General features: G+C 39.3%; 1 protein-coding gene and 1 pseudogene across 1 annotated transcript; both read right to left on the bottom strand.

The window, feature by feature from the left end:
• Positions 1–44174: 44174 nt before the first annotated feature.
• Positions 44175–102309, bottom strand: LOC117715471 (pyroglutamylated RF-amide peptide receptor-like). The gene is made up of 6 exons (XM_034512295.2): positions 101803–102309; positions 60213–60371; positions 53875–53936; positions 48239–48474; positions 46901–46998; positions 44175–45719 (listed from the first exon to the last, which is right to left on the bottom strand). Exons 1-6 carry the CDS (start codon positions 102137–102139, stop codon positions 45361–45363), a joined length of 1251 nt encoding a protein of 416 aa, XP_034368186.1. The 5' UTR covers positions 102140–102309; the 3' UTR covers positions 44175–45360.
• Positions 74293–79928, bottom strand: LOC117714924 (uncharacterized; annotated as a pseudogene).
• Positions 102310–144179: the final 41870 nt, after the last annotated feature.

Raw genomic sequence — 144179 nt, 5'->3', positions numbered from 1 at the left:
CACCTGGAGAGACAGAATATCGTTCTGTCTTGATTTAGGATTGCTTTTATTATTGCTTTGTTTTCTTTTTTAATACCCTCAGTTCTTCCTGGTAGACGATAATGTTTTTGACTGATACATTTATCTTTTGAAGTACTACGAGATTTTTCAGGCAGAAAATTATAAAGAAAATAAAAATTGCCATAGTATCACTCCCTTTCAAATCAAATCAAATCAAATCAAATTGTTTTTTTTTAAGGAATACAGAATGTGCTTCAAAAACTCAAATAGTACTTATATGAAAATCATAAACACAAACCCATCTTCTTCCCCAAAATTATTACTAGTATATAGCATTAAGTTTCCTTTTAAGTGTGTCAGCTTTATGACATACTAAAATAGAAACATTTTATGTCTCTCTTCTTGGATTTAATAATATATTTTAGAACTCATTCCATATCAATATCTACAAGCATTTATTTGCCTCATTAAAAGTATTAGAGAATCACTCAACTTGCCCAGCACAGTTTAAACTCTAGAAAGGATCTTGTGATGGAAGACTGTGCAAAATCAGCTTTGCCTGCTGTTGCAAAAAGAGAATTCTTTGACTTAGCAAAATGCACTTTCTCATAGTCTGGAGGCAGGAGGTTCGAAGGGGAGATGCAGGGAGCCCTTCTTGCTCTCTGGGAGGCTGACTTCTTGCTGCGTGAAGAGAGAGGACGGATGTCTCTCTTTGCCAGAACACTAAAAGGTCATGAAGGTTTATCATTATGATTTATTAAGAATTCCACTGCCAACATCACTTTGGCTGGAGAATCACTGAATGGATTCACAGGGGAGGCAAAACCCTTACATTATCAGCAAAGGTTTTTTTTGTTTTTGTTTGTTTGTTTTTGTTTTTGTTTTTGTTTTTTTTGGAAGTGAGCCCAAGGATTCAGAAAGCAGTACTATGGAAGCATGGTGGCTAATCTTCAAAATGGTCCCATAGTCCCCACTTCCTGGCCTCCATACTCCTAGCCAATAATAATTATTATTATAATATAATATTATTATATAATAATAATAATATTATTATAATATTATAATAATAATATTATTATAATATTATAATAATAATATTATTATTATAATAATAATCTAATTATTAGATTAATTTCAATCTAATAATTGAAATTAGATATTTCAATATCTAATAGTAGATATTGAAATAATATCTACTATTGAAATAATAACTGAATCATCATAGATACTAATGAGCAAAGGCAACAAATGGGTTTAAGTTTGTGCTTCAGTCTGAGACCCAGTGGCCTGAGAAGACAGTAGGTTAACACTCATTTTGGGAAACCTCCTTACATTGGGAACAAAAGATTCATCATTCTTCTACTCTCAAGCAATCAGCCATATTCTCAGATGTGTGATATCTGTGTCTCTCCTCTTTCTATCTATTGAACTCTTCTCTATTCTCTGGATGTCTGCACTTCTTTGAATACTGAGTCCATTGTCTACTGGTATCAACTACGTATTTCTCCAGAGCCCTCCATGATGAAGTGTTAACTCAGAACAAGCCATTAACAATGTGTATGTGCTATGCTAGTAGTAACATATGCATGTTAATACCTTTTACAATACAGAAGATAAAAATCCCCTCACAATATCAAATATGAAAGTGCTTTAGTCCATCCTCACATTCCATCAAAACTGGGTGATAAAAGATCATTCCATATAGCGGGAAATTTTCCCTGCAAGTTGGAAGGAGCTAAGGTGGGAGGAGTACGGAGAGGAAGAGTAGGAGTAAGGAGAGGGAGAAGAGAAAGAAGAGGAAGAGCTAGAGAGAGCAGAAATGTAGGAGGATAGATGTTGAGAACCTTACTCTGCCTCAACGCTTTGGGGCTAAGTGCTCTGGTCAAGAGAGAGAGTGGGGCTCTTGGGGCAGGAGACGCAAAGAATGGAGACAAGACAGGGTGTGTGGTCAAGTCTCTAATCTCAAGTCTCAAGTCTCTTTTCTCAAGTCTCTAGTCTCAAGTCTCTTTTATTGAAGGAAATTCTGAGGTATTTATACACTTTTGCCATGTGCCTTGTAGGTGCATGGATATCATGTGCCTTGCAGGTGTGAATATGACGTAATCCTTACAGGCGTCTATAGCGTGGATACCACATGCGCCTCACAGGCATGTATGGCCTGGATAGCACGTGGACAGCACGTGAACCGCATGCCTTGCAGGCGTGGCTACCACATGCGCCTTGCAGCTGGGGGCAATAAACAGCAACACAAAATATGTGGGATATCAGAGTGTGCTTCAGCTGTTGTAGGCTATTGAAAACCAAATCTCTTATCAGGGTATATGGTTCCAGATGGCTGCAAAGATAATCTAGCCACTTTCTGCTAAAAGTCAGCTCCCAACAGGTCTCCTTTTTAATTTTTTTTTTTTTCAAAAGGGAAGGCTGGGAAAACTTACAGAAACCGTGCCTGTCCTAGGTTGGAACAAAGGACCCCAGCCTCACTTAAGATGGTGAGGCCTCCCTTATTTTAGGGGCAATGGTCTTGAAGTGTTCCTTTACCCGTCATTGGCTATCCGGCTTAGCGCGTAAGTTAGGGGTTAATCCTCGCCTGTCTTGATGACAGAGGTTTAAGAGTCCCCTGCTTCCAGCCTGTAATATTGGACCTGTATGGGTTTCATTTGAATAGCATCTATCTGTTGTCATATAAAAGCCATCAGTCAGTTGAACCATATCAACCCAAGAGACAAGAGACTTAATGCCTAAATAGTTGGTATAAAAGCAACACTCTTTAAGGCAACACACAACTTCCCCTGTTGGAGAAGTAAAAGGTCTAAGCCTTGTACCCACAAATTTTCAATAGAAGAAATTATACCAATGAAATCCTTGAATTTTGCATCAGCTTAGTAACAATTATACAGATAAAGACAGCCTAATATTAACCACCTCAGTCCCCAAGTCCAGGGAATTGGGACGCCGACTCCTCATTAACTTCTTCAAGCTGAACATGGGCGTTGACTTTTAGAAGAGGAATGAGGGGAAGGGTAAACTGATAAGCCTCTGAAGTCTGTCTTAACTGCATCCAGCTGGAAGTCCAGGGCATCAGTGAACATGCAGGTGATAAGAAGATTCATTCACCAAGGCTGTGTATTCTGTAATATACAAATCTCAAAACAAGTTTTAGTATCAAGATAATTATTTTGATTCTCTGAAATCTAGTGTTCTGGAGGCCTACCTCTGTCGTGTCTGATCCATATAATTCTGGAAGACATAATACTACCTTAATGACCTCATCAGAAAACTCATAGAAAAACCTTTTTTTCCAAATTAGCCTTTCCTTAAGCCAGTAACCAGAAAAACCTTTACATTGAGTTTTTATCCAGAAAAATATAACTATATAACTCAGAATCACGCCCATTTTGAAAGTTAAATCAATTAACATTATCATTCTGCTTAGCTCTCTGTCTAGAGCAGCCTTCTATTTATTCCTCGCATCTTTAAAGCCTTTTTCATCTGTTTTTACTCACTTATTTCTTGCCCCATTTTTGTTACTATAACCTTTATCTATTTATCTGTTTGGCTCTCTTGACTCAGAGCAGCCTGTAATTTACTCCTTGCATCTTTAAAACCTTTTTCATCTGTTTCTGCTTAATTATTTCTTGCCCTGTTTTTGTTACTATAACCTTTATCTATCTGTTTGGCTCTTTTGACTCAGAGCAGCCTGCAATTTACTCCTTGCATCTTTAAAACCTTTTTCATCTGTTTCTGCTTACTTACTTCTTGCCCCATTTTTGTTACTATGCAATCATCTTTATTTCACTTCCGAATTCAGCCAGCTCCGTCAGTCGACTGGTTCTCCAGCGCAGGGTGTCTTCCACTGTATCCCGCTTACTGGAGTTCAAACATTGAGGCTCTGTCAGTCCACTGGTTCTCCAGCGCAGGGTGTCTTCCACTGTATCCCGCTTACTGGAGCCTGACGTTGAGACTCTTGTCAGTCTGACTGGTTCTGCAGCGCAGGGTGTCTTCCACTGTATCCCACTTACTGGAGCCCCACATTGGGCACCACAATGTTGAGACCCATACTCTGCCTCAACACTTTGGGGCTAAGTGCTCTGGTCAAGAGAGAGAGAGAGAGAGTGGGGCTCTTGGGGCAGGAGACGCAAAGAATGGAGACAAGACAGAGGTTCTGATCAAGTCTCAAGTCTTTTACCAAGTCTCCTTTATTGAAGGGAATTCTGAGGTATTTATACACTTTTGCCACGTGCCTTGTAGGCGCGTGGCTACCACGTGCCTTGCAGGTGTTGATATGATGTAAGCCTTACAGGCATGGCTAGCGTAGATAGCACGTGGACAGCACGTGAACTGCAGTATGGTTAGCAGGATGGTCTGGGCTCAGCCCAGCCTTGTGGAGACAGCGTGTAAGATTGGCAGAACCAGTGTCTCTGGCTGCCTGAGCCTGTGGACTGAGCCACCACCGCTGCCTCCACCACAGCCGCAGCAGCAGCAGCAGCAGCAGCAGCAGCAGCAGCAGCCGCCGCCGCCGCCACCGCAGCGAGAACACACCACTGCTTGTGACCTCAGGCCTAGCCTAGTTGGGAACATGGTGGCTCCCTAACTAAAAGCCAGAATGGGTGCCGCTATTTTAAAATATCTATGTCAACAATTTCATCTAAGATTAGTAGCAATACCTATAGTCTCCACACTAAGGTAAAGATTGAAGGAGTTCAAGGAGTTCAAGATCATACTTGACTATGTAAGTTATTCAAGGTTATTCTTTGGCAATAAATCAATAGATAAACAGTAGACCATGCAGTGCAAAATAAATGTTCCCTTTTAAACACTTATAAGCAGTTCTTGCTAGGTGGTAACAACTTGATGTTGTATTTCCTAGTCTCACAACTAACAAATAATTTTATTTTTGTTCAAATTAAAGAGTCTGTGGTAGGTAGTCTGTCCTAGTAGCATACACACACACACACACACACACACACACACACACACACACATACACACAAACCAAGATAACTAATAAAGAAAGTCCCATCAGGGAGGAAGAAATACCAACACAAGTACTAACTAGTTATTACTATGATCAATGGATAGTTCTTGGAGTAGGACTACATGATAAACCCATGCTGTGCATAAGAACTGACCAACATGTAAGATGTGAGAAGTATTCACATTGGCCCATCTTTCATCAGCCAAGAATTTGTCATGCTTGCACACCTGTGAGTACCAGGTGGTTCCTGTGTGATTCCCATGATCCTACGCCATGCTGTAAGCAAGGCTGACAGGCTATACTTATGCAGACATAAATACAGCCTACTTAAAACCAGAGCTAAAACCATAGACAGGAAGTATCAGGCATGATCATATTCACCAAAGGGTATTTATTTCTCTCTTCTTCTACAATTACAATTTCAATTTTCAAGATACCAGTTTTATTTTTTGAGTTTTAAAAGTGTAATAAAGTTAAACACATCCACCAATATAGACACTAATTTATTTATTTATTTTTTGGTTGGGTGTGTGTGTGTGTGTGACATGCAGTAAGAACATATGAGGGTAAGAAGAAGCCTTCTGATCCCCATGGAGTTACAAAGGGCCATGTGGATGCTGGAAACCAACCCCATGTCTTCTACAAGAGCAGCAAGCATTCTTAACTGCTAAGCCATCTCTTCAGCCTTCAAAATTGACTTTTGATTTTATATGTGTTAAATTATATCATTAGTGTTTCTATGGCTTGGAAATATATTACTTTGTAATTTTAATTAAGAAAATTATCTTTTTAATGGGCAAAATACACTAAATTAGTAAAAGATTATATATAGTAGTTGATAGAACCCAGAGAAATAAAATTAATTTCCATATTGTTAATTGACGTCCCTCAGCTTTCTTAGCATCTGCAATTAAGTAATGCAAGAAAAATCCAAGCTGCTGGACAGTGGTGGTGCACACCTTTAATCCCAGCACTTGGGAGGCAAAGGCAGGCAGATTTTTGAGTTTGAGGACAACCTGGTCTACAGAGTGAGTTCCAAGACAGCTAGGGCTACACAGAGAAACCCTATCTCAAAAAAAAAAAAAAGAAAAGAAAAGAAAAGAAAAGAAAAGAAAAGAAAAGAAACCCAGCTTTGTGAAACAGTTTATGAACTTAGATAAAATACTATTTCTGCAAACCAGAAATTATAGCTTAACTTACCTGTAAAATGATTAAAATATTGACTATTTTAAAGTTTGGTTTTTATATTAATTTTCTTTGTTTGTATGATTTTTCAAAATTACTTTTTGTGTCTTCAATGCCATCTTTAAAGATTTGGTGGCATTTTACCTAGATAGGAGAAACCGAAGGACTTCTCAGATGGAACATCTAGACTTTATGCAACTTTTAAGATATATTTAAATATATATAATATATATTTATTTATTATATATATCATATATATAAACATATATATATATATTAGTTCTTTGAGAAATTTGTACAATTTGTTTTGATCATATTCCCTACCACCCAAGTTTGCACTTTTTAAAATTCTTATTTGTTAAATTTCATCAAGCCAACTTGTGCTGCTCAAGTATTCTTAGACATGAACACTGGAGCAATCCATCAGGGGCTACACTACTGGAGAAAGCTGACTCTTCCCCCTCTCTGTAGTTATCAATCACCAGTAGCTCCTCAGCCTGCTCTCAACCACCTGTAACGCCAATTATAGGAGATAAGAGGTCCTCTTCTGACATCCATAAGTCCCTATGTGCAAGGGGCATGCATAAATTAATCCCCAACTTCCCATACCTTACTGGGATTTGGTCTGGTTTGAGCTTGTGAAAGTCTTTTTTCATCTTATCACAGTCATATAATATGTGCAAGTTCCCTACTGTGTTCAGAAGACACTCTTTTCTTGTAATACCAATCCTGTGCCCCTTAGACTCTTTCCAACTCCTCTTCTGAAAGTCTTATGAGGAGTAAATATGGTATGCATGTTTTATCTCGGGCTGAACTTTCCAAAGTCTCTTCTCCTCTGCACCTAGGCCAGTTGGGAGTCTCTATGTGAATCACCATCTACCAGATAGAAGCTTTGCTGATAAAGAATAAAAGATATATTAATCTATTAAAATAACAATAAGCTATTAGGTGTCTATTTATAGAAGTAGGTTCCTCCCTTGGGCTTATAATATGATTATCCATAGGTTCTTGGCCCAATAATGGTAACAGTTATGGGTTCATCCTATGGAACCAGACTTAATCCTATCAGAAAATGATTTACATTCATAATAGTAATGCCACTATTGAACAAATGCTGTTGCAAATGACATGCAAATAATGTGCAAAAACAGTCATTATTGTAGCTTACAAGATTCATGGCTAAGTAAGACTATTGTATTCTTTTCTCCTCCGGTAGAGTGCATTGAACTTTCCAGCACTATAAAAACTATTCTGCAGGGATGAAGTCTCCAACTTAGTCCCAGATTGATTTCTCCATGTTCTATGACTTTAGTATCTTCAGCAATAGGGTCTAACTGAGACATGTGAGACTCTATTATCTGGATGTCTGGACTCTGGCACTTCTTAGGATTCTAAGATGGTATGTTCTGGAGAGTAACCTACTACTGGAGAAGCTCTTAAAATATGTGTACACACATATACACATGCATACACACACACACATACACACACAAACACACACACACACACAAAGGACGAGAGAGAGAGAGAGAGAGAGAGAGAGAGAGAGAGAGAGAGAGAGAGACAGAGATGCCGGGAGCCAAATCCAGGAAATTACCTGCTGTTTTAGAAAGTCTAGTCAGTTCAAGGTTAAGAAAGGACGTTCACAGGTCTCAGGTCCCAGGAACTTAAAGAACGTCTGGCATTTCCTTGGAACTGGTTATGACAGTGGGATGGTCTAGGGCAATAAGGCCATAGTAGGATAGCCCTAAGCAATAACCCTCGCCCAAACTTCCCGGTTTGCTGTGTCTTTATAACCTGCCCTCAAAATTAAAGTTTCAGAGCTTGATCAGAACCTCAGACTTGCTCTCATTCTTTGTGTCTCTTGTCCTTTCATTCATTCGCCCCCTTCCCTAAGGTCTCGTCTAATCCCCGCGGGCCAGGGCACTTGGTGCCTAACGTGGGGCCTGTGTGTTGGGGTCCGATCGAACGTTGCTTCCATAGGGACGTCCCGAAAGCATAGGATCGATGCTTCTCTGGAGAGAAGAGAGGAGATCCGCATTGTGATCGCTGCAGAGTCACCCGCCTGTGAGATTGATCTGGTGAAGGTAAGAAAAAGCAACGCAATTATGGGACAAGCATTGAGCAAACATGATTTGTTCTTAAAGGGTCTCAAGGAGTCTCTCAAGGCATGAGGAGTAAGGGTTAAGAAAAAAGGATCTTAAAAAATTCTTTGGAATTTTGGTGTGAACTTGTGATGAACCTTGTAACATGTGACCATGTACTCTGAAAGATGTACAAATAGAATAGAGTTAGTTAAAATAGTGAGTTAGGTTAGTTAGAAGAGTTAGAATAGAGAGTTAGAATATAGAACTTTTCCCTTTTCCCAAATAGAAAAGACAAATAGAGTTAGAATAGTGAGTTAGGTTAGTTAGAATAGAGAGTTAGAATAGAAGATAGAAATAGAGATAGAATAGAATTTTTCCCTTTTCCCAAATAGAAAAGATTTCATTGGTGATGTTTGTCGATGTTTCCCCAAGAGGAGACTATTGATGAAAAAAATGCTACACCTCCTAAGGAGGAGATAAAACATTAAACCTTGGAGATGAGGGAGAGAAAGGGCTAATGCAGTTGTCCACTCTCTGGCTGTATTAACAAAAGAAAAGAAAAAGGTGATTTTAGAGCCCTCCTGGGAGCAGGAGAAAATCAGGAGACTGTCCTGCTTTTTCTCTGGCTCCTCCGGGAGAGACCCTCAGTACTGCTCTCTATGTCTATTTTTTGTCCTTGGTGCACCAATCTATCCATGTCTGTCAGTTTATGTCTGTGTTTTTGTTTCATTGCTTGAATGTTGTTCCATGTTTCATGTTTAAAAGAAAATGGTTAAAACTTTATCTGCTGGTTGTTAAGCCCTTGATTTAGTTTTTAAGTAGCTTGAGAGAGAGAGAGAGAGAAAGAGAGAGAGAGAAGAAAAAGTAAAACTAAAAAGAAGTTTCAATTGGCCTTTGAAGCCCTACACTTGTGGTTAGGAGTCTAGCACAGATGGAGAGGCCCTGCCATGGTCTCACTGATGTAAAAGCCGATCTTAAAGGGACCCGAAGGTTTTTATGGCTTCTATGGTAAAGAGCTAATAGATGTTTCTCCTAGAAAAATCTGTGACTATGAATATTGGGTTCAACTGGTGACAAGGTGGTTCTCTTGAAATTACAGCTAGAAAAAGCAAGAAAAATTTGTTTAGTCTAAATATATGTGCAGCCACTTCATTTTTGCTTCTGACTGCTTTCAAAAGTATAAAATATTCTGCATGTCTTGGTTATAGATTATTTGCCTGTAAGTTATTGGTATGATTAAAAAAATTTTTTTGCAACTTTGGTAACAGAAAGTTGGCTTAAAACTGGTAACTCAGGATTGGAGTCATTCAGAAACCAGATGTATAAAGATGGGATTTAAAACAATGTCTCTTTAAGAGGTATTAAAAGCTGCACTATCATGCATTCATATATAAGAACTGAAAGCCAAACTTAGTAACATGAAAGTAATGTACTTGGTGTTGATTTTAGAGAAAATAAATTGTTTATATTGTTAAAAATCAGTTTGGTTTCCCAAAATTATTGTTACACTCTAATACTGCAAAGGAAACTAAAAAATATAGTTAAACAGAGCTCTCAGTGGGAGTTTTATCTAGAACACACACGGCTCTGACAAACCATTTTAGGAATTTGTAGGTAGGCTGCTAAGAGGGCTGGTAGAAATTTTAGAGACCCCAGGCAGGAGTTGTTCTTTATACAATTGGCTTGTGAGAATGCTAACTTTAGTCCAAGCTATGCTTTCACAGCGCTGAGGTGTTAAGAATGTTCTAGGTATGGAGACATGGGTCATTTTTGGAAAGACTGTCCAAAAAATAGAGGCATAGACAGACAGCAGAATCACTCCCCTGGAATTTGTCCTCAGTATAGGAAGGATAATCATTGGGCCAGGTCTCAAGAAATAGGCCCAGATTAAGAACTCTCACACTTGAGTTAAGACAAAGCTCAGAATGGGCTTAGCAAAAGCTTGTGTGACATTCCTTTTGTCATGGTCACTCTGACTAGCACCTAGAAAGATGTTTTCCGGAATTAGTTTATTACATTGCTTCTTCCTTGGGGAAGAAAGGTCAGCCTCAGACCCAAAGACATTCACAACAATTTATGGGCCAGAAGTTATATAATGAGCATGCTGGAGAGATTAAAATTATGCCTGCTTTCCTTCATAGCATATCTGTGCCTGCCAATAAAAGAATTGCTCAAAACAAAGAATTAATCCAAAACAAAGTTCAGACTTAAGATTTATGAAACTTGTGGGATATTGCAGCCTGATTTGCCTACTCCAGCTGCCATTCCAAAAAATGCATATAGAATTATTATAGATTTAGAAGACTGTTTTTATACTGTTTCTTTACATCCTGGTGAAGGCGAGGGGTTTGCACTCAGTAAGTATGCTTATAATTTTTGCGAACCCATGAAGCGATATCATTAGAAAGTTTTGCCTCAAGGAATGGCTAATAGCCTTACATTATGTACAAAATTTGTTGTTGCTTTAATACAAAAAGTTAAGAGTTTGAATCTTTCAGTGTATATTGTTCATTGCGTGGTATTTTATTAGTTGGTCTCTCTGAAGGAGTTTTAATGCAAGCCTTCATGCTCATACAACGAGCTTTAAATTTTTGGGGAGTGCTTGTTGCTCCAGAAAATATTCAAAGGCAGAAAATATTTACAGACAGCTCACCTAATGGGAAGACTATATATATAATTGGATCACATGTTCATTTTCTTAAGTTTCCCCCTGCTTCAGCACAAATAATTGAATTATGTGCTGTAGCCACTGTTTGAAATGCTGAAAAATGAAGCTTTCAATTTGTATACTCATAGCCAGTATATTATAGCTCATGGTTTATAATTGCTTAAAATTGTTCCTTTTTAAAGATATTGCTAATTCTCAAATTTTACAAATACAGCTTAATTTAAGAAACATGTACTTTTTCTTATCTTTATAAGACATTTAAGAGCTCATGTTGGGTTGCCTGGACCCCAGGACAATGCCACAGCAAATTTGTATACCAGGCAGATTATAAGCCTCACAGTAACAATTGGCCAAACAATCTTATTCTTTATATCATCAAAATAGTAATACCTTGACACAATAATTTGATATTTCTAGAGAGTGTGCAAGTCAAATTGCAAAAACTTGTTCTCTGTGTCCTTAATTTTTTGATAATGATGTTAATCCTTGAGGACTTATACATAATCAATTATAGCAAGTGGATGTTACCCATTTCTGATTTTGGAAAATTAAAACATGTACATGTGAATTGACACCTTTTCAGGCTTTCTAGTTGCAACTGCTTTAAGAAGAGAAGCAACTAAAAATGTAATTAATTACTGCCTACATTATTTTTCTATGCTTGGTGTTCCATATCAGATTAAGAGAAAATATGGAATTGGTTATTGCAGTTGGATATTTGAGATGTTTTGTTGACAATTTAATATTACCCATATTACTGGGATTCCTTAGAATCTTCAAGGACAAGGTATTGGGAAACAGGTATTGTGGAACTTTAAAATAATATCTTCATAAAATAATATCTCTGAGTGTGGAAGGAGCAGCTACTGTTGCTTCTGCCCTGGTTTTGCAAGGAACTCAAAAAAAATTGGCTTTTAAAAAAAACAAAGATTGGGAATTATACCCCCAGAAGGGGTCTCCTAGAAATATTCTCCATCATGCTTTGTTGTCCTCAATTTTCTAAATCTGGACGCTCATGGCAAATCTGCTGTCGATCACCTCTGGCACCCTAAGACTAATAAAAATTATGCCACAGTTATATGGAAGGACCTTTTTACCTTTAAATGGAACGGCCTAGATTCAGTTCTCATATGGGGCCGAGGATTGATATGTCTGTTTGATACCAAAAAAGGCACATCTAGATGGCTGCCAGAAAGATTGACGAAACAGATACCTCCACAAAGCCAGACCCAACTGTAGATAAAATGGATAACAATTGAAATCCAAGGAAGAGAAATCTCCCTGAGAATTCCCTTCTTTTTCCTTTCTAGATAAAAATGAGCTGCCCATGGTATCCGCTGTTGGAAGTTCTGATCCTTATCCTTATCCTTATCCTTATCCTTATCATTATCATTATTATTATTATTATTATTATTATCCTCGGGACTTGTACTACTCAGAACCTTGACGGGCCATTGATAAGGACATCGAACAGCTAGAGATTGGCATCAGAGAAAAATTTCTCATCTGCTTTTCCTTCAGCAAGGGGGGCTCTGTGCAACCCCCCCCCAAGGACGAATGCTGTTTTTATACTGACTGACTACACTGGGGTAGTTAGAGATAGTGTGGTCAAGATCAGAAAGAGATTAGAATGTCAGAAGAAACAGTGAGAACAAGAAAAACTAGTTTTCTGCCTCTCCTTGGCTTACTACCCTTCGCCCTAACATCCTGGGCATTGTGATCAGTTCCCTTCGCCTTTCAGCTTTCCACCCGTGGGCCTTTAACAGATTCACTGGCTTTATAAAACAACAAATTGACTCCTTGGCATCTAAACCCCTACAAGTGCATTATCATAGACTTGATTCGGCTGATAGAGGCTTGGCTGAGCCTTGCGACGACATGTCTCCTTTAGGAGCTGCATAGAACTCAGATCTATGCACGTTGGTTCGGCATGGCACGGACACAACATGGGTACCTGCAAGGGGTGCGTGACAAGGTACCAGCAGGGGGAGGACCCAAATTGTCCGCTTCTGAGTCTCCTGAAAAGCAAACCTGATTGCATAGAGGTTGGTGTTGATTTCTTGTGTCTCAAAGGAGCCGACTAGGACCCTCAATATCCTACATGGCCCATGAGATAAATAACCCTCTCCTCCCCAAAAAGACATCATTACAAATGATACTGGGAGGATCAGGTCAATGCTTCCCCCCTCTGGTCAATGCCCATTATCTGCCAATGAGATTTCTTAATGTCTGCATTCGCCTGCCAGCCTCGTTTAAAATTGTTAAAAGGGAGCAAATGCCGGGAAATTACCTGCTGTTTTAGAAAGTCTAGTCAGTGCAAGGTTAAGAAAGGACGTTCACAGGTCTCAGGTCCCAGGAACTTGAAGAACGTCTGGCATTTCCTTGGAACTGGTTATGACAGTGGGATGGTCTAGGGCAATAAGGCCATAGTAGGATAACCCTAAGCAATAACCCTGGCCCAAACTTCCCGGTTTGCTGTGTCTTTATAAACTGCCCCCAAAGTTAAAGTTTCAGAGCTTGATCAGAATCTCAGACTTGCTCTCATTCTTTGTGTCTCTTGTCCTTTCATTCATTCGCCCCCTTCCCTAAGGTCTCGTCGAATCCCCACGGGCCGGGGCACAGACAGAGACAGAGACAGAAAAACATAAAGACAGAGAGACAGAGACAGAAAAAGTTAAAATGAAACTATCCTGTAACAGGGTGATGATATTCCTATTAGATTCATCAGGCTAAGAAATAAAAAGTCCAGTGCTAACAATGTGTTACTTCTTTTGGAATTGCTCAATTGATTGCTGAGGTCCCATTGGCCCCTAAACATTATAGACTGTTGCAGTTGCCAAAACTTTTAGTTATCGTTTCCCCTGAAATTAGATTAAGAAATCTGCTGGTAGAAAAAAAACACAGTGACTCAACTTCTGAAGTGGAAGCAGGTTCTCAGGCTGCAGGGCACTGGGTGGGCAGAGAGAGCACTCATTTCGGTAGAGTGCAGGAAGTCACTTAATGTTGCTTATGAGTCAGAAAAGAGCAGAGCCAGCTGTGGTTGAGCCCTGTAACAGCTGCACTGTATGCAGATGCTGTAGAATGTGTGCATGTGCACACGTGAATTCACTTTTATTGATATGTACTCGGCTTGATGAGGATCTTCCACTTCTGCACGTTTTCTGCCTTTTGAGTCCTATAGTCATCATTTGTGGCCACCTAAGGTTTTGAGAGCTTTCTAGGTCAAAGAAAAATTTTTAATATTACATTTTTCTTTTTTTGGTTTCTTTAACGGGTGCCAAAGCAAGAATCTGTAGTTCATAAAATGTTTAATTGAAATAAATAAATAAATGAAGGAAGAAAAGAAGGAAAGAAAGAAACCTATTCTCACAACATATTTATGTGCCAGGCATTGTATTTAGCTTATAAACAAATATGACGCCTTGGGCGTGAAAGTGAGAGCATAGTAATAGCCTATTTCTGTTGCTCTTCTCTGTTGGAATGGTGGAGTTATGCCTTTCCACATAACCTCTGACCTCCCTGCCACACTGCTTCCTCATGCTAGCAGGTCTAACACTGTGACATTATCCAAGTCATCAACTCTTTTTGCCATGTTTTAATTCATGGGAGTAGGAGTGGAAATCCAGTTCCAGCTGTCTGAATCTTTCAGGGGCTGGGCAGATATACTGGCTATCTTTCCAACAGGACTGCCTCATCTATAGTCACACAAATATTCCAGTTTTCAGGGACTCATTCATGTGCCTTTGTGTTTAGAAACATCCACTACAAGCCCTGGGAGGCCCTGATCATCTGCATTCCGTGGGGACAGAATGTGGCGTCTCTCCACATGTCCTAAGGTCTTTCTTCAATCAGATCAGAATGTATCAGGGATTTTAGGAGTCCTTGAGAAGTATAATTATTCCATAGTGAGAAGAGGCCTTGAAGTCTCTATCCTATGACTCTGGGAGAATAAAGAATCAGCAGTGTACCATCCCACACCTCACTGTAATTATAAATTATATATGTAATTATAAATTGTTCTGTTTTGCTTCTATAGCAAAAATTGGCAGTTCTAGAATAAGGTTCTTGTTGTTTGTTGTTGTTGTGAGTGGGTTTTTAAAGAATTATAAAATATAGTAGTAATAAAGACAAATAGCAATGAAATGAAAACTGTCAGAAAACAACTGAATATAAAGATTGCTTAAAGGGCTTCTATGTTATTGAGCATGTTGAAGTCTTTGGCTTGAATAATACTGCTGAGACTACCTCATGCTAGAACTACAGGCTTGTACCTGCATGCTCAGGAAAGATGATGAACTAAGATACTATTAAGAATAATGTGGAAATTCCGTGTTTGAAATAAAATTGTCTGTGTAGTTAACATTTCTTTTTAAAATCAGAAGCCAAAATTCAGCATTCAAGTTATATAAATAACTTTTCTCAAAATCTATCAGAATCAAATATTTTTGCTAGCTGCACATGGTGATAATTTATAATCTCAAGATTTAAGAGGCACAGGCAGAAAGATCATGATTATCTTAAGCTACATTCTGAGTTCGTACCTCCCTAAGCTGCATGATGTCCTGCCTTTCAGTCTTTCTCTGTGTGTGTATGTTTTCTTGCTGTCTCTGTCTCTGTTTCTGCTGCTATCATATCTCTGTCTATATCTATATAGAGATATATGTTTTATTGCATATATAAATATAGTATAGACATACGAATAAAATATTTTATCTATAAAAACAATTTTATACATAAGATGGTAATTGAAGCAACTGCTAACCCTTTAGTCTTTCAATTGGATTAGAATAAGGACATAAGGTAAATTTATAGGACAAACTGAAATGATATTACTTATTTAAATTAGTCTTAAAATAACTGCGACACAGAGCAAAGGAAAACCATAAAACCAGAACTAAAACCTCTACAGCCACTAATAACCTTTGTTATTGTTACTAGAAATAATTACAGTCTTCAGTTCCCCAAGTTTCAGACATTGTTAGCAGTCAAGGATTGTATCTTGGTAGTCAAGTGTATGCTAATTTGTATGTCTGAAGCACATTTTATGGATTACCAAGGAATCCATAGCAGTTGCATACAGCTGGTAAGTAGCAATTTTTAATTCATATTAAATAATTGAACAGTTCATACTTAGTGTATGTATATCTGTATCAGGTCTAGAAATAGCATGTGTGTATCTTCTCTTGCTGTGATAAACACCATGGCCAAAGTAGTGAATCAGCTTGAGAAGGGAAGAGGTTATCTGCCTCAGTGACAGTCCATCACTAAGGGAAACCAGGGCAGGAACTCAAAGCAGGAAAATGATGAAATTTTGCTTACAGATTTCTGGCTCTTTCAGACTCAGACTAACATCCTCATGTGACCCAGAAACACCTGCTGAGGGATGTTGTGTGGGAATTGTGCTGCCCACAGCACAAGGCTGAGTCACATAAATTGTTCATCAAGACAATCTTTTGCAGATATGCCCACAGACCAATCTGATAAAGACAATTACTCAATATCAACTCTGTTTTCACTACTCTTGAATCATCTCTGGAGAGAGGCTGGAAAAATTACAAGAATGAGTGATACTAACTGCCTGGTGCAAGACAGTATTTGCCAGGCATTATGACACCACTGTTGCTAGTGATGGGAAAAGAGCAGAGAGGAGGAAGTGGAAATGGATTTAATCAAAAAATGCATGCATGAAATTCTCAAAGGATTTTTTAAGTGATCCTTTTTAGGCAATTTTAGGTTGTGTCCTGTTAAAAGTTAATGTTAGCTAGGTCAATATGTGTAAAAGTAATACTTGCTGTGGTGGTTTGAATATGCTTGTCCCATATTAGAAGGTATGGCTCCTCTAGCACCACGTCGGCCTTCTCACTGCCTTGCTTCCTGCCATAATGATAATAGACTAAACCTCAACTCGGGCTGTAAGTCAGCCCCAATTAAATGCTTACCTTTCTACAAGTTACCTTGGGTGTCTGTTCAATGAAACCCTACAAGACAATTGCTTTTTATATTGGCAACTAAATGGATATTAAATTCTAAAACTGTAGAAACCTTTTAGTAAAAGAAATCTAATTAAATGTTATTTTAGCTAACTTCTTTACATGAATGTTTAGCATTATTTTTCATTTTAATTTTCATATTTTGAATATTTAGGAGAAAACTAGCATTTGTGAAGATACTTTTATCGTGTGTGTGTGTGTGCATGTTTGTATGTGTGCACATATGTGTGAGATTGTACATGTATGTAGAGGGAAGAGGTTCACATTGGTGTCTTCCTCATTTGGCTTTCTATATTATTATTTGTGCATGTATGAATATATGTATATATATAATGTGTGCACATATGCACAAAGATGTATGCTTACATGTATATTCTAGTATAAAAAGATCACATAACAATATTGGGAGTCTTAACTCAGTCATTTTCTACTTTTAAAAAACATGCATATGGATGTTTTGCCTGCATGTATGTTTGGCACCTCCAAATGCCAGAAGATAGCATCAGATCCCCTGGACCTGGAGTTACAGATAGTTGTGAGCTGCCACATGGATGCTGGGAATTGAACACTATTCCCTTGGCAGAGCAGAAAACACTCTTAGGGATTCAGTCATATCTCCATCTCCCATTCTTCACTTTATTTTTTAATGCAGTTTCTCACTGAACCTGGAGCTCATCAATTTGGCTAAACTGGCTGGCCAGTAAGCACCAGAGATTCATTTGTTTCTATTTATCTTTCATCAGTTGAGTTAGAGATGTGTGCAGTCATGCCTGGAATTTTTATTTTTTGCATGGTTACTGGGGATCCAGACACACATATTCGTGCTTCTGAGACAAGCACTTTAATTGCTGAGCCATCTGCTCAGTCTATGTTTTGACATTTTCACACTGTAATTTATATCTGTGTCAAGAACCATTAAGAGCAGAAGTGACAGCTTATCTTACAAATATGAAGACCAAAACTCAGTACTAAGAACTCAGGTAAAATAAGTCAAACCTAGTGTTTTAGGGTTGTAATCTCAGTGCCAAGGAGGGAAGCAGAGATAGGCATTCCTTGGGGTCACTGGCCAGCAAGCCTCACCTATGTTGTAACTTCCAAAGCCAGTATGAGAATCATTCAAAAAAAGTTTCTTCATTGCCTCCACAAAGTCACTCCATACCCAGAAGTCCCACATTACCCACCAATGTCTATCTTCCCTGGTGGGTACCCAGGACCACCTCATCCTTGTTTTTCTACAACCTGTCAGATCTAGCCCAGATCCAACATCCCTTGCCAAACCCTAGTCTGACCATGTCTGACTGTGCTGCATCCAAGTTCTAGGCTTTCACCAACACCTATTCTGCTTGATACTACCACAGGTCCCTTGGAGCTGCCTCCACAGCCCTGCTAGGCACCTCAACTTCTTATGTATTTTTTCCTATATAAGTCTATGAATTTCTTCAGGGTCTAAACTAATGAGAATACCTGACCTCCTCATCTACATTTTCCCTCAACTCACCAGATATAGCCTGGGTTCCACAACCAATGCATCAGGCTGCTCTTACCTTCCCTGCCTTCACTGAAAAGTAGCTCTAGGTTTGGAAAAGTATCCTCATTACCTGTCTCCCAAACCACAGAATCTTTCATGTCACATCCAACCTTTCTACCCAGACAGATCTACTATGTGCTCAATACTTGAAGCAATAAAAACATTTTGCACACCAGCCCAGTCCCCTCTGTCAATCTGAATTCACTCCAACCAAGACATTTCCAACCTCTAGATTTCCTACCCCATTCCTTCTTCCCCGACTGCTTCATTTATAACAAACTTAGAACTAACGAAGGAAGTCCACATGCCCAAATCTCATTGTAGAAATACCAACAATTTGGATATCAAGCCAGAATCTTCTCTTTAAAAATTAACAGTTGTAGAGATATGCTTGTTAATGAGAACTACCTAGATAAACTCCATGATACGGAAACTAAATGAAATCATCGAGGAAGAACTTCAGGAGAATAAAACACCTGGGTGATGCCCAAGAAAAGCACAAATATAAGGCTAATGGGAATAACCAGATAACTGAAGACTTAAGAGTGGAATTCAGTCAGGAGAAAGAATCAAAATGAAGATCGAAGAACCAAGAGGACTCAAAATGTGATTGAAGAACCCAATAGCTCAACTAGAAAACTCAAAGGAAAGCCACACAGCTAGAATGAAATCAAGCAGAAGGCAGACTATCCAGTCTCAAAGGTGAGGTACAATATCTAGACCAAATAATGAAGGAATATGACAATTTTTACCAATAAATAAAGAATAAATACAGGAAATGAACACAAAATGTGGAATAGGTATAGATGAGGAAGAATTACCAAGTCAGTAGGATAAACCAGATTTTCAATGAGATCATAGAAGAAACTTCCCCAAACTAAGAAGGGCACAGCCATACAAAATACAAGAATCACACAAAACACCAAATGAAGACAAAAACAAAAAAAGAAGGAAAGAAAGTCTTCACAGTACATCATAGTTAAAATGCCAAGTATACATAATGAAAAAAAGTATATTGAAAGCTTCAAGAGGAATAATAACACAAATCACATATAAAGAAAATTCATCAGAATTAAAACTTATTTCTCAATGGAAACTTGAAAAGCTAGAAAAGCCCAGAGTAATACATTCCAAGTCTTAAAAGATTATGATGACAAAGCTAGAATAATTTACCTAGCAAAGCTGATTACTGTGATTGAAGAAGAAGGAAAGGCTTTCCACTGCATGAACAGCCTAACTATTTGTATATTCAACAAATCAAACCTAAAAAAAATTAAAATTCACAACAAAGAGAAGAATAAGCCTAGCAGGAGATTGTGGAAAGAAATATGAAGCCATAATCATTAAATCACAAAACACCACTGAGAACACAGACAAGACAAAAATCAGCAACATACCACAATTGACACATACATTCCAATAATAACTTTAAATACTAGTTTAAAAGGCCTCAAATCTCTAGTCAAAAACAGAGACCAACTGAATGAAACATGAAGTGAAATACACCTATTTGTTGCCTTTAAGAAATACATTTTAGTTTTAAAGATAGACACTACCTTAAAAATAAAAGGATGAGCAAAAATACACCAAGGAAATAGAACTAGGAAGCAAACAGGCATCACTTGCCCTCATATCTGACAAAATATGCTTCAAATTAAAACTAATCAGAGGAAGTAAAGAGGACTACTGGATGTGAAGACACAGATTAACATTGACCTACTAGTATTCCACTTTCCCCAAGAGGTATATCATCTGGACAAAAAAATAAACAGAGAAATATCAGAATTAATTGATATCTTACATCAAGTGATTTAACAGATCACTACAGAATATTCTACTGACAACACCAAAGAATATGCATTCTATTCAACAGCATATAGAAGCTTTTTAAAAAGTAGAACAACACATCCTGTGACAGAAAAATAAATCTTTACTAGCTCAGAAAGATTTCCAAATCATTCTTTGTATTCTATCTGACTACAATGCAATAAAACAAAATTGACAGCACAAAAACCTTCAGTAAATATGAAAACTCCTATAGATTCAATACTTCATTACTAAAGATTAAATGTCTCAAAGGAGGAAAAACTCTGTGGAACAAAATGATAATGAAAACACAATACAACATAACCTCTGGGACACATTAAAATTAGGGTTTTGAAGGCAATTTCTAGCTCTAAGATCCTACATTAATGAAAACCCAGAACACAGCCCACAGACATCAACTAAGGAAAGCTCATAGTAGTCCACAGAGACTGAGCCTATAATCTTGGAGACTGCATGGGTCTGTGCTGGTCCTCTGCATATATGCTATGATTGTTAGCTTGATGTTTTTGTGGGACTCATAACAGTGGGAGGGGGCATCTCTGACTCTTTCATCTGCTCTTGAGACCCCTTTTCTCCTAATCTATCGCTTTTCCCAGCCTTGATATGAGAGGTTATGTGTAGTCTTCTTAAACTGTGTTCTGTGGATATCCCTGGCCTGATTATTTCTGAAGAGAAATGGAGGCAGAATGAACCTAAGAGACAGGGAAAGAGGAAGAGAGATGACTGATGAGTGAACGAAAGGAAAACTGTGGTAAGGATTACTGAAAACAAATTAATTGATTAATTATTTAATTAATTAAAAAATCATAAAGAAGCCAGGCAGTAGTGGTTCACACCTTTGAGACTAGCATTTTCTAACTCTCAGGAGGCAGAGGCAAGTGTGTATCTTTGAGTTTGAGGCCAGTTTGGTCTACAGAGTGAGTTTCAGTACAGCTGATGCTTTACAGAGAAACCCTATCTCAAAAAAAATTCTCCGGGCAGTGGTGGCACACGCCTTTAATCCCAGCACTTGGGAGGCAGAGGCAGGCGGATTTCTGAGTTCGAGGCCAGCCTGGTCTACAGAGTGAGTTCCAGGACAGCCAAGGCTATACAGAGAAACCCTGTCTCAAAAAACCGAAAAAAAAAAGGTTTATTTATGCAATTAAAAAGATAGAAAAACAACAACAAACCAAATCTAAACCTTGTAACACAGTATATAGCAAGAAATAACAAAAATCAGAGAAGAAATCAATAACATATAAACAAAGAAAACAATACAAAGAATCAATGAATCGAAGAGCTGGTTCTTTAAGAAGACAAACAAAACTGAAAGATTATTGTTTCAGCTAAGCAAAAGAAAAGAAGAGAGGACTCAAATAAAGAGAGTTAGAAATAAATATGGACATATTACAACAAACACCAAAGAAATTCCACCAGACCTTCAAAGAAGATCAACAGCTAGTCCTTCTCAAACTGTTCAAACCATAGAGAAAAACTGGGGGAGGCTCACTCCCATACTCCTTCTATAAAGTCAGTATCAGTCTAATAAAAACATGAGAAAACATAAAAACAAACAAACTCTAAACCAACATTTCGGATGCACATGTACTCAAAATACTAAATAAAATACTTGCAAACAGAGTAAAGACATATGTCAAAAAAGAGTATACACCATTATCAGGTTGGCTTTATCTCTGAAATTCAGAAATAGTTCAATGTATGTATAATAAGTCATTTAAAGACAAAATCACAAGATCATCTCAGTAGATGCAGAAAAGCCATTGACAAAATCCAATATGCCTTCATGATCAATAACACAAGGGAAGGAAATTAACAAGATACAAATAGAGAAAAAAATCAAATTATTCCTATTTGCATATGACATAGTATTTGTACATTAGCTGTCTTCAAAATTCTACCAGAAAACTTCTAGAAATGATAAAATAAAACAATTTAGCAATTTGGCAAAATGCACAATCAACTTGCATAAATCCATAATTTTTGTCTATACCAACAACAAACATACAGAGAAGAAGATCATGGACATACTTCAAATGACACTAGCCTCAAAAAGAAAAGAAAATATCTAATCAAAACTGTGAAGAATTTCTACAATGAAAACTTTAAGCCCCTGAAGAGAGATTCTAGAAAATGGAAGCATCCCATGCTCATGAATTGGTAGAATTAACATTGTAAAACTGACCATTTTCTGCCAAAATCTATTTACAGATTTAATGTAACTCCAATCAAACTTCCCACTTCATTCTTCACAAAATAGAAAAACCACTCTTATATTCATATGTAAGCACAAAAGACTCCAGATTTCCCAAAGAAACTTGAGCAAAAAGAACAATGCTTGGAGGAATTACCATTCCAGATCTTCAGCTATATTACAGAGCAATAGTAATTAAAACAGTATACTGCAGGCACAAAAACAAATATGAAGACCAGTGGAACAAAATTAAAGATTCAAACAGCAGCACACATTACTTAAATTACTTAGTAGTTTGAAAAGATGACAAAAATGATGGAAAAAAGAAAGCATCTTCGATAAATATCCCTAGCAAACTGGATATCCATATGTGGAACTATTAGAGCCTTAGCTAGCACCTTGCACAAAACTAACTCCAAATGAAACCCTAAAAATTCTAGAAAAAGACATAAGTATCTGAAAGAATTTTCTGAATAGGACTTTACTTGCCCAAGCATTAAGGTCAACAATTGACAAATTGAACTTCATAAACCTAGAAAAACAGCCTATGCAACCAAAAAACAATAGGTTGAAGTAAGAGCCAAAGGAATAAAGAATTAATTGTCAGTTAAAAATCTGATCAAGAATTAATATCCAGAATATAAAAAAACTTGAAAAATAAAAAATAATACATTAAAAATGAGCTTGTAACTTGAACAAGTAGTTCTCAAAAGAAGAAAAATGGCTAAGAAATAAAAAAAAATTAAAAAATGTTTATTGTCTCTAGTGATTAGGGAAATACAAATCAGAATAACTGAGATTTTATCTTACCCTTGTCAGAATGTCCCAAATCAGTAGAACAACTGACAATAGAGCTGCAGAAGATACAGCTCATTGTTGGTAGGATCGCAAACTGATGCAGCCATTATGGAAACCGGTGTAGAGTATTCTCAAGTGGCTAAAAATAAATGTACAGTATGACCCAGCTATTCCGTTGCTTAGCATATGCCAAAAGGAATCAATATTGTTCTCCACTGACACTTGCCATGTCTGTTGCTATTCTAGTCACAATAGCTAGAAGGTGAAAACAACTTAGAAGTCCTTCAACTGAGAGATAATAAAAAGATGGTACATGCACACTATTGAATACTATTCAGCTGTGAAGAACAATAAAATCAAGAACTTTATAAATAGATGAAACTAAAAAAGATCATACTGAGCGAGGAAACTCAGACCCAGAGAGACAAACATTGCATGTTTTGTCTTCAGAGGCTCCTAGCTCCAAATCTTCAAGTATAAATATATAGCCTGTGGTAACTACAAAAACTAGGAAAGTAAAACAGGTACATTTCCAGAATAAGAATGGAGAGGGGTTGGGAAGGAGAAGAATATGATCAGGGGAAAAGAAAAAAATGAGGTCTCCTTAGGGAAGTAGGGGAAGGTAAATACGGAAGAGAGTGGGGAAAGGGAAAAGGGGAATGGGAGGATACAGTGACCTGAGAGGGAAATGGAAAAGGTGGATCTCCTCAGGGGAGGTCGAAAGAGGTACATACAGCAGAAGGAGGGACACAGATAAAACAACAATATTGATGTCTGAAAAATCCACATAAAATCATACTATTATTTACCTACAAAAAACCTATAATACATGTAACTCAGCATATAAATACACATAGGTAGATTTAATGAACTTTTCTCATCTGGGCTGATGCTGCCTCCTCCAAAAGTCAAAGACCACACAACAAAAAATACCCAGTACCAGACATAAGAAGGCTTCTCTTGAATTGTTGGCCAGGCCTACCTAAGAGACTCCCCAAAAACATACAGTCTATTGCTTTTGCCCTTGGATCCCCTGCAGAGGTAGAAGGTAAATCCTTATTTCTGAAGATATGTACTTCAGTATCAGGGCCCAGAGACCTCTGAACCAGAACTGACCTGCATGCTCCCTCTGTAATAGCTTCCATGACATCAGATGTCACAATGCAAACTTCCAAATGAGGGAAGCAACCAGCAATACTGCCCAACCCCTATGAATCACATCAATAAACAGCACGGCACAATAATCCTACAGGATCAGTAGTGGCACCCGTACCTTAACGGTGACAACATCTCTCTAATTGGACTTAAGTCCTATTCAACAAGAAGGAAACCATACCCGGTACTGGAAACCTAGGGTACTGGAAACCTACCTTTACACTCAGTGTTAGCAAAGTCATGTTTGAAGGAGCATCTACAGCCACTATTTTACTAAACATCATAATCTCTAATCACAATCTATAATTATAATTATTACCACAGACAGTCGGGGTCTTCATCATCAAGGAAACTTTTCTTTGCAACAGAGAAAGACCACTACAGAAAACCACAATTAATTCTTGTAAGGCCAAGTCCCAATGAATACATCTAAAAACCCTCCTGTGCCTAAGGTTTATGCTATATTGTGAAAGAAAGAACAAAATGATTATAAGAGCCAGAAGCTCAAGAACCACACCCATGCATATGTGGGAAGTACTAATGGGACTCGGTGGTTTATAAAAACAATTGTAAAAAAACAAATAAGAATGAAAAAAAAATAGACTCAAGATCTGGGTACCACACAGGTTCTTCAAAGGCTCTTCTTCCTCCCTCCCCATACCCTCCTTCTCTTCCTTTTCCTTCCATCTATTTATATATGATTTTTTCCTTCCTTTCTGGGAGAACTGAGCAATGCAAGGTGAGCAGTGGGGGATTGGTTAATGTGAATACTGTCTGAATCCAGGCTATAGAATGGTCACTAGTCATCAGGTTCTTGGCCCTGTAGTGGTTTAGGGGTTGAAAATAGTGAGTTAATTTATGAGAGTCAAAGAAAGAAAATATTGTAAGGAGTAAGTTAAAAAAAAAAAAAGGAGATGTTTGAGGGAGTAATTTTGGATTTGTTGCTGCTATGGGAATAAAGTTTTTTCCTATTTCCTAGAAATTTCCTATTTCCTAGACATTAGCTAGCAAGGAGTCTTTCTAGAACCTCAGATCCTCAAAATGTAAGTACATAATAAATACTGAAAATGTGTTACTACATAGGAAGGTCACTGGTAAAGGAGCCTTGGAGCAAGCCTGGGCTCTGAGTATTAGCAGTTATGTCATCTTTTATAAGTGACTTTTGCAGCACAAATTTTCAACCTCTTTGTATACACACTAACAGTAATGAAGTAATGAAGTAAACAGCAGTTTATCGTGCCAACAACAGAAATTCATGTTTATGAACAAATTTTGTAAAGCTTAAAATAATTTGAAATAGAGAAAGTACAACATAGAGTTTTGCATTAAAAATAGTTCTCTCCAATCTGGTTAATTTATTCTCAATAGACAGTGAAGACTCCCACAAGCAATTCTGATTAGGTCTCCACATATAGTGAACACAACCCAACATGCATTAAATTGGTAACAAGCTATTACATCTGAAGGCTGTTTTACTTGAATTCTTGACTGAGCCACTGACAATCTCATGGCTCAGTGTTCTTTGGAAAACACAGTTGAAAGTTTAGATATCAGATGTTCTTCTCAGGATAATAGTAACATCATTCATATCATGATTTAATGTTGTCTTAAAGCTTTAGAAATGAACCCTGTGGTCACAACCCTCCCTCTTCCTCCCCCTCTCCCTTCACATCTCCCTTTCCCTCTCCCTCTGCCCCCTTCCCCTCTCCCTCTCCCTCTTTCTCTCCTTCTTTCCCTCCCTCCCTGCTTCCCCTTTCTCTGTGTGTCTGTCTCTCTGTCTCTTTCTATATTTCTCTTTCTCTGTCTTCACAAGGCAAAACCTACAAGATAAATAAGTAGGCCAATGAATAAAGGAGATCTCTCAGACTACTGCCTATGCTGCCTATACTGTTTCTTTTTAACCTGAGATTTCTTTCACCTCAGAGAAAATAAAAGTGTTACAATCTAAACAGAAAGCAACTAAAGAAAAGGTGGGCCTCCACTTCACTGTTTAACTTAGAAAAACAAAATAAAACACCATGCCAGTACACAAATCTAGTTGGTTATAGTTCTTCTATGTGAAGTACTTCAAAGGAATAAACATTATGGTCCATTGTCAATGGAGGATGCCTTGGTACTGTCTCCTGAGAAGAAGTGTGCTGGGTTAGTGCTGGAGTCAGTAATCATGGGTGCAGGCTTATGGACTCTTATAGCAGCAGCAATGTTGACTGTGGGGATGTCGACTCGCTCAGGCTTCATCAGATACAAGTGTGCATGGCATCCTCCAGAGTAGAGTAAACCTAACACAGCAGTGCAGTTCCCTAGTAGGAATGAAGTTCTGTTTCTAATTTGGCCTTCAACAGATTATCATGACAAATTTATGAATACATCCACTTAGAGATTCTGTTATTGAGAGATAACCTAATCTAATAAGTATTCAGAAGCAAGCGCTACTGCAAGTGTCACTGGGTCATGATGACTCAACTGGAGAGTTTTGTTATAATGACATCATAAGCTGTCCATATTTAGTAGAAACCATACTTTGAACTTTGAGTCTTGACCTTTCTAACACTTTTCACAAAGATATTTATAACTGATTATAAAATAGGTTTTATGCCAGACGATTTTTTTCGCATTAGAGAAACGCAAAGTTAGGGTTCTTAGTGTATGTAAGCTAGTCAGTGGCTGTCAGCTGTGCTAATGTTTGCAACTTACAAGGGAATGCAACTTCATTGTGAGTTTAGAAATGTGTAAGATTAGAAATTAAGGTCTCTGACAAAGGCATTAAAATGCTCGTTTTTTTTTTTCCACAGAGAAATCTAAACTTGGTAAGAGTTGGAGATATTGGATTTTTTAGTAGAAATCCATAAAATGTTTTATTATGTCACTTGAAGTTCTTTTTCATTTTCACAATTACTCATCTTTGAAACTTCAAAACTAATTCTTTTTTTAATGAGGACATTATAAAATACTAACATTGCCCATAGTTTTCCTTGGGAACTTTTTTAAATCAATAAAAGTTGGTTGTTACTTAACTATGCTGAAATAATATCTAATTTCCATTTGTCCACTGCTTCAGTAAGGTCATGTGATATAAGGCTGTAACTCCTCATGCCATTAACCATAAGCATCCCAGCTTCTGAGGATAGAATTGAAGGGCAACTGACTAGTTGGCTCCTTGGGTCCTGGCTTGCAAGCCAGCTTCAGTTGTGACAAACAGAGTGACTGGGCTCTGGTCTGCATGTCTTTCCAGGCTCCTCTAGGTATACCCTGGCTACAAAAGCAGAATTTCAAGAGACTAACACAGCAAGGACAGTGCCACTCAAGTGTTACATGGCTCAGATTCACCTAGCACTCATAGCCAAATATAGCTGCATGGCCCCAATTTACTTTCTGAGATAAAGATCATGGTCAAGCAACATTGTGAGGAAAGGGTTTATCTAACTTACAGTTTACAGTCCATCATTTTGGGAGACAGGGAAGGAGCTTGAAGCAGAGACCACAGAGGAATATTTCTTACTGGCTGGCTCCCCAGAGCTTTCTTAGTCTTATTTTTTTTTTATCCCCAGGACCACATGTCCAGGGTGGCATGATCCACAATGGACTGTGTCCTTCTGCATCAGTTATTAATCAGGAAACTCCCATAGGCTTTGCCTAGAGGCAGTCTAATGGGGGTACTTCTCAATTGACGTTTCCTCTTACCAGATGACCCTAGCTTGTGTCAAACAGACAAAAACCTAACCACTATAGATGGCTAAGCCCAAAGACAAATGAAGGTCCCTACAAAGGTCCATAGCAAAGACAATTAGGAATGAAATCGGAGCAATTTTGAACACCCCATAAATAAGAAGATAAATATAAATATTTAAGGGTGATTAATGACTATGCCATGAAAAACTATACCAAAAGGTGCTACATGTATATACTTGGCAAAGATGTAATAAAGCTATACTGATTTTCTTTATAATATCAATGATCTTTTAAAATATACAGAATTTGTAATTTCTTATCTAAATGAACAATCATACCTGCATTTGCAGGTGTATTTTTTTTTTCCTCAAGCAGAAATCAAATAATGCTGAGAATTTCAACACACCTAAGCAAGAGCTCATCTTGGCCTGTGTTCTACAGCAGTCCTGAGGGTTAAGAGAATATGACCCTAAATCATGTAGTTCATGAAACCTGCATCATTGAAGATGCTGAACAAAACTCACCACATTACCGAGATTTCTTCCTGCCTTATTCCCCTTCTGCATCAGGTTAGAGATACACCTCTCAGTTTCAGATATTTGAGAACATGATGGGTTAGATGAGAACATAAGGTACTCAGAGTTGAAGCAATGCATCCATGTCAATTAAAAGCTGCTAGCATTTTGGGCTAACTTGAAAAGCTATTCTCTGCTATGTCTTTCCAAGCTGCTTGTAACATTTGAAAATCTTGATTACATCTGACATCATTTAACTGCTCAGGCCAGGCATTGCACTAAGTAATTTACATGTATAATTTTTAATTGATCTTCAAAACTAATGCAGGAGGTAACCATCTAGCACTCTGGGAGACTAATTATCATAAGCTGTGCCATACGCATATTAAGTGCTAGTAAATGATTTCACTTGCAGTGTGTAATTTAGCCGATAACCTTATATTTCATTCTGTATTTTGCAGTGAAGGAAGTGCTGTGAGGTGAGTTGGTTTCTGCACATTTACTGAGAACTCCCTGTAAGTACTATTGTAACAAAATCGCCTAATTAGTTTTTGAAAATCTGATTGGCTTTACAGGGAATAATCATGTCTACTTCCAGTGACCACCATTCCTAAAATGCTTACCTCCAGTAGCTCTGCACATGGGAAGGGACTGGCAGCTATTAAGAAGGAGCCAGGTGTTGTGATCTGGGTTTGCCTCATAAGTAGTGATCATGAAATACACAGGGCAATTATTTTTCATTCCTCATGCAAGACAGTTAGCAGAATTAAATGAAAGTCAGGGTGAGAAAGTGAGACATTGAGTCAGTTGGATGGCTTCTGGAGAGAGGGTGTCCTGTCCTGGTTGGTTATGTGCTTGTTTGTTTGTTGGTTGGTTGTTCTGTTTTTCAACTTGATACAAGCTAAAGCAACTGAGAAAATGTCTATATTAAATCGGCCAGTAAGCAACCCTGTGGGTGCATTTTCTTAATTGGTGATTTATCAGGGCTTCTTAGCCATATAAGAAAGCAAGTTGAGCAAGCTGTGAGGAGCAAGCAAGTAAGCAGAACTCGTCCATGGCTTCTGCTTCAGGTCCTGCCTCCGGGTTCCTTTCCTGAGTTTCTGTCCTGCCTTTTTCAATGATGGACTCTGATGTGGAACTATAAGCCAAAGTAAATCATAAACGCTTTCTGCCCCAAGTAGCTTTTGCTCTGGTGTTTTATCTCATTAATAGAAACCCTAACTAAGACAGTAGGGAAAGATGTTGGCCCCACAGATTAACATAGGGTGTGTGATACGACTGGATACACATGAATGGGAAAATTAGAGCCACCATCACCATAAGCCAGGCCCTAAGTGAGGCTTGGCATTGAGAGAGTTACTGGGATAGCTCTCTGCTTCAGTAGCTCTCAGCAACATCTTTGCTCTTTTGACCCTCTCCTAGTTTAGTTCCTCTAGTGCTTTTCTAAAGCATAAATGTGGGCATATTGTTTCCTTCAGTAGTCTCCATTCTCACATTTCAGCCTCAGTATACCTACCTCCCCATCCTATTACTAACACAAAAATATAAAAATAAATAAAAGTATAAAAGCCAGTCAATCAAATACAGAAAAACAGTTGTGTGAAACTGCTTCCTCTAGCCTACCCCTATCTTGGTCTGCACAAAACCTACACCCACATTGCCATTCCTCTCTCCTAATCTTCCCTCTGGTCTGGATTCTGATCCCATAATCTGCAGAAAGTCTTCATGAAAACCAGCACTTGTCAATTGTTTTAGAAACCTTTTCTTACTACAGTTTTTATCATCCATGTAGAATTGTCTGCCTCTGTCTGTTCCTTGTCCACTCAGATACCTACCACAGGGCCCAACAGAGAAGGGGGCGGGGCAAATATTTATCACTTAAAGTGAGGACCATCAGATGAAAAGAATTTAAAAGTTGATATCATCATCTTGGTTCATGTGAATGCAGCCAGAAAAAGTACTGCTATTTGCCATTCTACATGCTTAGTCACCTGTTCTTTAAATGTTGCTGTATACGAACAAAATGTCTCTGATATTTAAAGGTGAAGAAACCCTCCAAAGACACTGTCATAGCAAAATACTAATGATTGCCATAAATGGCATCTCTTGGTCCTGTCAAGCCTACAACCAAGTGTAATCATCTGTGTCATCTCTAGATGACATCGCCAGTCTTCTGCTCTTAGTCATCAGCATGAAGCTGAGACTGGGACAACTTAGAACTGATACAAATCATGGGAAGGTAATGCCTTTTTGTCTGCTCTCAGATACAAAGCCTAGAAGCTGTGTATATACATGTGAATGTAAAAAATAGAGCTATGTCTTTTTCATGCCAGGGAAAATGAACAAAACCCTCTGTCTTCCCTGATAGTAACAGCAAAAAGAAATTCACCATGTTAGATAGAGAGTTGGGTGATACACTGCCATTTCCTACTGCTATCTATTAAACCACACCATCCTTGAAAACAAAAATGGGTACTTATTCACCTGTTTGCCAAGGAGGTAACCTTGGCACCTGTTTTATTCACCTGTTTTTATTTGATTTCCTTCCAGGATGACTTCAAGGCCAGGGCTGAGTCATGTGACATCCACTATGCAATCATCCAAATGGATGGCTACTCGGCCAGCAAAGCTTTTACATATTCTCTGCATGTGGTAACATGGCTTCCATGTAGACTAGTGGCTATATTTGGAGGTAAGGGGTGCAAAAAAGTAAAAGTGGTGCCATTTACAAAATTTGTTCTTCCATGACCAACTAATCAGACCATAATTCATGTCTGATTAGCTTTGAGGCCTCCTCCATGGGAGAATACATGCCTGGCACACACTGCTCAAAGGTTTATAGGTGGGAGGTCTTGGGCCCTAGGGAGCAGTTTACAAATTCCCATCCTTGCTGTGTCAAAAATCAACATAGAGTATCTTGGGAACTGCCAGGGATTCATGGACAAAACACATCATTGCTAAAGTGAGTTTTTAAATATCACTTTTGCTCATTGTCATTGGCAATTTCTGGGTATAAGCTAATAATAGATTATAAACATTAAGAATTTTTGTTATTATAAAAGCAATTTACTTTTTCCTTTTACATCAAATGTTGACAATGTCCTTATTTTATATACATATTTTAAAGTTATAATTATTAGCATACATTTGTTATGTTAACTGTATCCACACATTGTCTAACCTATTGGAGAACACTTCAATTGGGTCTAGGTCTAAACTATTGCTAGTGAAGTATCCTTCAATATTTGTGTGTTATGTTTCATTTGAGCACAAGTTCCCAATTTTTCTTTTATAAGTATCGAAGAACAGGGTTGCTCAGTCATAAGATAATTGCAAATTTAGATTTTTTTAAATTTATTTTTATTTGATATTATATTTACATTTCAGATTTTATCCCCTTACTCCCCTTACCCCACTACCCAGAAACCTCCTATCTCAACCCCCCTTCTCATTCTTCTATGAGGATATGCCCCCACCTACCACCCCATTCCACCTCCCCACCCTCGAATTTCCCCCTACTGAAGTGGCTGAAGTGCCAAAGAGACTCTTCTTGTGGGGGTGGGGTCTCCCTCTTTTTATTTGATGGTCTTACATTAAACTTTGAGCCTCCATCAGAGAACTTTGTCCTGGCTTCATCTCTTCCCGCCCTCCTACCCTTCTCCCATCCCCAGCCTCTCTTGCAGGTGAATGTGGCCGCTGGCAGCTACACCAATCTGTTGGTTGCCATTTTGTCCTATTGACAGTGTTCTTTGTTTTACAGAAACTTTGCAAGTTTATGAGGTCCCATTTGTCAATTCTTGATCTTAGAGCATAAGCCATTGGTGTTCTGTTCAGGAACTTTTCCCTGTGCCTAGGTATTCAAGGGTCTTCCCCACCTTCTCTTCTATTAGTTTCACTGTATTTGGTTTTATGTGAAGGTCCTTTATCCAATTGGACTTGAGCTTTGTTCAAGGAGATAAGAATGGATTGATTTGCATCCTTCTACATGCTGATCTCCAGTTGAACCAGCACCATTTGCTGAAAATTCTGTCCTTTTTTCACTGGATGGTTTTAGCTCCTTTGTCAAAGAACAAGTGACCATAGGTGTGTGGGTTCATTTCTGGATCTTCAGTTCTATTCCATTGATCTTCCTGCCTGTCTCTGTACCATTACCATCCAGTTTTTATCACTATTGTTCTGTAGTAAAGGTTGAGATAAGGGACACTGATTCCCCCAGAAGTTCTTTTATTGTTGAGAATAGTTCTCGCTATCCTGGATTTTTTGTTATTCCAAATGAATTTGCAAATTGCTCTTTCTCTCTATGAAGAATTGATTTGGAATTTTGATGGGGATTGCATTGAATCTGTAGATTGCTTTTGGCAGGATGGCCATTTTTACTAAATTAATCCTGTAAATCCAGGAGCATGGGAGATCTTTCCATCTTCTGAGATCTTCTTCGATTTCTTTCTTCAGAAACTTGAAGTTCTTGTCATACAGATCTTTCACTTACTTGGTTAGATTCACTCCAAGGTATTTTATATTATCTGTGACTATTGTGAAGATGTCATTTCCATAATTTCTTTCTCAGCCTGTTTATCCTTTGAGTAGTGGAAGGCTACTGATTTGTTTGAGTTGATTTTATATCCAGCCACTTTACTGAAGTTGTTTATCAGGTTTAGGAGTTCTCTGGTGGAAGTTTTAGGGTCACTTAAGTATACTATCATATCATCTGCAAATAGTGAAATTTTGACTTCTTCCTTTGTATTTGTATCCCTTTGACTTTCTTTTGTTGTCTAATTGCTCTGGCTAGGACTTCCAGTACTATATTGGATAGGTAAGGTGAGAGTGGGCAGCCTTATCTATCCCTGATGTTAGTGGGATTGCTTCAAGTTTCTCTCCATTTAGTTTGATGTTGGCTACTGGCTTGCTGTATATTGCTTTTACTATGTTTACGTATGGGCCTTGAATTCCTGATGTTTCCAAGACTTTTAACATGAAGGGATGTTAAATTTTGTCAAATGTTTTCTCAGCATCTAATGAGATGATCATGTGTTTTTTTTTTTTTTTCCTTTGAGCTTGTTTATGCAGTGGATTACATTGATGGATTTCCGAATCTTGAACCATCCCTGCATTCCTGGGTTAAAGCCTACTTGATCATGATGGATAATTGTTTTGATGTGTTCTTAGATTCGGTTTGTGAGAATTTTAGTGAGTATTTTGCATCAATATTCATAAGAGATATTAGTCTGTAGTTCTCTCTCTTTTTTTGGTCTTTGTCTGGTTTAGGTATGAATGTAATTGTAGCTTCATAGAGTGAATTGGGTATTGTTCCTTCTGTTTCTATTCTGTGGAATAGTTTGAAGAGAATTGGTATTAGGTCTTCCTGAAAGGTCTGATAGAATTCTGTACTAAAACCATCTGGTCCAGGACTTTTTGTGGTGGGGAGACTTTTAATGACTGCTTCTATTTCTTTAGGGGTTATGGGACAGTTTAGATGGTTTATCTGCTCCTGATTTAATTTTGACACTTGGTATCTGTCTAGAAAATTGTCCATTTCATCTAGATTTTCCAATTTTGTTGAGTATAGGCCTTGGTAGTAGGATCTGATTTTTTTTTTTAATTTTCTCAGGTTCTGTTGTTATGTCTCCCTTTTCAGTTCTGATTTTATTATTTTGAATACTGTCTCTGTGCCCTTTGATTAGTCTGGCTAAGGGTTTATCTATCTTGTTGATTTTATCAAAGAACCAGCTCCTGGTTTTGTTGATATTTTGTATAATTCTTTCTGCTTCTACTTGATTGATTTCAGCCCTGAATTTGATTATTTTCTGCCGTCTACTCCTCTTGGGCATATTATCTTCTTTTAGTTCTAATGCTTTCAGGTGTGCTGTCAAGTTGTTAGTGTATGCTCTTTCCAGTATCTTTTTGTAGGCAGTTAGAGCTATGAGTTTTCCTCTTAGTACTGCTTTCATGGAGTCCCACAAGTTTTGGTATGATGTATCCTCATTTTCATGAAATTCTAAAAAGTCTTTAATTTCTTTCTTTATTTCTTCCTTGACCAAGTCATCATTGAGTAGAACATTGTTCAGTTTCAATGTGTATGTGGGCTTTCCATTGTTTTTGTCATTTTTAAAGACCAGCCTTAGTCCATGGTGGTCTGATAGGGTACAAGGGATTATTTCAATCTTTTTGTATCCGATGAGGCCTATTTTGTGACCAATTATATGGTCTATTTTGGAGAAGGTACCATGAGGTGCTGAGAAAAAGGTATTTTTTTTTTTGTTTTAGGATGAAATGTTCTATAGATATCAGTTAAGTCCAATTGTTTCATAACTTCTGTTAGTTTCATTGTGTCTCAGTTTAGTTTTTGTTTCCATGACCTGTCCATTGCTGAGAGTGGGGTGTTGAAATCTCCCACTATTATTGTGTGAAGTGTAATGCATGCTTTGAGCTTTAGTACAGTTTCTTTTTTTATATGTGGGTGTCCTTGAATTTGGGGCATAGATGTTCAGAATTGAGAGTTCATCTTGGTACATTTTTCCTTTGATGAATATGAAGTCTCCTTCCTTATCCTTTTTTTTTTTATTACATTTGGTTGAAAATTGATTTTATTTGATATTAGAATCACTACTCTAGCTTGTTTCTTGGGACTATTTGCTTGGAAGATTGTTTTCCATCCTTTTACTGTGAGGTAGTTTCTGTGTTTTTCACAGATGTGCATTTCCTGAATGCAGCAAAATGCTGGGTCATGTTTATGTATCTAGTCTGATAGTCTATGTCTTTTTATTGGAGAATTGAGTCCATTGATATTAAGAGATATTAAGAAAAATGACTGTTACTTCCTTTTATTTTGTTATTGGAAGTGGAATTATGTTTGTGTAGCTACCTTCTTTGGGGGTTGTTGGAAGATTACTTTCTTGTTTTTTCTAGGTTGTAGTTTCCTTCCTTGTGTTGGAGTTTTCTACCAATTATCCTTTGAAGTGCTGGATTTGTGGTAAGATATTGTGTAAATTTGGATTTGTCATGGAATATTTTGGTTTCTCCATCAATATTGATTGAGAGTTTTGCTGGGTATAGTAGTCTGGGCTGGCATTTGTATTCTCTTAGGGTCTGTATGATATCAGTCCAGGATCTTCTGGGTTTCATAGTCTATGTTGAAAAGTCTGGTGTAATTCTTGTAGGTCTGCCTTTATATGTTACTTTGCCTTTTTCCCTTACTGCTTTTAGTATTTTTTCTTTGTTTTGTACATTTGATGTTTTGACTATTATATGGCGGGAGGTATTTCTTTTCTGGTCTATACTACTTGGAGTTCTGTAGGCTTCTTGTATATTTATGGACATCTCTTTCTGTAGGTTAGGAAAGTTTTTTTCTATAATTTTGTTGAAGATATTTACTGGCCCTTTAAGTTGGGAGTCTTCACCCTCATCTATACCTATTATCCTTAGGTTTGGCCTTCTTATTGTGTCCTGGATTTTCTGGATGTTTTGGGTTAGTAGCTTTTTGTATTTTGCATTTTCTTTGACAGTTGTGTCAATGTTTTCCATGGTATCTTGTGTACCTGAGATTCTTTCTTCTATCTCTTGTATTCTGTTGGTGATGCTTGTGTCTATGACTCCTGATCTTTTTAGGTTTTCTATCTCCAGAGTAGTCTCCCTTTGAGATTTCTTTATTGTTTCTACTTCCATTTTTAAATCCTGGATGATTTTGCTTAATTCTGTCACCTGTTTGGTTGTGTTTTCTTGCAATTCTTTAAGGGATTTTTGTGTTTCCTATTTAAGGGCTTCTACCTGTCTACCTGTGTTCTCCTTAAATTCTTTGAGAGTGTTATTTATGTCTTTCTTAAAGTCCTCTATCATTGTCATGAGAAGTGATTTTAATTCTGAATCCTGCTTTTCCAGTGTGATGGGGTGTTCAGGGCCTGCTATGATGGGAGAACTGGGTTCTGATCATGCCATGTAACTTTGGATTCTGTTGCTTATGTTCTTGTGCTTGCCTTTTGCTGTCTGGTTAACTCTAGTGCTACCTGCACTCACTGTTTCTGACTAGAGCCTGCCTTTCCAGTTGTCTTGCTTGTGTCTGAACTCCTCAGAATCCAGATGTCTCTGTGATCTTTTAATCCTGAGCTCCAGCTACTCTGAGTACAGTGGCTCCTCTAGGATGTCTCAGGGTATCATGGTAGTAGAGCACCTAGGTTTCTGCTGCTCTGGGTGCAGTGTCTCCTCTAGGATGTCTCAGGATATGGGTGCCTGATGCTCTGAGTTCAGTGGCTCTTCTAGGATGTCTTGGGATACAGTGTCCACACAGGAGCAGACCAGGTGGGTGTCTGCTCCAGGCAGCAGGCCCAGGTGAGGGGCAGAAGGAGAGTATTATTCCTCAGGGGTAGGGTTTGGGTGTCTGCTGGGACCTGAGCACTTCCTACACCCAGTTATAGCTCTGGGGCGGGCGTAGTGCAGTGTGTGAGTGTTCTTACCTGCCGCTCTGGGTTCAGTGGTCCCTCTAGGATGTATCGGGGTACGGTGTCTACACAGGAGCAGACCAGGTGGGTGTCTGCTCCAGGCAGAATGCCCAGGCAATGGGAGCAGATTTAGATTTTTCATTATATTTTATGTATTTGCTTTGTGTGTGTGTGTGTGTGTGTGTGTGTGTGTGTGCATGTGTGTGTGTATGTGTGCATGTATGTTCATATGTAGGTAGAGTGGGGGCATATGTGTTCCACAGCATGTGTATGGAAGACAAATAATAGTTTTGGGGCAGTCAATTTTCTTCTCCTACCATGTAGACTACGCAGAAACAAATTGGGTTGTCAGGTAAGTGCATTCACCCACTGAATCATCTCACAGGTGGAGCCTGTTTAGTTTTTGCCTTGATTTAATGTATACAGCTAAATATACATGATAAAATTCAGCACTTTGGCCATTTTTGGTGTGTGGCTAAACTGCATCAAGCACACTCACGTTACTGAGTGCTAAGCACCACTGTCCCTCTCCAGACCCCAATCATTCTGCAGCACCTCCACCCCTGCAACTTGGACTTTGCTTTCAGACCCTGTCTTGACATATTCTAGGTACCATATGTCAGAGGAGTCATACAAGCCTAGGGATGTAGCTAAGTGGTACAGCATTTTCCTGCATTTGATTCGCAACATGAAAGACAAATGGGATTGGAGAATGGGTAGGAGGGAGAGATAACAGAAGGGAGGAGGAGAGAAAGAAGCGTTCTATAGTGTTTGTTCTTTGGATCCTTTTATTCATTATATTTTAAGGTTAATTCACTCACAGCGTGGACAGGAGTCCACTTTCCCTAATTTTGAGCAACACACCACTGCAAGTGTGTATGACATTTGTTCATCTGTCCATTGTTGGGCAGCTAGGCTGCTCTCCCTTTTGGTTGTCGTGGATATGATAGCGTGAATATGGTGCACAGCAATCTGTTGGAGCCACTATTGTCACTTCTTTGTGGCATGTGCTCAGGAGTGGGATTGGTTCATCATATGCATGATAGTTTGACTGCTTGTTTTCTTTTTTCATAAACCATCAGCAATACAAAACTAACAATTTCCTCATGTCCAACCCAATGTTTGCTATTCTCTGAATGCTCTCTTTCCAAATGGTCACACCAGGGAGTGCAATTCAAACCTGATTTTGAAAGACACAGTCAGGCTACTTCCCCGAGAGGCTATGCAGCTCTTTGCCTCTCAGAGCAGTGGACTCATGATGCCTTTCTCAGCATCTTCTTCAACATGCAGCATAGCATTGTTACCATGTTTTATTTAACCACTGAGATGCATATGTAGAAACGCTGCTCATTTTGCTTTTAAATCGAAAGGTCCTGATGACTCAGGACATTAAGCATCTTTTCCATCTGTGAACCCCCATACTCTTTAATGAAATCTCTCTCCATCTTGTCATTTTCCCAGTTTTCCGTTTAAAGATGTGCTTCTGGGGTGCAGTTCAAAGATCTCTTGGGTTGTATGGCTGTATTTTTTTAATGGTGTATCATTATACATTTAAATTTAATCCCATAATTCCTTTATGTTAAATTCTGCACACATTTCAGGGTTCAGTTTGAGGCCCAGTATTTTGCAAACGTTGCCAGCTGTTTCTCTGCCCCTGCAGAAGTGCTCCTTCAGGCCTTGAATAATCATCCCACCTTTGTCAAAATCGTCTGAGCTGTTGTGTATCCATTTCTAAAGTCTTTAGGCAATAATCCAAGTGGGTCTCATGAGTTTAGGTGAAAGCCTGACCGTCTCTAAGCATGAGGCATTTCTCTGGTAGACTGGGTTTGGATTTAATCTACTAATCAGCTTCTTCCAGCTTTCCAGAAGATGGCCTTTGGGTTTGACTCAAAAAGCCTCTGCATCTTGTGAGCTTCCTTAAAGTAAATCTCTTTCTGCATGTACACATCTGTTTCTCTCATAGCAAAAAATATAAAATTGGCTTGAGTGCTAACCTTCTATCCTATAACTGTGTATTCATTTGATTCTAAAGCTGTGTGTGTGTGTGTGTGTGTGTGTGTGTGTGTGTGTGTACTTGAGAATATTTTATAGACAGGAACATTTATTTTTCTCTTTCTACACTGTATGCTTTTTACCATAACCCCACTGCATGGCTAACTATGCTGTGTTGAGTGTGAGGGGAAATGCTTGTCACCTTAGAAAACTTTCCTTTTTGAGATTTGGTAGTGATGATTTACCATTTCATCTACTTTTTTTCCATTTTATTTCATGCTCTTGTTTTTATTTGCTTTCTTTTGGTGGTGCTGAGGATCTAACATGAACCCTTGGCACACACTAGGCAAGAGTTAAGGCACTGAAAACAGAAATAAAGCTCAACTCCTAGTGAAGCTTCACTAGAAGTGACAGCTCAGTCAAATAACCGTCTAGGTCTCCCGGCCAGACCTTCCATGGCCTGTCTCTGCCTCTGGAAGAAATGTATCCTAATGAATAGACACTTTGATCAAGGAATATGGCTTTGAACCATTGGCAGAAAGAGAATATGAAGCACAAACATGGTGGGGTATCCTAGCCCATCTGAGAAGCACAGAACAGTGCCTGTCACCAACCAAAGGACTACCTGAAGGAACCTTTCAACGTTAAAAGTTTCTCCAGTCAGGTTAGTGGTAGCAACAAATCATGTAAATAACGCTGTAGTTTATACTGGTATGTTGTATGAGGTAAGGCTATGGCAGTATTTTTTCCTTCCTAGTAGTTATATTAACTCATAAAATTATTTTTCTTGCAGACAGATATAATGTCATGCTCCATTAAAAAGACAGAAGACAATGTCAGGGCCCCGAGTTCCATGTCTGTGTTTCCTACTGTGACAGTAACAGCACAGTTCATCATAGTTGTTTGTACTGGCTTGTGGACTGAGCTCATTCCACTCACTCCTATACCCACTTGCTGTTTTATTCAAACGTCATTGCTACCAATCCCAGATTATTATTTCAAATAATGTTTCTATTAAAACATGCCTTTCTATCAGTTGAAAAAAAAAATACCTTGTTTGTTAGTTCTAATAGTAACTTAGAGTTTTTGATCTATCAAATAAACCTATGACCTGAAAGAAAACATTTATCTTGTTAGGCGAATGATACAGTCAATCTCATTTGTTATGCTCCTGTGGGCTCGTAAGATTGCTCAACAGCTAAGGGGCTGTGGAGCCTGAAGTCCTGAGTGTGGTCCTTGGTCCCCACATGGTCAAAGGAGAGAACCAAGTCCCCCAAGTATCCACATATGCATCCTTTCTCTACCACAAAAATCAGTGAGAAAAGAAAACCGTTTACAACGGACATGAATTTGCCTTACTCATTAGAGTGTGAATCCACAAACATCACTCTTTTATGTTTTAAAGAGCTAGGAATTTTCTCTCCTGCGATCATGATTTAAAGTCATCGGGACACATAGGAAAATCTAAGTAACCTAGCACCAAGCCTGCTTTTATAATCCAGGTATAGGTATTGTGGTGGTTAGAACATTCTTGGCTCATAGGGAGTGGTACTGTTAGGAGGTTTGGCCTTGTTGGAGGAAGCATGTCACATTGAGACTCTCCTCCTAGCTGCCTGTGAGAGAGTCTGCACCAGGCTTCCTTTGGATGAACATGTAGAACTCCCAGCTCCTTCAGCACCATGCCTGCCTGGACACTGCCATGCTTCCTTCCATGATGATAATGGACTGAACCTCAAAACCTGTAAGCCAGCCACAATTAAATGCTGTCCTTTTAAAGAGTTGCCTTGGTCATGGTGTCTCTTCCCAAAAATGAAAACCCTAAGACAGGCATAATTTGCAAGCACCACACAAATAGATTTTAATAAACATTGTGATATAAACCCTTGCAGCAACAATGTTGCATGATGCTATTAAAGAAGAAACAAATCCAGAAAGGTTAATCCACTTAAAAAGCAAACAAACAAACTTTCAAGTATCTGGCAATCACCTCAGAGAATACAGCAGAGTTCACTGTGAACTTACGCTTATTCTGAGTCCCCACCAACCCACCAACTTGGCTTGCTTAGATATCACGTTGTAAAGACCAAACTTAAATGTTATTCTCAGTAAGCTTTGCTGTTAAGCATTTGTCACTCTTTGAGCATGGTGGCTCTTGTGAACACTCTGTGACATTTTATTAAATGTGCATAAGCTAAATGTTCTTATGCCAGTAAAATGAATGGGAAAATGGTTGATTTCTGCAAGTGCTGGTGGAAAGACAGAATATGGGTTTTACCTCCCAGAAGCTCCACAATGTTTCACAATAAAGAAACAGGAAAAAGCCCCTCGTTGAGGACAGAAAAGAAAAACACCATTTTGAAATATGAAAAACAGCATGCTTTCTAAGAAGTTTGGCTCCCCGTGGAAAATCCATCACTAGAATTGTATTGCACATAGGGAGAAGGTCATAAATCAGCTGCTGTCTCTTGAGTCCCCTCTAACTTTTTTATTTCTCTAAAGAGGGGAAGCACGTCTCAGCCCACAGCACAAGCATACTGAGAGGTTGACAACCATAAGATCACAGGACGCATATCTGTCTCAATACCTCACACATGCAGCTCAAAGACTCAAAAGATGTCTAGGGTCACCAAAGGCAGCCAGTGACACAAAACAAGGACCCTATGGGATTTTCAATCCAGTACATCTAAAATTCCAGAAGCCTTTAATCATAGCCAAATCTCTGGCTAATTTAACATGAAACTGTTCAGCTCACTTGTCATTGCTTCATGAATCAAGTTCGTTTAGCATAAATGGGTAGAAGCATTCTGAAAACCAAGGACGAACACAGTCTGTAGAAGGAAAGCACTTATAAGAAGCATACTGAGAGATGACACAGGTGCCAGATCCCTGTCTGGTCCTAGGGGGAAACTGCCAACACTCGGAAAGAGAATTTAAGTAAGGGTGGTGGAGAGTCAAAAAACAAGATCTGAAAGGCAATTGGCTATCTTGACAGCATGCCTACTAAAAGTTCTCAAACTGACATTGTACAGTAAACACCTGGAAGAAACATCAGAAATACATGCAATAATACATTTACATCAGAAATGCTGAAATTGAGAATAAACCAGGCGCTGTATAGTATAATCTATGTCCTGTCAAACTCTTAGCAAAAATTATTTCACTTGTGTCACTTGTACTATTGCGGGGGGGCATGAAAAGCAAGGATATAAACTCAAATTGTATGTCTTGTAAGCCTGTCTCTTTAAACAAGCCCTTAGGATTCCTTCTTCTGAGGAAATGAAAGGAATCAGGAGCATATGAAGAGAGGGAGGGTGGTGGAGCAGGAGAAGGGAGAGAGAAAAGAAGTCAGTCACAGGGGAAGGTGTCAGTTTTGTAAGCTAGAAGAACAGAAGTTTGTATTATGTGGATTTTACTATTGGAAAAGAAAAATCTTCCAGAAAAATTAAATCAGAATAGCAAGTAAATAACAGAAGGCCGAAATACCTCCAAAGCCCTCAAAAGTTTCAGAGCACAAAAATTTAATACCCCATAAACTGCCTTCTGACTAAGGATGCATAGTTCTGTAAGAGCACCCCTTCTGACTAAGGATGCCCAGTGCTGTAAGAGCACCCTGTTTATCTCAGGCCTTTCTGTCTTCTGCTTTATGGTCAGTTGCTGTTACTTGTTTCTTACTCATGACTCCTATTATTCATCACAACCCACACTCCCCATTCCAGAGCAGCCAACTCTCGGAAGTCATGGTTATTTTCTTTAACTTGTCCGTTTCATCTGAACACTTTTCTCTTTCTCATGAATCAGACTGCAATTTCAGGGCAAGCATTTATTTTTGTTGAATTCTCTGTGTTTTAGCCAAAAAATTTATGCTTCACCTTTTACATCTCTATTCAATGCAGTGTCTGTTTTCTTTTTGAAAATTGTGCACCCAGGACAAAGGAACCAATGTATTTTAATCTATGTTTAAATTAAATATGTAATTTAAGAAACAATTTTCATATTAGCAAAAGTTAAAAGAGTGTTTCTAGGAATAGAGAGTACGCAAAATCTATTCATATTCCACCATTTTGATAAAATGACATTAATATGCTGAATCTATGATGATCTTCCCAAATTCAACATTCCTAATTATCCAATCAATAAATGAACTAAAGACTAAATAGATAGTTGTTGAGGGAAGAAATACTGATATCTAGTCAGTGACCATCTGAAGAAGCATTTTACATTCTTAGACATCAAACACTTTCATAGGATAGTGACAATTTTAAATATTAGGATAGCCACAATTTTAAATATTCACTATTTTCTAGTATCTAGATAGTTTTAGCTCGGCTTTGTACTACTTGAGAATTTTTTAATGTTCAATAATAGAGAGGCTTTGCCACTGACTTACATGATTTCTGCTGCCATATTTAGAATAGATGAAGTCATATAGATATGACCGACAAATGAGAGTAACCAGAGTCAGTGATTTGGATTTATTTTAATGTTTGGTGTTTAACAAACCACTGCTTTGCAATAGGATAGCTAGGCACAACAGGCACACAGTTCACAACATGACCTAAACAATCCATTCCCAAACACGTAAACCAGCCTCCTTTTTTTTTTTTTTTTTTTGATTTGTTAATTTTTCTGTCATATTGGCATTTCCCCTCCCCTAATACCATACATCATTTCATCTTCATCTTTTCCACCTACTGAGTCTGTACTGAGGAGCTAGTAACCTGAATTTTTTGGTTCCCAGGTCTTAAAGCTTAAACCACAAAGAAGCCTGAGTGTCATTGACATTTCTGTTATCAGCTGAGAAGAATCAAGGCTAGAAACTGGAGGCAGAAGAAACATTTAGGCTAAAAGGCTGTGACTAGGCTTTGAAAGTATTAGATGCTGGAGGGGAAAGGGCCATGTGTTCTGATGGTGATCTCTAGGCCTGGGACATGTAGGAATTAAAGGACCAAAGCAGTTTCAGGGAAGAAAACTAGGTATATAAATCTATTGAGTATCCTCACTTATCTCTTGGGTCAGCCATGGAACATCAAAGTCTCATAAGCAGACTTCAGTAATACCCTCATCAACATATTACACTTACATAAGGAAAGATCTTTCATACCACTAGAGTTTATCTCAAATATTTATATTTTAACCATATATATATATATATATATATATCTCCTGTCGATACATGAGGTCCCTCAACTATTCTTTTTAGTAGAGAAATCAGATATGTGTATGAGTGAAAAGGGAAAAGTTGGACAGGGTCAAGAATACACTCAAGAGCGGGGACAGGGAAGGCTGGAGATGTGAGCAGGGCAATGCTTCAGAATGCAAGACGGCTCTAGACTGCAGAATGCTTTTCTATGTGTGTCTCATTTAGTCTCGTGGTGACTTCATGAAGAAGAGCGGGTATCAGTGTCAATTTGCACAAAAACAGAGTTTTTTTTTAGAAAGAGGTAAGAGGTGGGCCAGTCACCATAGAAATGGTCCCTTGGGCTGTAAGAAGCTCCAGTCAAGGACTACAAAGCTGCAATCACGCTCGGCTGCTTCTCCGTTATTTTGGACTTACTGACTTTGGTGCATGCTTTCTTTGCAAAAGTGTGAGGCATAACTTCAGCAGCCACGTGTGAGTCTCAACTACTAAATTAATATTCTAGGAAGAAAATGATTTGTTAATGTTTTCACTCAACTTAGCAATATATAGAAAATCTTATCACATTGACCACACAAAAGAAAACTACTAGCTTTATACAAATTACTGAGTTTTCTACAAGATATTGAAAACTCAGGAAAGGGCATGAGAGATGGCTGCTCTTAGAGAAGACCTGTGTTCAATTTCCAGGATCCAGGCAGCAGCTCACAGCCATCTATAACTCTAGTTGCAAGGGACTAGGTACTTTCTTCTTGCCTTTGTGGGAATCCAGGCATATATGAGGTACACAGACACAGGTAAACCATCCATATACAGACAATAAAAAGACATTTAAATTTTTAAAAACTCTACCTATTAATCACAAGGGTGGTCCAATAATTTTTCAAAATTGCTGCATGGATGTATTTTCAATGGAAAAATACTTTGTCATTATCATTAGTAAGTATGGTTGTTTTCATTATTATGGCTTCTTGAGGCAGGGTCTCTTGTAGCCCAGGTTGTCCTCAAACTTATCATGCAGCTGAGGATAACTTTAAAGTCTTTAGTTCCCCGCCCCTACCTTCCAAGTTCTTGTCAACATTTTAATATGAAAGCTTTCTGACTTTTTCTCAAAATGGTTTTCTTTAGATTATAGTGTGACAGGTACTCATTCTGAAGACACTGTTACAATCAATGTTCATGTCTACAGCAGAGTTCTCAGAAATTCAGAACTAAAGAGGACAAGATGCCACTTGAGATTTCTTCTTCTTCTTTTCTGGCTGTTCACACCACTTGATATCGATGTTGCTGCCCCCAAATTCTTCTCCTTTGATTTCTACAGGATTCTCTCCCACAGCTATCTTTGCCCTCCTGTGCAACACTATGGCTCCTGAACTTCCATGCCTCCATGCTGGAGAGGGGGTTTCTTTTACTATGCAATAGCAAACAGCAGACACAAAGTTTTTTTTGAAGTTTTCATTCATAAGTGCATAAACAATGGGATTACAGATGGAGTTGAAAAATCCAATAATTTGCACTATAGCAAAAATCATCTTGATTGTGACTTCATCATATTCTTCTTCAAAATTACCTGAAACAAAGTAATACTTTAGAATGCTTACTGACTTATCAAGAAATAAGTGTAACGTTGTATCATGTGTACTTACAAATATTTATGGCTGTGCAAGTAGCTAATATGAAACATTTTCATGACTAAAAGGAATCTGGTATCTGGATAAAAGCACCTTTGTAATATATACCCATTCATCCATGCATTGGCTCGTGCCTGGTATATAACTTAGGACTCAAAATATATTTCAACTCAGTGATACCAAGTGTAGTGTTTGAGTAGGTATCATCACCATAGATCTATGCATTTGAATGCTTGTCCTATAGGGAGTGGAATATGACCCTGTTGGAGTAGGTGTGACCTTGTTGGAGAAAGTGTGTCACTGAAGTGGGCTTTGAGGCCTGAAATATGTTCAAGCTTTGTCTAGTGTAATACCCAGTCTCCTTCTGTTACCTGCAGATTAAGATGTAGAACTCGGCTCCTCCAGCATCCTATCTGACTGCAAGTTGCCATGCTTCCCACCATGATGATAATGGGCTAAACCTCTGAAACTGTAATCCATATCAAATTAAATGTATGCTTTTCTAAGAGTTACCATGATCACGATGTCTCTTCACAGCAATAAACCCCTGAGACACCAAGTTTCAAATACCCTAAAAGCTCAGTTACCCTTCAAATGCACTCCTGAACTCCAGAAACATCATGTTGAGTCTCCAAGAATGCATGACGGGTAACTGCTTCTAGGCATCTGACTTAAACTCAAAATACATTAAATTCACAAAGCACAAGGCAAGGTTCCAAACAGAGAAGACTCTCATGGTGTCTCCCCATGCTAAATGGCTTAGGGAAAGGATGGAGAAGATCTGAGAAGATTGCAGAGCTTTTCTTTATCTTTTGTCATAATCAATAACTTAGTCCTAGTCATGCACAGTCACCTACCACATGATGACCTGGTACAAAAGCAATGTTCCAGATTTGACATTTGATTATCTAAGTGGACAGCAACCAATGAGAAATCAATGACTTCACATATGTTCTAGTGGAAAAAAAAAACTAGGTGAGAGAGGCGGGGAGGGGGGAAGATAGGGAGGGAAGGAGGGAGGGAGGGAGGGAGGGAGGGAGGGAGGGAGGGAGGGAGGGAGGGAGAGAGAGAGACAGAGAGAGACAGAGAGAGGGAGGGAGAGAGGGAGAGAGAAACTTACTGTATTCAATCATCATGTGAACAATATGGAAAGGTGCCCAACACACAGCAAAGAGAACCACGACTGTCACCATCATAATCACAGCCCGCTTCTTCTTCCTAGACCCACAAACAAACATCGCACTGGTTAACTTTGTGTCGACAGACGTGTCAGATTGATAGCAAAGGCATTACTGCTTGAGCCTACTCCACTTAACCACATGTCTTCACGCACTAGTGGAGTTCCTGAGGGTATGAGAAGATTATCAGCATTCCCCCATCGTTACAGTCTTCACACCTTACACATCCCTGTCGTGTGTTCATCATGGGCTCTGGAACTCTACTGAAGTACATTTCCCCAATAAGCCAGTGGTCAGAGGTAGAAACTGGGAAAGAAAGATGTTGAATTCACAGTAGGGTGGCTAATAAATAATGTCCTCTGGGTTTAAATTTAGGGGTGTCTCTTCAGGGACATGGATTTCATTTGCTCAGCATGTGTTTAAAGCCGGCCATACCTCTGACAGCTAAACATCGGTACTTATAAAATATAGTAAATCTCAGGTATAGAGCTAAAACTTTATAATACAGTAAACCATAGATTCAATTTCTTCATCCCTCAGAAACTAGATTTACATTTTTACAGATCTACATATTTGCTTGGTGCTTTCAGTTTCAAATGTCCAGGTTCCTAGTCTGTCATTTCAGTCTGGTAACCTTTTATTTTCTGGGGAAGTGTTCTCTGAGGCTCCATTGTCTACTCAGAGCAAAGTGGTCTTTATAAAAACTGGGCACTAGAGGTCGCTGCACACTTGAAGAATTAATGAACTACCATCAACTCACTAACCTAGGCAAGGTACTGTTTGTTTGTTTTAGCAGTTATTTGACAGAGATTCTGCTATGGGAACTACAAATGCGGCAATAAAGTGTTCTTGACATTGATGCTAACAAATTAAATGACATAGCGCTGCTTTTGAGTGAAAATATAAAGCATCAATTATAACCATTTAGAATAAGTAACATTCTAGGGTTTCAAAGAATTGTCAGACCATTTCAGTAATTTAACATTATTTTCAAGTAGGAGGGACTAGGGACAGATGTAATCATGTGGCCTTGTACATGAAAGCTCTCTCAGGGTCCTCTGAAACAAGGCTTTCTGCATATTACTGATATTGCTGGCAGTGAGGGATGAGGAAAGGGAGTCTTGACAGCACCCCACAGTATCGTGGTTTCAAGTGAGTCTTTGCTCTCAAATTGAATTATAAATGATTCTAAGGCTGAATTAATTACCCAGGCAACTGTCCCTTCCAGAACAACTAATAAAACACATTTTAAACACTGGTGAATACTTCAACAAACAGACCTGGCTATTTTGAACATTTCTTTTCCATGAATAGTTCGTAGCACTGAGCCGTCCCCAACTCTTTTCTTGATCCAAAGCTCATAACCGATTTTCCCGTAGAGGACGGACAGCAGCAACAGAGGCAGCAGGAAGAGGGTGACGAGGATGAAGGTGGTGTATATTTTCTGGTGCACGGGGCTGCTCCACTCTTCCAAGCAGCAGATGTGTTCTTTTTCATATAGGAAGTCATACTTAATCTTTACAGTAAGAAAATTCAGTTACAAACCCCAGGAATCAGCATTCAAAGGGCAGATGCAGCCCACAGTCATTCCACTGGGCCATCTTTAAGACCTTCCAGATGCTAGCTGCTGCCTAATTTTCAAATTTGAATCTACTTTCTATAGTTATCTTGCTGTAAATTGTAGGTTTTCCCTGGACCAGTAAGGTTTTGTACTTTGCAATTTTAAATGGAATGCAGGACTATATCTGCTACATTCAATTTTTAAACCTTTCTCAACTTTTATTTCCACCGGTGGCAAATTCTCAGTTTGCTGAAGAGGGTATACATGGGAAATACTGTGCATCATATGCTAGGCTGTTGACTATTTGTTCAGCTGATACATTTGCTGTTTTAATTTCTGATGACATAGCCTTGGCAAGCATCGATCTGCTTTAGCGTAACAGGAACCTAGCTGTATTTACCATCATTTCATGGGAAAATCACCAGATTGTCTTTATAATGGAAAGGCAGCTGGTAGCATTTAAATACTGAAATGAATGAAATGCTAGATTTTGCCTATTGCCAATATACTGATATTTTAATTGTATTTGCTTAACAAATTGATTTTTTAAGCCTTCCAATGGACTCATCTTCCAAGTTCTAAATTCACTGCTCACAACAACAATGGGTAGCACCAAATGCTAATGGCTCCTTTCCTCTAAAAGAAAAGGAGTAAGTAAAGTAAGCACCTAAACGTGTGCCAAGTCTTATCTCTGGGGTAGGAATGAAGAGAACATAGTGAATCTCAGCCAGTGTGGAGTTCGATACGATAGATTTCTGTCTATCATCCTAGCAAATTTAATCATTAGTCTTCAGCATTCAGTCAAAAGTGAAAATGATTTGAGTTGGTTTTATTCATGAGTACAGCTAGGAATGATAACACTTAAAGACAATAAGCTTAATGAAAACGTGTGTGAAAATGAAATTATTTCTGACTCAATGAGGCTAGATCCCACAAGGGCCAGTGACCACAGTGACCACACATGAAGGGTTAGTGACATGTGTCCATGCATGACATTGCAGCCATGCATGGACACACCCTAAATGGTGACTCTCTGCATGAGTTCATACAGTTCCAGACACAAGCAGAGGCTCCACAAACACATCTTAAGATGGCTGTATGGCAACCAGTTTCATATTCTCTTTAACATTTTTTAGGGCCAAAGGGATTGAACTTGCACACATACAAGCCAAATGCACTCCCAGCGAGTTGCTCCACCCGACCCTGATTTTGTTATTTCTAAGCAGAGATTTCTGTAATCTTCCACGGTTTACAACTGTGGCTACGCTTGAGCTCTATGTATATTCCCACTCTACCTCCCCCTACTCTGACTCAGACAGCCATATCCTTTGTCCAAGCCAAGCCTTGCTGCTAAGGACAATTTGAATGACTCATGGCATCAGGCATCCTCTGAGCAGGCCCTCTGCCTTCCCCCATCCTGAGTAAACATCTGTTCAAGGCCGTCCAGAATTAGGGAGTCATGGCACTTCAATGAGGTCTGGAGTGTTGATTTCATATTTTTATTTACTGAGGGGAAAATTAAGGACAATTTTAGTTGAATCCTCTCATTTACCTCCCTGAAGACTGTGAGTCAACTCACATCTGAGAGGGCCCAGGGAAACCAGAGTAACATAGCGTCATGGAGAACGGCTGGCTTTGATGCTGCCTGTCATCCGGAACAGGCTCTGGCTCCCACACTCGATTCCATTCTCTCTAAAAGAGTTTCAGAATGAGCATGGTCCTGAGATGCACATTACTATATCTATTTCAAAACTGAAATCTGACTTTTTCCTGACAAGAAGCAAATTATATCTGACTGGTGTTTATCAATGAGCATGGCTTTGCTTATGAGATCAGGCAGACGCAGCATTTTCTACAAATTAAATGATTTATACATGGAGAATATATGATGAAATGTTATTAAAATGATAAATCGGTTTGATTTATGTGGGCAGGAAATGAGGTCCAGGATTGAAAACTAGATTTTTTTTTTTTCATTTATAAAACATATTGCCAATGTACAGGGGCTACCAGCAGAAGGAACCAGCCACGGTGGCTGTTGAGAGGAGTAACTGGCTGGAAAATGGAGGCACATTCAAAACCTCAGAGGTGTTATCAGGAATCCCAGTTGGAAAGACACCCATGTCAGCACCAAAGCATCTGCTCAGTCCTCTCTCCTCCCTGTATTGCTCCTAGGAGAGGTGCCTAAGTGTAGGGAAGAGGCGACAAACCTAGGAAAACACAAGCATTTCAAGCTAGGGGAAAGACAAGATTTTAAATTATCCCAGTTTTAGTTATGTGTGCTGCCAGAGTGATCATTAAGTTTTAACTTGATCCTCATTATGGTTTTCTGTGACTACAGCACTGGCCTGGGCTTCTTGTACCAGAGTGGATACTATTCTTGTGACTGACAGAAGTCACAAGAATTTAATCATCTATATGACTTGAGGAGTTGCAGGGCCTGTTGGAAGTTTCATACATATTTCATTATTAAGTTCTCGGGTGACATTTTCAAAGGTGGCAACAGAGTAAAGCCATGTTCTGCTCTCACAGAGGCCAGCTCACTCAATATATCAGTAACACAAACAGAGAGAGACACACAGACACACACACACACACACACACACACAGAGAGAGAGAGAGAGAGAGAGAGAGAGAGAGAGAGAGAGAGAGAGCACCTTTTATTCATTCTTGTTTTACTCATTCTTGTGTTTTTAGTATAAGGGGGTGCACTCGCTGAACAAGCACACTAACACTAGGATATTGCCCTTACCCTTGGGTTGCTTTCTTCAGTGTTTTTTACCTCATGTCTCATTTGGAACCACACTAAAGGGTGTGGTGTGCTCTGAGAAGATTCATATTTGTCTGTCTCCATTTAACAGGGTACAAAGGAACACATTGCGTTATAAATTATATTCCAGTTATTTTAAGACAACTTTTTTTCAAAACCTTCTGCAAGATTTCAATTTTGTCTAGGTTCTCTGTGTTAAAATAGAATGAAGACATTGGCATATTTTCAAATTAGCTTACCCCTGTACCTCTATTTAAAAACATTATTCTACAGAGGTGTTTTTACATTTTTAATTAAAATTTTTACAAAGCGCTACTTCAGTGTCAGTAAACACTTTTCATCTCCAAGGTTTATTTTCCTGCACATGGACTGTGAACTGCAAGATTCTGGCAACGAATAATGACTTTTCCCCTGGCTTGCTATTTCCCTGACATATTAGAACAACGTATTACTGATAAATTCAAATTAATCCAAGTTTCTGCTTCTTCTTTCTTCTATGAATTGTATGTGAATTTACCACTCGGTGTTCAGTCTCAAGTACATTTTGGGTTAATTTTGAATGATGGGCAGGGTAGGGACCTGCAGATTATTGCAGGATCACTTGATAAAACTTTCTGTTGCAGGGTGTGGTATCTTTGCTAAAATAAACTAACTAGAAACATTGATTTCTAGTGTCTCAATTTGGTTTCACTGGTCCTTTGGATGAGTTACTTTTGTGTCTGTGACAAATAAATACCGAACAGGAACCATTTGGAGGGGAACAATTTGGGTTCATGATTTCATGGTGGAGAAGGTAAGGCTGTCAGGCAGCAGGGATGTGGGAGCAGGAACTCATGGTGCCTGATTACACTCATCAAAGACAGGAAGCAGAGAGTTGTTGTAGAACAGGGGGGCCATATAATCTATAAGGCTGGTCTATGCCTCCTTTGTCTCAGAAAAGTGCCACAACCTCTCCAGTTGGCATTACTAGCTAGGCACAGAATGTTTAAAAGCATGGGTCTATTTCCTCACAGGTCACACTTAAACCTTAACATGCCTGTCATCATACCAATACTGCACAATGATAATTCAGGCTTTTTGCAGTAAGCCTCGAAATAGAAGCTGCACTGTATTTGTGCTTGTCAAACTGGTTTGTGCCTTTGTGTGTCACACTGTGCTATTTTATTTGTGCACTCTTCTGCTGGTTCACTTCTGAACGTTACCCACTGCAGCAGCTCTGGATACTGATTCACTTCATCAGTCCTTTGAAATCGTTTGTGTCTTTAATGACTGGATGAATAGTTTTGGTAACATCTATTTCCGCTTCAGTATGAAGCCTTTCATGATGCTGAGGGGTACATTCTTGGGCATATGAACCTTCTCTCTGAGATGATGATGGGGGGGGTGCTTCATTGCTGGGCTGTTTTTTCAGTGCTCTGCATAAAACTGCTTCAGAGTCTTACTCAGCTAAAATCGGACTGGTGGTTGACATTACTCTTATGTCTGCTTAGCGTGCGTGCGTGCGTGCCTGCGTGCGTGCCTGCGTGCATGCCTGTGTACGTTTGTGTGTGTGTGTGTGTTTGTGTGCTTATATTTTTTGTTTGTTTGTTTCTAGAGACAGGGTCTTATAGTATAGTTAGGATTGTCTCAGAACTCACTATGTAACCAAGATGACCTTAAATTCAAAGCAATTCTCCTGTTATAGCACCCTCAGTGCTGAGATTACAAGTGTGAGCCACTTAGGCTTGGTCTGAGAGAAACAATCTTGTTTGTTGTCTGTATAACTGGTTTCTTATAATGAGTCAGGATTGTCATCTGGTAAGCTACCCTCTAATTGTTTGCTTCTAAATTATAATTGTTTTACTGGTTTTGAGAGTATCATTCTCTTTAAAGTCTCCCACAGGCTACTTCCACTAAAATCACTTTCCCTGACTGAATGTCACAGCAATCTGGTTTTGGGGCCTGAACTTTGTGTGGTCAAAAGGAAACTTTGGCTTGAGTTTCAGATTTAAAATAAATAGCTAAATAAATTCCGTTCTATGCTGTGTGACGGATGTCCTACTCTCTCTGAAAACAAATGCCTGTGTCATACTACAGTCCATGCTAATGCCCACCCAGTAGATAGGCTGAGCTGCCCAGAACCACCTCCCTTACCTTTACATGTGAAGAGAATCTCATAAAATATGTGGAAATAGAAGAACAAGGGAGAAACTTAAGAACTAGACATGATTCTAATTTACATTTCAGTTTGTCAATGGCTAGGACAATAGAAAAATCGGCTAGCGAAGCGACAATCTCTTACAATTGTAAGTGACTTAAAAGAAAGTCAAAACAGTAATTAAACTGTCATATCTAGCAAGACTAGGATATTCTGGGAAGAACATATAAAGCTAAGAGAAGGTCACTTGGAACTTACTTTTTTGTAAATTTAATATTAAATATTAGCAATTCAGTATCCAGTAGACTTAAATAGCAGAGAAAAAAATTTTAAAACAGTTTTTGATTTCAGTGAAATGGATGAGGTCATATAAATTCACCACAATATACTTGAAGGAAGGAAAATGAAAAAGAGGAATGATGCGAAATTATTTCAAGCCTGAGTCTACCTCAAGTCGCTGCACATGCCACATGGGGGATCCTATGATGACGGCCACCAGCCACACCACACCTGCAAAAATATGTCAGTTATAAAATGTAGCATAGCTTGCTTAAGTCTCTAATCACCAATAATCACCAAGATTCCTGGTCTCCAATGTCCCCATCTTCTCTGTCATGCAGTAGAGCAACTATCTCTGGTCTTCCTAAAAGTATGTTTGTGGGCGTGCGCACGCATACAGGTGTATGCATGTGTGTGTTCTCCCATGAGTGTAAGGATTTATTTCCAGTGCTGAAATAAATAACTTTGGGACATTTTAAAGACCACCTTCTTTCATTTATCCTTCAAGTCTGACATACATGTATCATTTTAAAAGATTTGTTTTTATTATTTTATGTCTGTGTAGTGTGTGTGTGTGTGTGTGTGTGTGTGTGTGTGTCACATTATGGCATGCAGAATTGCAAGCTCTTGGTATGCCTGTTTTTTTATGTCACTGTGGGTATCCAAACTCAGGTCCTCATGCCTGCAGAGCAAACACCCTTACCCGCTGAGCAATCTCTCCAGCCCCTACATTTTTTAAGTGTTAAAATTTCATTTATATGACTGCATTGTCTAGAAGGCAAGAACCCAAATTCTGTTGCACATCCTGACCAGGTCTTCATTTTCTCCTTTCACCACTGCATGTCTTTCCACCTAAATCCTACTAGGGAAGGATATATATGGTTTACTTCCCCTCCTGCATCCCAGAATGCTGTGCTCTGAGCCACATCATATTTATACCTTGGATGGTCCACTCTGTTATCACTGTCCATCTGTGGTCTTGTTTCCAAGATAACTCTGAGGTCACCTCCCCTAGGTGACTTGAAGGTCGCTATCATTTCCTAATGAACTACTTCATTTGTGATTCTGGGCCTACCACATCATGACATTGTTCATGCCTTTTCAACTTCCCCTAAAGTCATGGATGGCAAGATCAATCCACTTACATTTTTGTTTCTCTAAATAAGAATCCAAGGAAAATTCTCAGCTTTTTGTAAGAGTTGATCTATGTTTGTTGAACCAATAAATAACTTCTTAAAATTTTAAATTTATTTATGTGCATAGGTATCTTGTCTGCATGTATGAATGTATACCATATACACACCTGATGTCCAGGGAGTACAAAAAAGAGTGTAAGCTCTCCTGGGACTGGCATTAAAGTCAGTTATGAGTCACCATGTGGATGCTGGGAATCAAACCCTAGTCCTCTAAAAAAAAATACTCAGTGTCCTTAACCACTGAGACAGCTTTCCAGTGCTGAAATAAATAACTTTGAAATATTTTAAAGACCATCTTCTTTCATTTATCCTTCAAGTCTGACATATATGTATCATTTTAAAAGATTTGTTTTTATTATTTTATCTATGTGTATTGTGTGTATATATATATATATATATATATATATATATATATATATATGAGAGAGAGAGAGAGAGAGAGAGAGAGAGAGAGAGAGAGAGAGAACAGAACAACACATGGGTGCAGATACCTCTGGAGACCAGAAGAAAGTATCAGATTCCTTGGTGCTAGAGTTACAGGCAGTTGTTAGTCAACTGACCTAGATCTGAAAACAGAAATCAGGTCCTCTCAAACAGTAGTATGTTCTTTTAACTGATGAGCAATGTCTTTAGCTTCCAAAACATGTATCTTACATTAACTTTAAGGTTAACATTCAAGAAAATGGGTTCCATTATGACCCTTATATTATTTAGGCTTAGTTGTCATTGTCCGTCAGTTCCACTCCCCAATATTCTATTCCCACTCCAGCTGGTTCCTTCCTATGCTCAATATTAGCAGACCATTCCCCAACAGCAAGACCCCTTCTGCTTTCATAAGAGATGTTGACTTGGAGTCCTTCGGTTACATAGATTACAGCTGAATAGCATAGCTGGGGCACATGGTATTCTACTTCCTTGAAAAAGCTCCAGACTGATTTCCCTAGAGGCTGCAGTTTCACACCCCACAGCAATGATGTGTTCTTTGTGTTTATCTCATATGTAGAAACTAAAAACTGGAAAATTGTGTGTGAGAGACATACAGAAACATACACATATGAGACAGGAGAGAGAAAGAGAGAGAGAGGGACAGAGAGAGAGACACACAGAGAGAGAGACAGAGAGAGAAATAGAGAGGGAAAGGGAGAGGGAGAGAGAGGCTAAAACTGTAGCTATAAAAGGAAAAGCAGATATCTTAACATAATCATCAATTCTTACATTCATTTTCATGCAAATATTATAACTTACTTTTTTATGACTTGAAAAATTCCTCCTGTAAATGTACCACATGTTTGTTATCCCTGCATGTGTTGATGGTATCTGGGCTGTTCTCAGCGTCTACTCATTGTGAATAGAAGCAATCGTTATGGATGTGTGCTTGTAGGGTGTTGTCTTGGAGCCCTTTGGGTACATACAATATAGCTGAGTATCGTAGCTAGTGCACATGAGAGCTCTACTTACATGGTACCTATATTTTCTAGAGAAAGCTCCAGAATGATTTTCTTATCGGCTGCAGTTTCACATCTCACCGCAGTGATGTGTTCCTTTACCCACACCCTTGTCACTGTTTGTTGTATTTTTTTTTTCTTTCTGATGACCATTCTGAGTGTGACACAATGGAATATTAGGCAATTTAAATTTTCATTTTCTCCATGACTAAGGGTGATAGATACATTTTAAAATATGTATTAGCTATTTGTGTTGCTTCTTTTGGTAACTGTTAATTGAGTTCTTTAGACCATTAATGTTTGGATAACTTTTCTTGTGTTTAACTATTGCAGTTCTTTATATGTTCTAGATACTGGTCCCATCTGATGTGTACTTGACACACCCTTTCACCCTGTAGGCTACCATACAGACTCTGGCGACTGTTATTTTATGTAACCACATTTGTCAGGTATTTTGTACTATGTTGCAAACATAGGTTTACTATGTTTTCCTTCAGCAGTTTCTAAGTTCCAGGATCTACTCTTACTTATTTAACACATTTTAATTAATTTTTGATCAGTGTGAATATATATAGAATATATATGTATATATATATTCTATATATATTCACACTTGAACATATAGAACGCACTTTTCCAAACACCATTTGTTAAAGAGGCTGCCGCTTCTCTCACACACATGGCTGGGGTCAAGGAAATGACTCAGCAAGTGAAGGTGCTTGCTATTGAGCCTGAGGACTTGAGTTTTAGCCACAGAACAAACCCACACAGTGGAAGAAGAAAACTGATTCCTGCAAATGATTCTCTGACCTTCACACATGTCACACATGTCACACACACACACACACACACACGTATGTGTGTGATTGAAAAAAATAACTGTAATAAAAATGTAATTAAGTGCTGTAGCTGTGTGAGATATATCTAGGTATTCTGTGCCATTGGTCTCCATGCCTGGTTTTCTGCCTGCATTGGGCTGTTTTTCAGTCACGTCTCTGTAATATTATTTGATGTCGTGTATTGAGATACCCATAACATTGCTTGTTTTAGTCTGTGTCTTTTGTGAATAAGAATTTTAACATTACATTTTCTAGTTCTCTGAAAAATGTCATTGGGATTTGGATGGGACTTGTATTGAGTGTGTGGCTCACTTTGGATAATATAAGCCACTTTCACAATATTAACTCTGTGGATGAGTGGGCATGGGGACCATTCTGATGTTCAGTGTCTTCTCAGTTTCTTCCTTATTCATTCCTAAGCCTTCACTCTAGAGGTCTTTCACTTCCCTGGTTAAGTTTACTCCATGATACATTTTTGAAACTAGTGTGTAAATGGGTCATTTCTCCCTATTTTTTTCTTGCAAAATTTGTATTTGTGGAAAAGGAAGCTACTGTGTTTTGTCATCATTTTACTCAGAAACTTCAAAATAAATTCTCTTGGGCAGTATTATAAGGTACTTACTTGTGGTATTTACTTACTTAGAAAATGGATATTATTAAAACAAACACAAATAAAAACCAGCACTCTTTACAAGTTCCTTGTCCTTTGTGAATCTGTTGAGAGAAATTACTTGAATTATTTGCCTTTGGCAAAGAAAAATAGATTAGCTACTAAAGGCCATTTCAGTCTATGAATCTTAAGAGGAGGGAAAATTTGTATTTGTCCTTTATTTTCCCCTGGTTTTGTATCGTTTAGGAAACAGGATATTACTTATAGCTTCAAGGAACTGAGACGCTGGGCTTATTAGAAAGACATACACAAATCGACACTACCCATAGAATATCACCATGATTTAATGATCCAAGTCAATTCTAAAGGCTTTTAAGTCTTTCTGTGTGTGTCTCTCTCCACATCAATAACTTTTTTTTTTTTTTTTTTTTTTTTTTTTTGTACTCTGGTAGCATTATCTTATGTTCAATCATTTTCCCCATATATCAAATTCTGGAGGGATTGAGTCTAATTGAATGCATCTCATTGTCTCTACTGGGCCCTGACCTTCCAGATACAGAAACCTTTGGGTGAGAAGAACATTACTGATATACTTAGTAACAGTATCAGGATAAGAAAGCCTGGATGCTTCCCTCAGCATAAGCCTGGAGTCTAGGCTGTTTCGGGCAGAAGGCCTGTGACTAACAGGGATGGTCCCTGGTGGGCAGAAGGCCTGTGACTAACAGGGATGGTCCCTGGTGTTACACGGTGTTAAAATGACAAAAGGTGTCAGGGAAGAGCGCACACCAGCCCCTACAGGGAGATGAGTTACCTGTATTTCAAACATTGCTGTTTTCTCTGAATGATTTTAGTTGGAACAGCTCTAACTGCCTGTTACCATCTTTGCTTTTATGATATTGAGATTTATGCTTTTTCTGTTGTTTCTTTTTAATATCCCTCCTTCTCCATGTATTCCTTACTCTTAAACTCTTTCCACACCTATACATTGGTATGGCATATTGAAAAGTTGCTAATTATTAGAAGCCCACAGATATTTGAGATATATTTTAAAGAAGATATAAAATAAATTTCACAGTAACTAATGATTTTTCCCTACCCTACTGATTTGTCTGCTCACTTACAACTGCTTAAAAATAAAAATAAATTTGTGTTTCAAACTTCCCGAGTGCTTTCTAAAAGTCTACATTCTGCTACTGGGTACATTTCTATAATTAAAATAACTCTGCTTATTCCTTCCAAATGAATATTAGTAAAGTTTCTCTCTTTGACTGTCATGTTAGCTGCTTGTCATACCTATGGGTCATTGCTAAAGCAATGACAGATGCAAACAATGATGCAGATCGAGTTTGCACCATCAATGAGCAGTGAACTCTCCCATTCTGCTGTGCTAGGGGTTCGGACACTGCTTTAAAGCTGCTGTTTGTCACTACACACTCCTTGGGGACAGTTACAGTAAGATGAACATCTAGGATCTTCAGAAATGAAATTATAAAGAGGAAAGCATTTGTCTTTGTCAGCCATCTCTAGGACTCTACTTGGCTTCCAAGTACCCTGTGATCTTCTCTAACAGATACTAAATACCTGGTATTTCTCAGGAAAGCAATTTAGTTTTCCAATTTCTTTTTTTAAAAAAAGAAGAAAAGAAAAGAAAAAGAAAAGCACATCTCTTTCTCTCTGGCAAAATCCACTTGCTCTTGTAAGCTTAAAGGCTACCTCAGAGTAGCAGCCCCCTCGCCTAACGAATGTTATTGTAGCAATGCCTCTGATGTATCATCATTAGTTAAGTGAAAGAAATGTTTACAAGCTTATGTTTAAACTGAAGAATACTCAAGATGACACATTTTCAGGATTGAGACAGAAAGGAGAGAACCAGTAGGGCGTATTCAAAAGGAAAGACCCCTCAAATCATATCCTAATACACACTGTGAGAAACTACTTCTACAGTGCCTAGGTACGGTTCGTTCTATAATGGCATTAGCATAGAGTTGGTATACCCGATGGTCTCACTGAGTGTTACACTTTGGATTTGAAATGTACATTTAAGATTCCTATGTTAAGGGCTCGGTGTCAGCTGATGGACTTCAGAAGTGAGGGCTCTAACTTTAAAGGCAGATTAATCCGTTGACAAAATTGAGTTGAACGGTCTATTGGAGGTGGGTCTGGATGGAAGGCACATATCACCAGGCATTGTTGACCCTAGACCTTTGCTTTCTGTCCTTTTGCCTCTTGTTTGGCATGAAGTAGGTACCCTGCTCTGGCAATGCTCCCTATCACACGCTCTGCCTCGCCACATAAGGACCCAGAAACAACAGAGCCAAAGGACCATAGACTGAAATAACCAGCAAAGATGAATCTGTTCTTACTCAAGTTTTTCAACTCAGGTGCTTTGTGACAGTGACACAAGATGGCAAACATACCTAACATTGTGAAAGCCCTTTGATTGGTGTACTGCCGCTTCATTTTAAAAGGATGGACAAGTCCCTGGTGCCTTTCCACGGCAATGCAGGTCATAGTAAGGATTTCTGTCACAATGGCAGTGCACTGGACAAATGGCACCATTTTGCAAATGAAGGCACCTATAGCAAAAAAAGAAAAAAATATCATATATGAAAACCAATGATACTCATTCTGCCTCTTTTTAATTGTCACAATAAATTAATTCTGAACCTTTGTATAAGGCTTTATAATTATAACTATGTTATAGACACAACATAATTGAAAAAGTGTATTTGGACATATACCTTCTTTCTATGACTGATTTTAATGTTCTAAATGTCAAGCAATCATTCATCCCAAAACAGTGAGAGAAAAATCTGTACCTAGCTACTGATAATAGGCAGAAATAAATCCATATGAGTAGGTAGAAATGATGGAACATATCTACAATCCTAGCACTCAGGAGATAAATGCAGAAGGATCCAGAGTTTGAGTTCAGTCTGGGTTACATAATGAAGTCTAAATCAACCCAGGTTACACAGTAAAGCCTTGACTCAACAATGAAATAAAGACAACAACAGCAATGATTCTTGTTTTAGGAAGGGCTAAGTATGACATGGTCTTAGGGTCTCAGCTGCAGGGTCATCTGTTTCCTCCCCTATAGCTTTTCTGTGAAATCATAGCAAGGAGATAACTGCTATCAGAGTGCCAACATGCAGCTTTTATTTCTTACTTTTCTTTTGGCTCTCTGCCCAAATCTTTATATAAGTCTAACACTATTCTTTTGACTGACTGTTTGCTCTGCTGTGGCTGGGCAAGATGCTACACTGTGAAGACATTTCATTTGGTTTGTGTGACCATTTTTAAATATTTAAGTATGTTGCTAAACTTGTTAGATGTTCATCTGTTCTGCTTGGCCTTTTACCATTTGAATCGTAAGTCCTATTCTGCCATGTTTGCTGTTTTTGGTGTCTGTGATGGCTATTCTTGGTTGTCAACTTGACTACATGTGGAATTCAGAAATGGGAAGTTTCTGTTTAATTTGAAATAGGAAGATCCATTTTTAATACAGAGGTTTTTAGGTAGGAAGACATCTGGATCTAATCTGCAGGAAACCTATATAAAGGACATGGAAGAAGGAAGAATCTTCTCTTTGCCTGCTTGCTCTCACCTTGCTAGCAAGTCCATTCTTTCACTGTCATTAGAACCCAATTCTTCTGGTGCACACTGAAGACCAGCTGAGACATCCAGTTTCATGGACTGAGCAATAACTGAATTCTTAGACTTTTCATTCACAGCCAGCCATTGTTGGATCAGCCTGTATGTCATTCTAATAAATTCCCTTTTGATACACACAGAGAGATTTAGTCTATAAGGTTTGTTATTCTAGAGCAGTGGTTCTTAACTTGTGGGATATGACCCTTTAGGGTTGAATAGCCTTTTCATGGGGTCTCCTCAGACTCTAATCAAACACAGATATTTACATTATGATTCATAGAAATAGCAAAATTACAGTTTAAAGTAGCAACAAAAGTAATTTTATGGGTGGTGGTCACCACAACACGAGGAACTATATTAAAGCATCACATTAGGAAGGTTGAGAGCTCTGCTCTGGAGAACACTGACTGAATACAACATCTACCCTTCTTGCGGCTTCCTAATCATTTGCTATCAGATAACCAGAAACTCATGGAGGAGACCTGAAAGGTTATGCCTATTCTGTTTCTCTGAATAACATTGGATTACTGTAATCACCTTCACAATGAGGTTGACTCACATTAACCACAGAGTTTTAAAATATTTTTATAATTCTTTGAGAATTTCTTACAGATTCCTCTTATCTCCAAGGCAGCCTCCTTTCTCGAACACATCCACCTGAAGTCTTTGAATGCCATTTCTCTATCCTTGAAACATTCTTTCTAAAATAACTTCCTCATACAGTTCACAGAAATCTCTCTTCAAGTGCCATTACGATGATTAATTCTGTATGTCAGGTTGACTGCGATAATGAATGTCTCAAACAACTGGTGAAGCAACATTTCTGGCTAAACTTATGGATGTGTTTCTGAAAGAAATTAACCTTTTGATAAATGAACTAAATACAGATCGTCTCTCTTTAGTGTAGATAGCCAACATCCAATCTGCTGTGTACTTGAACAAAAAGGTTAAAGAAAACAAACTGCTCTCTGAAACATACGTCTCCCCCAACCTTGGATATCTGGTTCCCAGCCCCTTTGGTTTGTACTGGAACTTTACCACCAGATTGCTTGAGTCTCTGGATTACAGAAAACGGACATACAAGCCTGAGTAAGAATGTGAGCATGCCCTCAAAATTAAAACTCTCTGCGTTTCTCTGGGTAACACTGGATTCATCATCACAATGAAGCATAAAACATATTTCTTAGTTTTAAAATTTATTGAGAATTTGTTTTTATTGGATATTTTATTTACATTTCAGAAGTTACCCCCTTTCTTATATAATAAACTTTATTCATAGTCACCCCACCCCTCCTTCCAGATCCATTGTACTCTCTACATCCCCCCAACTTCATTTCCTATTTTTTAAAAAAATTAACCCACTGGGACTATTTTGTGCTGGTATAAACTTCTGGGTTTGTGGTCATCAGATGGAGTATGGTTGCCCTATTTTGTGCTGGTATAAACTTCTGGGTTTGTGGTCATCAGATGGAGTATGGTTGCCCTGCCAGAAGCTGCAGCTCTAAAAAAAAAAAAAACAAAAACAAAACAAAAAAACAAAACTGGCTTTTTTCCTCAGAAGGCAACAATTGTCCATAGCTCCCCCAGTTAGAAGCTAGAACTAACCTCTCTATGCTGGAATTTTGAGTGGCTAGATATTATGCAAATATTGTGCAGGTAGTCATAACTGCTGTGAATTCAAGGGTGGAAAGACCCTGCTGTGTCCTACCTTGCCCAGTTCTACCTGACCTCTGGCTCTTAGAGTCTTTCTTTTCCCTATTTTTCAATGGTCCCTAAGCCTTCAGGGTGGACGGTGTATAGATGTCCCATCTGTGGTTGGGCACTCCACTATTACTTATTCTCTGTACTTTCACAGTTGTGCATTTCCATGTTAACTACCGTCTGATGTACAGAGAAACTTTTCTGATGAAGACTCGGAGCTTGACTAATCTATGGGTCACGGTAAAAATTTAGATGGCAGTTTGATACTGTGTCCATTTAACATAGAAACAGTAGTAGGATGACCCTTGTGAGCTCTGCAACCATGGGTTCTTAGTCACATTCGAAGTAGCAGACACGAAATCCAACAGAGGGCAGTTAGTTATCTCCATATTTGTACCATTATTGAACCTATGAGCATATGTTGTCATCTTGGTCATTAACAACGGATTTTTTAGTAGAACTCTGTCCCATTCCACTGCCATCTTATTTAAGATCAACATACCAAATCTATTTCTAACCTTGCTAGTGACCGTGTATTTGGTTTTTGTAAGGCTGCTGCATCTTTTCCATAGCAGACACATCACTGTACATTCTTTTCTTTGTTTCTTGGTTTATTATTAAGATTGTATTTTAATTACAACATTTTTGTCTCTTTTCTCCCCACAAACCCTCCCATGTTCCCTCCCTGTCCTCCTTCAAATGCATGGCCTCTCTTTTCATCAATTGTTATTGCATGTATATATGTATCTGTGTAAACATACATGTATCCAAATATAACCCGTTGAGTCCATGCGATGTTACTTGTGTGTATGTTTTCAGGGCTGACCTTATGGAACTGAAAAACCAGTTGGTGTTATGTTCCATAGGGAGGGCTACCCCAACTGCTCTTAGCTTTACTCACTTGCCTGTAGATTTTTTTCTGTAGAGTTAGGTCCTTGTTGACAACTCCCTGTGCTCATGGCATGTTCATGGTGTTCTATTCATCTCATATTTGAGTGCTTATGTTGGTGAGATTCTTATAGGTATAGATTCTGGAATTACTAGGGTACACTCTAGGGTACATAATCTCACAGCAAACACCCTGAACCTCTGGCTCTCACAAGCCTTTCATCTTCTCTTCTACAATGTTTCTTGAGCCTAAGGTCTGGGAGCATTTTCTAGATGTATCCATTGGGATTGGGCTCCAAAACTTCACATATTCACAAATTGTTTTATGGTAGTCTCCCTGTGTTGCAAGAAGAAATTTCCTTGATGAAGGTTGAAAAACCTGTGGGTATAAGGACAAATGTTTATAGATTTTTGTTGGGAACTGTGGTGGTTTAGTAAATTATTGGTTGTAGATTCTCTTCATGATTTCACTAGAACTGGTTAGTTATCTAGGTTTTCAGTACCAGTCATGGTGTTGATTCCCTCCTTTGGAAGCTTGCTTGGTACCTTCTGATACCATTAAAATAGTCTGCAAGGAGAAGGCTTTGAAGTCAATTATAGTTCAAAGGGACTCTGGGCTCTTTTTCTGAAGTGCATGGAGTCCTTAACAATAGGAATTAAACTTGCATGCCTGGCAACCAAAGGCAATAACCTGTGATATTTGGAGTATCTCTTGGTCATCTCTGACCAACAACTCAAGAGAAAGTTTCTCATTCCTAGATTGATGTTTCTGTTAGATGTTCTTTAGCTATCAGAAGAAACCCAAATGGAAAAATACTTATATATTCTATACATCAATTTGTGTATATTATAGATATTTTAAGATGATAGTTAATAGTATGATTCCTTATGACTTTCTTATAATGTTACTGTTATTTTACTCTCTTTCATCCTTCTTCTGTATTTATCTTCCTCCTAATTAAGGCTTCCTCTTTTTTCCCCAAATCAGATCACTTGTGCCATAATAGTTCCCTGTTTATTGATTCCCACTCCCTACATTCCCCATGATACCTTTTTACTTCCTGGTTTCTACAGTCATTCTAATTATATGCTCACATCTGCAGATTTATAGCTAGGAACCTCAGATTGTACAAACATGAGACATTTGTCCTTATGGGTCTGAGTTGTCTCACTCAATATAATCTTCTCTAGTTCTATCATCCACTATATGCAAATTTTGTTACTTAATTTTTCATTATAGCTGAGCAGTACTCCATATATACAATATGTTTATTGTAAATATTTTTATGTAGTATATTCTGATCATGATTTCCTTTCCTTCATTTCCTCCTAGATTTTCCCATGTCCACAGCCATCCAACTCCATGCCTTCTTTCTCTCTCTAAAAGCAAACAGTCCAGACAAGCAAATAAAACCAACCAAACAAAGAAACCAAAACCAGAATAAAACAAAGCAAACAGAAACAAAACAAAAATAAAGAAAAATCACAAGAAATGTATATAGACATACACACACACACACACACACACACACACAGAGAGAGAGAGAGAGAGAGAGAGAGAGAGAGAGAGAGAGAGAGACCATTAAAAAACTTACAAAATTAGAAACCATAATAGATAAGCAAAAGACAAGTAAGGTTAAAGAAAACTAAATCTCAAAGCGTTATGAGACAGAACATCTGAAAACACTCCACTGAGTTTGTTTTATGTCTGTCATCTATTGCTCGTAGTGGGGCCTGTTCTCAAATATAGTTTCAAGTCCCAGTGAGTCTCCATTGGAGACAACTAGTTTTCCTTTTCAAGTGTTATCAACTGGAGGTAGCTTCACCGTTAGGGATGGGGGCATGTGTCTATTTCTTCTTTCAGCACTGAAGCCCTGTGCTGGATAGTATTATGTCAACCTGAAAAAAGCTGAAGTCATCTGAGTGGAGGGAACAGCAATTAAGCAAATGCCTTTATAAGATCTGATTATAGACAGGCCTGTAAGGCATTTTCTTAAGTAGTGATGAATGGGGGAGGGCCCAGCCTATTGTCAGTAGTGCAATCCCTAGGCTGGTGGTCCTGAATTCTGTAAGAAAACTAGAGTTTAAGCCACAAGGAGGAACAAGCCGGTAAGCAGCACCCCTCCACGGCCTTTGCATCAACTCCTGTCTCCAGTCGACTTCGCTGTTTGAGTTTCTGTCTTAACTTCCTTTGATGATAAACAGTGCTATGAAAGTGTAAGACAAAACAAAAACAAAAGACAAAAACCCTCTCATCCTCAAGCTTTTTTTTCTTTTTTCTTTTTTTTTGGTCAGGATTTTGAATTGCAACAAGGGAAACCCTAAGACAGACCCCTTCTCGTTTCAAACTGTGCAAACACGGTGTATATGTCGACAGTCTCTGTGAATTCATATGTGTGTCAATTCTGTCGTGTCTGGAAGGGACCGTTTTCTTGTGAAATTTCATTCCTACTGGTTCTTATGATCTTTGTGCTTCCTGTTTGGCAGAGTTCCCTGAGTCCTGAGAGGACTTTGATGAAAACATTCTACTTAGTTCTGAGTGTTCCAAGGTCTCTCACTCTGCACAGTATCCACTTGTGTCTCTAAATTAGTTCCCATCCTCTGCGGGAGAAAACTTCTCTAATGATGGTTAAGCATCATCATGTTGTCAGGAGTTATTTCTGTTACCTAAGCAGATAAATAAGGTTTGGTTTTTCCATTGGTCTATGGCCTATGTAAACAGATTCTTGGCTAATCAAGCAGTACCAGGCATGGATTCCATGTCAGGCAGTGGGCCTTAAATCCAATCAGATCCTTTGATCTGTTGAGGGATATTAGGTTGTTTTGATTCCTGGCCATTATGAATAGAGCAGCAATAAGCATGGTCGAGCTGGTGCAGGGAGTAGGATGGCAAGTCTTTTGGGCATATGGAAAGGCATGGCAGAGCTAACGCGGTTAAAGAAGGTGGAAAAGGCCAGTCGTTACATAATGATTTGTTCATTTGTTTGGTGACATACTGAAAGCACTGCTTGTACGACTTACATGCTAACTATGACTTCCTTTGCTCCCTGAAACAGAGTGACCTGGTGAAACAGTAGAAACATTTCATCATTGTCCTTAACAACCTGCTGATTGCCATGTGTGCTTCTGTGGCGTGGCAGGTTGGTTTTTTAGCTTTTTTGGAGATTCTCCGCTAATTGCCATGTGTGCTTCTGTGGCGTGGCAGGTTGGTTTTTAGCTTTTGGAGATTCTCTACACTGATCTTCAGAGTGGCTGCGCCGGTCTGCAGTCCTAGCATCAGTGTGTGTGTCTTGTATTTTCCTCTTGTTCTTAACAAGTCTTTTCCAAGTAACTTTTGAAAAATGAGCAAAAGAAGCTATTTGAAAATGGCTTTTGTAATGGCATACTCAATATTGCCTTCCCTTTAAAGGAGAATGTTGAGGGCCTGGCTTTCCTACTTTTTGGCTGCACTGCCAGTGCTGATGAGTAAACACTGTCACCCTGTTTTTTGTTTCTTTATAAACATACTGGTGTATTACTGGGAAGCTTTTGTTGGTTTCTTTAGTATTAGAATTCTGAAATAAGGACACACTGAAGCATACATATTTCTTTTCTCTTTAATTTGGGGTTGGGAGGAGGAGATGCCATTTGTTTGTTTCCTTCTTCTTCTTAGCCCTGGTGATCCTTTTAAATCAAGTGACTATTTTTTTCTGTGATTTTTCACAGCATTTCTTTTGATCAGATCCTTCTATGTTTAAAGAATAAATCCCCTTATATAGAAATTGTTAGGTTATCACTGTGCCTAACTTTTGCAGACCAGTATTTTAAATGAAGTCGAATATCTGATTTCACAGAATGACACCAAACAACCCTTTAACATCTTTTCTGGCTCCTTTAAAGCCAGTCATTTTTATTAAGTAACAATTGCAGAGAGCATCTCACACTGAGTCAAATGAGGTAGCGCATCCTCCTCTTGTATCATTAACCCTAAGCACAGACCTCCCTTTGAGAATGCCAGGCCTGTTTTCCAAAGCAATTACTTGTGATCTTGATGTTCTTCCAACTTCATTTGGAAGACAGCTTGAGATGTTCATATATATATATATATATATATATATATATATATATATATATGAAATTTTTAGGATGTTGTATTATGTTTGAGGGGGATTTTTTCTTTGAGGAAGTCCATTCTGTCCTTCCTTCCACTAAGTGGGCCTACAGGGATCCAACTCGGGCAGTGAAAGCCTTTATGTGCTGAGCCATCTTGCTGGCTCCATTTTTCTTTTTATATACTCATCCAGACAGGGTGACACATTCCTCTCAGAAGACAATAACAATCCCTTGGGGAAAGTGGCAAGTGAAGAAACATCTATTAAAGTCACCCATTAAAGTGAAATTACAGCTTAATGCTTGCTTCTAAATTTTCATCTATAAAAAAACAAACACACAAATCCTCTTCTTTTTAGTCATCTTTCTGGCTCTCCTTTACTCCAAAATGTTACCTTCTATGTCCAACATGAGACAGCAGAATAGGAAACTAGGAAACGTGGAGGAGGAAAAGGTTCCAGAGATTAACATAAATGGCAGTACCAGTGAAAAGTCTGGAAGTCCTTCCTTACTTAGGCTTCATTCAAGTGAAGGAGCATGCTTAGAAAAGCTTACATCATATGAACATTATATGAACATGAGTGCTTTATTAATGATCCATAACAAGTCACTACAAATTTTTGACTCACCCCTGCAGGGTTCCCACTTTGCCTTCTCAGATCCTGCTCTCCAGACTCAGACACACCTGTAAAACTCAAGCATCTAAGAGTAGAGCAAAGAAGAATCTCTTTGGAAGTGCCTTGAGCATCCAGGTCTCCACAGATGGACCCATACTAAGGACCTCACAGATTCCAGCCCTGGAGATTTCCAACTGGTGGGCCTGCAGCTCACAAGAATTCTGTATTTGTCCTTGGGTGCTCTTTTAATCACATTGTAAGAAACTTCTTTGGTGTATATGTGCCAAAAGAGTAATTTACCAGAATAAACCTATCTATAATAGTAGCCTCTTATTTTTATTATTCTAATAGCTAAAAATGCTATTAAAAAATAACTGAATTGACTTTCTTGTTCCCACTAATGACAAGAAATTAGACCATTCAAATAATGGACTAAAAATGAGTGCCTGTTAAACATTAGGACAATAATATAAAAATCAGAAATAACAGTTTCATTATGCTCACAATGTTAAAGTAACCCATTGTGAAGTAACGGGTGCGGGGGGTTACTTTTTATATATACTGAGAAATGAAAAGGAATGCTCAGAAGAAGCATTCGGAAGAATGTGTTGAGTCGACAAAATCTATTTTAATGTGCCCTTCAAAAATGCCTTAAAATACAGGACATATAGAGATTTTATGTAGCTCATTGTGTGCATGTACCAAATATACAGCTCTCTGCCTTGCAGAGACTGAATGACTGCTGAGAGCTGCAGGAATATTTAGCCTTAGCCCTCCAGAATAGCCATTTCCTGCCCACCTCTATGTCAGAACTAACATCTTGTGGCTAATAGAGAAAAAGCCTTTAACTTAGCAGACCACTGGCTTCCACCAATCCAAAAGCTAAAAATGTGATCTTGGGCCTTTAGAAAAAGCTCCTCCCATCTTGCTTGTGTCCACCACTCTGATGTGAAAAGCAATATATTTTAAATTTGCCTTTATTTATGACTTTCTTTGTCCTATAGAACTTCATGAACCCGCTTCCACATTGGAACACGGAATTTGGGATTATCTAAATCTGTGTGTCTGAGCCATAGTCATTCAAGATGGGTCTAGAATAAGCTCTCTCCGATTCTCTTTAAGATGGGAGCTGTAGTTTTTCTGCCCACAGAATGAATGTCAAAAGAATGGCTGAGTAAATTAAAGTGTTAATGGGTCAGATTGGCTCCTGTGCACAGGCCATTTATTTTCACCAGTGTAAATGCAATGGGGTTTTCCTCTGGAGTTTCAACTTTGAGTCAACTGAACATTTATAGCAAATGACAGAAACTCCTCCATGACAGGAATATGAAGTGTTAGGTCCCAAACTCCAAGAAGTCAGTACCTCTGAGTGTCTCAAAATGACAGTCTGAGTTCTGCTTTGGCTGACACAGTTTCGGGTGGAGAGATAAAAGCCTACACTCAAACATTCTTTAGAAACCTGTGAAAAGGAGCTTTGTCTTTGAGCAGAACTACTCCCCTTATCTCTTCCTAGCTCACATAACTGGGTGTCTCATTGCATAAAGGCTCCACACTAACTCTCAGGCTCCTTCAGTCCCTATTGATGAATACCTGTAACACATGTCAAAGCCCCAGCACTGGCCTCCAAGCTCTGCTCATCTCCCAGACTAAGCTAGTTCCCAGGCTGTTCTGGCTTCCAGCTTCCTCCACCACTGCTCTCTTTCAAACTGGCAAGGCTTTTCCTCATTTCGCCTCTCTCTGTGTCCCCAAGAGGTAACTAAGGCAGCAGTAGACTCCACAAATGCCTCTGGCTGTTCTCTCTCTACTACCCAAGAGACAGCCAGGCTGCCATTTCATATTTAAATAAACCTTGACTTTCCATGGTCACATGGAGTGTGTCACTGCTTCCTCACTTTCAGTAAGGAAGGTTTTATTAAACCCAGTGAACTCTATACCAAACCAATGACTACTTCGAGTTTACACAGGAAAAATAGCCACTTCTCTTTTTTCATAATTTAATTTTTTATTCACATTACATCCCAGTTTTAACCCCCCTCTCCTGGTTCTGCACTTGCAAACCCCTCCCTACATTATCCCCTTCTCTTCTCCTCAGAGAAGGGGAGCCCCCTTGGGTATGATCCCACCCTGGGACATTTAGTCCCCGCAGTACTACGCACATCCTCTCCCACTGAGGCCCAGTCAGTTAGCATGGTAGGCAACAGTCAGAGACAGGCCCTGCTCCAATTGTTAGTAGACCCACATGAAGACCAAGCTGCACATCTGCTACACATATGTGTGTGGGGGGAGCCTAGGTCCATCCCCTGAATGCTCTTTTGTTGGTGATTCATGGAAGATACAATAGAAGAATAGCCACTTCTTTAATCAGAAGAAATCTAACTCACTTGAGGCCTTAAGCAATAACATGGGGGTGAGAACATAATGTGTTTGAATTAATGAAATCAATGTACTATTTGGCCATTGTGAATGATAATATTGGATGACTGTCTTCTATTATCTTCTTTATTACTTACTTATTTACCTAATTTAAATATGTACAAGACCTAGGCGTCCTTATTATATCATTCAATACACAATTTAAAAATTTCTGAAGCAGCGAGCATACTCAGTAAAATAAGGTTACTCTGTAATACCTCTCAAACATTGAACTCCACAATTAGGAGTGATTTTTCTCTACAAGAATGCTCAATGATGATCATCTCTGGATTATTTTCTAAATTTCTAGTAATGGGAAATATTATTTTTAAAGTAGAATTGAGTTGGAGGCAGAGTAGAAATCACCGTTCATTTAAATTATAGAAAAGAAAGACAAAATCTTTATGAGATGAATATTAAGAATACTGTTATTTGAGTGTTCCACCTGATTTTTTTTATTTTAGTATGTGTATGCAGACATACAAATGTATATGATGTGAGTGTGGATTTTTATAACAGGGCTTGAGATGGCTTTTGGAAGACAACTTTCTTTCCATCCATCTTGTTCTGGAGATATGGTCTCTCTTGTTCCTGCCATACTGTATGCTCTCATCAGCTACTGGACAATTCTTCTCTCTCTACTTTCTATTTTATCTTAGAGATACTGGGATAACAGATGTGTGCCACTGTGTGTAGCCTTCTTTATGAGGGATCTGGGGACTGAACTTGGGTCTTTAGGTTCACAAGGCAAACACATTGAGTCATTTACCAGCCCCTGAGTAACATCTTGTGTGGCTATAGTTATTTCTAACTGAAACTACATTATTAGAATTATTGTGTTTCTGGAAAAAAAATCCCTTTTCAAATTCATATGACTTAATAATGAAAGAACAAGCAGGAATAACTTCAATTAATTGAAAAATCAGCTTAGTAAATAATCCATAAATATGTATTTTTAACAAGTGTTCTTCATAAGGAAAACACATGCCACAGCATAGAACTGTAATGGCTTTTGTATGTATAAAGTTCCATCTGATTCTGTGACATCAAATGGCTTCTTAAGTTTCAACAGCTGTGAATGGAGTCGGCAGTTCAACTGGGCTGGGTGGCTTACACTTGTCAACCCAGCACTGAGGTCAAAGCAACAAGATCACAAGTTCCTGGCCAGTCAGTACTACTGAGTGAGACTGTCTCCAAAATGAATCAAACATAGCAGCAAGCAAACAAGAACAGGAACCAAACACTGCCCCAGGAAGTAAAAATGGCATAACTATTGTACATACAATGTTTCTCACAGAGCACAGCTTTACTTTATGGTCATGCCAATATACTGTGGGATGGGCTTTTCTAAGCACACCAGGAAGTCAGCCTGCCTGAGCGAAATCAACATTAGCAGACAAATCAGTACAGTACACTGTAAGAAAACTTCCTAGGCTCTATCTTTTATCCAATTCCAGTGGATTTTTTCTCTTACTGAAGTAAATCCAGCCAGAGTTCTAGCCACAGTTGGTGTGAAGATTTCATATTCTCCTGAAAGTTCAGAAGAGCTGATACCTACTAAAACAAAGAAAAACAAAACAAAAGCAAAACAAGACAGGTAACTACGTCTCTGTCCAAATGATTTTTTAAAGTTGATTTATTTCTTATTTTATGTGTACAGTTGTTTTGCCTACAGGTATTTACAGGTACATCTGTAGGTCATGAGTGTGCCTGGTGCCCTCAGAGGTCAGAAGAGGGTATCAGATCCCCTGGAACCAGAGTTGCTGATGGTTGTGAGCTGCCATGTGGGTGCTGTGAACACAGCCTAATCCTTTGCAAGAGCAGCAAGCGAGCACTCCTAACTACTAAGCCATCTCCGACATCCTCCAAATAACTTCTTAAAAGACATCCAGGGCTGAGACCATGGCTCCGTGGGTAACACTCTTGCTGTACCAGCCTGACAACGCTGATCTTGAAGCCCCACAGCCCACATAACTGCCAGGCACAACAGTGTACACTTTATAGCTCAGTCTTCCAGGAAGACAGGAGACAAAAACAGCAGAATCTCTAGGACAAGATACCCTGTCTCAAACAAAATGGGAGGAAAGGTCCAACACCTGAGGTTTTCTTCTGAGACCATACACACCCTGTGGAATATGTATGTCCAAATAAACAGAAGATAAACGCACCTTTAGTCTCAAAAGGTATCTAAACCAAGATTATCGGAGTGTGCTCAGCTGCTGTAGGCTATTGTAATCCACGTCTCACGTCAGGGTATATGGCTCAAGATGGCTGCAAAGCTGATAGCCGCTTTCTGCTAAAAGTCGGCCCCCAACAACTGTTCATTTGTTCTGATTTAAAGAACAATTTTACCCCTAGAGATGCCTATCTGCTTTCATTTATTTCCATATTGGCTCCATCAATCTGGATCTAACAGTGCTGAAACAAGACAAGGGTTTGGGGGTCCCTCACCCCAGACTCCCCCTCTCTCTGGAGATCTTTTCCTCTCTCTTCTCATCCATCTCCTCCTCTTTTCTTAGACACATGGCCACTCTCTGAGCTTACTAGGGCTTGATGACTACCAGCCATTACTTCAAGGCCCTGGGTTTTTGGTGTGCCTTGTAAACTCAAGTTTGGTTTTGTTCCCTCCTCTGTCATCTTTTAGAGAAAGAAAATGACTAAGAACCATTTTGCCAGTGCAGCACTCAAACCAAGAGGCCTATGTCCAATCATGTGTCTCAAAACAAATTGACTAGACATTAAGAAGCAAATCAGAATTCTAGTTAAATGATGCCTTGACATTTGTGGACACTGCCGATCCTGTGGTGGATAGAAAACACAAAGCTATCTGTTGGGAAATTGAAAGAAATGTCAGTTTTGAAGAGATAGGCCTCTCCATGGCTGCAACACCAATGGCCAGTGATGTTGAACAGCCATGTATAAACATGCCTTGAGGGTTTCATAAATTCCCCTCTTTAAACTTTTTCATAGTCAAAGTGAACAAACTAGAAAAATTAGATATGAAACTGGCAAAAAATTCACATTATGAAAGTATTATATTCTAAATTTCAAAGACATGGTAAGCTCTGTAGAATCTTTCACAGGGTAAGTTTTCAAACTATATGATTATCTGCCAGTAGGACTAGGCTATCACTTTCTAGTTGGTGGTTGAATCCCCTTCAAGGCATGTCCTGGTGGAATGACAACTTGTACAGTCTGGTATCAGATAATGAGTGTTAAACCTACAGTGATTTGAATGGTAGGAGGGACATTCCATTTCCTTCCAGCTGGGAAGTACTGGCAGAGCTGGCAAAAAGAGGCTGGTGGCAGTACTGGAATTCTATCCACATGCATAAAGGGCCAGTCTGGTTTACTACACTGCACCACAATTTTGATGCACAAACAAGCATAGTTTTCAGCAAGATGAAATGGATGATGATATGTACACTCATCCCCACTTTTATGAGCACCCCATAATGAACACTGACATTGTTCCAAAAGTTTCTCTGGTTTCTGGAGCACCCAGGCCACTCCCCTAGGCTTAACTCATCTCTGTGTTCCTTACTTACTGGGTCAATTTTTAGTCAGGTTAATAATTGTCTCTGTTGAGTTTCTTCAACTTCTTACTGTATTACTTCCTCTTGTTTGCTCTTCTTTAATGAAAGGACTTATTCTGGGTATCCTGCTTTGCCCGTGAACCATTTCTGCCAGCAACTCTTTTTGAGACGTTTGAGTTTTGGGAGCACCAGAACTGTCTGCTCCTGTGGAACTGTAGAACAGTTAACTGTGTCCTTCAAAGACTCCTGAGTATCAAAGGCAGCTTTAAAAATTAGATTCTTATTAGCTTGTTTAGAAGCTACAACAGAAGCCCTCTTGGGCTTTGCTGGCACAGGAAAACTGTAGTACATGCTTCCTGTCAGGGAGTCATGCATATGCATCACCTGGATACAGGTCCTGTCAGGAATCCATGAATAATGCATCATCTTCCTCCCCCTCTTCTCCTTGTGACTCAGAGTTGTTGTTTGGTTGTTTGGTTGGTTGGTTAGTGGTTTGGTTTGGCTTGGTTTGATTTGGTTTTGGTTGCTGTTTTTAACATTGAGAACTGAACTTATCACAAGGACCTTTGTCTTCCAAAAGCTTTTGTCCTCTGTAATTATTTTTCCAATTTTTTTTGTTTTGTTTTTATCTTAAGAAGGAAGTGCCTCTAAGTTTTGTCTATGCCATTAGGCATTTCTGGATCCCACAAACATTCTGCTCTGCATTTCTGGCTGTCCCAGCTATACAGCTGCTTGAAAGTGTCAATTTCAAGCATTCCTGCACTCCCTCCCTGGAATCCCACTGATCACTTCTCAAACCAGGTAGGTGATATTCACTCTCTTTCTCACCTTACATTCCCAATTCTCCAGGCTAATACCTGGCTTTGTAGTAGACTACCAGATCCAGCCTCTCCTCCCTCTCTGCCAGATGACCAGGGAACCAGGCAGATCCTTTCCCACCACCTTCTTCCTTACCCCAGATCTTTGTCTTACCAGCCAACACCCTGGAAACCCAAATTTTCAGAACCTTTCACCCAAACACAAAAGAATAAACCTTCTTCTCATCACTTTATGGAGCTTTCTCTAAAACTAACCACATACTCAGATACAAGAAAGTCTCAGAAGAGAGAAGAAAACTAAAATAAACCCCTATATCCTATCAGATCACCACAGACTATGAATGGATATCAACAAAAACAGAAAAAAGACACCTTACAAATTCATGGAAACTGAACACCTCTCAATGGAATTTTAAAAATTGATCAAGGCAGAATTTTTTTAATTAAATGAAAATAAAAATACAACATACATAAACTTATAAGATACTATGAAGGTGCTTCAAAGAGGCAAGTTTATGACACTAAGTGCTTACATTTTTAAAAAATGGAGAAATCTCATACTAGTAACTTAACATCACACCTGAAAGCTCTAGAACAAAAAGAGAAAATCACACCCAAAAGGAGTAGATGGCAAGAAATAACCCAACTCAGGGCTGAAATCAATAAAATAGAAAAAATAAAACAAAAATATCAAAGAATCAATGAAACAAAGAGTTACTTCTTTGAAAAAAATTAAATTGACAAATATTTAGTTCAATTAACTAAAAGGCAGGAGAAGAAGATACAAAATAACAAAATTAGAAATGAAAAGGGAGACATAACAATAGACACTGAGGAACTCTAGAGAATCTTGAAGACATACTTTTAAAACCTTCATTCCACCAAACTGGAAAATCTAAAAGAAATGGAAATTTTTCTTGATATATGCTGCTTACCAAAGACAAATCAAGATCAAATAAGCAATTTAAACAGAAGCAGTAAAATAGAAGCAGTAATTAAAAGTCTCTCAACCTCCCCCAAATGCCCAGGGCCAGAATTTTTGTGCAAATTCTAAGAGACTTTCAAAGAATTAACCAATACTCCTCAAACTATTCCACAGAATGATAGAAAAGAAACATTGCCCAATTCTTTTTGTGAACCAACAGTTAACCTGATACTTAAACCACAAAAAGACACAAAAAATAAAAATAATTGCAAACCTATTTTTATTATGTTCATAGATATGCAAAAATTTGTCAATAAAATACTTGTAAACTGAATCTAAGAATACATAAAAAAATCATCCACCATAATCAAGTAGGCTTCATTCTAGAGACTCAGGTATGGTACAAAATACATAAATTAATAAATGTAATCTACCATATAAACAACATAAATTTTTTTTAAAAAACATGATCATCTCATTAGATGCAAAAAAAAAAAAAAAAAAAAAAAAAAAAAAAAGGTTTTGGCAAGATCCAACACCCTTTCATGATAAAAGTCATGAAGAGATCAGAGATATGAGAAACTTATCTCAATATAATAAAGTCGATTGACAGCCCACAGCCAACACCAATTTAAATGGAGAGAAACTCAAACCATTTGCACTAAAATTGTCAACAAGACAAGGTTGTCCAATCTCTTTAAATCTTATTAATAGAGTAGTACTTAAATTCTCAGTGAAAACAGTTAGAAAACTGAAGGAAATGAATGGCATACAAATGGAAAAGTAAGAAGTCAAAGTATCTTTACTTGCAGATGATATGATTATATATGTAAATGATCCTAAAAATTACAGCTACAGCTGAACCATACTTTCAGCAAAGTCACTGAGTACAAAATTAACTTACAAAAATCAATTAGTCTTTCTATATATGAATAACAAACTGAAAAAGAAATTGGGAAAGCAACACCTTTCACAATAGCCTTAAATAGGATAAGATATCTTGGGGTAATTCTAACCAAGCAAGTGAAGACTTGTATGATAAAAACTTCAAGTCTTTGAAGAAAAAAATTTAAAAACATATCAGAAGAGGGAAACATCACTTATGCTCATGGATCAGTAGGATTAACATAATAAAAATCACCGTCCTACCAAAAGTAATGTCAAGAATCAGCGCAATCCCATCAAAAGTCTTCAGCTAAATTGAAAAGACAATTTTCAACTTTATATGAAAACACACACACAAAACAGTATTGCTAAAACAATCTTTAATAATAATAATAAAAAAATCTACTGGAGGTATTACCATCCCTGATCTCAAATTGTACTACAGAGCTATAGCAATAAAAACAGTATAATATTGGCATAAAAACAGACATATTGGTCAATGATATCAAATTGAAGAGCCAGACATAAAACCACACATACAGAGATATCTGTTTTTTATAAAGAAGTCAGAAATACACACTAGAAAAATGACAACATCTTCAACATATGGTGCTCGATAAATTGAATGGTTGTATGTTGAAGAATTCAAATAGATCCATATTTATCACCCTGCACAAAACTCAGCTCCAAATGGATCGAATACCTCAACATAAAGGCAATTATATTGAATCTTATAGAAGCAAACGTGTCTTTAACAAGAAAGGGCCTTCTGAACAGAACAGCATTCGCAGAAAAATTAAGATTAACAATTCACAAATGGGAGTTCATGAAACTGAATGCTTCTGAAAAGCAAAGGATACTATCATTTGGACAAAGCATCAGGCTACTGAATAGGAAACGATTTTTTATAAACTATATATCTAATAGAGGACTAATATCAAAAATATGTAAAGAAAAAAACAAAGCAAAAAACTCTCAACATTAAGAAAACAAAGAAATGACAGAAATATGGCATTGGCCAAGGACAAAGAAGTAGGCTTCAGGCAGGAATCTAACATTATGCTAGAACAAAGAAGTAATTTCAAGCAGGAATCTAAATCTTAGGCTAGAATGAGGAAGTAGGCTTCAGACATGAAAATGACTTTGGGCTAGGACAGGGAAGTAGGCTCAGATATTTTGGTCATCCTGATAAGCCCTTAGAAACAGTGATCATGGGAGTATTCACAGAATTTTGTTTATTGCCTTGTTTGTTCTTTGACTATTTGCATTTATTATATTGCTAGTCCCTCAACTAGAACTGACCAGAATACTTGCATGTAGTTAAAATGGTATAAAAGCAAAAAGGAGGATGGGGGATGGCATAGGGGGTTTCTAGGGAGGGAAAATGGAGAAAGGGGATGACTTCTGAAATGTAAATAAATAAAATAGCCAATAAAAAAAGAAAACAAAGCAAACCACTTTAAAAATGTGATACAGATCTAAACACAGTATTTTCAAAAGAAGAAACAGAAATGGCTGAGAATTGCTTATAGAATTGTTCAAAACCGTTACTCATTCGAGAAACACAAATCAAAACTAGTTTGAGATTTCATCTTAGGCCAGTCAACATGGCCAAGATCAATAAAACAAATAACAGCTCACACTGAAGAGGAGGTGAACACTCATACATTGCAAGTGAGAATTCAAGCTTGTATAGTAACTATGGAACTCAGTATAGTGGTTCCTCAGAAAGCTGGGAATGGGTCTACCTCAAGATCCATTTATAACATTCTTAGGCATATGCGCAAAGAACTCCATTTCCTACCACAGAGACATTTGCCCAACCATGTTCACTACTTACCTAATCAGAATAGCCTAAATTTGGAAACAGACTAGATGTCCATCAATAGATGAATAGATTTTATTTAATGTGGTACATTTACACAATGGAGTATTATTCAGCTGTCAAATAATGAAATCATGAAGTTTACATGTAAATGGATGAAGCTAGAAAATAAAACCATAGAGCGAGATAAATCAAACCCCAAAAGACAAACATAATATGTATTAGTTTATATGTAGATGTTAACTCTTAGGTAGTTGGTAAGTGGGATCCAATCGACATAACCGTAGAAATTAAGTATAAAGTAAAGAACTGTGGAGGTGATTGGATCACCCTAGGAAGGAGAAATAGTATAACTATGCGTGGATGGAGGAGACTGAAAGGAGCGGATCAAACAGGGAGAGGCAAGTAAAAGTGGCTAGGAAGGGAATATAGGGAGGGCCAGCTAAAACTATTTGAAGTCTTATATGGAAGACTAATACAGTAAAAGCTTCCTAAAATGCATACAGATATGAAGGTGATCTAAACTGAGTTGCCAAATAACAGAGGAGACAGAGGCCCAACCAGACATCTCTTGTCACCAAATAAAGCCTCTTGTTCAGGAAATACGTTATATCTAATCAAGTGGTCGGTCAAAAGAGCCCCACGGGAACCCCAAACACCCAGGCTATTGCCAAGACTATAGGCTGCTTTCTACTAACTGGTGGAAAGGTCCTATCGCTGAAGACAGCACCTAAACAACTCACTGAACATGGAGAAGTAGAGCTGATGCCCACCTACAGCCATCACTCCTACTGACTAGGTTTCATGGTACTGTAAGGTACTCTGTATGATACCAAAGAAGAAAGGTAAACAACAACCTAGATACAAATACTTTGATCTATACTAGTGACCTACCTGCTAGTACACTATTGTAGAACAAAACTTAGACTAACAAACCAATATCTTATTTGATTTAAGGCCTACTTTATGGGATAGAACCTATACCTGCTTAGGTGGGCCAGAACCTGAGACTAGACAAGCAAGGGACCTAGGAGAAAACAAGCACTATGGTCCTGCTAACAACAAATAGCTCCCAACGATGTTCTGCTGTATTCATAGATCCGTGTCTTGCTCAGTCATCATCAGGGACATATTCTCCTTTAGTAACAGAATTGGAGTCCCACAGCTGGACAAGGAGAGACATTGTAACTCTTAGTTCTAAATGGGATAGCCTCATTAATTCCCTCCCCTCACAGCTTAGAGAACCCTGTGGAAAAAAAGAGCTGGAAAAACTGTAAGTACCACTGGGGATAGAGAACACCAAGTAAATAAGACCTTCAAAACACATCAGGACCAATGCACATAAACACTCACAGAACTATAGCAGCATGCACAGGGCATGCATGGATCTATACCAGATGAAGTCCCAGCACTGAGAAGAATGGTAGACACAAGCCCACATCCCTAACTGAGGAGCTATCTCTAACTGGTAACTTCTCACAAATTAAAAATTAGTTTTCTCCAACAGAGTATCATTGGGTTTTGTGGAATTTAGCTATGTAAACCAGACCTCATGCTCAGCAGTACATGGCCAAACCAAGCAAACTCAATGGTATTTTTGGAGGGTTTCTTGTCTTATAAGCATTATTTAGGTCTTTCTCCTCTTTTCTTCCCCACTCTCGCTCTCACTCTCGCTCTTTTTCTCTCGCTCTCTCACTCTCTCACTTTCTTGCTTTCTTTCCCTACAGAACATTACTTACACATTATGATTTTTAATTTTGTGTTTTTAGGGGATTTTTGTGTTTGCCAATATACATGTCTCTGTGTCTACATGTTTCTTGTGCTTTTCCTTTGGTTCTTTGTTTTTCTGTTTGTTTCATCCTATTCAGGTTTGCTTGATTTTATTTTATCTATTATTATTGTTGTTGTTTTAGATGTCTGTTTTCTAATTAGAGTAAGATTGGATGTGGAGTTTGCAGTGGTTTATCAGCTGCCTGTGGGGAGGTGCAAATTGAAACTCTTCAAGGGTTGTTCTTAGGAAGGTGGGTGGCAGAACATGGTGCTCTCTAGTGTTACAGGTGATGTCCAAGCATGGGACATTAGGACCCTGAGTCCCAAGGGTAGCAGCTCTCGGAGGTAGGTCACAGCTGGCAATAACTCTCGGTGCTGCAGCTTGTTCCCATGTCTGGATGTGGTGATTCCTAAGCTCTTGGTAGCAGTGAATGTCACAGTTCTCAGCCAGCTGTCTGGGACACTTGACCTGGAGACTTGACAGTTCTCTGGAGCTCCTCTTGTGACCAGGGCCTGCAGGTTCTCTTGCTTTTTATTCCTCTTTAGACTCAGCTCTATGCCCTCATCTCTGTTTCTCCTGCCATCCTTCCTATCCTGGACACTCCTTCCTATGCAGAGCCAGCTCCCTGATCTCCCATCTGCTGACTTTCTGTCCATGCAGCTGAAAAGTAGGCATGAAAAGACCACTAGAAAGAAGCCTTTTGGTGGGCCTATTATTTTAACACCCAGAGAGACACAAGAGTGTCTGCTAGCTACTCCACATAGCTAATATTCTGAAGCAAGTGTTTCAGAGCAACAGTAAAATCTAAAATACCTTGCTTAGAATATAGATTGTTTATGTAAAAACAGCATCCACTGTTATCATAAAGCATATTAAACTGCACATTTTACAATGGATATATACTTTGATAAGAATTTTGTTCCAAAACAAATTTAAAAAATAAGTTTATTTCTGTTAAAAGTGTTTTAGCACATATTAATTACACACAATAATGAGTCTCATTGTGATATTTTGATTCATGTATATAGTCTCTTCATGTTCGCCAGGCTAGCCCTATTAGCCACTCTCATCCACTTTCCACTCCCATCCTTCATGTTCACCAGGCTAGCCCTTTTAGCCACTCTCATCCACTTTCCACTCCCATCCTTCATGTTCACCAGGCTAGCCCTGTTAGCCACTCTCATCCACTTTCCACTCGCATCCTTCATGTTCACCAGGCTAGCCCTGTTAGCCACTCTCATCCACTTTCCACTCCCATCTTTCTATTTTCATAGGGTTTTGTTTTTTGTTTTTTCTGTGTTACCTTGTGGTTATGTATAAGAATGTGAGTGTTTATCTGCAGGATCATGGGCAGCTTCAAAGTAGCTAAGCCAAGGAAGAAAATGTCTTCTGAAAAAAATGAAGAAATGCCTACTGATGCTCAAGGTAGGGCTGGGTCCTTATGAGTCCACCATTCTCCATGGTGGGATTTTGATGGGCCCAATCGTAAATAGGTCTTGTTCAAATAATCCTAACTCTATGACTTCAAGAATCCAAGAACACAAAGACATCATTGTGCCCAGGAGACAGCACTCGTCGGCACTCTATCCCTTCATCCAGCTCTTACCTTCCTTCTGCCCCCTCTTCCATGATGTCATCTGAGCCTTGCAGAGAGTGACAAGGTCCCTCACTCATGGCTAAGTATTCAACAATCACTTATTTTCCGCACTTTGACAAGATATGGATCTTTTTGTTCATCACTGCCCACCGCAATAAGAAGCTTCTGCAACCAAAGCTGGTAGCAGCCAGACTCTATGGAGATATATATATATATATATATATATATATATATATATATATATATCTCATGCCAGTTTACAAACTGGCAGCAATGGCTTCCACACTAGTGTCTGTGACTTCTTAGCTATGGGATTTTGACAGGTTTATAGTGCCAGACATGAAATCTCTCCTTTGGAGTAGCCTCACATCCAATAAGAAACCGGTTAACAGTGTAGCATGCAGAGACCATAGCTAAGGAATACTGCTGAGGATGGATATATTGTATAGCACTTTATGTCAATATGGAGGCTAACCAGAAAGAATAAAATCCAGCTTAGTTCTAGTTTGACCTTTCCATGTCCTGCAAATAGGGTGTGTGGCATCTTCAGCAATGAAGTCCCACTACCTAGTGCCAGTGGGAAACCAACAGCAAGGTCAATTGTCTACAATGTTTGTAGGGCCACAGAAGCCTCATTTAATAAATTTATCAGTAGTATCATTGCTTTGTGCATTTTTCTTCATTATTTCCCTTTTAAGCACTACTGGCATACTATATACCCAATAACTAAAATCTCATACTGTGTTTCTTTTTTGTGCATTCCACCAATGTGTACTAGTTTGAAATTATGCTTTTATCTTCAGCAGATTCTCAATACACAACCATCAGTATGTTTATTTATAGCTCAAGGGCTCCCATACCTAAATTCAAATGTTAAGATAAGGACAGTTGTTAGTACAAAACCAAAGTGCCTCTCTTGCACTGCTGACAGCAGTGCAAGAGAGAACCTGTGACATTACAGATCTGGGTATGTATACCTTATGGCTCCAGAACCATGTCGTCAGGTCTTAAAAATCTGCATACTCAAATCTATGTCCAAGTTCATCTTATGCTTTGGTGGCTTTTACTAGCACTCTGGTTCCCAGGAATTTCATGGTAGAATATATGATATATGTAAATATATGTAAAACACATGTAAATATATGTAATATATACATATACACATACACATACACACACACACACACACACACACACACACACACACACACACATATATATATATATATATATATATATATATATATATATATATATATGTAAAAGTCACCTGAATAGAAACAGGAGGTGTTGGGGATTATTAATCTGGCCCCTTTGAGAATATGTATGTCCAAACACTGAAGGTCCTTGTCCCCAGTTGGTTTTTGATCAATCAGTAAAGAGTCAGTAGCCAATGGCTGGGCAGGGAGACTGAGGGAGGATCTTTAGATTTGTGTGGGCTAGGGACTGGGAGACAGGAATGACCATGATTAGGAGGGAGAGGGATCAGATTTAGAGCTGCAGAAGGAAAAATCATCCAAAATGTAGGTGAGAAGGAATGAGGCCCCTGGAAGTGATGCCCAGAAGCCAGAAGCATCTTGGGCAGTAAAGACTAGGGGGCTGCCCAGAAGGAGCCAGGGCACCAGAGATAAAATATAGAATTAGAAGGTGTTAAGCCAGGAGTACTAGAGGGAATTGTGTGCTATCCAGTAGCCACAGGGAGGATGAGAAGAGCCCAGCCTTTGAGCTAGTCAAGGCATATTAAAATTAACTAGTGTGTGTGTGTGTGTGTGTGTGTGTGTGTGTGTGTGTGTGTCTGTGTGTGTGTGTCTTTCATGTGCAAGTGTGACCTATCAGGATTACAAAGCAGTTTAACCAACTACCACTACAAGGAGGTATTTAAATTAAGATTATAAAAATAAGAATGAGATACATATAAATGTTAAACTCATATGGCCTTCTATTCTTCCTTTTCCAGCTGAGAACTTCCAATTTCCTTGGTATCTCTCTCATATACACACACATACACAAAAAATCCATCTAAATGTAAAAGACATTAGGCTGCCTGTGTAACCTTTGTGATCTATGGTTTTAACATCTCTTTACAGTTCTGTCTAAAGCACCTCTAGAGACACCTCCTTAATACCAGTTATTGAACGGGGGAAAGAGATGGAATGGTGTCCCTCAGAGACCCTTTGAGCAATGCAATTATCAAAGCCCATAAATGATGACTGTTCAGTAAAGTAACTGCCTGTTGAGAAGCTCTCACCCTGGCTTTTAACGGTGTCCCGCTCTTTTCCCCAAGGAGCCCTCTTTCTATTAACTCCCCTATGCTTACATCTGTAAACTTTAGTCCTAACAAACACCGAATCTGCTTCATATTAATTTGTCATAAAATTATTTTTTGTGGTCAAGTGAAGATGCAGAAGCAAAATGAAACAAGTGTTCTAAAACTTAACCATGCACACTCTGGATGATGTTTTAAGGATGATGTTTTTAACACTATTCTAGGTGAAAAGTGGCACCAAAGTTTCTGACCCATGAAACAGACTTCATGTAATAAAGAAAAATATAGAGTATTCTGGAGACTTCTTACTTCTAAGAAACATCTTTTAAGCCTATGTGTTTTTATAACCCAAGTAAGTTGGCCCTCAAGTTAATAGTGCAGACCTTTGACCCAGGCCAGGCATGGATGGCACCCATGGAAAGAACTCACCATGGCCATCTAAACAGCTGGGAGCACCACCAAGTGTCTGCTGGGCAGACTGCACACAATTGTTGCTTAGCAGACTCTCAGCTAAAGGCCAATCAGCACACAAATGGATCACTTGGCTCCAAAACTCAATTCTATTTTGGTTATTTGCTTTCTAAAATTATCATTATGCTCTATGTCTTTTCGCTTTAAATTTTAATATTATAAAACAACAATTGGGAGATTTTAAACTTCTTTTTAAATCCATTGCCTTTCCTACTATATGGGTTTCAATAAACTTAAAAAGTCTTTTAAGCATCAGACAATCATCCTGAATCCACCTCTCATAGGTCAAATGAACTATGGATTATTTCTTTTTTTATTTACCAATATATCTAATATGTCATTTCAGTTAAACCTTGTTACAAAAATTAACTGGGAGATATGTTTGGCCCTCTTTTAATTTGCTTTTATTATTTAGTCTTTAGTAAATTTAATAGAGGTCAGATAATTTACAGTCCATCTTAAAAGGTTACCAAGAAATGCAGTCCAAATTGACTTATAAAGTTTGATGCCTTTCACCTGTTCAAACATAGAGCAAAGAGCCATCATTAACTTATTTGTACACACCATACATTCCATACATATGTTAATGCAGAAATGCACCTACAATGTTACCCTTAAATGTTTGTATGTTTTCAAGCAAAAGGACTGAGGAGGTGGAAAAGGCATCACCACCAACAGAACATGATCTCCTGGAAGGAAATCTATGATCTCCTGGCCACAGACCTCCACAGGCTTCCTCTTCCTCTATTCTTTGGGCTGTTTTGTTATTCTTCATTCTAATTCTGCTACTTCCCAGCCTCTCCCTAACCCTCCCAATACCCACCACTGGAGATTCTTTGCTAGGGAGACCTACAATGGACACTACAAAATCATAGGAACCCAAGACTGCCCACCTAAAAATGAGGGATTAGGGATTGAAATTCCTCTGCGCCCCAATTCCATCTCCCCTATCCCCAGCCTTTTCTTCTGCTTTCCATACTTCAGCACAGGTGTCTGCCTCCAGGAGGCCTCCATATATGGAGGATGCAGACATTGGGGATGCCAAATTGAATGCCAGTCATGGTGGCACATGCTCACTAACCATAAAATTCATTTTCAGCTTTCCATCAACGATCCCGGGGATGAACAATGGAGTATGGAAGTCATGGGTAAGCGCTACCTGAATGGCTACATTACATACCCCACAGCCAACATACACGTGTCTTGCCAGCTTGTCCCTGCCTCCAAATTGGCCTTTACCCACATTCTCATTCTTTAACAAGAAAATCAAACTCACAAGAAAATCCAAGTCACTCTCTCCTGGCTGCAATATGTCCAGTATACAGCTGAACTCCTTCCCCTAAACCACCCACCCAACTCCTCTTAATGTTTTTTTCTGTACTTCCCCTTCCTGGCCACTACTGGCAGCTTTTCCCATTAACATCTCACTCTGGGAACCCAACGGACCACTACTTCCATGAAAGTCACAAAACATTCCTCTCTTCAATCTACCCTTCCCCTTTTGACTTATAGGACACTCTTCAAGATGCCATCCTACATGTCCCCTGTCACAAAGCCAATATGTACTAATGCCCATCCCTGCTTCTCTGGTGCAACAACACTACTGGTTCCTGCATTAAACCCCATTTTCAAGATTTCCGCACCCCCATAATGATTGTTCCCTAGGTTTATCTCTATGAGCCTGAAGAATTCTCTCTACAGCTGGGAGGAGATGGAGGGATCTTCATCCTTCTGCTCATCAGACTGGGTCTCACCATCTCACTGGGCACCACAGGAGCCACTGGAACAACCCTCATGCAAAGACACTGTCTGGCCATCAACTTCCAAGACAGGCTTGGCCAGGCCACAGCTTCTACTACGAACAGTCTTGAATCCCTTCAACAACAGATCACTTCCCTATAGCATGTTGTTCTTCAAAACTTTAAGGCCTTGAAAGCAATGACTGGTGAACAGGGATGGACTCGTGTTGAGGGAGAAATGTTGCTTCTATGTCAATCAATCTGGACTGGTGGAACAAGATAAACAAATGCTCAAAGATCTCAGGAGAGATCTCTGGGCATGCTATGACACACACCCCCCCCCCCTCATCCTATGGCACTCAAACCTCCTGGTAACTTGGCTTCTCCCCCTCCTTGATCCCATACAGGCCACTGGAGTCATACTCCTTCTAACACTTTGGCTCATTCAAATTCTAAAACGTCAGATAAGTAGCGTTGCAAATATCCCTGCCAATTGGGTTCTGGTTCAGTACCAAACTGCTGCTGGCATAGTGGTTGATGACTATAATGACATCGTCCTTTTATAAAGCAAAAGGTGGGGGAAGATGTAGGGCAAGTGCAAGTGGGAGGATGGGCCTGGGGCAGGAGTAAGGTCAAGATGTGTCCAAATCCCAACCATCTCATTGTGAGACTGGCAGGCGTAAGGATTGCTCCCTCCCTGTTCCAGGCCTGTGTCCTCTGGTGTACATATCTCTGCAACTTCCACCTCCACCACCATTAAGATAGTTATATAGCCTGGTGGCCAAATTACAGATTTAACTTCCTCTCTCCCTATAAGGATATGTCCAGTAAGCACCTGAAATTCCTCTTCATGTAAATGAAGCATACCTAGCACCTCAGCCTCAACCAATAATGTACATTCACCCCCCAAACCCCTACCCACTCCCCAAGGTTTATTGCCACAGAATAAAGAAAGTTGTTTCACTAAAAACCATGTTGGAGAAAGTGATCTATGTGTTCTAATAGAGATAAGATGGTTTCAGCAAGATGACACCTTTCCCTTCTTTAGTGTCTTTTCTTTTCTTTTTTTAAAAGATGTATTTTTTTATTTATATGAGCTGTCTTCAGATACACACTAGAAGAGTGCATCAGATCCCATTACAGATGGTTGGGAACCACCATGTGGTTGCTGGGAATTGAACTCAGGACCTCCGGAAGAGCAATCAGTGCTCTTAACCGCTGAGCCATCTCTTCAGCCCGTCTTTTCTCCTTTGACTCCCACCCCAAACACATGTGTGTGGTTTTTTTTTTTTTCAAATTATCTCATGAGGATAAAGCAAATTCAATTCTCCTCTGAGAGAATTCGTGGAAAGAGGGAAGTAGTAATGTGTTGTGTAAATGCTCCCTCCTGAGCTCCAGCAATCTTCCTGCCTTCACCTGAAGAGCAGCTCTGCACATACATAGAGCAGTAAATGCAATTTAGATAAGTAGTAATACTTGACATAAGGCACTGTTATGTCAGTACTAAGATTACTGCTGCCATTTTAAGGGAGTAATAAAGAGTTTATTCTGGAGGCATTTTGAGTAACCATGGCCCCGGAACTTGGGTTACATGGTTACTCCAAATCTCCTGTTCCAACATGGAGGCAGTTTTCATGAAATTTTTATAGTTTTACAGAACAAAGAAAGTCATTACATCAAGGCAATTTAAAATACATTGACAGTAGAGAAGTGGATACAGCAAGAAGGGGGAAGCTTTCTCTAGGAACAAGGTGTTGGGTTGGTGAAAGTCATCTGCTCAGTTAACAGATTCTAAAATGTTTTAATCTATGAGGCACATGACTTTAGCTCGGGCACAGGTGGACAAGGAGTGGCCGGGCACACCTGTGAGGTATTTTTAGTTAATTGGATCATAGAAGGTAGGAAGACCCATCTTATACCTAGGCTACACCTTCTCCTGAAAGCCTGCATAAAAATACTTGAGAGAAGGAAGCTTTTACTTTTTGCCTGTTTTCCCTCATTCTCACTGCTAAATCATATATTCTACTGCTGAGGTATTCCTTCACTTGTATGAAATGAGCAAAATTCTTAGGATTCTGGTATTACTAAGGACCATGTTGTGGATTGAACAATTATTGGACTCTTGAATTTTCCATCAGGAGACAGCCACTAGTGGACTATTTGGGCCATAACCTATAAGCCACTCTAATCTCTCTCTCTCTCTCTCTCTCTCTCTCTCTCTCTCTCTCTCTCTCTCTCTCCCTCTCTCTCTTCCTCTCTCTTTTCTCTCTCTTCTCTTTCATGCTCTCTCTTTCCCTCTCTCTTTTCTCTCTCTTCTCTTTCATGCTCTCTCTTTCCCTTTCCCTCTCTCTCTCTCTTCTCTCTCTTCTCTCTCTTCTCTCATGCTCTCTCTTTCCCTCTCTTCCTCTCTCTTTTCTCTCTCTTCTCTCTTTCATGCTCTCTCTCCCTTTCCCTCTCTCTCTATTCCCCCCTCTCTTTCTCTCTCACACACACATACACACAGACACACACACACAAACACACCTGTTTTCTTATTCTATGGTCTGTTCCTCTAGAGAACACTTCCTAATACAGCTATCAAAAGGATTTCTTTGCATTGACTTATACAACTGGGCAAAGCATTCCAGCTATAGCCATCTCAATGATCCCAAGATGTCCTCTCAATAAAGAATTAAACAGTAAAATTCATTTACATAGTGTTCACTGAACCACATTTAGTTGAATTTTACATTGTGCTTTAGCAAACTCTTGAGGGCAAGGATTTGCTCGCCCTTCCGTGAATAAAGAGGAAAGCAGACGTTAGGAAATTCAACAAGACAGAATAAATCAAAATAGTAGAAATTGGTGATAAAGAGCAATAGACTTTAATACGTTGTCCTTTGCTTGCTGCAGAGAAGAACAAAATTGCATTTGTGCTGAGCTTGGAGATGGCAAATTCCCTTTGCTGAGCTTCACGGAGCTGTTGCCCTGAGTTCTATTTCAGTTACCATGACAGCTATCTACCTCTTGCCTTATATTCAAAAGACATTAGTCTCCTTCATTACTGCCACAAAATAAGCCATCCCATAACATCAATTACTTGAAGTAAATTGAATCAATGTTCCTTGCAACTAAATAAAGCCTGTAGAAAATACAGAAAAAAAACAGGTGCAATTTCATAGTCCATCACAAAGATGACCCCCCAAAGCTTCAACTATGATTACAATGGAAAAATGATATTCATAAATTCATTCATACAAGTGTTTAGAATCTGTGCTAAGAACAGTTCACTAGGTTATATTAGATTAAACAGACCTGCTTCTGACCTTATGGTACTTATATGGTAGGGCATAGAATGGAAATTAGATAAGCAAATGATCACAAGGTCATAAAATTACCCAGATGTGTTATTTTCTCAATGCTAAAAATACACATTTAATGTGAATTTTGAATGTGTTTTACTAAATCAGTCACCATCCTGCCAATATATTACACTCTGTGATTATTCTGTAGTATAAATTTAACTGAATATACTTCTTTCCTGGAGTTTTATTTTATTTATTAAATACTGATTTAATTGTTTAAATAGAAGCCATGACTAATTGCTAAGACTCTGGTACTTTATCATTCAGAAAGTCTCAGACTCTACTCACGTTTCTTCCTCAGAACATGGCTGGTGAAACCACTGCTTGAATCAGGCTTATATTGAAACTCAGATTAGCTTTTAGTTTAATAAAACACTTGTTATTAAAAATACATTCTTTATTGTTTCTAGATGCTTCCGTAAAGAAACACTTATATAAAACCAAGCATGAAGTATCATGTACTGAGCTGTGCTACAGTCACCTATGTCCTGAGTTAACACAGAGCATGTGTGAATACAACAGGTATAAATTCTGGGGTCCCTCCCTGAGCAGGACCAAGGAAAGTTAGTTAACAGAAAGATTTTTTTTTATAAAGGTTTTAAGAATATGGAAATTTTTTATTTCACAGAACCTGATTTCGAAGGCAGGATTGTTACAAGTGGTGCTGAAGCATGTGATGGGGTACAGTTCCCTGAGGTGAGAGAATCTTTTAGTACAACCACTATAGTTAACCCAGCACTGGAGCAGATTCTTCAGGTTATATCCTGGCATCATTAGTTTTCTCCTGAGAGAGCACAGATCATTTACTATAAGACAGTGGAATAGAAGGCTACAAATTCCCCCATTCCCTCTGTAGATTTAGCTTCCTTTCTCATGAAGAAGCAGGTTGCTCAGACCTCTGAATATGTGGCAGAGATGTAACTTGCTCTGTCACAGGATGACGTTATGCAACTTCTTTACTGTTGTTTGCTTTGTTTGTGTGGATTTATTTTGTTTTTTTGTTTGTTTGTTTGGTTGGTTGGTTGATTAGGGTTGTTTGGGTTTTTTTGTTTGTTTGTTTGTTTGTTTTGTTTTTGCTTTTTTGTTTTTTGAGACCGAGTTTCTCTGTATACCCCTATCTGTTCTGGAACTCACTCTGTAGATCAGGCTTGTCTGAAATTCAGAGATCCACCTGCCTCTGCCTCCCAAGTGCTGGGATCAAAGGAGTCATACCCAGCTTGACACTGCTAATCTTCAAATCCTGGGAGGCAAGAGACACTGAAAACCCATGTGCTAGCCTGCTTGAAGTAGCCCCATTAAAAAAAAAACAAAAAACAAACAAACAAACAAACAAAAAAACCAAAAAACCTATGGGGGCTGGAGAGATGGTTCTATGGTTAAGAGCACTGACTGCTCTTCCAGAGATCCTGAGTTCAATTCCCAGCAACCACATGGTGGCTCACAACCATCTGTAATGGGATTGGATGTCCTCTTCTGGTGTGTCTGAAGACAGTTACAGTGTAATCACACACATAAAATAAATAAATTTATTTTATGTCTCCTGGTGAAGGAAACTAGCTGGGGCAGAGACGGTTTGTCCCTTGCTTGGGACATCCAGTAAAATGTGTGCCAAAAAATTGAATGTAGTCTCATGAGTAATTCCAGAGAGATCAGTGTAAGAAGCCTTCATTTTAGCCAAAATGAATGTGCTGCCTCTCAGAATGTGAGCATGGTTTCTTAAATCACCGTGCTTCTGAGTGGCTTTTTACACAGAACATATAATTTATAACAAGCACATTTGAACACCCCCTTCCTCACCTGTATAATGAAGATAATGTACCTAGTACACGGTAAGTGCTCTGCTAAAAGCTGGGTATTCTTTTCACTGTTATTATTATCTCTGCTCTGAAATGCATAGTCAGGTGCTTCATGACTGTCCAGATGGAGAAAACCCATGCGTTGTGGGGAGAAACAGTCAACACATGGAACCAGTGCCCTGTTTGATAGCGCCCCTGGACCTGCTGGTCAAAGACAGCAGACCTTACTCTCCTTTCCAGGCCACAAATCAGACAGCAAGGACATTCACAGAAAAGAGACCATGCACATTAATAATTAAAGGAGATTTAGTGTGTTTTGTGGGGGTGGAGGAGGCAGTATTATCAGGAGTGACTTTCCTCAATTAAAAGAGTGGGGAACTAGTCAGCAGGGTCACTTTATGTTTGTCTGGGGTGTCAACATTATCAATACAGTCTGGAAAGTCACAGAAGCCTTGCAGGTATTCCCAAATCAGTGTGAACCCCAACAAAGCCTTCACAGCCTCACCCCATTACCCTACCCTAGGGATTTGTTCCTGTCTCCACAGTAAATGAAAGCAGCAAGTATGCTCTTTTTTTTTTTTTTTTCTAAGTAAATAGGACCAGTCTGGATCTTAATACTTTCAGAATAGAAGAGATGATTGTTATATAACTATTCTACATGTTAACATAAATTACCTGTAAATGGATAGGATTAAAGCAATTGTTTTTTTAGAAATATATAATGTGTGTATTTAAGATACTACTAACAGCATAGTGACAGTTTTTAAATTTCTTGTCACTTATTTTATTTGAGGTTTGTTTTTATGTTGTATGTGTATGGGTGTTCTGCCTGCATGTTCGTCTGTGCCATATACCGTGCACTACTCAGGAAAGTCAAAAGAGGCTGTTGAATTGCCTAGAACTGGAGTTACTGGAGTCGGCCACTGTTCAGGTCCTCCAACTGATCCTGGTTCTTCAGGAAGGTAGTGCTCTCTACTACAGAGCCATTTCTTATGCCACTTTGTTTTTGTTTTTGTTTTTGTTTTTGTTTTTGTTTTTGTTTTTGTTTTTTGAGATAGTTCTAGGTATCCTGGCCTAGAACTCATTATGTAGTGGAGAATGACCTTGAGCTTCTGATTCTCCTGGGAGTATGAGTGTATACCAGTATACCTGGTTTATGTGGGGCTGTGGTCAAACCCAGGGCCTTAATCCTACTGGACAAACATTCTACCAACTGAGCTTCATCCTCTCCCCCAGTTCTTTTTTTTTTTTTAAATCACTTTTATTGATAAAAATCTATTCTACACACAAATACACCAAATAGATACAAAGTAACCATTTGACTTTGTAATAATTGTAGTCTCCTCTCAATGAGGTCCTCATAAGTGCTCAGCCCTCTTAATTCCTGAGATCCTTTATTCTCATATCAGTCCTTCCAAGTGCATATATTTCCCAAGAGTACAGGTGAAGACATATTTTTTTAAAAATTAAATAGTCACCTCAATATTCAACATGGTTTTTTTGCCAAGTTATATTGTTAATAGATTGTAAGTGCCACAAGGAAATTTTTAGAAATCTTGCTCTCTTTTTGTGCATATACTGAAGATTTTCCTTCCTCCCTTCCCCCACCCCCTCATTTACTTAGACAATGTCTCACCCAATAACTCAAGATGTCCTCAAATTTGCAACAATCTTGCTGCCTTAGCCTCCCAAGTACTTGAACTGATAGCATGAACCATCATAGGTGACAAATACAAAAATCCTTTAAGATTTATTTTTATTTTTAAGTGTGTGTGTGTGCCTGGCAGCCAGAAGAAGGTGTTGAATGCCCTGGAACTCGAGTTACAGATGATTGTCAGCTGCCTACCATCGTTGCTTGGAACCCATTTCTTGTCCCCTGTAAGAACAAGTGAGCCTAACCACTGAACAAATCTCTCCAGCTCTGAGGTTTGAATATTACATGCATGTTAAAGGCAAGCTGAAAAGTCTAAGAACTGGATATGTGTTAGTGTATTGTGCTAAAATTCAGCGAATTGTACAACTTACATCTTTGCCATATAATTATTCTGCAGCTTCATCTAATAGGGATAGCCTTAGGCATCATTTTATAAATTTTATCTGCATTGTCCTCTAATAGGGGCTAATTTAAGGCAAGGCATGTATTGTAGAATCTAGTTAATACTGCAATAAGTGGGAAAACAGAATTGATAGCCACAGCTGTGTGATTCCACAGACAAATTAGTTTTCCTGCCCTCCCCCCACTGCCTTTGTCTTTCTCCCAGGAGAGGCACAGACTATCTTTTTAGATTACCATTATATGAGTGACTTACAGTCTAGCTGGTATGAGTATACATTTCTTAAAAACTCAGTCATAGAAAGAATGAATAGAGTCTGTCCAATTTTTGTTTTGGGAACTCACATCAAACAGTAAGCTTTTACCTGTGTATTTCAGTACAAGTCATCAGGAACCTGCAATGTCCAGATGGGAATAGAAGAGAGCACAGCTTCCAGTGAATCTTTCTCAGCACCACGGGCTGAAAGGGAGCTGGCCAGACAAGGTGCCAAACTCCATCTACTAACCTACCATGGTGCCTCAGGGGGAAAAAAAGGTAGTCAGGATCACTGAGCAGGGGAGTTGTCCCTCAGAGAGGACATAAACATAAAAGGAGTGACAGAGAGCCGTATCCATCCCAGAACAGGAGAGTTTGGCAGGGGTTCATCTTGATCTCAAAAAAGCCTACTTTGGGACTTGAGCTATGATGAAGAACATCAAAGAAACCTAAGGCAGAGGATGTAGGCTCAGGGATCTCAGAGATCCATCAACTGAATTCAGCCTCAAAGATGCATGTGACCACGGGAGAAAACACACTGGACAGCCCTGCCATTCTCCTCCTCCAGCAAAGCTTCTCTTCCAGCAGCCAAACATCCCCAGCGGGTTTGTGGTCAAAGACACCAAACCTGAAGAAACATAGTCACAAAGGCAAGTATTCCATGCCACTGTACAGCCTGCATTGAGGTGAGAAGTTCTCACACTAACTGAAACCAAAATATAGAGATGACTGGAAATAATTTCCCACAGGAAGGGATAAGAATCAATCTTCAGTAGTGTCTTGCTCCAGGAGTTATGTCCAAAAATCCTGTGAAGACTCGGGTTGGATGTTGCAGCCTATGTAGTCTGGGTGAAAACTTGTAAGTCGGCCACAGTGCCAAGGCAGAGATACTCTGCCTACACTACCTATTCTACACAAGTTATACAGTTAGAGTGAGTCCAACCCTCCCTACAAGCTCTCCTCCAGAAGACCTGATCACAGAACATGAGAGTAATATCTGAAAAGATGGTTCCACAGTTTAGTTTCCTTTTTAAAATACTTCTCTTTAAATAGGACTGTTTTTCCAATAGTTTCCATCATTCCTGTTAATAGATTTTAAAAGAAAAACTCACAGTTGTCCTAATATTACAACAATGTCCTCATATGTAAATTTGCCAAGTGTCATAGAAAAAGGGAACTAAAAGCAATCATAACTGATGTTTAATAATCCCTAACCAAGTAATAAAGCTGAAAAAGTACCAGGCTATCACTCTGACCAGGTCTTCCCAATTAATAGCATTTTCTAAAAACTAACCAGATACAATACACCCTGAGCTTGACACACACTCTTTCTTCTCCTCTCTTCTCCCTCCCTCCATTTTAGCAAAATTCCATTATATATCTCACATGAAATCACCTGCTTGTTACTAGGAAATGCAGGCGCTGTTTTGATGAAGGGTAAAAATCATCCTCCTGCATCATCCACCTGCAACAGTACCTGTGGGTAAAATAAGACTGGAAATCTTTGATGTGGGGGTGTACTAATTACGATGAAGTTAAGTTCTCCAGAAAGGAGGTTATTTATTCTACTCTGTGTTTTGAATTCCAACCTGTCTCTGTGAGCACATGTGTGTGTGTATGTGTGTATGTGTGTGCTGAGGTATATATGGCACTTGGTATGTGTATATGATGTTATGTGTGGTAGGTAGTACAGTCTGTGTGTGCATGTGTGCACAGTAATATGCTTACCTGTGTGTATATTTGTGTGGGCCAGGGATTGAGTATTCTAAGGTTATCTTGAAAGACTCCAAAAAGGTTAAGGGCTTCAATAAAGATATAACAGACTGCATGTAATGCGATGCCATGAATCTTTTTTGGAATCCTTTTATACACAACCATCTGCATTTTGTAAGCACTTTTAAATTCTATTCCTTAATTAAAATCAAAATTTAGCTGGCACATGTGGATAGGACTGTGGTATTCAAAGCACTGCGTCTATCATTTTGTTTTTTAAGCACTGTTGGTGCTATAGGCATTTATGCTGTCTCTGTGGTTCTCAGCCTGAGCTGTAAATCACACTTCCTAATTTCTGGAACTTTGAAAGCATAGCAGGAGTATCCACACTCATGCTAATTCATTCAGTACCTGTAGGGTTAGGAACTAGGTATCTATACCTTGTAAAACTCAAGGGGTTCTATGTGTTGTCAAGAGTAAGAACCATTCCTTGTGCGAGAATTCTCAGAGCAGGCACGGGGGAAATCCAACGCCCTACCTTTCCTTTCCCTACAAGCACCTTTCCAAAGGAAACCAGCTGTGACAAGTACTCTTGAGCTTGCCACCGTCACTTAGGATATTTTTGGAATGCCTTCTTTTTTGAAATTGATTTTGGTTGGTTTTCCAGTCACGATTAGAAAAATTAATGTCACTGTCCACACAAAATGGTGGGAGGAGTCACTGAGCTCAGTGTGATCAAAAGACTTCTCCTGGCTCTGGTGTGGACTATATCCATGGTAGCAGGAAATGGGCACAAGCCACTGCAGGCTTCTTGCAAACACACCTGTCTCAGTTTATTAATGCCTAGAATTTAAAATGTAGCTAGAATTAGAACTTATTTTCATTTCCTTCTGGAAAATCTTCCAAACAGCCCAACTGCGCCTTAAGCCTTTATTACCTCTTTCTCCTAGACCTACCCCTGTCCCCAGTCTCAGCCCAGCAGGCTCTGAACATCCCCTGCTGATGCCCCAATCTCTTTGTTGAACACTTCCCTTTGCTTCTTAATATTCCACAAGAACACTGATTTCTCACAGCTACAGCGCATCTGCAAAAACGCTGAATACCTGTGTGATTCAGACCATGAGATTATAGTTGAGATTGGGCAGAAGTACAAGATATGATGAGGGTGTTCTGCATGCTGATGATGTCCTATTGTAACAGCCTCTGCTGCAGATCAGGTACCAGACTACTCCTTCAAGGAATGATTAGCACAGAACTTAGAGTTTGCCAGAACTGACACTGGACATTAACCTCTACACAGGAATGAATCACAAAGGAAGAGATTGCACCCTGCTTTCATGCTCATGCATTAAGACAGGGGTGTTAAGAGTAAAGGGGTATAGAAATGCAAAGGGAATAATAGGAATATAGGAGTTAATGACCTCCAGAGGGAAGTGCCCTGGAGAATTGGTGAGAGCAAAATCAGTTATTCTGAGTTTATTTAGAAACAAACCAGTGTTGGTCAGTTAAACGAGAGGGCTTTTTAAACACAGTAAAGCAAGATGCAAAGGGAAGGAAGAGGTGATGTGAAGAGTCTTGAAAGGAAGCCAGGTAAATGTCTGAGTTCCAGGACAGTTATAGGCCATTCGGCCCCGACATCTGACCAAACAGACCCAAAAGAAAGCAGACAGAGCATCCCAGGACCCATTTCAGTCTACCGGCATCCTAAAATATCATCGAGTGTAAAAGAAATGAGAATGTGCTGTTGAAGATGCCCCCAAAGGCAGAGAAGCTCCTCTCCTGCTAGCTCAGAGAATGGGGGGCAGGGGGGTGATGAGTGAGCCAAAAACAACAGCATGGGACTTGATTTGATAAAGGGGATTGCACACCGGCTCACCTCCTGCTGAACAGTCAACGTGGAACTGCTGCAAATCAGGTGCATCTCCTAAGGAATAAAATTTAGGCAAATTATCTCTTGTTTACAGATTTAGTGACTCAGCTGTCACTGGTAATACCAAAAAGAAACACGACATCTTTGTATCGTGGTTCGATAGAAGAGGCGGACTGGTGTTTTCATTTGTTCGGCTCTTTGCTTTGCAGGCCTAATTTATAGCTGTTGATTTTTGTGGTGTAAATACTCTCACTAGGGATAATTTTAGGCCCACAGCAAGACACCCTGACACAATCCCTGCATACTGCTGTTGTGTACCACAGCCTTCAAAAGTCAGAGCAAGCTGGATCTGAGCTGAGAGTTACTGTGTAGACTTGGGGTCACACAAGCAGGGTTTAAGAGCCTGTCAGAAGAGTCTCTACACAGGCAGGTCTGAGAATAGCTGCATACAATGGCATTTACAGCCACACAGATAGCAGCTGAGGATCTTGGAGAAAGGTTTGTTCAGTAAGCGCCATGGACTCTAGGAAGGGAGATGCGAGCTTAGTTCTGTGTCAACTCGACACAAGCTAAAGCTGTCTGGGTGGAAGAAACCTTGATTAAGAAAATACTTCCATCAGACTGCCTGCTGGCAAATCTGCAGGGGATTTCCTTGATTAATGAATGACGCTCAACCCACTGGGGGGCTGTGCCACCCCAAAAAGATGTTCTAGGTGGTATAAGCAAGTAAAGAGAGCAAGCCTGCTAGGAGCAAACGGTATTCCTCTCTGTGCACTGCTTCAGTTCCTTCCTCCGGGCTCCAGCCTTGAGTTCTTGTCCTAACTTTCCTTTATGGTGGACTGAGACCCAGATATGTAAGGCAAACAAGCCCTCGACAAGTTGCTTTTTGGTCATGGTGTTTTATCCAAGCAATGGAAAGCAAACTAGAACAGGAGAGGAGTGAACTAGAAGGAAAGGCAGAGACTACCGCTGTCAACACTGGTGAGAAGAGACATGTTCAGAAAATTCATGAATGCAGAGCCTATGGATTATGTATGGCCAAGGCTATACCGGTGCTTTATTTTACTCAAATGCATTTTACTCTTTAAATCTGAGTTAGATGCCAGTATCATTAAAATATCTATATTCATGGTTTCTCTTAGGAAAAGAAAGGGGAAAAGAATTGTAAACAGTAACCTCAGTAGAAAATGTGACAGCCCTGCCCGCAGCTCTGGAGGAGACTAAACTGTGCATCCATGGGGCAGTCTCCCTCCTACCATTGTCTGGTCCACTTTATTCCTGGAGGCATCTGAAAAGTATTTATATGTTACACTTTTATATAACATTTTTCCTCCCCAGTTACAGAAGACTTCTTTCCTTATTTCCTACCATTTCCCACATATCAGATGTGTATTTCTGAAACACCTTACACAGTGTTCTTAAAACATCAGACCTTTCTCTCCACAAACTGTGGATGGCCCATGCTCCTACAGCATAGCCCATTATCCTCTGTGCAAAACGATCTGAATCATTCCTCAAGACCCAGTTCAAACAGCATAGCCTCAGAAAGCCTTCCCAGCTCCCCCATGGTCCAAGAGCAAACTGGATCTTCTAAGGATTAAATACATTCTAGTCTCTGAGGCCCCACAACAGATTATATAAGCTTATCTGTTTTTATGATCTCAAGGAAAAAAAAGCTTTGCCATATAGCGGATTCTTAATCACTTTATCAAATGAATAAATTAAGAATTAGTTTTTAGCTCTCATTAATTTGGGTTAGCCTGTGTTAATTTATCAAAGGGATTTTGCAGTACTATTCTAACCTATAATATACAAGTTATTTCTTTTTTATATCTATGTCCAATCCCTCTGTAGACCATTTCTTCTCCTCTAAAGTTTTGTGTTTGATCACTCAATATATGGAATATTATTTATTTTATAAGTCTTGTCCAATATAAGTAAGAAAAGGCCATCTATAATACTTGTTAATAGCTTGTATTTCCATGATATGACGACTTTTTTGGTTTGTTTCTGGGTTTTGAGACAGAGTTTCAACAAGTTGCCCAGGCTAGCCAGAAATATAAAATCTTCCTGCCTCTCTACCTCCCTCAGCACTGGAATTAGAAGTATGTTCTATGAACCAGGAATAACTTTTTACAAAACACTTCTTCTGACACACGTTATTCTTACACCCTCTCTATAAAATATAAGAATAACATATGACTCTTGGTTAATAGTTAGAAGCTAAAGTGACATATCTTTCTCACAGTAGGCGGTAAGCAGAAAGCTTGAGCGAATCCTCAGACTTCCCTCTAAGGGAAGGTCTGTGAGCTTCCTGAGCGTCATCCCTCAACCTGGCTTGGAACAGAAGATCTGCCTAACTCTTCTTGCAGACTCCTACAAATCTAAACAAGGTATTTAAAAATCAGAAGCCAGGCATGTTCAACAAGCCCAGGTTAGAGCAAAATGGAAAACCTGGCCTTCCCATAGCCAGCAGAGATCCTCAGTGCTTGTGGTTAGTGTCACAATGATGATGTAACTACTCTGTAGAACAAATATGTTCCTAAATACATGTGTGAGCAGGAAAAGTGGTAACTCTATGACTTCCCCTCAAAATGGAATATTTGATTATCCAAAACCCTGCATTAAATTGATGGAATTAGCTGTCTCAGGTAACTCCAGAATGTCCAAATGCAATTATTTTATCAGAGAACATAAAATGTTTCTAACCTATAATCTATTTACAATAATCTATAGACCCTGGGTCACTTTCAAGCCAACGCTATGTATTCAATATTTGAGGATTTTAGAAAATATAGATGAAATGACAGCAATTTACTCTTCTTATCCCCAACAATTAATGCAACTCAAGTTGATGAAAGACAGCAATATTGAAAGTCTTCGCTGGTAATCCCCTAGTGGTGGTAGGTAAGATGGGGTAAAAGAGCCTCCAGTAGTTTAAATCAATTAGCCCAGGGACAGAAATGGCAGAGTAAGAAGGTATAATGATCCATTTCTCCTTCATTTACAACTACTTTCTAAGAATTTCAAAGCACCCACAGGATACAGCACTCCAGAAAGGGCAGAATTAATACTTCCTGCCTAAGGTGCCCTGGCAACAGCGGGGAGAACATTGTCACTGGTCCGGAGGCCCCTGGAACCCAGCGTCCACTTTTTTTCTGTTTCACCCACTGCCTCTTTCTCTCACTGACTCCAGCCTCTGAGATTTCTTTGCCAGTCCTATCCCTTGTCCTAATGAAGAGCAATGTCACTTGTCCTTTAGAAATGAAGAGGGGACATGTTTACTTACTATTACTAAACCAAGACAATTTTGCTCTAGTCTATATTTGTTGTGAAAGGGCTTACGTCTGTGTGTTATTAGTTAACACAAGCAAAAACCTGTCTGGAAGCCACATAAATAACTGGGAAGGAAGCCTGGAAGTTGAGGGAAAGGAGAGATAAAATGACCTTTGAAATGTTTTATTATTTGAAAGATTATTTTAAAATTGCAACGGTTTATTTTAAACAGCGCATGGGGGGGAACCGCCTAATTATGGCAAGGGGCTGAAGTGAGTGAAGAATCGCGCCGCACTGGACTGTACTTAAATCTTACCACAATCAATGTATCTATGGGACAAGGAGGGATGCTAACCCCAAGCAAAGAAAAATAAAACAAAGAAACAAATGCCTCCTCAGCAAGTAAGCTCTGCAGAGAAGTTCCAAGAATTCGGGGGTTCTCTTGATGAAGAAACAAAAGGCGACCCCGACCAGAAAGGAGAATGCCTAGCAGGGACCTTCTTACCCCCTAGCCAGGTGTCTGAGACGTTCTGGAGCATTGTGACCGGGATGCAGAAGAAGACGATGAGCAGGTCACTGAGTGCCAGGGAGCAGATGAAAATGTTGGTGACGGTACGCATGGCCTTGCTGCGGGTCACCACATAGACTACCAGGGCGTTGCCGAAGAGCGCTAAGGCGAAGATGAGCAGGCCGGCGAGCAGGAGGGCTAGCCTGGCGCCAGCGGGCAGCTGCGGGGTGAGCACCAGTGGCCGCAGCCCATAGCGCGCGATGAACTGCGCGCGCGTCAGGTTGTGCAGCCGGAGCAGCGCCGAGAGCTGCTCCGCGGTCAAGTTCCACGACATGCCGGGCTCGGGAGCCGCTTTGTCCGTGCGTGGGGCTGTCGGAGGTATAGGAGACAAGCCAGAAGCCGCGCCGCTGTGCGAGCAGCGCGAGAGAGGCTAGCAGTGACCAAAGCAAAGTCAGAGCCGCCAAACTGTTTGCAGTTCTAAGAAAGTTCCCAGCCAGGCACTGCAGTCCTCAGAAACCTCACAGCGCCACGCGAGGCTCACTGTCCAGTTTTCTGGACCTTAGTGGAGCTGAACCCCGCCCCTCCCTCCGCGCACTCCCCAGCCCCTGGAGGGCTGCCTCCTGCAGCAAAGCACCCAGCATGGAGTGTCCTACCTTGCTGGAGCCACACAGAGCTATGCTGTCCCAGCCCAGGCTGAAGATGCCAAAACAAAAAACTATCGTTGAGGTTTGGAAACACTCTTGGTTCTCCTCTTGTAAAATCATGTTTGAGCCACAACTACCCATGGTAAAATGGGGTTTAAGTCTTTTCAGCACTGAAATAATAATTACAGAAGAGAAGTTGCAGTCATAAAAGAGGGTCTTAGGCATACACTGTTTTCTCTGTTGTGTCTTAACTATACACAATACAAACCTTCAAATTTGACGTAGATACTGTGTGTGTGTGTGTGTGTGTGTGTGTGTGTGTGTGTGTGTGTGTAAACCAAATAAAAGGGGGATAGAATGGAGTGGGGAGACAGAGAGAGAGAGAAAGAGAGAGAGAGAGAGAGAGAGAGACAGAGACAGAGACAGAGACAGAGACAGAGACAGAGACAGAGACAGAGACAGAGACAGAGACAGAGACTGATAAACAGGACCAGATTCCTAAACTGGCACCTAAACCAAGATACAAAACACCACCCATGTACATGGTACTTCCTCGTGGTCTCACTTCTCCCTCCCTCCATCATCTCTAACCTCTAGTCATCTCTGCACATCTGTCAAGAGTATAGTATCAACACAATCAGATAATACAAACTTTGTGTATATGTGATCTCCTTCCCCTTGACATAATATGCTATAAACCTATCCAAGTTGTGAGGTGTTTTGTAAATCTACCCAAGTTGTAGGATGTGTTGCTGACATATACTGGTTTATTTACCTATTCATTCCTTGTAAAACAGTTGGGGTATCTCCAGCTATGAAACTGCTATGAAACTGCTATGAAGAAACATGAACTGGTTTCTGCATGGCTATAGTTTGCGCTTTAATTATGTGAAGCGTCCAGAACTTTGTCTACTCTGTGATGTTGTTCTGGCTAATTGTCTTGTTTTGTCTTGTCTTTCTTGTCTTGTCTTGTCTTTCTTGTCTTGTCTTGTCTTGTTTTATCAGCTTAGCACAAGGTAGAGTTTCTTATCACCTTAGCACAAGAGAAAAGGAAACCACAGTTGAGAAAATTAATACATTGGTTAGCCTACAGGCAGGTCTGGGGAGTATTTTCTTGGTTAAAAAGTCTGTGGGAGAGCGCAGCTCTCTGTGGGCAGTGCCAACACAGGCAGGTGATTCTGGGAGATATAGGAAATCAGGCTGAGCAATCCATGAGAAAGCAAGCCAGTAAGCAGTACTGCTTCATGCCCTTGTCCCTGCTTCTGCATTCAGGCTTCTGCCTTGAGTTCCTGTCCTGGCTTCCCTTGGTGAGGGAATGTGACCTGAGAGTTGTGAGCGAAAATAAACCCCTCTCTCCCCAAGTTGCTTTTTGTTTTATACCTACTGAGGTGATTCTGGACCATTGAAATTGGGATTGCCATTTGTGTTCTAGCCTCATAAAAAGAGGCTAAGAAGAAACCCAGAAGGAAGCTCTGGGAGCCCTTTAGTTTAAAATGAAATTTTAATGCTACTGTAACACACACACACACACACACACACAGAGAGAGAGAGAGAGAGAGAGAGAGAGAGAGAGAGAGAGAGAGAGAGAGAGAGGCAATTCTAAAATCATTTAGAAAATAGCCAAAAGTTGGAGACAATACAACCTATTTTTCCATGAAAACTTAAGGATCTAGACCAAAGCTTTTGAATAGATGAGTTTGGTGACTGGACTGGCATTCTTGTCCCCATCCTCACACGACAGGTTGCTCATCCAGAAGATAAAGAGCTCCTGGCTGCACTGCTGACAAGAGAGCCAACGACGTTCCTTACAGTGCTGCTTTTGGGTCCCTACACCAAGCACCTGTCTGGCTGCCATGTCCTGTTCTCCTCTCCTCTCTGACTCTAACTCCCATTTTAAAAAGTGCAATGTTCATTTATCTGGCTTTTTAAAGTTGAGTTGAGTAGCTGAGTATTGAAGTTGGGGTTCCCCTCTAATGGGACTATGTAGAGGACCCAAAAGTGTATCAATCGTTGTATTACATTATGTCTACATAACTCACCACACTCTGCTGATGTCACTCTGCCACTTTGAGCCAAGTATAAAACTTTCATTCTTTTATGTCCGTTAGCTTTCTCCAAATATAATTGTCTTAAATATTTCTTCAACAGCCATTTAGAATGACCCGTTATTGTAGTAATTTTATCTTCACCTGTTAAAAAATTCAAGATCCTTAAGAGGAAATGGAAAATCTATTGAATTTACTCCCACTCTTCTTATTACTACTGCTTTTTCTTGATATGCCAGAATTTTCTATTGAATAATTTCTTTCCTTTTAAAATTCACACACACACACACACACACACACACAGAGAGAGAGAGAGAGAGAGAGAGAGAGAGAGAGAGAGAGAGGATAGAGGACAACAACTTTCAAGGGTCTGTTCTCTAAGTCCACCTTGTGGAACCTGGGGATCAGACCTGGATCGCTGGGCCTTTACTTCTTCCCAATTAGCCTTAGATAATTATTTTACTTATTATTTTCTTTGTGCTTAGGAGACAGTCTTTTGTTGTCTATTTTAAGAATGCTAGCCAGGCGGTGGTGGCGCACACCTTTAATCCCAGCACTTGGGAGGCAGAGGCAGGCGGGTTTCTGAGTTCAAGGCCAGCCTGGTCTACAGAGTGAGTTCCAGAACAGCCAGGACTACACAGAGAAACCCTGTCTCAAAAAACAAAACAAACAAACAAACAAACAAAAAAAACAACAAAAACAAAAAACAAAAAAAACCCACAAAACAAAACAAAACCAACAACAACAACAAAAAAGAATGCTAGAATCAAAATCTCATTGTTGTTGTTTTGTTTTTTGTTTTTGTAAGGAATGCCCCAATTTCCCCCTTTGTTTATGAAGGGCATTTTTCTGTGGCTGTGTCTTGGTTGGAAGGTTTTTTTATTTTTTTCCCAGCATTTGAAAAAGACTTTCTTACTTCGGTCTGCTTTCTGTGGTCTCTAAGATGAAACCTATTGTTATTTACATTGTTTCTTCCTGCAGGTGTGATGTTGTTATCTTTTAGTGTTATCTTAAGACATTATTGTCCTTGTCTTTCATAAGTATTGCTGGTATTACCAGACTTTGGGTCATAGCCTGTGCTCCAATATGTCACGTTCAACCACCTGTCCTCGATAAATCAATTAAATGAGCTAAATAATAGTGAAAAGCAGAGAAAGGAAGATTTAGTCAATGGCATCCAATTGTGAAGAAGGAAAATGAAGCTCCAGTCTGTGCTCAGGATCCCGATGTGTTGTTGAAGACAGAGTAGTGCGTATCTCAAAGGCCTTAGTCCACATATTGTCCCCACCTCCACTGATTATCTTTGTCTCTGTGGAAGGTGGTCATCAAGAGGCAATCTCTGGCTAGCCTGAGGTTTCAGTTTTCTCCCAGCAAGAGTTTGCCGGAGGGATTCTAGTTTCTTGTGGCCCATTGTTTCAGTAATCTCATAGCCAGCTTGAGAGACAAGGATGTCTCTCTGTAAAATATCTCCATCCCTGCCACAGCAGTTATAGGGCATGTATCTTCATGCTGACTTCTTTAGGTTACCTTATTTTGGATTTCCTGAGACTCTTGAATTCAGAACTCTTTTACTATATCTGGAACATTTCAGCCTTTATTACTTCATATTCTTTATATTTCTTTTATGTGAATGAATGTTTTTTTTCTGCATGTATGTATGTAAACCATGGAAGGGCTAATGAAGGTCAGAAGAGGGAGTGGAATTCACTGATCCTGGAGTTACAGATAATTGTAAGCCACCATGTAGGGGCGGTAACCAAGCCCTGGTCCTCTGGAAGAGCAATGGCTTTTCCTAACTATAGCTACCTCTTCAGCCCTCCATATTCCTTTTTAAATCCCTGTCTTCTTTCTCCTTCCCTTCTTGACTTTGAGTGCTGGAGGGCTATAGTTTTTCTCTTATTATCTTCTTTTTTTTTCTTTTTAAAAAATGATTTATTTATTTATTTTATATATATAAGTACACCATTGCTCTCTTCAGACACACCAGAAGAGGGAATCAGACCCCATTGCAGATGGTTGTGAGCCACCATGTGGTTGCTGGGAATTGAACTCAGGGCCTCTGGAAGAGCAGTCAGTGCTCTTAACCACTGAGCCATCTCTCCAGCCCTCTTATTATCTTCTTGATGGAAGAATCCAGTTGAGAGATCGACACTTTAAGCAGAACTTCATTTGGCAAAGTGATAATACACTCCAGATGGCTGAGCTAGGATGGGTAACAGTAAGAAATCTCAGGTGACTATTCATAAAAGAGAGTGTTTAATGATTATTTATGAGATGGCTTATCCACCCCAATCATGGATTAGTTCTCCCTTTCAGAGTACTTTTCCCCAATATCTAGCCAAAAATTATCATGAGGCAGATCAGTACTCACAATGCAAATGAAATTCTAATAAAGCTTAACAACAAGCATGGTAGTGCTCACCTTTCATTCCAGAATAGAGGCAGAGGCAGAGGCAGAGGCAGAGGCAGAGGCAGAGGCAGAGGCAGAGGCAGAGGCAGAGGCAGAGGCAGAGGCAGAGGCAGAGGCAGAGGCAGAGGCAGAGGCAGAGGCAGAGGCAGAGGCAGAGGCAGAGGCAGAGGCAGAGGCAGAGGCAGAGGCAGAGGCAGAGGCAGAGGCAGAGGCAGAGGCAAGCAGATCTCTTGAGTTCGAGGTCATTCCGGGCTACAAAGTGAGTTCCAAGACTCCAGGGCTACATGGAGAAACTCTGTCTCAAAAAATCAAAACATATACATACATACATACATACATACATACATACATACATATAGCAAGCTAGTTTTTCTGTGTTTGCAAAGTCTAAATTAGTGTGCATGTTTGGCAACTGAGGAAATTCTCCTAGCACTTGAGTTTGATACTGTGGAGAAGATTTAACTGCAGCTCCCAGAGTATTTACCAACAAGGGGGCACACTGATTATCAGGAAGCACTGGTGCCAAGATAAATCTTCAGTTACTTAGTTTCTCAGGTATAAATAACCCTTTGCCTATTTGATCTCATGGTGATATAAAGGTCAAGTCTTGTTATATTCCCAGAGGGATTTAAGACTCCATCCAGCTTTCGAAGTGTGGAGACCAATTTCTCTCTGCTTTTTCATAAATTTCATTGTCTACAAAACTCTTAACATTTTACTAAAATGAACCTTGTTCATTGATTCATACATTGTCTACACTGCTGTTACACAATAGTTGCATATCAGTTGCTCACTTGTGAAAGAGCTCCAAAGCAGAAGATATTTCCTATTTGATACTTTACAGGAGACATTTTATCAGCCTCCTGTTAGTATGGCAGAGTGGTTATGTATCCATATTAATATCCTTAGCTCAGTGAGTAAACATAGAAGGTGTGTTCTAAGAATCTCAACCAATCATAACCAAAAATGGTTCTTAGAGAAAGCAGAATATAATATAAATTGGTCTACGAGAAAGATGGAGTAAACTTCCCATAGAAGAATTAGTTCTCTGTTCTGAATCTTGATCAGCACGTAAAGAATTGGTGATGCAACTGTAGCTTCCTAGCTGTTGGATATTATCAGGCTTGGAGGTCCCTCCTTCAGAATCAAGGACTGAAAAGGCAGAATCCTAATTATTGGTCACAGGAAAGGGACCTTACTTCTTTCTGGTTCTGAAAAGAGGTGTGACATCTTGGACTGTCTAGAGAATCACTGGTAGAAAAAAAACTAAAACCAAAAAGTTATCTACACCTGATTCCAGGAGCCCTGGGCCTTACAGGAAGCTTTCTGCTAAGGATATAACAATGCCCCTCCTGGAAGACTCAAATCAAATGACCTGTCAATCACCTAGACAAGACAAAATCCCCCAGAAAAGTCTTTTTGAACTAAAGAATTTAGAAATTTTTCTATATTTGTCTAAAACAAATTAGTACAATATTTCCTTGTGTATTATTCAACACTGAGCATACACTTGACACTACATTACAATAGACTGTTTATCTTTGCATCTGCACTCTGTGTTTTTTGTCTGCAGATGCTTCATGAAGATCTAAAGAGCAACGAGCCAAGAGGAGGGCAGAGTGAGAGCCCAGCAACACTCACTGGAGCCTCTTCCCTGTTCTTACCATAGTTTTGCTATATTTATCATGCTGTAGTCTTCCCTTCTTTGGGTTAAGGCCATGGAATCTTCTGTCCTTTATCTTTATGATGTCTTTTGTGTATGAACTTCTACATCTGGCTATGAGATCTCTCCTTCTTTCCTGTACTTGTCATTATGTGCCTCAGGTCACCTGTTTGCCTTCTAACCATATTCCTGTAACCTCATATTTTTTTCTTACTCTCCTAGATTGCTCACTACCCTTTGATGCCCATTAATTCACCATTCATAAGTATCCTCCATGATTAGGACAATTCTAATTCTAAATTTTAAAAGAAAAACTGGTTAACTGACCTGAAAAGTTGGTATTTCTATTCCTTTTGTAAGTTACTAAACAAATTATCTCAGGTAATATCAAAGTTCTTGATGTGTATGGATAATTTGGTCAGGCAGTGCCAGCTATATGCTAGAGTAATCCCCGTAACTGGTATTTTAGTTTAGTGTGATTCTGTAACTAGATGGAAAAAAAAAAAAACCCAGTGGTCAGACATGCCCTATGTATAGTTCTTGTGGTTTTAAAAACTCAGATTATACCAAAAATATTGTAAAGAAAAGACAGAAAGAAACTAACAAATATTTTAAAAAGATTAAACAAAGCTATGTAGATACATTTCTGGTTTAAAAATTGCTTTGTCATAAAAATTTTACATGTTAAAATATAGTTTTGTTCTACAAGTCAATGAATACTCCAAAATGGAAAGAGAAATTAGAACAAGTCACAAGGTCAAAACATGTTTGTTTTAGTACATAAACATAAAGTTTATGATAGGATGTGGAGGCCCATGCAATTAGGAGATAGAATCAGGGAGAGCTCTGTGTTTGAAGCTAGCAGGGTCTACAAAACAAGTTCTGAGACAGCCAGGACAATTAAACAACAAAAACCAACCAACCAAACAAACAAACAAACAATCCAAAAAATAACAACAACAAAAGAAACTCAAGGCTGTGAAAGATGGCACAAATACAAAGTTGCTATGGATTGTAATACAAGTGCTACTTAAAATTCCTCATGTTAAAATATGATAAATTGACATTTGATTCCCTGAAACAAATCTCTCTATTTACAGCAATATTTTCCAAAAAATATTGATCCACTCAATGACATTTGCCAAAACAAAAACCAAACCAAACCAAAACCACAAGAATAAAAATCACAAAAGAAAAAAAGAACAGTTAGCATTTAAAAACTCAATGATCTTGTATTTTTCAAAATAACTATTTGTTTTTCTCCTGAGTTTGATAGACTTTTAACTATAAAAAAAACAAACAAAAAAACCTGAGTTTTTGGAGTCAAGATGTATTTTAAAGTCTATTTCAGGCTGAAGAGATGGCTCAGGAGTTAAGAGTACTTGCTATACTTGCTAGAGGACCCGGGTCCAGGTCCAGCACCCACAGGAGACTCACAACCTTCTACAACTATAGTACAGGACACTCTTCTGGCATCTTTGGACACTAGACATGCATGCAGTGTACATACATACATGCAGGCAAAACACACATACATACAAAATAAAATTAATCTGTTTTTATTTCTTTTCTTTTCTTTTTTGCTTTTATACCATTTTAATTACATGAAAGTATTAAGATCAGTTTCAGGTTGAGGAACTAGCAACACAATAGGTGCAAATTGCCAAGGAACAAACAAGACAACAAACACAAATAACCAAAGAACAAGCAAGGCAATAAATATAATTCTGTGAATACTCCCATGAACACAGTTTCTAAGGGCTTATCAGGATGACCAAAATATCTGAGCCAACTCTTCTGTCCTAGCCCAAAGTCATTTTCATGCCTGAAGCCTACTTCTTTGTTCTAGCCTAAGATTTAGATTTCTGCCTGAAATTACGTCTTTGTTCTAACCTAATGTCAGATTCCTGCCTGAAGCCCATTTCCTTGTCCTTAGCCAATGTCAGATTCTTGCCAAGCAGCCCCAAAAGCTCTTTACGTCTCCCCCCTTTTTATTTCATGAACAAGGCTGAGTCTGTCTTAGGTGGTTTTGACAAGAATGCCTTCTTTACCCATCATGGAATATATATTATCAAAAGCAATGCACTTCTGTCTTAGGTTGGTAAGGTTTTGTGCAGAATCTTACCCATCCTTGATTTGCCAGCCTGTTGCTCTATCTGGGGGTCCATTTTCAGTTTCAAGCCATGTATCTTAGCTTCCAACATGTCGATGTTGTTAAAGACAAACTTTAACATGATGAGCAGGAATAAAATTATTCCCAGGACAAAAAGTGCTAGCCTGATCAAGATATATATGCCATTCTTGAAGCTTGACCAAAATAGAAATACTGACCTCAGGCCATGGATAAGTTTATCAACATTATCTGCAGCATCAAAACTCAGCAGAACAGTATTCTCTAAATTCATAATCTCACTATGCAAAGTTAAAACATCGAGGCAGGTGTTAGAATTAAGCCAAATACCCTGCAAGTGTCTTTCAACTTTTTCCTAATTATAACAACCATCACTGTAAATTTTAGAAGTAACACAATTCTAATGGTATTTGCCATGATATTCGAGATGGCTCCTTACTCTTAAACTCTGAACCTCCTTCCAATAATTTGAATAGGATAAAGAACATCAATCCATTGTTCCAAACACCCATCTAAATCCTCTTGTATACTCAACACATTAGTAACATTTTTTTTTTTTTTTGCTAAATGATTAACAAAAGTAGCTATCTTAACTTCTTGTGTGAAAGCATTTGCAGAAGCAGTGGTGCTATCAATTAATGTAAGTAAAGCTGTTATAACAGCAATAATCAAGCCCACTACCCTCTTGATTCTGAAAATAAATCTTTTTTTAAAGACACTTGTTTTTGTTAAGCTTTTGCTAAATGCTGTACTCCTAGAATTAAAAGCCACAGCTCCTTCTTCAGGACAGGAAAAACTGGCCTTCTGGATATTTACCAACCATGCATGGAGGCCAAAATCTGTTCTGAAGACAAAGGAACTCAATGACAACCAATATTCTTGACTATGCTCTCAGTTGCCAATTCTACATGATAAAAGGTCCCTACTAAAATGGTTCTAGAAGCCAGTAAGTCACCATCCTTTTGACAAGAGAAGCTCTGGAGACACCAGAGGTTATATTCAAACCAGTGCACATTGTACAAAGAGGACAGTCATTACAAAAAAAAATTTCCTCAATACTATCAAATGAAGCCATATGGTCTGCATGACCCTGAACAACAGATTGCAAAACTGGTAGATGCAAAACCCAAGTGACCCTACAAAACTCTTCAAAAATAGAAAAGCATAATGCTTAAATTCCAGCTTCCTACATGGTCTTAAACACTCAACATTAGGTAATAGTTATACTGTAAAATAGTTGGTAATAATACAAAACCAAGAAAATAAATAAACTTGTTTAGATTTTGAAAGGGACTCTTTAGTGGTTTGAATGAGAATGATACCATAGGCTCATATAGGCTTAGTCTCTAGTTGGTGGAACTGCTTGGGAAAGATTAGGAGGTGTGGCCTTGTTGGATCAAGTGTGTTACTTGGGTCAGGCTTCGATGTTTCTAAAGCCTGCACCATTTCCCAGTTATTTATCTCTCAGTGAATCAGGATGTAAGCTCTTACTTACTATACCAGGGCCATGTCTGCCTGCCTCAATGCTCCCTGACATAATAGTCATGGATTCTAACACCCTGAACTGATAAATTCCAATTACTCTTCCTTCTATAATTTGCCTTAGTCTTGGTGTCTATATAGCAATTGGAAAGTAAATTAGACAGAATTTAAGTACTATGGCAGCCATTACAGAATTTTTAAAAAGTAGCTAGTGGATTTCTACAGCATCTAGTCATATCTGTGGTATCTTAGCAATCATACAAAGTCCAGAATCAGATTCTGAACCCATATAGTTCTTCACCTGATTTAAATAAAATATTACCAGGTCTTATACCATAAAGTAACCCCGAGAATCTGAGAGCTAAAAACATGATTACTATAGCTTTCTTTTAAGCTGCTGAAGCTATTCACGCTGCACTTCACATCAATATTCCTCCATTTGGCCTCAAAAAATCTCATCAAAGTGATAATGACCCTTCCTTGATTTTCCAGATAACTCAAGATACAGGTAAACCTCTGGGAATTAGATATTACTTCATTCATTTTTTACACTTTTGTTTTTCAACAATAAACCTTTCTTTACAGTTGATCTACCCTTAGATGATCCTGTAAAATTTTAAGTCTATATATTTTGGTCCTCTGAATGTCCACTGAGTGGAGACCTTGAACCATTCCGAAATAGTCAGTTTGTCCCAATAACCACATCCTAATGATTTTATGCTCTCAATTCTTTAAAAAACAGATTGCCAGGTTCCTGGTTATATATTAGGCACCTGATGGACATTGGGAAGAGGTCTTTTGTTCGTAATTAATGGATTGCAAATCAAAGGACTGAAATGGTAGGATTCTAAATTCTGGTCAAAGGAATGGGAAGATACATGGCCTCCTAAACCGCCTAGGCAGTTATTGGGAGGTAACTACCAAACATGGTTTCTTGAGTCCTGAATCAATGTTCTAGCATGGAGCTTTCTGATAAAGGACAGTGTGTACTATTACTTCCTCCTGTAAGATTTGTTACAAATGATCTTATTGATCAGATGGAACAGGAAAAAGCCCCTTACAAAAAGTCCTAGAGACTTTGGAGCTAGTATTAAGATGGCCTACAATATAGATTATTGCGATGGTCTTTTTGGCTATGTCTACTCTCATTCCTTGACCGACTATGCATTTTATTATGTCATTAACTACCTACACTCTGTGTGTTTCATGTGAACTCTTTCAGTGAAAATCACATGTACTGTGAGGTCAAAGGAAGTCCAGAGCAAGATTTCAGTGACAAGTGAGACTGACAGAAGCCTAAGAAGGTATTGACTCCAACATTGAGTAGAAAGTAAGGTGGATCACACCACACATTTCCAGGTAAGAATGTTGAACTTCAAGAAGCAAAACTGGTAACCAAAAAAGGAAGAAGAAGAAGAAAAAGAAGAAGAAGAAGAAAAAGAAGAAGAAGAAGAAAAAGAAGAAGAAGAAGAAGAAGAAGAAGAAGAAGAAGAAGAGGAGGAGGAGGAGGAGGAGGAGAGGAGGAAGAGGAGGAGGAGAGGAGGAGGAGGAGGAGGAGGAGGAGGAAGGGGAGGGAGAGGAGGAGGAGGAAGAGGAGGAGGAAGAAGAGGAGGATGAGGATGAGGAGGAGAGGAGGAAGAGGAGGAGGAGGAGGGGAGGAAGAGGAGGAGGAGGAAGAAGGGAGGAGGAGGGGGAGGGGGAGGGGGAGAGGGGAGAGGGAGAAGAGGAAGAGGTGATGCCCTGAATGCAGTTTCCACAAGGAAAGCTGACAAGTGAGGGTACAGGGGCACAGGCATTTAAATTACTGACAGGATGGTAGAGAACATTACAATGAAAAAATGATGACATTACATCCACTGGTAAAGTCTATAGAATCATGATCAGTACTTCTAGAGAACAAATATTTGTTCCACTCTAAGAGTTACACTCACAAACATACATGCAAACACAGAAATATCTAGAAATAAAGACTTCAGAATAGTACAAAATAATTTGTATGTGTGAGTGAAAGTGCCTACAGAAAAGGGGGAAAGAAGATGTTTAAGTGCATAAAGTGGGGCTTTTAATTTGCCAACAAGATAACTGGAGGTGGTTTGTGCTTAAAGATAATTGTATGTAAATACTGGATGAAGTCTTAGAACTGATAAATACACAGGTTCTGCAAGTTGAAGGATACAAAAGCAATTCAAAAACCAACTTCATATCTGTATGCTGACAATGAACAATCTGAACAGAAAAGCAGTTTTTTGCACAATGGCACTAGGAAGGATAAAATACTTAAGAATATATTTTACCAAGGACACAATGTTTCATACAGATAAGTAAGAATGTTTATTGAAAGATGTTAAAGAGACAAGTGAGAGAACACTTCATATTGTTGGATTAGATTTACTATTGTCAACAAGTTAAAATAGAACTTGTGGATAAGATGGTAGGGTAGAAGCCTCCGCATGCCATAATGCCATGAATAAAACTTTCAGCATAATGTAGAACAATCTCTAGGTTCCTGTAAGACAGCTGAAAAGCAAGCATAGGCCAGGTAACATGTCCACAAAGGAGGAAATAGAACAAGATGTATACCAGTACCCACACACATTACAGAGCTCAGGTTGAGGTCAACAGGAGGCACTGCCCCTCTCCCTTGGACACAAGCTTTACAGGAAGAGTAAGTTAAGAAGAGATGGATCTGGTTCTAGACATAGAAGACACGGTCTTCAGGGAAACAAAGGATCAGCACCAATGTAGAGGTGAGGCTGAAAGTGTGATCCATGAGCCTGGAAGAAAGATTTTCCCCAGGCACCTGGAGTGATATCCCAGGAAGCCCCACCTTGACTTCAGCTAGTGATAAAACAATGCAGAAGCTGAGAAATAGGTTCATGATATTACATTACATCCAAGTGGGCCTGATCTGAAACTGGATGAATGACAATCGTGGAGGTGAACACAGATAGAGACCACCAGAAGCTTACGAGAATGAACATTTCTTACAAAAAATTACTTTTAATAACTTTCATATTCTTTACTAGCTGTTGATCACAACAATATCCTAAATTCACCCATTGATTTAGTTTTCTTTTCTCAATATTCTAAATTATCTGGAGGGAGTGACACCTTAACCCTACTGCAATATAATCTAAAATGAGAATTGCAAGTACCTCAATAATATGAGACAGTTAGATATAAAAACGCCTACCCAGTGAGATAAACCCAGATGTGCAAGCCTCAGGGAGGAGACACAAGAAACAAACTAACTAATAAATAAAAACCACACCAAATACCAGTTCCATAGAAATTGATTCTAATGAGAGTGACTTAGGTGAAATCCAAGAAGATGAACTCAGAAAAGTAATTATAAGACTATTTAATTGAAGTAAACATGGAAACAATTAAACACCAAGGAAGGAAGTAAATAAGAAAAAAATGAAGAGGAAACACTGAGGATGGAAAATGAGCTTCTACCATTCTTATTTTGCAGATGAAAAGATTTCATCTTACAGATAAAACACAAGAGTTTAACTGGAATTTACTTCAGGTTATACAGAGAAGAGCAGATAATTTATCCTAAAGATTGCAGCCCACACTGTCTTGACTTCTTTTTTTTTAATTGGATATTTTATTTATTTACATTTCAGACGTTACCCCTTTTCTCCAATTCCCCCCCAAACCCCCTATCTATCCCTCCCCGTTTTGACTTCTAAGAAAGTATTTTAAACACACACACACAAAAACAAAACAAGGGAAAAGAGGAAAAAGATGACATAAGATTGGTCCAAAAGCTAAGTAGACAATTCCATCTGTAAATGTAGATTACAGGGAGCTATAACAACTGAGTAATATGATTAGTTATACTTGGGTGATAACCCTTTCTTGGGGTGACACAATACACAGGCTACCCTCTCCCCAGAAATCGAACCCGTGACAGACCACAGTAACAATTTTTGCTAATGTCCAATTTTGTGAATCAATGATTATTTTATTGTGGTTACTAATAGGGGTATGGGTACCTTGCTACTTACTAAGAATACGCATCACCAGAAAACGGACCCAACACCGGTGACTGCAACCTGCAGACTGAAAACTGCAACTACAGCATGCAGGGAGCTCACCGTCCCAACAGCTCTTCTTCCTGAAATTTGGCTGCTCAGAGTCTCCACCCCAAGCAACTGTTTATCTTTTTTTACATTGTAGGTAGGGCCCTACAAGAATCTTCCAAGTTTTTATTCTCCTGTAGGTGTGACCTTTTGCTTACCTCGTGAGAGTAGCACAGCATCTCCTTCCCTCGTAGAGAAATTTTCGAGGGGACATTACAAACAGCACACAATAGCTCTCAACATCTGGTGAAGAATTGTGACCAAGAGGGAAATTTAAAAAAAAAACAGCACAGGTTTCACCATATGAAAACTGAGAAGACAAACTGCCATGCCCGGAGAGACCGGCTTTTCTAGCTCTGACCTCTAGATAGAATATCTTGTTAGTATTTTGTATAAGAAGCTGTGAAGTTTGAAATACCCAAGATTCAACTCACAGACCACATGAAGCTCATGAAGAAGGAAGACCAAGTGTGGGTGCTTCGGTCCTTCTTAGAAGGAGTAACAAAATACTCAAGGGAGCAAATATGGAGACAAAGTGTGGGACAGAAACTGAAGTAGGGGCCGTCTGGAGACCATTACACCTGGGTAGCCATCCCATGTGCAGTCACCAAAGGTAGATGCTTATATGGATGTCAGGAAGTGCATGCTGACAAGAGTGTGATATGGCTGTCTCCTTAGAGGTCTGCAAGAGTCTGACATATACAGAGGCAGATGCTCACAGCTAACCATTGAACTGATCAAGGGGTTCCCAATGGAGGAGTTAGAGTGAAGACTGAAGGAGCTGAAAGGGTTTGTGGCCCCATGAGGAGAGCAATAATACCAATCAGCCAGAGCTCCCAGGGTGTAAACCTCCAGCCTAGGAGCACATAGGGAGGGATGCATGGCTCCAGCTGTATATGTAGGGGAGGATGGCCTTGGTGGGCATAGGTGGGAGAGGAAGTCCTTGGTCCCATGAAGCCTGGATGCCCAGCATGGGGGAATTCGAGGGTGGGAAGGTGGGATGGGGGGTAGCTGGGAGCACATCCTCATAGAAGCAGGTGGAGGGGAGATGGGATAGAGAGTTTCTGGGTGAAGGGGGAATGGGATAAGGGGATAACATCTGAAATGTAAATAAAACATCCAATAAAACAATTTAAAAAAAAAAAAAGAAACTCTGAAGTACATAATGGGAGTGAAGACTCTATATTGGTCATTTCTAAGAGTAAACATGCTTTATTGTAAGCTGATGGTCTCATTCAAATCATACTTGTGAAAAATGATTTCTGTGGAGAGCCAGAATAAATGTGAAGTAGCTGCAGCCATTACTTCCTTGTCCCAGTGAACAAATAAATACCCCAGTAGCAACTTAAAGGAAGAAGTGTTTCTTTTGGAAACATAGGTCATCATCGTAGTGGGAGCCTGATGTGGACAGTCAGTTGCACACATAGTTAGGAAGCACAGGATAGACAGGTAATGGGGTCAATCTATAAAACTTCCAGGCTTACCTGTAAGGGCTCACTTTCTCTAGTAAGACTCTGCTTCCTTAAGGTTGCATAACCTTCTAAAATACTGCCACCAGCTGAAAAACTAAGTGTTCAAATACATGACTCTGTGTGGGACTTTTCAAAATCAAACTACAGCAGGTATGCTGCTTTCTGAGGATTTGGCACAATTAGAGAAAATTTAGAACACATGAAACCCTTCACGCCTCAAACTACCACTGCTGAATATAAATTGTCATTGCAAGGTTTTTACCCAAGAATTGTGTTCTATCTGGGATAAATTACATGAGCTCTGTTGATGACTAAAATGAGATCCTTGGATTTTGTACAAGATTTGTTCAGCAGTGAGTAGATTTGCTGCAGAATTAAGAGGTTAAACTGGGTTGGTCCACTGTGTAAGTATATTCTTTTTATTCTACATTGAAATGGAAATAGTTTGTGAAACTATAAAGCATAAGGAAAACTTATACAATACAATTGAAGAGCTATTTCTAAAAATCTCTAGCAATAAGAAGTCCAGGAAAATCAGATGTGTGCAAATTCCCAAATTTTGAATTCCCCTAAAAAAATAAAATGGGTATTTTAAAACCATGAGTTTGAGATCAACTCTAATTGACTGATCTATCACATTAATTGAAGGACCAAGTGACATGTTCCCCCAGAAATTCCCTCTCCCTCTCCCTCTCCCTCTCCCTCTCCCTCTCCCTCTCCCTCTCCCTCTCCCTCTCCCTCTCCCTCTCCCTCTCCCTCTCCCTCTCCCTCTCCCTCTCCCTCTCCCTCTCCCTCTCCCCCTCCCCCCTCCCCCTCCCCCTCCCCCTCCCCCTCCCCCTCCCCCTCCCCCTCCTCCTCCCCCTCCCTCTCTTTTTCTCTAGCTCTTGCTCCTGCTCTTCCTCTTCCCTCCCCCTCTCTCTCTTTCCCCTCCCTCTCTCACTCTGCCCCTCCCCTCCCTCTTTTCCTCCATCCCTCTCTCTTCTCCACCCCTCTCCCTCTCTCCTCCCTCTGTCCTCTACCCTCGACCTCTTCCTCTCACCTCCCTCTCTCCCTCTGCCTCTCTCCCTCTCCCCTCCCTCCACCTTCCCCGGCTTCTCCCCATACCTCTCTATTCCCTTTTCTTCTTCCTCTCCCTCTCCTTACATCCTTCTCTTCTCTCTCTCTCTCTCTCTCTCTCTCTCTCTCTCTCTCTCTCTGCCCCCTTCCCCCTCTTCTTCTCTCCCTCTCCTCCCTCCGTCTCTCCATTAGTGTGCACAACTCTAGAAGTCTCCATTAGTGTGCACAAATCCAGAAGGCTCTGAGGATACGCTTAGTGGCCTGGTGACCTATGCTATCTGTAGGGCCAGGCAACACTTGAATCCTCAGACTTTTATATTTATACCAAAATTTTGCATCCTAGACCTTTATCTTGAGTTTTGTTTTGCAGTCAATAGAACACATCTTTATGGGATAAATCACATGTACTTTACAAATGAAACAGAGTCCAGATGCCCTCTGTGCTATTTGTGGTGCCAGGCTACACCTAAATCCCACAGACTTTTATGTTTATCTCGGTCATTCTCCCTAGAAGTTTATCTTGAGAATTGTTTCTCAGTCAACAGAACCCATCTTTCTGGGAGAGGTCGTATGTGTTTTATAAAGAATGTCAGTGTAAAGATGCTCAAGCATTGTTGTACAAATGAGTTGGAGTTATCATCAGGAAACATCTCTCCAGAATTGTGCTATGCTTAAGTATGCCTAAAATAAACTGTCTGGTTTCACATTCTGAAGTTTGAACCAACACTGGCTGCTGAGATGTGTTGAGCCCATCTCATGAGACCTAGCTAGTACTGACCTCTAGGTCAGCAGCAGCTTGATTTCTCCATGTTCTGTTACTCAAGTACATGGGTCTTCAGCAGGAGGAATTTACCATCAAATTCTAGAGGACGACCAGGAGCACTGGCAGTGGCATCTAATATTTGACGGTCACTGGGATCTTACTGGCCAGATAGTTCAAAAGAAGTAATGCATTCCTGCGACTGGGCCTTTTACTTGTTAGTCTCTGGTGTCTAGTATGGACATTATTGCTTCACTATTGAATAATACCGTTTTTAATATTTTTGTACGTGTATAGATATATTTTAGGAAGCTTCTTCAGTGTAGGTTTCCATACAGCTGTTTTGAAAAGTCTCTATGCAGAGAGCACAAGATCCTTGTTCTCACAGATAAGCTCTAGAGAAAAAAGAGATGTTAAACACACAAGACTAATCTCTTCAATGGAAGAGCTTTATAACCTGCTATCCACCCAGAAGGCTCTGAGGATACGCTTAGTGGCCTGGTGACCTATGCTATCTGTAGGGCCAGGCAACACTTGAATCCTCAGACTTTTATATTTATACCAAAATTTTGCATCCTAGACCTTTATCTTGAGTTTTGTTTTGCAGTCAATAGAACACATCTTTATGGGATAAATCACATGTACTTTACAAATGAAACAGAGTCCAGATGCCCTCTGTGCTATTTGTGGTGCCAGGCTACACCTAAATCCCACAGACTTTTATGTTTATCTCGGTCATTCTCCCTAGAAGTTTATCTTGAGAATTGTTTCTCAGTCAACAGAACCCATCTTTCTGGGAGAGGTCGTATGTGTTTTATAAAGAATGTCAGTGTAAAGATGCTCAAGCATTGTTGTACAAATGAGTTGGAGTTATCATCAGGAAACATCTCTCCAGAATTGTGCTATGCTTAAGTATGCCTAAAATAAACTGTCTGGTTTCACATTCTGAAGTTTGAACCAACACTGGCTGCTGAGATGTGTTGAGCCACATTTTCTTTTTTACCTCATGTGGATTGATGCACTCTGGTGACCCTGGTATCTGCAGAGAAAACACACACACACACACACACACACACACACACACACGCACGCACGCGCCCGCGCACACACACACAGACATACGCACACACACATACACACACACATACACACACATACACACACATACACACACACACACACACACATGGGGGGTGCAGGGGTAGGGAGAGAAAGGAAGAAGGAGAGAGGGAGAGAAGGGAGGAAGAAGAGAGGGAGGGTCAAGGACAGAGAGAGGGAGAGAGAGAGAGCTCTATTTATCCTTCCCACTTCCCCTCTTCTTCCCAGCCTCCTACTTCCCCACCACACTCTACGCCTCACTGTTAATTCCTTATATCGGTGTATTCTATCTCTGCTCCTGTTAAAGCCCCTCTCCATGAACCTGTAGTAATTTCTTGTCCTCTATGAGCACTCCCTAAATATGGCACATAGAATGTTATGTTAGGAATAACAAGATAGAGTGGATAATTCTAGGTGGCAGAGCCTTTTTCTTTTTTTACATTCCTGTGAAATCAGGAAGCCTGAATGTTCCTAAGTCCAAGATTATCAAGCTGAAAGGTTCATTAGAATCAATGTCCAATCTCTCATGCTGCATTTGGACTTAATTTAGAATGAACCAGTTGTGACCCTAGTTCTCAGCCACATCCTGAAGAATGAATATTGTTTAGAAAGTGACTTGACAAAGCCACGGGGGGTAGGGGGTGGGGGTGGGGGTCACATGGTAAAGTGAGTAATGCGTTTGTATCATATCAAAGGCTCATCGATGATCCTGAAGAGGATAAGGAATGCAGTGTGCTTGAGAAGTGATGATCTGTGCTACTGGTGCACAAAGGATTATTGTATGCCTGCAGAATTGCTCTTTAATTTTTTTCCTTCATGTGAGTTTGAGCATGCCATAGGCAGCACATATGGAGGTCAGAGTCATGAGTTGGTTCTGTCCTTCTACAGTGGGTTTCAGGTTCTTGGTACTAAACCCAAGGTTGTCATGTTTTTTTCTGCAAATTATTTTACCCACTGAGCCATTTTAGCTGCCCAGATTTTCTTATTTTAAATAAGGTGTTTGTATGATTTACTACGTAAGACCTGGACCCTTGAATAAAAAATTCAGCTATATCTATTGCCCTCATACAAGGAGAGAAAATAGCTGAAAGTGTGTGACATAGCTCAGTAAAAACAAAATTATATGTAAATATAAATAATTTATTACAGATCTTAGCATACGTGCAGAGAAGTCTACTAAACCTCAGACTGGAGTGCCCCACAGGTTGGGTCTGGATATTGAACACCAATATTTGGAAATACCCCAGAATTTTAAAGTAGACTAAGTCAGAACTGGAAACCACAGCAGGAAACAATAAAGTAAAAACTATCCAGAAGGTCTCAGATGATCACAGAAGCTTGGTCATAGATGTAGGATCATGAAATGATGCCATTCAATGTCAACAGGAGCATGGCCATAAGACAATGGCTTTCTTGGTAATAGTTCCATGTGGGACCATGAAACAATGGATATCCTGGTAATAGTCCTATATGGTGCCATGAAACAGTGGATATCATAGGTCTCGGGCAGCAGGAGAAAAATTCAGACTGGGATCTAGAATTAGGGACTTGGATGACAGAATCCAATGGGCCTTAAGAAAATAGGAAAGGACCATTGCCTTGAGTTAAAGGTATGTCATATTCTTGGCTATGAAGGTAAGTATAAAGAAAATGGAAAAAGAGGCCCAGTCCTTTAAACTGAAATACAAAGTGTACCAACAAAACAAGTTAACAAACCACTTGGAAGTAGAGCAAAAGGACAATCAAGAGCGACATAGCTTATGTGCAGCTTCATACCGAGTAACTGAGCGGCTGCCAGCAGAGCCTAGCTGTGATACCTGCAGTCACAATGCCCACTTATTAAGTCTACAACTAGGAGAGCCCCTTTATGTTTCATTCCACACATCAGGTTTTTTTTGTTTGTTTTTGTTTTGTTTTGTTTTTTGTTTTTTGTTTTTTGTTTTTTGTTTTTTTTTTTTAAAGCCAGTTCTCAGTGTCTCAAGGCTCAGTGGTCAAGGAAACAGATGGGAGGCCAGTGGAGAATGTTGGAAAGGCAATTTTCAATTAGTGTATGAGAAAGCATGCTAGTAGTGTCAAAGAGATTTCCTAGGAAGCAATTTACAATTTCTATGACCCTGAGATTGTAGGTGAGGAGTAAAGAGGTTTATTCACAGAGCATAACCCTTTCTAAATGGTCTCAAGCCAAGCAGTTTCTAATCAGAGCTGCTTGTTGCAGATGGCTTCCCATATCTGCCACTCATTTCTGTGTGTGAAGCACCAAGGAATGAACCTCTGATGTAACTGCTTCAGGAGTGCCTGCTGTCACCACAGCCACAACTATACTACTGGAGATGTAAGAACAGAGGGACAAGAATAGGGCTTCACAGCCAAACTGATGGAGAAAAAAAAATCATGACTATCACTTAAAATGTGTGCCACTTCAACCAAGCTCATTTCACTCCCTTATTTTGACAGCTCTGACATAGAGATATGAATAGTATCAGAGGGACATGAATAGTATTGGTAAAAAGCAGATAATATTGAAATAATTTATGACAACAGGAGACTGTTGCATGATACATAGCAGAATCATGAGTATTCCTTATTAATATAAATATTATTAAATTACATCATTACTTAACAATCTGTTTGTGCCAAGTACTTCTCAACTTTAGCTACATGTTAGAATCACCTGAGAACTGTTAATGCATATGAAGTCGGGATCCCACCCTCTGAGATACTAATGTACCCGATTCGGATGAGTGTGGACATCAGGTTCCCCCTGATGACCCATGAGTAATCAAGTTTGAGAATCACTTATGCAAACAGTGACTCCCTTGATTTTAGTAATAAAGGGGGATTGTTGGTTAAACAGGCAATTGTATAATGAAGTCATAGATGAGTTTAATCTGTTCACTAATGGCACCCAAAAACTTCAGATACACTACCAATTGGGATTCCTCCCAATTGGGAGGAATCAGTTTTGTGGCTCCAATTTAGGTTGTGATAGAATTGAATTAATAATGCTTGTTTGATGGATTCATGGGAATAACCACAAAACTGTGTAAACTAATAGATAATGGCCAATACCTTGGAGCAAAGTATCAGCTGATACTTTGTCAAGGAAACCACAAGGGGGCAAGTCTGCTCTATTCAGAATGTGTGTACCCTCATGCAAAGATTATAATCATAAGCTTTTATTATTCCTCTGGGTTGGCTTATCATGAGGGCACCACATAACTGCTGCTATTACTAGGATAGCATAGCCTACACACGAACTCTTCCCCACTGCCATTTTGGAGGCACCACTACAAAAATAGTTATTAATGCTGCATTTTTCCAGAAAGTGCTGAATGTCATGAAATAAGAGATCTATTTCCAATTTAGAGTCTAAGTAGTCAATAGTTCTATTGTCCAAATGAAGGAAAAATAGTTTGCCCATTATCACAGCTGAATCTGATTAGAGACCACCACCACCAATTAGCCCTGAAAACAGGGTGTTCCATGTAGAGCACACCCCAGCATACTCCCTGAGTTTAGCTAGGCACTTAGCCAGAATCTGTTGCAATATTTTGAATAGAAACAACTCTTTGTCAAGAAATTATATACTGCCTAAAGACAATGAGCAGAAAAATTTCTACAATTTGTTTTCTTTAAATCTGAAGTGAAAAGTTACCACTGCATTCACTGGACAGGAAAGAAACATCCTTTGACCAATAGGATTATACCAAGGGTCTTTCACACACAGAGAACATTAAACTTCCTTCTCTCAAGTGATGTTCATAGTTTAAACAAACCTAGACTTGCAAATCACTTAATACTTTTCACCTTATTAAAGAATGCTTTCTCCTTTTAAATTAAGTTTTAGGTTAGTGCACAGGGTTTCAGCATGGCAATGTCATACTATTAAAACTTCTTTGAAATACCATCTCACTCCAATCGGAACAGCTATCATTAAGTAAACAAATGACAACAATGGCTCCTGAGGATCTGAGCCTAAAGGAACCCATGTTTCTTGTGAGGATACATGTGAACAGCTGCAGCTTCTGAGGAAATCAGTATGGAAATTCCTCACAGAAAGAAGGAAGAAAGGGAGGGAGGAAGGGAGGATTGAAGGCAAGCAGGCAGGAAGCACATCAATATCGCTCTGTGCTGCTCTTGAGTATACCCACGAGACAATATCGCACACACTTACGCATCCAAATAGTCCAGGAAATAGAACCAGCCTAAATAGTCACCAATAGATGAATGGACTATGAGTAGGTAAAGGAAAATAAAATCATGACATTTATAGAAAATAGAACTGGAGATCTCAATGTCAAGTGAAAGAGTTGGGTTCAGAAGGATAAATAACACATTTTTCCCCTTATGTGTAGAACCTAGAGTTAAGATTAGTGATAGGTATATATGTATCTACAACCGCATGAGGTGTGTCGGGGTGGGTGGGTGGATGTCTGTTTATGTCTCTCTCTCTCTCTCTCTCTCTCTCTCTCTCTCTCTCTCTCTCTCTCTGTGTGTGTGTGTGTGTGTGTGTGTGTGTGTGTGTGTGTGTGTGTGTGTTTAATTGGAAAGGAGATTGGGAAAGGGAGAAATGATTTTAAGAAAGGTGGAAAATAAAAAGCAATGGAATGCATATGACCAGAAACGGATTTTAAATATTGCTCACAGCTTCTCCAATTCAGTATTCCGTCTGACTTTGTCATGTATAGAACCAGAGGCACAGAGAGTCTCTTTGATAAGCAGACTCCCAACTGTGCTTTCTGAGGGGGAGAAAATAAGATTAGCAGTCTTCTTTCAGAGAGCTCCCCCGCTAGGAATACTTCCTCCTGAATGGAAACCATGTTAAGAAAAGCCAATCAGGAAATTTTCTACTGACAAAGATGCCATAAAAGGCAACAAAGCTATCATTTGCTTAGTAATTTCTTATCATTGGAAATAGAGTGTAAATCAATTTTGTTAGATTTCTAAACTATCAGATAGTTAATGAGAGGCAAATTGTATCCAGTGTTGGTATCTATTCAATGGGGCAGTTTGTTTGCTACATTACTCATTTGGCTTCTGTATTCAGGGATCTTTACAGCCCAAGGATTAGAATACAGGTTGGCCATGAAATTGCAGAAATGTTTACATTCCTGGTTTTTCTGGATTTCATCATGCCAGGGCAGAGGTGGTTCTTTTCATTTGAGTCTCGGCCAGCCAGTGTTCAGTATCAGGAAAAAAATAAATGTTGGCGAGGGCTACAGGGTACCAGTGTTCCAGGGGTACACACATGATGAGAGTTGCATTCATTGGCACCCACAGCTTGGAATCTAGTGTATATGGATACCTCCACCCCAGTCACACCCGCCAAAATTGTCGGCTAGTTACAAACCTTGCTTCTGACGGGCTCCGATGTCTGGAGCTGTCTAAGGAGGGCCTGTGGGGCACAGGTGTTCTGAGAGCCTCAGGTACACTTGGCTAGTAAACAGCAAAGCAGTGCACAGAAGCCCAGTGCTCTAGGTGACACGAGCCACTGACACCTTCTTATTTGTGGCTTTAAGTCTTCATCTCGATTAATGTGACAATACACTGTGACCATCCACGTTAACACAGGAGCTAGGATTTCTAAGGGTCTTTGCAGCAGCCACAGAAGGTTTCTTCTTCTTTCTTTGCTATTTTCTTTAAATCTAGACTTACAGGATACATTTGTGTTAAAACAGCAACTTAGAAATAGTGTTGATACTTTTTAATTTTAAATTTTTTAATTTAAATTTTTAAAGTTTTAATTTTAAAACTTCAAATTTTTACTTATTTCATTTAAAAAATTCAGGAGTCCTTTGAGTGAGGTTGTGTTGTTGTTGTTCTATTTTCTGTTTGGTTTGTGGTGTTTTGCTTTGTTTTGCTTGAGTTAGAACTGTGAATATATGCATTAGTGGCTCTGAAGATGCTAGTTCCAGACAGTCTACTGCCATCTATTGAGTCTCTGCCAAATAGATGAATCTTGTGTAACCAGGCTATGCAGTGTTTACACTCTTCACTCTGCTTCGCTAGTAATATTAAAGTCCATTGCCTTAACACAGATGTTTTTTCAGCATAACCCATTTCTTTCTTCTTCCCTGTAATAAGAGTTGCTGGGCTCTGCTACCTCTGGAGATTCTGCAGGGATGTGCAGCTCATTACTGTTTTGTATTATGTTTATCACCCTGACCTCTAAGTCCAAAGGAAATCATCACCATTGTATTAGAAAGCACTCACTCTTCCTTAGAGATCATCTCTATTTGAATGGACCAAAATAGCACCATAGAAAACATTTACACAGGGTATGCTTTTATACTGATTTTATATTGTGATTAACTTTTTACAAAGTAGTTAATATAAAATACAAACATTTAAAATTGTACTGAAATGGTATGAATTACTTCTTGGTTTTATGTACATAAACATGTTGAAATATATTTCCATCAATATAAGTCATGAAGTAACATTTTGGTTACCAAAGGATAATTTGGAGTGTGGTGATAAAACACATTCCTCGGGGCTGCTGAGATGGCTCAGTATCCCTGGATGTCTCAGTATCAGTTAAGGGCACTTGCTTATCATGCAGGGAACCCAGATTTAGTTGCCAGCAGTCACATGGCAGTTCACAACCACTTAAGACTCCAGGTCCAGAAGACATCCTCTTCTGCCTATGCAGGGTCCAGGCATGCATGTGGTACACACCATACATGAAGGTAAAGCATCCATAAACATAAAATTATGTGTGTGTATTTCATATTCATAATTTATTAGAATTTCAATTTTCTATATATGCTGGACCATAGTTCCTTATTACTATTTTATAGTGTTTGAGTCATTTTACTCATATTTAGTTTTACTGATTTATATTTATATATTTATGAAGTAAAATATGATATTTTGGTTTACGTATGAATTGAATATACTCAATTGGTAATTAATAAATCAACTTTCATCATTTCTTCATGGAGAATATATTCAAATTCTTGGTTTTGCTTTAATAACCACTCTGTAAAGAGGCATTCAGGTATTCTTCATACCCTAATGCATAGTCTTTTTTATAGTACTGTGAAGTCCAATCTTGCTGTGGAATTGGCAGGCTGTTTCATCTTGCCAGCCCACTTTCTCCTCAGCACAAATGAGAATTGTGATAATATCTACTGCACACATATTCAGTTCTTTCAAACACCCATTCTATAATACCTGAAATAGCTTTAAAGTTTTTTCGCTTTTATGAGTTTTTCTTCTCTTCTGTTCTCTTATAAAGAAATTCATCATTGAATTTAGGTCCCATTTAGATAATCCAGAATAATAACATCTAGAAAATTTGAACTTCATTAAATCTTCATTGTTCAAATAAGATCATATCATGAATCCCATGTGATGAGATAAGGAAGGACATACATCTTTTAAGGGTCATCATTCAACCCACAACACAACCATTGAGCTCTACTTCCAATATCCCAGATCCCATCATTCTCCATCATCCTCACAGCCCTTAGTCCAGTCCAAGTTCCCACGCTCTCTTGTGTAAATGTTTGCAGCCACTTACTGTAGGTGGCATGGATGCTGTGTATGCTTCTTTATGCTCAGTTCTTCCTAAACCTAGCAACTGAGGTTGTCTTTCAAAATGGAAACATGATTGTCTCTCTACCCACCCCTAAACCCTTTTAAATGTTTTCCTTCGAACTTAAAGCCCAAAGTTCTCAGCAAAATCCTCTGCTATGGCTTGTTACCTCAGAATGCTTGCTCCTTCGTGTGCCAGTATAGGGGAGATATAGCTGAGTCAGGGTCTTTCAGTCACTAGGGCAGAGTCTTCATGAATGGATCAATGCTTTCTCACTGGAATGGCTTAGCCATTCCTTGTGTCTAGCCTCTCTTCTTCCTCTAGTACTTGTCTGACCTTCTGTTTCACCAGGAGTTGAAGTGACACTAGGTGCCAGTGAGTAGCTGGGCAGATGCTATTGCCATAGTCTTGAAAGTCTAGAGTTCAGAATTCTGAGGTGAAAGCAATCCCATCTGTGATGGTCTGTATATGCTTAGCTCAGGTAGTAGCACGATTAGAAGATGTGGCCCTGTTGGAGTAGGTGTGTCCCTGTGGGTGTGGGCTTTAAAAACCTCATCCTAGCTGCCTAGAAGCCAGTATTCTGCTAGCAGCCTTCAGATGAAGATGTAGAACTCTCAGTTCCTCCTGCACCATGCCTGGCTGGATGCTGCCATGTTCCTGCCTTGAGGATAATGGTCTAAACCTCTGAAACTTGTAATCCAGCCTCAATTAACTGTTGTCCTTGTAAGAGTTGCCTTGGTCATGGTGTCTGTTCACAACAGTAAAACCCTAACTAAGACACTATCCCTCGAAAATTACCCAGTCTCAGATAATCTGTTATAGCAACAGAAATCAGACTGCCACACTCCAGATGAGTCTAGTGTCACATGACTCCATTGCCACTAAGTCTTTTTCATAAGTCACTTGGGTAAAGATCTCAGCTGTGTCTTTCTATCTTTTTTGCTTGTAACCTATAGCAGACTTTCAAAGATTTTAGGTACTTCAAAAAATATTTTTGATGAATGAATAAAAGAATGCTTTTTTGGAAGTGACAAAGGATTTAAGGATAGCTGTAGGCATGTACTAATTGAAGCTGATTATTTCTTTGTTACTATAAATTTAATTTTGAAGTTACAGAAAAAAAAAGTTGTTATTTTCCTCGTCCTTCTGTTTCCTTTTACTTTTTTTTTTCAGGTAAATCAATTACCTTAGCTATTTGGTGTTGACCTTTTTGAAAGCAAAAGAAAAACGAGGTAAATATTGCAAGATAGAGTGGTATTTGTCACCCCTGTTACCTGAGTATCTCAGAATTATTTGGGGAGGCTTAAATATTTTAGTTATAAGGACAATGTTTTTTATTGTTTTGCAAAGACTTTTCTGAAAGAGAGAGCATGTATTCAGTGTTGTTGCACCTCAGTGGTTTCCTTTCACCCAAGATTGGAGCATTGCAAAACAGTCTTCTTTCCTTTACCAAAAAAGAAATTAATGTTTTTATTCTAACCTAGACCAGCGGACTCAAGGTTACAGAATGATTCATTTAATCACTTTTAGAACAAGTCAGCATGGGTATACAAGGAACCTAGTGCTCAACTTGACATTGAAAGCTTCAGTTTGACTTGGTCATACCAATTAACTTGCGGCAACACTGCAGGAATCTCAATACAGATGAATTCATCCTGGCTGGTTTTTTGTTTTGTTTTGATATTCTTATAGTAGATAAATAAAAAAGGCTTTAGAGCTAAGATGAGTCCAGCAAATCAGGGCTTGTAATTGCTGCCCACACACCAGTGGATACTCTGATTTGGAAGGAAACTATAGGCTTCTGGTTTCAACTGTGGTCTCCCCAGACCCCAATGATAAGCTTAAATCTTTATGAGCAATTTTTACATAAATGCTACAGATAGAAGATTTTAATGGTATCATGCATGTCCATGGGCTTCAGACACCCCGAAAACCACACTTTCACGTCTTCACTTTAGGAAGCTATGTTTTCTCTTGGGACATTTAAGCAGCAGCCAGGGGCATATTATATCACAGAGACTTTGGTACAAAGCTCAGTGTCTTCCTGAACTCCAGTTTGAATAGGCTTTGAGTTCAAAATGTTGAGTCAAGGATGGCAGAGAGTAACAAAATGCTTGCCCGGTACGAACAAACTGGAAAGCAATGATAATCAGAGCAAGTAATATCTGACAGGGAGCACTGGATGGATGCTCAGAGCTGGGCGCAGAGCCCAGGACTCTGCTATGAGGCAGAAATGACTCCCAAAGACTCATGTGTGGACTATGTGGATGTTCTTTCTCATGCTAAATAATTATGGAGGATTTTGACCTTTGACTATAGAATAGTGAAAATACACACATTCATTAGACCCTAGAAATGACAGCGCCTTTTCTGGAGACTTTACAGGGGGCAAAGTGGTGTTTAGGGGGTGGTGGGGATATAGTCATCCTGACCTATGACTCTTAGATTTATTCTGCCTTTCTTCCATAATGTGTCCATAACTTTTGACTTTCTCTTTTCACTGTTAGCAGTTCAGAAGCATGCTAACTCTGTGTTTGGAAAGTTTCTGAAGGTCATCCTGTTGTTGATTTCTGGTGCTAAAGCATTGTGGGTGGAGAAGATATTGGAACATAATTTCAGACTTATATTTAATAAGACTTGTTGTAGCCTAACATAGTTACAAAGCCACAGAGAGTAGGAGTAAATTTTAGTGTTCTATTATAAGGACTGGTTCTAGCTAACAATGTAAGGTATACTTAGAAACTCCACCAGGAAAGTTCCTGAATGTATTCCATAAATAAATGACTAATGTTTGAAGAGGTAACCATCTAAGTGCACACGTTTAATCACTGTACATCACATACTGGTAGTGAAACAATACTCTTTACCCCACGGATATGTAACATCACTGTATGTCAATTAAAAATTTAAAAACTGTTTTGATAAATGAAACACATTTCTAAAAGATTGATTAATAATTGTTCTAGTATATTCCCCATGTACAGAAAGTAATTAGTAAGCAAGAAATCAGAAAATAAATAACACTTTCTTTTGCTTAGTGGGAAAGTTTTAATTGCTCTGATTACATAATCTCTGAAGTTCTTACATAAGGGATTTAGAATTGATAAAAATCATGATTAATGATTCAAATGTGTGAGAAACCAGAGATACAATATTAAAATAAGATCAAAGGCCAGTTTTGTCTTTACAAGGATAATTAATTTCTATTGGGTCTATCTAGAGAAAAAATAACTATCAAATTATTAACTTATTTTTATGAGCTTTGATTAAAAATAAATGAATAGGAAATTTAAAAAATATTCATATTCAACCTTGTTCTTCATTATTGATCTACCTAGGTTTTCCATTTCTTTATGATATAATCTTCTTGAGTTTATAGACTAGGAATTGTCCATTATTTTAGACTATCCAATGTACAGCTTAATAATGTGAAAAATCTGGCTGAGGAGGTAAATGATTGCCTTGCCAGCTTGGGGACTTAAATTTGATTCCCTAGAACCAATATAAAAATACCTGTAACACACTTGTAACCCCAGGGATGGAATGGAGGAAGCTGTATCTCAGGGTCTGGATGGCCAGTAAACCTCACCTGCCTGACACAATCTAGGTCAATGAGACACTCTATGTGAAAAATCAGTGCATTTGTGTGTGGGGGTGGGAGGTGGGGGGTGGGGTCGGGGTGTGTGTACAGAGAGAGGTGGCTGTACCGATAGGTAAGAGCACTTGGTGCTTTTCCAGAAGACAAGAGTTTAGTTCCCAGCACCCACATCACATGGACCATAACAGTCTGTAAACCCAGTGCCAGGGGATCTGATGCTCTCTTCTTGCCTCTATGGGACCCACACACATATGGCATATACCTATACAGACATATAAACACACATAATTAAAAATGCAAGCTAAGGTGAGTAGCACCTAAGGATTTATATTCAAACCTATCATTTGAAAACCTTTAAAATCAGTAAGAGTGAAGATATTTTACTAAAGCTGCTTGTGTTTATGTTTAGTTCAGTTCTCATCTGAATTATATATTCTGATTGTATCCTCTAGTGATTTCTTACTTCTTTTCTCTTTCTATTGTGTCTGAATACATTTAAACCATGCTTTATAAAATAAAAATTGATATTAATATGTTTAATTTTTTAATTTCTTCACAATGTCATACATTCATTTAGTGAGCTTTTCTCTTCTGTTCCTTTAAGTCTTCTTCTCAACAAAGACTGGAAGAGTTAATATAGTCAAAATTGGAACAGAAACTGAAGGAGGGGCCATCAGGAGACCATTCCACCTGGGTATTCACCCCATGTACAGCCACCTAAGCTAAACACTGTTGTGGATGGCTGGAAGTGCATAATGTGAGGAACATGATATAGCTGTTTCCTTCGAGGTCTGCCAAAGACTAACACACTCAGAGGACAATGCTCACAGTTAACCACTGATATGATCAGGGGTTTCCCAATGGAGAACTTAGTGAGAGGACTGAAGGAGCAGAAAGGGTTAGTGACCCCAGGTGGAAAACAACAATACCAAACAACCAGAGCCCCCCAGGGTCTAAACCACCAGCCTGGGAACACATAGGGAGGGACCCAAGAGTCCAGAGGTATATGTAGGGGAGGATGGCCTTGTCGGACATAGGTGGGAGAGGAGTTTCTAGGTCCCATAAAAAAAAAATGAACACACAGTGGGGGGGGGAGTTGTGGGGGGGGAGGGGATAGTGAGGGGGGGTAGGTGCGGTCACTGCCTCATAGAAGCATGAGGAGGGGAATGGGATAGGAGGTTTCTGGGTGGTGGGAGGAAGTAGGGTAAGGGGATAAAATCTGAAACGTAAATACTACAACCAATTTTAACAAGCGGGAAAAAAAGGCGTTAGAACCAACATCTTTAAAAAAAATGTCAGCCCTCTGGGGGTGGGAAAAATTTTTTTTCTTGATACTAAAACTTGTTTTGAGAATTCTTGTTTTGAGAATTGTATATTGCAGAATACACAGCCTTGGTGTATCTACTCATCAAGCATACTGAGCAGACCTGCCCAAACCCCCGATGTCCTGAAATTCCATCTGGATTCAGTGAAGACACAGCATCAGAGGCTTATCAACTTACTCTTCTAAAATCTCAACGCCCTTAATCAGCTTGAAGAAGTTAAAGAAGAGTCAGTGCCCTATTCTCTGATCTTGGGGACTAATGTGGTTAATAATGGTCTGTCTTTCTAGGGAAAAGTAGTGGTTTTGTTGGAACAAGGGGGATTAGCTAGGACTTATTGCATAGCCATAACCTATTGGTAGAAATCTGTATAATTATTATCAAGATGAAGTTATAATCTCTTAAATGGTACAAAATTTACTTTGATTTCAAATTTAATGTTTTCATTGGTATGAGCCTCTTATTAATATAAAAAACGAGATGAATATTGATATACTCAATGGCATTGTGCCTGTATAAAACACTTAGGAATACAAGTCCTGGACCCAGCCCTTTTTTAACTGATTTGGGACGGTTAACCTATGAGTTAAGGGACTATAGCAAATTCATGGTTTTGAGTTTATTGTTAAGGTGTTTTCCATATTTTATTTAGAAATAGCTGAGAGGAGTGAACAGACAACAGTCCAGGTTACCTTACATGGATAGTTGGTTTTCAAAACATCAGAAGTCCATAGAACTGATGCTACAAATATTTATATATTAATGTTCATATTGATTAGAGACCTGTCTGCTCCTGACAGCTTCCTGTCGTGGATTCTAAGAAGAAATTGAGCATCCTTGAAGATACTCCTGTTGTGCGGTGACAGCCACTAGGCAAGAATTGCCTCTCTCCATCTACAGACAAATTACTGTCCAGAAAAGGACACACATGCAGAATAGTCGACTGATTATATCTGCCTAGACAGAGTAATCAGCCCTTAATAATCCTGCATCACTAAGGTCTGTCAGATGATTCTGAGCCAGAAGGCTGAAGATTTGATGCTCCAACGTTCAGTAGTATTGGGGCTTTTCAGGTGTTCAGCAGTCTCTATAAATTGGCTAAGTTTTAGAAGCTATGCTTAGTGCTTGCCATAACTTCAGTTAACTCAGTCATTCTGGATTTCTGATGGGATTGAAGACCTATAGTTTCATAACCAATCCTGGCTATTTACTTTGAGAGAAAAGATCTGAGTAGATGGTTTTCAGCTGACATTCATTCTAAAGCCAAAAAGCCAGGATCAAAAGTAAGTGTTTTAGTTAGAAGAGATGACAGAGGTTCTGGTTAGTCAACAGCATGATGGACTGGGTATTAGGACTATCTTGTACCTCACTGTTACAATTAGTAATAAGTATGCTCTAATTGTATTTTGAGAGAAAAGTTCTACTTTAACAGGAAGAGTGATTTGTAGGAGGAGGTAAGTGGGAAGGAGTACTGAGAGGAAGAGATGGAACAAGGAGAGAAGAAGAAGAGGAGAAGCTAGGTGATGAGAGAGAGAAAGAGAGAGGGGGCATGGAGGCAGATGTTCACATGTCTCCACCAGTCAAAGATAGTTTTTATATCTAGGTTGGGTATTGGGTTACGCTTCTGATTGAGCATTACCAAACTTATGAATCCTTTGATTAACATTTTTAAAAAATCGTATAATAGCAAAAAGGAAAGGGGGGGGGGCATGGGACAGGGGTTTTCTAGGGAGGGGAAATGTGGAAAGAGGATGGCATCTTAAATGTAAATAAAATATAAAATAAAAAAATAAATTTAAAAAAAGAAAAAAAGACATACATATTCTGCATAAGTTGATAATGTTATCCCCAGAAGACATATTAAATATTACTATTTTTTAAAAATTCCAACCCAGATATGGAATAACTCCCTTTGTGCTGTTGGTCACAGAGGTAACAGAGCCCCTTTACAAATAACACAGGCCATTGCCTTTGCTCACTGCACCTAGATTTAAGACCCTGCTGGCAAAGACTACATACATACTTACAGGATATTGAGAAGTGCAGCTGAAACTTAGATGGAAGCTCTTCCTTGCTGCTGGCTAGCTTTTATAGTAACCCAAAGTTCTATTTAGGCTTCTGGAGAAGAAAATCCATCAATAATCATATCTATCTGCGAGCCTTGTGAGCTACAATACCAATCTTCCAGCAAAAATGTATCTACTCGTGCAATAGGGGAATGACTATTAGACTGGCAACCAACCTTTAAAATTGGGTTTGAGACCCAGTTCACAAGACAGTATTTATGCTTGGTACAGTAAACTTTGTCAGAAGTCTATAACTAGACGTGTTACAGAGAATTTCCTAATGCTGTTTTTCTAAGTGAACACACTGTTAAGCTTCCTTTATGTGTTCGTGTTCATGTATTTAGGTTAGTGAAGCTTTCCGTCATAGCCAGAGAAGTTTTTGAGTGCAGTGGGAATCAATGGAGCAATTACTTGCAGACACTTGTAACTGTTCAAAGTATAGAAAATAAATAGATGTTGAGTGTTTAATCCCTACATAGGACCTCTGTATCACACTCTCCATGGCTCAGAGAACATCACAAAATAGTAGACTGAAAGAGTGTGAAAGCTAGATGTTGTAAAGAAATACCACGGAATGCTGTCTTCAGGATGTAGCATGGCCATTGTATTTAATGAACTCATGGAAACTGTGGTTACCTGCATGAGACTTGCTTATCAATATTTCATCATGGATACAGGATGGACTCAAAAGGCTCCTTTCTCCCCCAAGGAACTGTTAGAAGTAAATGTCTGTTATGAGAGAGGAAGTAATTTTCTTAAATGGTGCAGTCACTAGTATACTAGTAAATACGCACCTATGCTCTCTCAAGCAATCCTAATTAAATTTAGTAGATCGTGAAAAAATAAAACGAAACAAAACAATGAAACAAACAAACAAACAAAAAAACCAATTAAAGCAGAAAGAGATCCTTGTGGGAAAAAAGGTCATCAGGGACGAGAGGCTGAGGTTAAAAACCAGCAATGTGCATTTGTATGTGTGTGGGTACGATTATTAAATAATAAAAATATTAAAGAAAAATATTCGCACTGGTGAAACGGCTCAGCAGTTCCTTGGGTCCCACATCCTGAAAGGAGAGAACTGACCCTGTAAGCCCCACCCCCCTGTTCCACAAATGCACTACGATGTGGGCACACAGTCTTCTCAAAATAAATCAATCGATTTCATGAAAAACACTTTTAAAGGTGTTACATGTTGGTAGCAATATGATAATAAAAACCGAGAATAACAGTGCAGAAGAATGCAATGAGTTTATAAGGAAATGGTGATTTTGATGATTTTTTTCTTACAGTCAGAAGAGTATGGATTCCTAAATGTCTGACAAGGGCCTGGGGAGATTCCAGTACAATACAGGACATCAGCTGGAAACCATGGCCAGGACCCTGCTGGAAACACTAGGTCTTTGTTCTACTCTCACTTTACAGAGAGGGGCCAACTGGGCACACTAAGAACACTTACAAGAAAATCAACTTGTCAATATAAAGGCTGCACAAAGGTGGACTACTGGGGAAGAAAGGAAGCAATTGAGTTTTGCGTGTCAAGTGGCTCCCTTGATTCCTTGTGCCAGGCTTATGAGATTGCACTGAAAGTACTAAGAGGCCCCCATCAGGAGATCTAAAAGAAACAGGCTACTTTAGCCCTTCACTGGCAGTGAGTGAGGGAAAGCCCTGACCTTTCTAATTCTGAATCACTATCATTATTTTTTATAAGTAATTATCATTATTTCAACTGCTATTTGTGTCATTTTTTACTTTTAATTACAACATTTCCCCTTACCTTTCCTCCATCTAAACCTTGTCTTGTGTCCCTCACTATCCTTCAAATCCCTGGCCTCTTTTGTCCATCAACTGAGCACACACACACACACACACACACACACACACACATATGTTCCCAAATATAACATGTTCCATTCATATAATGCTAAGTGCATGTATACTTTCAGGGCTGTTTGGCACTGAACAACCAACTCATGTATTCTTCCCTGGGGAAGGCCACCTCTCTCATTCCCAGCTTTCTTCAGTAGTCTGTAGAGTTTTTTGTTTGTTTTTCTTTGTTTTGTTTGGTTTTGTTGTGGAGGGTTGAGGCCTCGTGGGATTTTCCCCCATGCAGTTTGCCGTGTCCATTGGTGTCCCTCTTGTTCTGCTCACATTTGGGTAATCATGAGGTTTCATAGGTGTATCATCTGACATTACTAGGAGTCTCAACCAAAGGACTTGATCCTCGGGTAGTTATCATCATCTTTCATCCTCTTATACAGGTTTCCTGAGACTTAGGTGTGGAAGGGGTTTATAGATGTTTCCAGTGACACTGGGCTCCATTACCCTGCGTACCAACTGGCTGTAGTTTTCTGGAGTGGTCTCCATCTATTGCAAAAAAGAAGTTTCTTTGAAGAGAAAGAACTACACTTATCTGTGGTACAAGGGCAAATATTTATAAATAGATATGACAAATTGTGCAGGCTAACTTACTAATGGTTGTAGTTACTCCACCATTAGCCACGACTTCACTAGTACTGAGTCTGAACCATTATCCTTGTCAATAGCACAGTCTCATTCGACTCAACACATCTCAAAGCTGTCTGTAGACTGTCCTCGGCTTCCCTGCTGCAATCTAAGCAACAGGTTACAGACTTCTGTGCTTACAAAGAGTTACATAAAGTTCTGCGTATGTAAACTCATGTTTACCAGACTTAGTTTTATAGTCCTCTAATACACAACTGTAAATTTCACAGATAAGAGGCGTCCACACCCAGTTTGTGGATTCTATTATAATGACAGAGAGGTTACTCACAGAATGCCAACAGCCAAAGTAGAAATAAGGAGTCTCTTATGTCTCACATTAAATTCCTCACAGTATGAAAATTTTGAGGGAATTAGGCTTTGTTTCTCAGCAGGCTAAGTCAGAGTTCTTTGAGAATGTTTAATCCCAGCAATAATTATAGTAGATTTAAGTAGCTACTAGCAATTGACTTTCAAAATTACTGCAAGTCAAGAGGGAAAAATTTCTCATGTCAGCAAATGTCTTTAAAGATTTACATTTCAACTTCAAAATTCTGTGCCAGAGAGTTAAAAGACAAATTTAGAAGACTTTAATCATGACTCTATGGCATATACAAAGTGAAAACACCACAGTCTTTGACTCATTAAATCCTTCAGGAGTCCGAGCAGCACTGAAGTACATTCAAAGAAAGAGTCAACGAGTTTTCATTTACAAGGAATAAAAAGATGATGAAATAGACAATAGTGAGTTTTCTTTATCAGAGAGAATTTGCTTGAATGGCTATAACCAAAGTGTATTCCCAGTGTTATTAGCTGTCTATAATATATAAATAATGAAACTGTTGAAAGTCATTAAGAGATGAAGAGCCTCTGGTAGAATCCAATACTCTTCTGAGTGTTCAATACCCAACTGGAAAGTAGTTTATGACATACTTAGTGTTTCCATTTTACAAGACATGTTATAATTGCTGCAAATTGATGTTCAAAGGTATTAATTCCTTAAGCTAGGAGCAATTCTATTAAGAAGATACTATTTAGGTTTAACGATGCTGTCTTGTTGCTTGGTTTTCTTAAGCAGTTGAAAATATAATAAACCATTAGAAAACATCTGTGCATAGTGTTTGCTTAATGACCAATTAGGTGCTATTGTGCCAATGTCTGTTAGCAGAGCTCACAGGAACATCTGAGTCCCTGCTGTAATGAACTCACAGAGCAGGGGTTACTGGCACAAGATCAGCCCTTCAACACCAACATTCCAGCCCAGATGGAAAAGCTTATGGGGCACCTTACCTTCTTGAGATACTTTTAAGGCAGATAATAGTTCCCATGAGAGGAAAATAATTTCTCCAGTGGTGTAGCCAGTGATAAGTTACACGTGCTCTAACAGACAGTCTGCCACCTATACTAATGCAAACAACCCTAATTAAATCCACTGCCACAAAAATAAAAGAGACACAAGTCAAAGGAAGACTAGTTGAGAAGAGGAAAATGTTCAGCAGGAACTTGTGACAAGACTTTTTCTGGGGAGATGCAACAACACATTTCAGCTCAGGTAAAGACTACATGACCAACCAAAGTATGGAGATTGGTGAAGTCCAGTTTGGTGGAGCAATGAGTTTTACTGAGGTTACTTATAGCAATATAGGTGATGGATTACTTATAGAAGCAGATATGACTCAAAGACAGCTGCATCACCAAAGGCCACCCCAGCACATGTGACAGCTCACAATAGATGGGAACCTGGCACACACTGCACAGCATGCAGGAAACGCAACATGTTGGAGAGCGGCGGATCCAAGTTACTCTGTTGTTCCAAAACGTTTCCACGTAGCTTGACTGGTCTTTGCTTCTTCCAAGCATCTGATCTGATCTCAGAGTCTCTTTTGCAGCATAGCTTCTCTGAGTGACTCTTGGCAGATTCTTCTGTTTATGCAGTTATTAGGGAACCGTAGCAAATGTGGTCAGTTCCAGGGATTTCCTAGAGCAACTTCCAGTTGCTCTACTTTCTGGCTAACAGAGCTTCCTTACAGGATAGAATGTTTTAAACACAGAGGAAACTACTAAGCAACAAATCATGCATGAACTTGTCAAATGAAAATTTGAAGAACAAAAAGAAAAATATGATAAGAAAGGAGTGGGGACTCACAAGGAGCCCGAGAGCAGGACTGGATATAGACCCCTCAGCATGGGTTCAGGTAACAGGGTTGGACAAAGGAAAACAATGCTTCAAATCTTGTGCCTTAAATTCACTACAAGGACACGGTTTAAGAGAAGTGAGTAATAATAATATTCAGTGTCTCCTAAGAATGGCTTGAGTTCACCATGACTAAAGATGGGTGACATAGTGTGTGAGTCCATGGACATACATGGCCTAAAATCTCTGATTCGTCACACATGAGTCCATTGAACACTCTAAAAATTCCATGTCTTACAGCCAGAGATGGGTCCATGTTAGGATATCTTTACAATTGCGGGGTTTTGAATTTAAAATGTCCCTTATAGTCTCACATTTGAATATGTGGCCCCCAGTTGGTGGAACTGCTTGAGAAGGAATAGAAGATATAGCATTGTTGGAGAAGATATGTCACTGGGGCCTAGCTTAGAGGTTTCAAAAGACTGCACATTCTCAGTATGCTTCTATCTGCCACCTATTCACGGATCAGGTTATGAACTCTCATGATGCCTTTGTTCATGGACCTTAACCCTCTGAAATGGTAAGACAATTTAAAGTGTCGGTTTTATAAGTTGTTTTAGTCACAGTGTCTGTCAAACAATGGAAATATAACTAAAACAACTATCTAACACTTCCTAGCTTTTCTGTTTCACAACGATAATACACCAGACCCAGAATGTAGTCTTTGCCTGGTAGCATGACAGCAAATTTTTGAGCTAGACTTTCAAAATGTTGCTTTGTTTCAAGGTATTTGTAGCCAGTTAGCTTCCATTTAGAAAGCAATACTAGTCACATTTTTGATGAGATAACATTTCCCATTATTCAATTTGGGTGCAAATATCGATTCTATTAAAATATTCAAACGTATTGAAGCAGGAGATAGTTTGCCATAAATAATGTGGGGGGGGGGGGGAAAGCCTAGGATGAAAGCTGCATGTTGATCCAAATATTACAATAGAAAAAGATGCGAGGCTTAGGATGGTTAGGGTTAAACCAGACAGGCAGGAGCACTGAGAAAGAGGAATAAGCACTGTTTATATACAGCTTGTTATGAAACAACCAAACTGACTAGGTAAAGGAAACACAGAGCTCTGGAAAGAATGGATAGTAATGACCGTCCTGCTAGCTGCCCCCACATAGCTTTGTGAAACACAAGCAAGGATCTGCTGCCATTCATATATTTTCATTTTTTAAAGCTTCTAATTGTAACAGACTAAACTGAAGGTAAGGGTGGGTTCTAACAGAAAGGAGACCATCCTGGACCACTCCACAGACAGGTGCTAAACATAAGACGATTAAGAAAGACTGCAGCTCCATCTTGGTAGCTATGACAGGAGTCAGCTCCACGGTGAAACTACAAGGTGGCCATATGAATTTGAGAACAAAAAGAGAATAGTTTAATTAAGAGTCAGCAAGACACCCACAAAGTCAACAGAAGCAATGATGACCAGGACTAATGGCCAGCACACAGTCAATGTCAGCAGTCAACGAAGAAGTCGGAGATCGACAGAGTGGGCTTTAAACACCGTTAAATAGAAGGGAAACACATTAAGAGCACATAGTACGTGTTCTCCCTAAATGGTGAGGAGAACACACACAGAGCTTGCAGGGCTTCTGTTGGCTTCTACCAACAAGTAAAACAAAAGTTAACCCACTATTTATCCAGTTTCTACCATAAGTTCTATTAAAAATCTTCCAGGCAAAATAGGTCAGTGTTTTGTTTTGTTTTTCCTACCTGAGCTACATGAAACCACGCCTTAAAACGAAAACAGAAAATAAAAACCTAGCTTAGGCAAGAAGGTCACATCCACGTGTAGGTTCGTACTGCACTAATCTTAAGCATGTGTCTCTCTTCCTTAGCACCCATGGAGCCTTTCTTAATAAGCCCCTACTTTACACATGCACATACTCACATGTTCACCCACACTTGCCCATGTATACATACAGGCACAGATGTATACACATGCACACATATGCACCAGTTTGAAACACTGGTATCAGTCTGTGTTTCATTTGCATGAAAATTCAAGTCACTTTTCAAAGCTAATTTTAAGCCTTAGCATTTTGGGTAAGGAATTGCACAGTTGTACTGACTCCTGTTGACAATTCTTCATTAGCATCGTGACCCCTACACCCCAGATCCATCTAAGCTTACCTTGCTATTTATTCCCATGGTACACAGATAAATGTGTACCACGTGGTCCCTCACAACCATCTATAAATCCAATTTCAGGAGATCCAATGCCCTGTTCTGGCCTCTCAGGGCCTATACAGGCACTGCACACACACATACAATGTACACACATACATGTAGGCAAGAACTCATACACATGAGATTTAAAAACAAATATCTAAGTTGAAAAAGATGGACAAAATGTTAATCTAGGAGAAAGAAACATTTAAAAATTGTATTACCCTTACCTGTTAATTTATTTATTTGTGTGTACATGTGCATGTGCATTCCTGCTTGGTGTGTGTAGGTCAGAGTACAGATGACAATGTTTGGAAGCTGTTAGTGTACAGGCAATTCCTCTGGACTGCTCCCAGGGGCCTAGCAATTGAGTACACCGTCACCTGGCTGTTCTATGTATTTTCCCTTCTTCCCTCCCCCCTCTCTTCCTCCCTTGCTCTTCTCTGTCCCTCTGTCTGTCTCTCTGTCTCTCTCTCTGTCTCTCTCTCTCTCTCTGTGTCTCCTCTCTGTCTCTCTCTCCCTCACTCTGTCTCTGTCTCTCTATTTCTGTTTCTCTGTCTCTCTCTATGTTACTGTCTCTCTCCCTTGCTCTGTCTCTCTGTCTCTGTGTGTCTCTATCTCTTACTCTCTCTCTCTCTCTCTCTCTCTCTCTCTCTCTCTCTCTCTCTCTCTCTCTCTCTGTCTGTCTCCCGCTCTCTGCCCCTTTCTTTCTACCTTCATGATTCTCTTGTTGCCTCTATCCCTCCCTTACTTAGGTCCTCTCTCTCCCTCCTCTCCTCTCCCCCAATAAACAGGTACACCTTCACTCAGGCCTGTCAAAGGTACCCTCTCACTGCACTATAGTTCATAACATTGGGACTGTGAACTGGGGGGTGGGGGTTCTCTTTGTGTCTAGCCACACTGGAAACCCATCTACCCACTAAACCTGCAACAGATCTTTCTGGTCCACTGATCACCAGACACTCCATCCAACCCTGACAATTGGTGAGTTCTCTCTCTACTTGGCTAAAATGCTTCTCTGGATCTGTCCGTTTCCCTGGATGATGCTTTGTTCTTCCAGCTCAGCAGCATGGTTTTTCACACTCTTGACTTTTTTTAAAAATCCTGTTACCAGGTAAATCGTGTCTGCTTATCCCTGGCCCCTGTCTATTGAATGATGGTTCCCTGGACAGCTTGTGCCTTCTCAGTTGGTCTCCTGGGTCCCTGGGAAGCCTCAGTCAAAATCAGGTCTGGGACTCCTCATCGATGGAAATTGCATCCTGGAACACCTAGCCCCTAAACATATTAAACTTGGCCACAATATACCACTCAAATCGGAGGAACATGAAAAGAAATTTTTCCTTTCTTTATTCTGTTTTTCTCCCTTTTAGCTCTGTTTGTTTGTTTCTTGTCTCCCTCCCCACACTGTGTAAGCCTCTTGGCTGAAAGCTTGCAACAAGTCAGAGTCAGATAAGAGCAAAAACTGCACCTCACTCAACACACGGTCTGGCTGGTTGACACTGTTGCTCCCCTCATGGGGTTGCAAACCCCCTCAGGTCCTAAAGTCTCTTCTCCAACTCCTCCATCTGAGAACCTGTGCTCAGTCCAGTGGTTGGCTGTGAGCATCCACCTCTGTATTTTTTGGGCTCTGGCAGAGCCTCTCAGGAGACAGCCATACCAGGCTCCTGTCAGCAAGCACTTCCTGGCATCTGCAATAGCGACCGGGTTTGGTGACTGTATATTGGATGAATCTCCAGGTGGGGCAGTGTCTGGATGACCTTTCCTTCAGTCTCTGTTCCATACTTAGTCTTCATATTTCCTCCCGTAAAATCTGATCTACAGATTTAGAAGTTACTTATTGGGTATGGTTTAAAATCTAAGTAATCTGCAACAATATTTGGCTTTTAAACTTGTAACAAAAAGCTTATAATGAAAAATCCATACATGGGTATCTGTGTGTATATGTGAATGTAACTTGGATGCATCTCATTTAAGACAGGTAGATAGATAGATAGATAGATAGATAGATAGATAGATAGATAATCTACTAGGAAAAAATAAATGTTTTAAATAGCTTTCCTTCCTCTTGGCTGGTGACTTCACTAGGATGTAAATGGCCACATGGCTTGCAACCTGCCATGTGATTTCAACATC

Source organism: Arvicanthis niloticus, chromosome 9 (assembly GCF_011762505.2).
Source record: "Arvicanthis niloticus isolate mArvNil1 chromosome 9, mArvNil1.pat.X, whole genome shotgun sequence".
In the NCBI taxonomy this organism is placed as follows: Eukaryota; Metazoa; Chordata; class Mammalia; order Rodentia; family Muridae; genus Arvicanthis; species Arvicanthis niloticus.
The sequence above is the reverse complement of the archived record's forward strand: the minus strand, read 5'-3'. Positions and strand labels throughout refer to the sequence as shown.

Coding starts and splice junctions, on each gene's coding strand:
- LOC117715471 (XM_034512295.2), bottom strand. CDS start 102,139: ATGTCGTGGAACTTGACCGCGGAGCAGCTCTCGGCGCTGCTCCGGCTG. Junction 53,937..60,212: donor AAGGGCTTTCACAATGTTAG/GTATGTTTGCCA, acceptor ATATTTTTGCAG/GTGTGGTGTGGCTGGTGGCC. Junction 46,999..48,238: donor GAAATGTTCAAAATAGCCAG/GTCTGTTTGTTG, acceptor TTGTGGGTCTAG/GAAGAAGAAGCGGGCTGTGA.